Source organism: Lonchura striata, chromosome 3 (assembly GCF_046129695.1).
Source record: "Lonchura striata isolate bLonStr1 chromosome 3, bLonStr1.mat, whole genome shotgun sequence".
Lineage (NCBI taxonomy): Eukaryota > Metazoa > Chordata > Aves > Passeriformes > Estrildidae > Lonchura > Lonchura striata.
Window position 1 is genome coordinate 99,283,214 of NC_134605.1, and position 143,676 is coordinate 99,426,889.

The 143,676-nt window shown below is 43.7% G+C and overlaps 2 protein-coding genes across 9 annotated transcripts; one reads left to right on the plus strand and one right to left on the minus strand.

The window, feature by feature from the left end:
* Positions 1-6,987: 6,987 nt before the first annotated feature.
* On the plus strand, positions 6,988-90,746 carry HPCAL1 (hippocalcin like 1). 5 transcript variants are annotated; one of them, XM_077782427.1, is made up of 5 exons: positions 6,988-7,060; positions 42,209-42,255; positions 84,973-85,375; positions 86,522-86,627; positions 89,541-90,746. In XM_077782427.1, the coding sequence occupies exons 3-5, from the start codon at positions 84,998-85,000 to the stop codon at positions 89,636-89,638; spliced, it is 582 nt and encodes a 193-aa protein (XP_077638553.1). In that variant the 5' UTR covers positions 6,988-7,060; positions 42,209-42,255; positions 84,973-84,997; the 3' UTR covers positions 89,639-90,746. The 5 variants fall into 5 exon arrangements, with proteins under 5 accessions (XP_077638553.1, XP_021381092.1, XP_021381091.1 ...); XM_021525417.3 differs by lacking the exon at positions 6,988-7,060 and adding an exon at positions 11,184-11,271; XM_021525416.2 differs by lacking the exon at positions 6,988-7,060 and adding an exon at positions 26,328-26,648.
* A 17,587-nt stretch (positions 90,747-108,333) lies between these two features.
* On the minus strand, positions 108,334-118,409 carry ODC1 (ornithine decarboxylase 1). Of its 4 annotated transcripts, none has more exons than XM_021525413.3 (11): positions 118,340-118,409; positions 114,948-115,093; positions 114,608-114,781; positions 114,270-114,442; positions 113,858-113,992; positions 113,622-113,703; positions 113,209-113,292; positions 111,773-111,935; positions 111,572-111,684; positions 111,087-111,301; positions 108,334-108,811 (listed from the first exon to the last, which is right to left on the minus strand). In XM_021525413.3, exons 2-11 carry the CDS (start codon positions 115,047-115,049, stop codon positions 108,670-108,672), a joined length of 1,383 nt encoding a protein of 460 aa, XP_021381088.2. In that variant the 5' UTR covers positions 115,050-115,093; positions 118,340-118,409; the 3' UTR covers positions 108,334-108,669. The 4 variants fall into 4 exon arrangements, with proteins under 4 accessions (XP_021381088.2, XP_021381083.2, XP_021381084.2 ...); XM_021525408.2 differs by lacking the exon at positions 118,340-118,409 and adding an exon at positions 117,906-118,080 and having other exon boundaries at positions 114,948-115,096; XM_021525409.2 differs by lacking the exon at positions 118,340-118,409 and adding an exon at positions 117,906-118,014.
* Positions 118,410-143,676: the final 25,267 nt, after the last annotated feature.

Here is a 143,676-nt window from a genome sequence, read left to right on the forward strand (position 1 = left end):
GCAATATTGCTGTGTAATGTTCCTATGGCTAAAAGCTCTTCTTAGGTACTGTTGTCCATTTGGTTAAAATTAATGCCTGGGAAGGTGAAAGGCAGTGTTGGGTTTCTGCTGTTTTAAGTTCCTTCTAAATTGCTGTCAGTTTGGAAATGTAAATACCATATGTGGGTAGAGTTCCAATCAAGCTGGAGATCCCATTTGGATGCTGAGTATCAGGGTTATTTTCTGATCCGTGGAGATACTAAAATGTGTTTTGTGTGAGGGAGGCAGGCAGTGGTCAAGAATATTTGAATCATTTATGACTGAATCTTTTCTTCCTATTGCAGCAATCAGACTAATATATTCAGTTTTCTAATTACTTTCTGAAATCATTCAGCAATTGCAAATGCTTAAGCACCTTCACAGATTTTGTTATCTGCAATATCAGAATTAAACATATTAAATAGAAATGAAAAGTAAATATTGCTTGCTTCTCCATTAGAAGTGTTTCTTATTTAATTTCTGAGATGTCACCAGTATCTGCATGATGCCAGTATCATACTTAGAGAATGGAATTGCTTGGTAAAACATGAAAAATAACAGTACAATATAGGTTACAGCTTCAGGCACAAGGAATTGCTCAAGTGCATAAACCTGCCTAGGTGATGATCCAGCCCTTCCCAGAAACTTTGAAATGGTTATTTTCAAAGTCATAGAAGAGTGAAGCAAGGGAGTGAGTGTGTGGTAACATGTTCACACCTTCTTTCCATCTGCACCTCCCATCTGTTGAGAGGCACAGGTGGTATTTCTCCAGGTTGATACTCTTCAGTGGGCTCCTGTCCTCCTCCAGATTTGTGTAATGCTGTTTTCTGTACCCACAAGCTTTTTGTAACCTGTGGCAAGGAGCTCTAGAGATGTTGTGTAATCAGGTATTTTCTGCACTCTCAAAATTTTGACCAGCGGGAGAGCATTAAATAAAACTGATAGGAGACAGGCTGAGAAATTATCATTCTGCTTGTCTTCTCTGTCCCACCTGGATCCTGGAGCTCTCTGTGGTGCCTCTGAAGATGACCAGTGCCTTGAACCTTCGCTGCCCTGCCCTGTGTCCCTCCCAGCTCATCAGTCCACACACCGTGACCTGGAGATGTTCACTGCATGGCCCCAGCACCACAAGGGCAATTTCTTTACTGTTCTTTGCTTCTCTCCTTATTTTTATTATCACTATTTCTAACTGCAACTGTGCTGAATTTTTCAAAACTATCTCATCTATTAACAGTATGGAAAAAATAATATCAAATTTATTTTAGGCAGGATTAGATTTTTTCCATGTGTGTCACAATGTATTTTTCATTAATTACCTACCAGCTTGCTACTCAAGTACTGCTCAGTGAGGTCCTTCTGAAATTCTACAAAATTTTTTTTTCCTAAACTCTGTGTCAGCAGCAACATTTTTTGATATCATTATTCAATCTCTTACATCTAATATAACTTCAGCATCCTTTTCCTGAGTAGTAATGGATTGTTCAGAAACCACTCTCATGGAAGTAAAGCAAGAGCTGTTCTCTCTTGTCTCTTTATCCACATTGAATTTAATTTGATATGATAGAAAAGTACATTGTTTTAAAAAACAGAAGATATTTATTTAAACTAGATTTTAAAAGAAGTAAATAATGAAACAAATAACATGTTTTGATATATGAAATTATGAAAAGTATATTGGGCAGAACTTGTTATAATAGTTGAGAATTTAAGTTGATATAAATGAAATAGACTATTTAAGAATGACATTGCTTATTTTCAGAGCTAGGAAAAGTAAGATAATAAAGCTCATAAAAACCACCTCACAAGCATCTAAAACGAGGGGTATTTTTTGTCAAAATAAGACAGTTTTACAGCTATTTCATCTCAGCAGGAATTCAGCAGTGGTTTTTTTTTTTTTTTAGCAAGTTTATGTGGTTAAGCTCAAAGCCAAATTAACTGAAAGCTGGAAAACTGTTTCAGCTTTTAGGAAAAAATGAATGTGTATTTTTTGCATTCTCATAGAAGTGGGATGTGAGGAGAGCAGTTGTAATGGTTTCAATGTCTTGACTGACCCTGTGGTTACTGATGGTCAGTTCAGTTAATTAACCATAGAAAATGCCTAAGTTAATAAATAAGAAATATTTTCAATAGTAATCATGTCTCATTAAGGATTTAAGGAGTATACAACCAAAATAATTGTTGCATGTTTTTTAAGTTGCTATTGTGCTTTGTATCTGTATTTTTAGACAAAAAACCTGATCCAAATTACCTAGGGAAAAAGCCACATGCAAATAACAAATTGTCAACTTATATTTTAAAACTGGAAATTATGAGCTACAATAAAAATTTGCAAGACAGACATACAGATAAGGTTTATCTACCAGTCCACAGATAGTACCTCACATATCTCAATCTTTTATTAAGTTTTAAAATGTTGTGTCTTGGTGAATGCTAGAAAATAAGAATGATTTGTTTTTTAAATTTAAGTAACTTTTGCAAGATATTAATAAAACTAATTTGTTTCAATCTGCACCTGCAGGAACCTATTGAAACCAATGAAAATTGCAGGTGGTCAGAGTCCACCCTTCCAGAGAGAGCTGCTGTCACTGTAGGTGTCCTAATCTTGTAATCTTTCTTCCAAGACCCTGAGCAAGATACCACTAGAGCTAGAGAGTCACACACAATATTGGTTTATGGCAATAGGTTAAAATAAAGGCAAATGCCTGGGTACTTGAGCATATTCTGGCTTGATGCAATCTTGATGCAATTTAGCAGCTATTCCAGCTAAACTTAGACATTGATAACAGAGGTCCCCTGATTTGGAACAAACCAGGTATTTCCTTCTTGGTAATGCCTCTGACACCCTGAATTTGGGCAAGTTTTGATTTTTAGGGACCTTTGTAGCGGCATGCAAATGGCCATCAAATGCCACTGATTCTGCTGGGTGAGGTCTGGCACTAAAAGCTTCCTTAATTTCCATAGGCCCCTGCTGGACTCTTTCCTCACTGATCTGATTCCTAGCCAGAGCATAAACCAGAACATAAACCCATTGACTGCAAAGGAGGGCCACTGAAAAGGCCTGGCCTTGTTTATGCACATGTGTGTTTTACCTCTAATGGAAAAGAAACGTGGCAATTGTTCATGTTGGTAATTGTTGGTTTTGGTAATGGCTGTCCTTTTTCATCTACCCCCTTTGAAATATCAATTAGCTTTCTTGCTTCTTCTCTGATGAGCTAAACAGGGTGGCCTTCCTGGAGGAGGATTCAATCAACATGCAAATATCAAATTATATGGAGAATAGATGACGCCTCTGTCTCAGCCTTTGTGAACTTAATTCATAAAGCGTCGTAAGCAAAATAATTGCTTCTTTTTTGAGTCTGTAATTGCCAAGTACACTATATTTGCTGTTCAGGAAGAAATTATCACTGTGCTATCAGATAAAAATCTGGAGCTAATGGGAAACACAAAATTTAATGTCAGGGAAATACAAAACAAGGTCATGTAATTTCTGCACATAATTATGATAGTGTAAGGCCTAATTCTGCAAGACCATGAAATTCATCCACTGAACAGAAGTCCTGATAAGACAGGTAATTCTAGGAGTGGATTCCTATTTAAATAACAATTGTGAATAACATTCTTAACTAGACTTAAGTTGGGATAAAAAGGCATTGTGGTAAACATTCAGATAAGGCACATTAGATTTGATCATAAGATGCATATGTAGATAATTCTTTAAAAGTTTCAGGGAGTCAGCTGACTTGTTTTTGTCACATATAGCTCTTTAAAGCAAAATAAAAGAGACTGATGATTAGGGAGATAGTATCTCAGTTGCTAATTTGTGGCAGAATTTGAGAGCAGATGTTCTTACCCCAGATCAGTGATGTAGTACAATCAGGCAGGTTTCTTTTGACTGTGGTATTTTTGTGGATAGACCAGATCAAGGAGATGGAACTTCTCTTGAAAAGCAGATGAAACATGTAAAACCAAAAAATACCCCACCTTTTAAGCAAAGAAAATGTGACTAGAGCAACAATGTAAAGGAAGGGTGTTTAATGCTGAACTCTCATGTGCTGAACTTGCCAAAGCAAAATACCTGTAATGCTGTTACCAGCTTCAAAGCCTTGCGTTGGTAGCGTTGCCCCCCGAGTTAATGCAGTGCTCCTGCAATAGTTCAGGCAGCACAACACTGACAAAGCTGATTTTAAAAAAAAATATTAAATGAGGAGGAGAAAAAAAAAATACCTCTTAATGCAAAACAGGAATAAGTAATGGCATGAGATAAAATAAGAGGTAAGGACTAGACTTCTGTGCAGGTTCTGCCCGTCACGGGATGTCCTGGAGCAGTTCAGAAAGGACCATGCCCATCCCTGGGGTCAGCACCCAGCAGGCAGCAGGAAGGGATAACTGGATAATTGCAAGTGCACGAGGAGTGTGAATGAGTGGGGACAGGTGGAATCACAGCTGTGGCAGGAGCACTGCTGGAAGCACTTCCCCTGCCCAGCTCTCCCAGCCCTGGCAGCTGCTAGCAAAGGGACCAGGCTGGCCACACTTCACGTGGCTTGGCCCTTGGGGATGACAAGGTGAAGTGCTTTGCAAGGGTGAGAAAAGGCCTCAGGTGTCTGTGTTCACATCAAAGGAGACAATCTGCCACAGCAGCTGGGAGCCAGTAACTGAGGCAACTTGGTGCCCAGCACTGAGCTCACGTGTCATAGTGCAGAAACATGCTCCGTCTTTCCATGTATGATGCCTTGATGTGTCATAGTTGCATTCCTTCTGACAGGAGGCAGAAGCACCTCTTTTACTCTGCTTTTGTTGCCACTTGACACAGTTCATGGAAGTGAACATGGTTGTGCCTTGGACTAGGTGAGGGAGTAAGCAAGCTCTGCCACAAATGCTGCCAACTGAGAAGTAAGATTATCCCTTGGAGAGAGATTTTCATTGCTATTAGATAAATCTAGTTAGGTTTCCTTGTGCTTACATTTATGAGCATGCTTGAATGAAGAAAAGACATACTCCTTTTTCAGGATTCTCCTGCTGCCTAGGCACTCTGTGTCTCTGCTGCTTTTCTCCCATGTGTTGGTAGCTGCTGGGAGCAGCCACAGCCTTTGCCAGCTGAAACTGCAGCTTCTCACACAACAGGACCCCAAGCCAGGGCATCTGGATGCTATCATAGGGTCAACAGCAGCCTATGGGTGGAGTCACACAACATAAAATTTGGGAAGAAGAGACGTTAATATGGGACATCTACTGTTGCACTCCTGAATTTCAGAAACTGATACCTTCTGCATACACATGCTGCCCTGTAACTGGGATTATTGACAGGATTGACAGTGCTCTCATAGTATCGGCGTGACATTGCAGTAATCTTCATCTCTTTCATTACCAGCTCCAGAAATAAAGGATATCTTATGTTGGCATCTGCATTATTTGCAAGATGTTCTCACTATTCATCACAATAATTTTGTTTCTTGTCTCTTTCCTCTTCTCCCCTTCTGTGTATAAATGCAGCATATTATCTAGGTTCCATGATATTTTTTCTCTTATTGTTTCTCAGAATTGTATTTCCACATAAGACTGACTATGCAGTCTGATATTGCTTCCTTTATGAGAGTATTAGATTTCTCAAGAGATGAAATATGGACACTATTAGATGGCATTGACTTTTTTAAAGCTGTAAGTAGTGGCTGATAAAATCAGTAACACAGATCATTTTAAGTGACCTTTCATCCTAATAATTCTTTGGCTTTGTCTGATACGGAAATTAATTTTACATAATGTGAGAAGATATATGTATGAGTCTTGAAAGAGCATATTTTCTTCTGAGTTACTGAAACTTGCAGCTGTATTTTCTCTTTGAAGTTTGTGTCATTCTCTGTGGTAAATGACTGAAGATGCTCTCTGTCTGTGTTAAAATTTTGTGCAGTGGAAGATGTGGCTAATGTGAGATGGAGGTATTGTGGTCACACTGTGAGAGTTTTATCACTCCATGAGGGTCTGCAGGAGGCCATCTATGGCTGACCCTGCTTGCCTGTTTGAAGGTGGGTGTTTGCAAGGGTTCATTTTCAGAGACAGCAACACCTCAACCACAGTGATGTCAGTAAGGCTGGTGTTGTGAAGGCGGAGTGGCAAAGGGGACTCTGCAGTGCTGGAGTCCTCTCCAGGGCTGTGACAGCAGCTGGAGAAAGCGAGTGTGGCTGAGGATGAGGGTGGTGGGATGAAGCTGCCTGCCCAGGGATTGCGTTGTGCAAAGAGCAGCTTGTGATCTTCAAGGAGAAAGGTTTGCATAAGGAGCTGAAAAAAGGTCCAGCAGATCCATAACCTGGAGTTATTGGGTTTTCTCCATTTACCGTGGATGGATGGGTAGAATAGATCCCCAAATCCAGAAAAGCCAATGCCCCAGCCTCCCCTGGAAAGGAGCTGCAGGTACTCACTAAGTGGAAGACTCCAGCTCCCATCCTTGTCCAGAGACCATTGTCTCTGTCTGCACCTGTGAAAGAAGACTGCGTTGGGAAAAGCATCCTGTGGCACTGGGACTGGGGTGGGAATGGAGTCAGAGAGTGCAGCTCCTGCTGCTGCTGGAGAGGGACTAATGGCACCTCCTTTATCTGCACCATGGATATGGAAAGAGTGAGCTGGGGGAAAGCTGTGCTTGTGACAGAGAAGTGATATTGTTGATTCATATTGTTGTAGCATTCAGAGGGCAACTTTTGGGTGTCTGCTGTGTTGAATGCTGGGTGAACATGTAATTGCCATCAACAAATGAGAGCAAATGTCAGTTTTACTTTGAGGTGAGAACCCCCTTTAATTGAGGGTAAACTATAGCCATGAAAGGCTCAAATTACTTGAAAATTTTATGTTCTGCAGTATGGTGCAGTAATACAGAAAAACATCTTTTGTGGATGTAACACATGGAGCTGTAACACATGACCATTGAAGGGCTTCCATCAGCTTCTGACTCAATCTTTCATTTTTTGTCTTTCAGAACCTGTAACTGGGCATTTTAAAGGGGCTAAACATGACTGCTGGCACCAAAATTTGACTTTATTTAACGGCATTTGAGGTAAACCTTGTTTAGTATCTAATCTTTTATTTTACTAAATAGGAAGATTATTAGTAGTAACTTGTATTTCATTACCTTTTCTCTGTGCTTCCAGACTCTTGGAGGAGAAGAACATTTAAATTCTCACAGCTGTGTGAATTTAGAATTACTAAACAATTTCCATTCTCAACTCCTGTTTTCAGTTGATTCTCCCTTGTCAAATAAGATTGAATCCAAATTAATTACATGTTATACTACCTATCCCAGGGGTTGGTGACTTTGCAAGCTTCAGCAAATTTGATCCATCAAATTTGGAAAAAGCCTGACACAAACCAGTTTAATTTCCTTAAGCCAGAATTCTTGGAGCTCTTTAGCCTGAACTGCAGTGCCTCATTTTGGAGCAGGAAATGAAGCTCAGTAGGAGGGTTTGATTTACAACTGGATCAGTTTTCAGTTTTCCCTCTCCTCAAATCTGGCCAAGACATAAACCTCTGAAAAACAACTTCACTATTTCACTTGCACTTTAGCTATATGGTGCTGAGGGTAAGTTCTCAGATGATTTCATCTCTGGACTTAAGGCTCCAGCCCAACATCATCTCAGGAACTCTTCCTCTGTAATTGGGCATTGGAGCCAAGGATGAAGGAATGCCACCCTTGCAGTTCAAGCATATGGATGCATAAGGCAAAGCTGTGAAAAGCAGGTGGAGACAGACTAGTGAGTGGAGAACAGATGTAGGGATAGACAGGGTAATCTGGATGGTAGGAATAGGAGCAGGGCAAAAAAGCTGAGTAAGGAGCTGGGATATGAAGCTAGAGAAGACAGTGGGGAGGCAGGTGGGTTGTAATCAATGGAACATATGTCCTTCTAAGATCAAATTCAGGATGGGTGAGTTTCTTCAGAATCTTCCCCAGCAAATGGACTGAAAATAATATCAACATTTTTAAATTCACATAAAATGTGAATGTCCTCCTACATAGAAGGCAAGGGTTTGCTGTCAGCTCCATGAGCTGAGTTTGAAGGGATTCACAGATTGAAGCAGCCCAATTTGGTAAGGACTGCTTTGGGGTGGAGCATAGAGGTGATTTCAGTGCCTCATACGCACAAGAGATTATAGTGCTAGTGCATCAGAGTGAGCCAGAAAAGCACTGAGACATTTCAGTACAAGGTCTCCTCAGTCACTGTGTGGGACAAGTCACCACAGAGGAACACTGCTGCCATATTAAGCATATTAGTCTCTAGTGATAGCATTTGAACAATACCATCAGAATGCTGGCAGACATGTTTCAGAACACTCTAATATCTTGTATAATATCAGCTAAGGAATGAATTGCTTTTCCAAGCTTCATCAAGAGAACTGGGTCAGATTGGCAGAGCACATACTGCAGGGTACGTGACACTTCTAAGGAGAGAAGTACAGGATACAGGATATACTGAATTTAATACCTTTTGTATTAACCCTGACAGCAGAAAACAGCTCTGTGTGCTTCTGTGCTAGACCTGAAGTGATCCATTCCCCATACATGCTGAACCCTAGCACTTATTGCCATCTGGGTTAAGGGTCTGCTTTTCTCCTCGAGAAAAGGACTGTGAAGGGTTGACAGCATTTGAGCAGGGTTGATGCAGAGACATAATTAAAGGAGAAGGCAGGTATTAAAATTAGTGGGTAGCCACAGGGCATTGATCACAGGAAAGTGACAGTCCTGCAGCTGGAGCACAGACAGCATGATACCTTGGCTGGGAGAAGAAGTGAAAAGCTGGCAAAGTGAGGGATGTAGCTGAGACATGAAGGAAGAAGGATTGGGATGGGGGGTGTGTGTGGAGTGTTTTGTGCTTCCATTTAGTGCCAGGGAGATGTGAGCAGCAGTATTTCAGTTGTAAGTGACTGATGCAGGCTTGGTTTGAAGAAGTACCCTTGAATCTCTGCAAAGTATTTTTTGGAGGTAACATTTGCAAGAGCAATACATTTTCAATACAAGATCAGTGCTCTCAAATCCAACTGAGGAGGCTTTTGTAGAAGATGATTCACCTTGCAGGGAGATCAGGTGCACCTTTGTTGGGGAAGTAGGGCCAGGAGACCATTGAGCAGTGTCAGCAGACCCCCAGAGCAGCAGCTGAGGGACTGTTGGCTCTCAGACCTCTCTTGAGTGCAGTTATGACATTCCTCCAGGGAAGGAACCTCTCCTGTGCTGCAAATTACATCCTGACTTTGACCACCTTGATGGGGTGTAATACAAACCATCCTATGGGTCACTGAATGATCGTTTGTAGACTGTTAAAAATATGAATTTGGAAGAGCAAGCTCAGTTAATTGAATTTACTCATTTGGAAATTTTTCCTCAAGCCTTGTTTGAGATCTGCATGCATTTAGTATATGCATGTCTTGTAAGTGCCAGAAGAAAATGAATATGCAGGTCATGAAACAGACCTTTGGATGGCCTCTCATTTAGGGAAGTGAAGGGATATTTCAAGCAAGGCTGAAAAGTTTCCCTCCAGGGCAATGCTTTTCTGGTAGAGATGGCTTAAACTGTCCTTTTTGATCACCATATCAATACAAAGAAGTGTGTTGGGGTCTTACTTTTAAAACCCTCAAATACTAGATTTACCAAAAACACATAATGTAACAATTTAATGTTAATGATATATTAATGTAAATTTCATATTTAGTGCTGCCTCACCTGTACTTGGACTGAGACTAAAACAAAGCAGTTCCTTGGCCCTGTCCCCTTCAGTCTCAGCCCCCAGCTGAGACCAAGCTCAGGGTTTCATTCCTGCAGAGTGAAAGGAGAAGTTGGCCTAATGTGGACCTGGGCAGTGTCTTGATCCCTCTAAATCCAGCAGAGCCTTACAGATATTGTGCATAGCACTGTGGGCTTTTTCTTGCCTTGCAAAGGTCTGCATTAGAGAAACGTGCCTCGGGACACATTTTCAGGGAAGAAGTAATGTGCTCAATATACCCAGAGAACTTAGAATTCATCCCTAAGTAACACTTTCCTGAAGACAGTTTCCATGGGACATTTTCTTTGAGTACTAATGATCTACCTTGGAAATATGATTCTACAACTTTACTCATGTTCTTCATATAAATAAAAGAACACAAATTATGAACTTTGGAGTCTGAGTCAGGGCAGATAGGTAACACTTGAGAGGGTTTGCCAACTGTTTCTCTTGCTGGCTGCATCGTATTTCTATAAATGCTGGTTTCAGTGTTGATACCATCAACATAGGCCTAATGAAGCAACATTGTGTTGAGAGAAGGAAAAAAAGAGAGAAGGAAAAAAAGCTTCCGTTTGGAGATGAAATTCACTTTTCTTTCTTCTTCTAATCTCATTGGTTTTGTATTACTCATTTAATTCTGTGGTCACTTTTCAAGATCTCCTGCAGGGGATTTTGCCTCCTCTTCTCTGGTAAGGTTATGCAGGAATTTTCCACCTGTGTTCAAGTACTGAGCAAATATGAAATTTAGAAATGAAATATCTGTCTTTTTAAAAGGTGAGAGAGACATCTTTGCACAGAGTTGCAGGAAATGATAGATGAAGTTTGGAAGGTTGTTATAAACATGAGTGGTGCTGCTGCCTGATCTATTTGTTATGTACTTAATTTGTGGCTTAGTTTTAAATGAAGCTAAATGCCAGGTGTCAATCTAGCTCAGAAATGGTAGAAAACCTGGGATTCTGGCTGCAGAACTCATGTTGCTCAAGGCAACCTGCATTAATAGTCTAAGGTAGCCCATCCTGCTTTTCCTACAGCACACAGTCAGCCATTAGGGTGATGTATATGCTACTGTCTACTGTAAGTGTTGGTGATACTTTCCATGTAGAAAATGCCATCAGTGTGACAGATACTCACTGCCAACACATCAAAATGGAAAGCCTGCTGCAATTCAAATAGAAATACCCTGGGAGGTTCTCAGCTATGTTGAATTAAGGCTGGAATAATAGATCAAATGTTTTTTTTCTAAGCTTAGTTAACCATGAGAACAGGACACAGCTGTGAGTCCCTTTAAGGCAGTACACTTGTCTGCCAAGTTAGAAGGCAATTATTCCTCATAAATCTGTCTTTTTAAATCCAAGCAGATCGATTGTCTCGTCCATCCTTTGCCTATGCAAGCACCCAGACAGGCTCTTTTAGCACCACCTACAACTAAGCACCCCTCTTTTCAGGAGAGCCACACCATGGAGGTGATGGAAGTCCTGGCAGCCCTACATATTCCTTTATAATGAAGGATGTAAAGGTATGTTCATTTTGCTCACATTTTTAGTGCTTTAAAAAAGAAGTCTCTGTTCTGGTTTTAAGCATCATCTTGGCTTTAAATATCTGACCTCTATACAAAGAAATAAAATACTTCTAAAATTGTGTTGCCTAGCTAATAGGCAGAAAAGTGTTGCAAGAAGACTGGGTAGTTTCCTTAGGTCCATGTCATGGTTGCATCAGTGTAGAGCTTCCAGAGCTGCACTAAAATTGGCTTGGTTACAAGACAATCATCTCCTAATAGCCCTATTTTGCCAAATCACCCAGGCTCTGAAAGTCAAAATGGCTTCTGCCCTTCCTGGTGACCTGTAATCATGGGTAGACATCCAGCAGATTCAGTGAAAGAAAAAACATTTTGGTGCAGTTTTAAGCAAAGCCTACATAAAAATACGTGCTCATTTTGATCTGAGTAACACACTGGTGATTTTCACTTTTTTTTTCTTCTTTCAGTTAGGGAGAATGCTTTTCAGTATTTGCAAAGTGCATTTTTAGATTGTTCTGACTACAGCTATTACTGCTATGGTGTGTCTTCTCTGGCTGACATTTGGCCCTAAAACCCCAACAAATGCTATAACAAAGTGAGAAGAGTTGGCATAAATTGTTCTCTCCCATGCTGCAGTGGCACAGCAATGAAAGAAAGGAAGTTCATTTTATTTTTCTTTGAATTATAATTTAAAGAACATATTGATATATGTATCTTTTCTGTTATCATGAAAAAAAGCAAGGAAATGAGGTATTTGTCCTTATTAACAAGCCTCCAGACAGAATCCAGCAGAAGTGAGACAAGGAGAGATGAGGGGTGGGATGTGGTGTGGAACAGATTCAGCAGCAAGCCCTGGGCCAGCTGCTTGGTGGCACTGGGTATGACTGGGGCAGCCTGGAGACACGCCCTAATCAGAAAATACAATGGGAAAGTAAATGTAAATATAATTGGAATGTAAATGTAAATACAGTGGGAAAGTATGTTCTAGGTATGAAAAAATATGGGAAATTCTGCTGGCACTTAGGAAATTTCTGATTTAATTCTGTTGGCATCATAGAACAATCCTCCAGCTCTTAGTCCCCTCTATGATCACAGTATGACCAACTTAAAAATTAGGTGATATTGTTCATACCCTCATTCCACTGAATTTTTAAACTCTAGGATAGAGAAAACATTGCTTCCCTGGATAACATGACCAGTGGTGGACTATTCACCCTCAGGATGAAAATACCTTGCTTGATTCCCCTGCTGCATCTCTGACTACTCTCACTTGTCTTTTTGAGGTGTGTATCTGTGAAGAGGTGAAGCACCTTTTGAGATGCTTTGTCCTTCCCTGTAACCCACCATGCTGTTAAGCAGCAGGAGGCTGCTTGCCTCCAAAAAAGCAAATTAAGAAATTAAGACTGAGCCAATATATACATAATAGTTTCTGGGAGATTAAAAGGCCACATGAATCTCAATTTGTGAATCATTTCTGCTGCAAAAGCAGAACAAATTCATGAAAGTGAACAGCTTGGAATTGGCACTTCCAGAACAGGAATTTGAGGGGGTTTTCTTTAATCTTGACTTTGAAGAGACTTAAGAGATTGACAAAGAATGATGGAAGAAAGAAGGGTTAAACAACCTGGAGGCTGAACAGAAACACTGCTCTTATTTTGAACCATCAGTAATTTGTTGTTTATATTTCAGCTCCACACAAATGGAGAGAAAAGCTATGAGCATTACCTTCTCGGGTCCAGAGGATGCCAGAGCAAAGCCTGCTGGTGACTTCATGGGGGCTTTTTTTAAAAGTGCTGAGGTATCACTGGGCTTAGATAAGAGGACTTCCACTTTCTACCAGCATCTCCACTGCAGTGTTGAATTACATTTTTAAACTGTGAAAATGTGGAAAACTGCAGCTGTGAATCCTCTGATAAATCACAGACAAACAGGGCTAGAAAGAGTCACAAGGGCTCATTTAATTTTTTCTGCAGCCTCAAGGCAGGTTGTACCACTTCATCATTTCTAACCACCCCCTGTCTGACCTGTATGTAGGATGATGGGAATTTCAATCTCCCTAACTGCTGTTCTTACCTGCAGGATTTTTTTTTCCCCATGCATGCTCTGAATTTTTTCTTGCTTTAATTCAAGCTCATTGCTCCTCTTATGGTAGACATCCATTTATTACAACATTTTTTGTAGATGGAGGATTATGTTTCCCTTCAGGCTTCACATATTTAGGCTAAACCCCTATTCAGTCAGCCTCTGCTTCTGGGGTGTTTTCTGCCCCTGCTTGGCAGCTGTGCTCTCTGCAAGCTCCACTCCTCAAGACACAGCACATCACTCTGTCTGGTGTGGAAGGGTAATTTCCCATTGTATGGGCTCTTCTCCTGCTATATCCACACTAGAACATCTATGTTTTGAATTGTCATTCTGCCCTTTTCCTGCCCATAGCTCCCACTTGCTTTGCTTTATCCATAAGCTTACAGGCATACTTTCTGTTTCTCCATCATCTGAACCCTCAGCAGATGCTCTTCCCTTTAATTGACCCTAATGTTTTCAGACACAAGGGAAAAATATATGGTGCTTTACCTGCCATCCACTTTAGAGCCCTAAAAAGCTGAGTTTCGGAAAAATGGATTTTGTTCCCTTTGGAGCAGGAACCCCACAGCAGAGCTGGATGCATTTTTGGCTGATACAGTAATTCTTGCTTCCTCTCTCCATTTGCTTCATGTTGTGTCAAATAACTCCTGCACTTGAAAATGAAGGAGAAGATATCTGCTTATAGTACATACCCCTCTTGTGCACATTGAATGGCAGTGGCATATAGGAGAGCCTTTTGCTTTGGAAGATACCAATGCTCTTCATGAATGAAGTCTCTGGAAAATCAAAGTTCACCACTATAAAATGAGCTCTTGTTTGATAATGTGCTTTGGCAGTGCTCAGTAACTTTGTACTGGTAAGGAATAATGCCATAACAGGGAGCTTGTGGAAACAGGAGCTGACACAGGACAGACCCCTCTGCCAATTCACATGTGTCTTCAGTCAGGAGGTATGACTGGAAGTGCCTGGTCCTGTGCCAAACAGGACACTGGACAATAAAACAGCTCCTCTGAAGTAGTGATAATCTCCTTGGTGGTCTGTGAGTAGCCTGCCACTTCTGGCTTTCATAAAACTGAATTCTCAGGTGATCTGCTGCTGTTACTAAGAAAAAGCAATAAACTCCTGGCTCTCTGTGGATATGCTCTTTTACCAAAAGACAACAAATAAAGGCAGAGTTAGTCTGCAGGACCCTGTGCAGAGTCTTGTGAAGCTCTCTGAGATGCTGAGGGCTCTGGGATTGCATGTCTGGCACAAACCAGTCACCCAACACTGGCTTCTCCAGCACTTAGTGAAAACATGTCCAGTACACAGCCTGGCTGCATGTGTTTGCACATAAACTAGAAAACTCCCACCACTCCGTACCTGAGAGGAGTGAGTTAAATGGGCAGTCCCAAAGATTCAACATCTAACTAGGCACAGTAATGACTGGCTTTAAACCTAGGAAAATGAAAGAAAATGTCTGTGTTCGCTTGCTGATGACTCAGGGCTCAGGGTTAATGTTTTCAAACTTGCCATGAAAAATATGGATTGGAATTATAACTGGTTAGGAAATTGAAGGTCTGTGTCTGCAAGCAACACATTAATTCCAGCATCTGGGGCTTTTAAAAAAGCCTATATGTGATATGGTCTGCAAAATAATGGGGATTTTATGAACTACTGGTAACACAGTAGACATGGCAGTGGAAGCAGTGTAGAAGGGAAACAGGTTAAACTAGCATATAACAAAATATTTCAGAAAATATCACTCCGTATTTACACCTGGGGCATGAATGTTAACCTGAAACAAATGTACTCCTTTATTTTATGCCTTCCCTACCAAACGGTGTTATTTTAGATTTCTACTCCATCAAGTTATCTGGTAGGGGCTGCTTTCTCTCCCTGGGCTGATCCCACCCCAGGAGGAGCTGTCTGTAAGACTATGCAATTCTGCCAAGTCTGAATTTGATCCACTATGCTCAGTTGTCCTACTAATGCATCTGTCTTGGGCCCAAGTGCTCTCCTGGTTTGAACTATAATTATCCTAAAACTAGATTTTTCTAAATTTCATTCCCTTGTAGCTTTTTATAGTTCTGTGAATTAATTATTCAGAGCTGTAGAAGTTCTCAGCAGTGCTTTTCCATAGCTTTTATGGACATGGATGCATTTCACTCATGTAGAGCAGAGCATGCGCTAGAACTTCAGATGGGGACAAGGGACTTTGTCCAAATGTCAAACATGCTGAGTTCAGCACGTTCTCCTCTGACACCATCTTCTTGAATCTTCTGAGGCATAGATAATCTCAGAGGCTGAAAGTGTCTGTATTTCCTCCCTGGCTTTTTGCAGCTTTAAACTCTCCCTTTTCCTGTTACAAGTTGATGCACCTGTAGCACTGCGGGGCAGGTGGGGCTGCTGTGAGCATGAGGACCAGTGTGGCTGCAGAGCTGAGCACTGCCAAAACCACCTCCACATTTTGGCTGGGATGGGGGTGAAGTGCAGCTGGGATGCAGTGGAGACTGGAGGACACAGAGTTCTAGCCTGGAACCAGAAGCTGGGGAGAAGTCAGCAATCTCATTTTGCTGCTGAGAGAGAGTGGATGTGTGTTTGGGGATGGCCGGGTTCTTGGGAACATGTGAGAGGAGTCTCTGGGATGCAGGCTGGGGAAGATGTGTCCAAATAAAGCATAAAGCTTTGTTTGAATTTCACTTGAGCAGGAAGTTAGCAGGAATATTTGGTGGTTGAGGCATCAAATCACAGACCTATTGGGCTGCTACTGGCACAGCTCTTCTGGCTTGCTCAGCTAGGTCTGAGCAGTCCCCAGAGTAGGTGTGTGGGGAGATGTGTCCACATGGAGGTGTTGCTCCTGCCCTCAACAGGTTCACCTCATCTTCCCAGGCAGTTGCAGCCCCTTCATTCATTGCACCCTTTTCCCTGGAAAGGCCATTCTCACACTGGGAATTTCCATCACACAGAGCAGTGAAGGGAAATGTCTGTGCTGCCAGGCTCTGAGCAGGACCCTGGTTTCCCTGCAGAGGCAACACAGCAGCACCAGCAAATGAGATTGAGCCTCTTCTGCCTCCCACATCCTCCTTTGGGTAAATGCAGAGTGTGTACTTTAATTAGTGATGATACATGAGGGAGACAGGAGATGAAGCAACATTCAAATTAAGTATCTGCAGAGCTGGTAAGAAGGTAAATATGAGCTCCTAGACTTGGGGGATTTTCCTTAGTCCCTTCTTTTGCCGCAACAGTTTTAATTCAAAAAGCAAACAAATCATTGTTGCAATATTTTTTTTCTACCAAAACACACCTTTGAGGTCCACCTTCACAGGCTTCTGAGCTTTATGGCAGGGTGGGCTGGTGGGGCTCCCACTGAAGCTGGGGGCCAGGCACAGCATTGCATCAGGCAAAGGGTTGTTGCTTCCATGCTGCAAACCTGTAGTGAGGGTGGTGGACTGACACCTGCACGATACCACCAACCTCCTGCAGCAGAGCACCCCTTGACAGAGGCAAACCACAGCAGGTTTGGAGCTTTTCCTCAGGAGCAGAGGCTTCAGTGACTGCCAGCTAGCCTGAGTCTTCTCTCCATGCCTTTGCTATGTCAGGGGAGCTGTGAGGACACCTCTGCATGTATTTCTGCTCCCATGATCAGGAATCACTGCTCACAGCTGTGTACTTTGTACCACTGCTCATCCTGGGACATCTGAACAGCTCATACTTCACACTGAGCATCCTCTTTCCTGCTGTCATGGGTGGGCCTTCAGACTGAAACTGGGTGGGATGCTGAACACAAATATTACACAGATGCCAGAGGGATAAATGAAAGCTTATTGAAGAATAAGTTAACCTTGCATTAATTTTTTTTTTGAAGTGCTAAACTTCCTTATATGCCTTATATGACAGATTTTTGTTTGCTTTTGTAACTAATACAGTATTTAATTATTGGACAAAGCATGTTTCATAGGAAAATACATTTTTTTAAACCATTTTGAACTGATAAACAGCAAGTATTCACACCCCCTTTGCTATGATTTCACTTTAATAATGATTTTGGTGTTTCAGTATGAGTCAGGCAACAACAGAAGAATTGCTGAAGAAATTTTGCTAAAAACCTCTCTGAAAAAACAGTTATGAGTCAGAAGAAGCACAACTGGATTTTACTGGCTTGGGACTGGCTTGCTTGGATCTGTAATTTCAGAAACCAAATTCCACATCTGGAGCTGTCTACAGTTTAGCTATTAATAGGATGTCTGTGGTTTTATTTCAATGCCACCACTGGGAATCAGAACCTGCCCTGAAGAAGGGGTGGCTGCCAGTGGCCACTGATGCCAGGCACAGAGAACCCCACTACAACAGGAGATTTTCTGCAGTGATGACTCAAAACAAGCAGCTTTTTTTCCAGTGGAAAAATGCATTGTCAATGTGAAAGAAAAACATAATTAGCAGAGGCCAGATAAGGAAGACACTGGAAAACCCCACAAGCTCCAGAGTCCCTGCTTTTGCTTTCTGCCCCTGCCAATGTAATTTGTTTTACCTATCTTTTTGTTACCAAGTATTAAATTTATGTGCCATTAAAGGCTGGTTATTTCTGACAGGATACCAAAGAAAAGCAGCAGTTTTGTCATTTTTGGAAGATCATGTGTGGAAGGGCAGAAACTTGTTCTTTGCCTAGTTGAAGCCAAACTGTATATTTCTTAATCAAACTCCTACGGAAAGGTGACCCAGTCCAAAACTTTTAGGGATGAATCTAGTTTAGCAACTTATTGGATGCTCTTAATTATTTCTCAGTTTCTGTCAGCATAAAGGCATGCCTTTAAAACCCCTGCCAGAATAAATTTTGCTCAAATACCACCAGTATGGAGTAAAACCCTGAATTTCTCTTACTTGCCTGGATATAATTTGATATAAAACACCTGGTATAACACTAATATAAAAAAAATCTGTGATATTTGCATGGCAATCTGAACTCAGAGGAGCTGCTGTGGCTCCAATAAGCTGTGCCTTTGAATGCTGTCAGGAGGATCAGCTGAGCATGGCTGTACCTCGCCAGAGTACCAGTGGGATGCTGATAATAACACAGTGTGACACATTGCCCAGGATCCTTCTAGTGGGCTCCTTTATTGGATTATTGTCTGTTTGGAGAGGGGAACACATCCTCTGCTTGAAGCAGATTTGCTCATGGTTTGTGTTGTGGTAAAAGGTGATCAAACATCCATGGAAACTGTGAGCCTTTTTAGTTGCAAAGTTGCTGCCTCTCTCTGTTGGCTTTATAAAAAAAGTGCATGTTTTGGTAGAGCTGTGGCAAAGGTAGTGCAGGATGCTTGGCAAGGCTGGAAAGCAGCCTGCCCTGGGGAGAAGTCCTGCCATTCCAGCAGGAGTCCCCTAGCCTTGGCTGTCATATTGCTCTGGGTGAGCAGCCCCAGTTGAAGGATCTGCTCCCCTGTGTGCCTGCCCCAGTGGGGCTTTGTGGGATCACATGTTGGGTGCACCAGTTCCTGGGAAACACACAGGAATTTTTCAGGCCAGTGAGTAAATGTGGCTGTCTTCAATTCATGGGAAACCCACATGGATGTTTCAGGCCAGTGAGTGAATGTGGCTGTCTGCATGATTGGAATTAAGTGTGTTTTTCACTACTTGAAGTCAAAGCTTGAGTCAGGAGAATCGGGACATGCCTGCAAGAGCATGGAGGATCTGGTGATTATCTAAATGCATAATCAATACCCCTATTTACTTACTAGTGTGCATTTGTCAAATGTCCAACAGTGTGATTAAACTATTTAAGTATTTTCTTCAGGCATAAAGCAACCTTTCCAAAATTACTAACTTTTTTCTCATTGAAAATGTTGTTAATTAATACTTTTAGTGTCCTCCCCTGTGATTTGCTTTCTCTTAATTACCAACAGGAGCAATACAAGAGTGCTCCGCTGCCAGTGTCAAAATTAAACTGACTTTCTCCAAATTGCACTGACTGATCCACATGGCTGTGCCTTCAGGTAGTAAGCAGGAGACCTCAATCCCATGGGAAGTGCTGCTTTATGAGGCACTCTGTTTTCACAGAACCACAGATTGATTTGGGTTGGAAGAGACCTTTGAAAGTCATCTAGTCAAACAACCTGAAATAAGCAGGGACATCTTCAACTAGATCAGGCTGCTCAGAGCCCCACTGAACCTGTCCTTAAAAGTTCACAGGGATGGGGCATCCACCACATCTCTGGTAGATGTGCCAGTGTCTCACCACCCTCACTGTAAAACATTTTTCCTTCTATGTAGTCTGAACATGCTCTCTTTTAGTTTAAACCCATTGTCCCAAGTCCTGCAGCAACAGGCCATGCTAAAAAGTCTTTCTATAAGCCCACCTTAAGTATGGAAATGAATTTCAGTAATAAGTATTTCAGGGTGGTTTCATGCAGATGGGAGCAGCATGAGGGCATGGCTGTCACAGCAGTAAGGTTTGAGCCCTGGATGAGAAGTGCAAACATGGTGCAAAGTCCCTTAACCACAGGGTGCTGGGGAAGCAGCAATCCTGCTGCCAGTGGAATGCCCTGGCTTTTGCAGGGCTCTGGAAAGTGTCCCAGAGCACGCAGGCTGGAAGAGCACTACAGTACCATCTTGTTGGCTCCAGCATCCCAGGAAGCACTGTCAGATTTCTTTATTCTCTTTTGATCAGCCATATGAAAAAAAGTGGTCTCAGCAAAACTGAAAGTTGCTGTGGGGAAACACCAGGCTTAGAATATTATTTTTCATTGACCTGATTGAGCAAAAATACATGGCTTTACAAAAGCTTTGCAAGGCAAAAACTAAATTTCATTTAGACACACTAGTATTTTTTCAAACTTACTTTCTGACTTTTGCATTCTCCTGTTGTGTTTCAGAATAGAAAAATGTAACAGTATTGATACTTTCTGCTGCAGTGAAACTCTTAAATCTTCTTACTCTATTCCCCCTTTCTCAGCATAAATGTACCATGTTGAATGACAAAACCAGAGTTCTCTGTGTTACATCTCACAGAAACAAGTTTTTCAATGGCTACTTCTCTCTGTGAGAACTCATCCATTTCAAGGGCTCTCTGTTATTTTCTGCTCAGACAAATTAGACATGTCATTTTGTGTTTAGAAATTGCTGCTGCTGCCAGCATGAGGAAATAGCCTGGGTGGGAATGCCAAGCCCAGGTGGGAATGCCAAGCCCAGGTGGGAATGCCAGGGTATCACAGGCAGACACCCAATGCCCTGCAGCTCTGTCCCGATGGTGGATATGCTTGTGCAGGGACACTGTGGGACAACAGGGTTGTTGGTAGATGCAACTGGAAATAATCATGAGTGGGCTATGGAGTGTAAGAAATTCCAATTGTTTTGCTAATAGATGCAGCTAAAATGCTACTGGCCCCAAATTTTGTTTGATGATGAATCCCAGCAAATATTGTAGCAAACCCCACATCTGTAGCATATAGAGCATATCTCTAGCTCTAAAGCACCATAGCGAGAAATGAAGCTTTCACATTTTCTTTATTTAGCAAAGTCTTTCTCCTTTTGCGTAAGAAACTTTAATATTAAAATCTTGTCTAAAACACCTAACTTTAGTGTCTGACATAGCAACTGCAGCCTGGGAGGCAGAATCAGGTCCTTTTTAGGTTTCCATGTAATAAATGGGTAGACAACAGTAAATTAAATGAAAACGTGTCAGTTTAATTCATAAATTCTTCACCTCTGTCAAGCCTAATTTTTTTTAATATCTCCACCCTCAGTCTTTCTATTATGGGAGAGAAAAACCACGCAGCCAATTTTCCTTTATGTTGGTTTAATTGTTGCTCTTTTTGACTTTGAAAAGGATACCAAGTGTTCTCATATATGTAAATGTGCCTGATGGCTTTGGCTGTTCAAATACTGAGGGCCCCTGTAGGCATTGGGGTATCCCTGGGGCAACCTTAATACAAATGTAGGTAGAAAGTGCATTTTTTTATTTGTCCAGCTGTGCAGGCTCACATCTGCTGTAATCAGGCTTGCTGCCAATCATTGCAGCTCTTGCCATTTATTTTTCCTCTCAGGGGAAGAAAGCACCCAAGACAATCCTGCTAAGAGAAAGAAGAGCAATCATGCAAAGGTGGACTATTGACGCTATTTTTGTTACTTTATTTTTTCATCTATCTGATGTTACTGGCATAGTGGTAGGCATAGTAAGTAGGCTGGAGATGAAAAAGCATGCAAAAATTACACTAAATATTGTGTTGTAGCTACATTCTCTGAACACTCATTTTCCCTTGCTTTATGTTATATTATTCAAACTAGGCAAAGAGCCTTCAAAGGTAACTAGCAGATTTCCTTCTCCTGCCTCTCCCCACCCTACAAGGTCATCTAAAATAGGCCAGGGAAGTACACTAGAAAATACTGCAGGGAACAGGCTTGCTTTGTCAGGAAAATGCATTGTAAATGTCTAGCTGCTCTTTTTCACTTCCAGTTTCTGTGATCCAGATGACTGGCAAGACCCCTTGGCATATTTTTTTCAGTAGTACATTAAATACTAGGTCTGCCTGTTCAGGTGATGCTGCTTGCTTGTACAGAAGATAAGAACCATGGATGCAGCTGGCATTTCCCAAGTTATGTTTGCTTGGTTAGTCTGATTTGGAAATGCAAAGGAGCACAAAGAGGGGTTAAAGCTCTTAAACAAAGAGAGGGCAAAGGTTCAAGCCCCAGCATCTGGTAACAAAAATAGGAGGTTGTAGAGATGAGCATCTATATATTTATCACTGGAATTCAAAATTTATCAAAGCAAATGGTTCTGATAAAAATTTTTCCTTCTTATTTCCCCAAGCACCTGCCAACCAGCTTGGTTTTATCACAGATAAATAGCACTGGTTTATGTCCCCATTACTGTTCTCATTTGAATTTCTTTAAAGTGATCCCTCATTAAGGGATTTCCAAAAACAAGATTAAAAAAAAAAATTGCCTTTTCTTTTGAAACGCTGCTTTCTTCTTCATCAAAAATACATTGTGAGGAAGCTCAGTGTTGTAGGGGGTCTCAGGCCTGCTCCTCCAACCTCTCCTGCAAGCTTGTTCTTCAAATGGCCCAGCCAGGCAGGAGCTCCTTCCCAGGCAAAGTTGCTGACCAGAAGCTTCCCTTGGGGAAGTGCCATGCGCTTCCAGGACTGCAGTATGGGGTGACCAGGATGACCACGTCCCAGCTCAAAGTCAGAAGACATGCTTTTGGCTGTCACTGTTTGCAGAGGAGGCAAGCTCTGGCTCTTCTGGGAGAGGAGGATCAGAGCCAGCCTGACCCACAACAATCTCCCTTGCCAGACGCCTGCCCGTGTCTGAAGCAATTGGTCACCTTCAAGGACATCACCAGTGCTTCCCATCCCAACAATCATGACAGATATCAGAAGACCAACGGGAAAAGAGGATCTCAATCCTTTAATCCTTGCCAGCATTTTCTTTCTTTGCTTTTTGGTGCTGGGCTGGCCAGGTCAAGTCGATAAACTGCTCAAAAAAGGTAAATACCACTTTAATCTCTTCCTCCAGTTAATCATGGCAAACCACAGGAAGGCAGATAGTAATTCAAGATTAGCAATAGCCTTATGAAGCTCACATTATAACCGAAGAAATTTAAAAAGCCACACATCTCAAATGCCTTAGTTTCCATCTAATCCTTTGATAATTAAACCCCAGACAGAAAAAACAAAATTCACACATTATCTTCAAATCCCATCATTCCATAGTTGGAATGATGCAAATGAATCAAATTTAATCCCTCTTTGTTTCTCACTCCTGACTGTGGAATCAGAATGAAAAACAGAAAGAAAAATCAAACAAAAGGTGAGATGCCAAAGCAGTTGTAGATTTAAGTTTGTGAAAGTCCATGCTGGGTCATCATGGGATTATTACAGATAGGCTTAACAAACATATCCCACAAAAGAAGAACTTTGAACAAGCCAAATATACCCAGTGGGACCAATTTTGCAAATGTTTTCACAGAATCAGAAAATCATTTAGGTTGGAAAAGATCTCTAAGATCATCAGGTCCAACAATTAACCCAACAGGTCCACCATTAAACCATGTCCCAAAGTGCTACATCTACGTGTCTTTTAGATACCTCCAGGAATGATGACTATACCACTCCACCCAGGGCAGCCCATTCCAATGCTTGACAATGCTTGACAATGCTTTCTATAAATAAACTTTTCCTAACATCAAATCTAAACCTTCCCTAGAGGCTGTTTCCTCTTACTCTACCACTTATTATCCTGAAGAAGAGATTGACACCCACCTAGCAACAACCTCCTTTCAGGTAGTTGCAGGAAGTGATAAGGTCCCCCATGAACCTCCTTTTCTCCAGTCTAAACACTCCAATTCCCTCAGCTGCTCCTCATAACACATGTTTTCTGGATCCTTCACGAGCTCCATTACTCTTCTGGGAGGGGAGAAGCAGCTCTCACAAACTCATTGCAGGAATGAATCTGCAGCCTCTTTTCATCTCAGATTGTTTGTGAGCAGTTGTCAGCTTTCTATGGCCATTTTTCTTCATTTCCCCAGGGATTTCTGTAACTCAGGAACTGATCTTTAGCAAGCATTACGACTCTAAATCATTTGACATCTTGGTGGTAATTCTCTGGTTGGCTCTCTGTCTGGGTTGAACCATCTTACATGCTGGAAAGCTGCGATTCTTGAAGAAAGAAGCTGGGCATAAATGATAGCAATATCTCATTTGGATCTTGTTGTATGTTCCTCAATAGCTGTTGAATGCAGAATTATTTTCAGTGTTTATGCAATTTCTTGTGGGATAATACACAGAACATTAGAGGGTTTGAAGAGAGCAGCAGCCACAGGCACTTCTTAAGCAAGTACCCACTGACCATGGAATGTCCCTGAGCCTCCCAACACAGGCAGCTCTTGACAGACACATCCAGAGCTGCGCTGAGCCGGGCGCAGAGCAGCACAGAGACCCATCTGAGGATCACCCCATACAGAACACAGTACTCAACAGCTGCCAATCCCTGTTGAACCTGGGCAGCCTGGAGAAGAGCCACAGAATTGGCTGCAGGTCTCATCTCAAAACCTGTCCCCCACAGGTCACAGGGCAGTGCCACACAGAGGGAAACCTGCTGCGGTGACAACCACGTTAATTATGAAAGCGGGGTTGAGCACCATAAACTGTTTTCTTTCCTCAGACTTGAGCCCTGAGGGGTATAAATCTTGGAGGAGGCCTCAAGTAGGCACTTGTGCTGTTGCCACCTATTCCTGGGTGGAGTGGTGTCGTCACCCGTGCCACCGCCCTCGCTGGCAGAGCAGCTGGAGAGGCAGGGCAGGAGCCACAGCCCCATCCTTGGGTCCAGCCGTGCTTACGTCAGCAATGCTGGCACAGGAAAGGGTTTTCTGGGAAATCAAGGGGATTACTCACATATCTCCTGTGAGGAGAATCCAGCTTCAAGCAGGTGAAGTTGGCAGCGCTGCTGGTTAGATAGTTTTCCATTGTATGTTCCTGATTGAGTTGCTTCTAGTTTAAACTGTTCAGGTGCTTTAGTTTCCAAGTTTGTTCTTTTCCTTGGCTGACATTTTCAGTATTTTCTTTTTAAACTGGCAGGATGGTTCAAGCATTTTTGAAGGGCCTTGGAGAAAATGGTTATTGTTAAGTAACATTTTAATCTCTGTCACATTTTCTGTTCTTTGCATCTATGTATCCACTTTCAAAGTATTCCAGCTTGGGAGTACATGTGAAAGATTTGATTTCTTTGTGTAGTTTTGGTTGGTTAGTTTTTTTATTTTCCCCTGTCCCTATGAAAATCTATTGGACTTAATGCAGAGATAAGCTTTGAAAAACTGACTTGATGGTTTTGAAATTTTTCTGTTTGTTCCCCCCCCCCCCCTCCATTTTGTCGCTTAGATCTTTTACTATCTTTTTTCCTGGTGTGGCCTTGATTCAGCTCTATTCAGTTCTTATCTCAACACAGCACTGAAGGTGCTCGTGGAGAATCCTACAAGGGGAGGCAGAGTGAAAGCTACCGATAAGGCACAGTGACAACTACATTAAATTCTCTATATATTTTTGACTGGAAAATATGCTGGGCAGGAGCTGGGAGAGGGCAGGTGGGGAGGAATACCCTAACAGGAAAATTCACTTCGTGCTACATGCCGTATTTCTGAGCAATGCTTCCAATCACCTCCCTCAGGAAGCAGATTAGCATAAATCCCTAAATCCCCTCCATTTTGTGATGGGGTACGGGGAAAGGCTCTGCAACTTCATGTCTTGCACAGAACGCTGAGCGAAGGGTGGGCGTCCGTCTCTAGCGAGAGGGATGGCACCCGTCCCGTCCCAGCCGACGGCACCAAGTTCACCTGTGCCGCTCTCCACACTGCTCGGGGCCCTGCCGAAACGGGATGGGGGCACTGTTGTGGCAGGGAGCTCGTCCCATTGCCCGTTCAGAGGGAACCGTGGGGTCCGTGCGCTGGGAGGCGGCTGCGCTCGCTTCCAGCAGCCGCTCCAAGCGGCTGCTGCTGCCGCCGTCCTCCCTCCGTCCCCGCGCTGGGCACCTTCAGCCGCTCTGCGGGATTCGTGCGGAGCCGGGGGCGAGCTGGGGCCGCGGGAGACGTCCCTGTCCGGCGTTCCCTTATTTGTTTTCGGGGTAAAAAACACAAAAAAAGGGGAAAAAAATAAAAGAAAGAAAGAAAATAAGGTGTGTGTGTGTTGGGAGGTGTTTTAAAACCCTCCAACATAAAAAATGAGAACTTTTCCCGCCCCGCTCCCCTGCCCGCGGTGCCGGAGGAGCCGGCAGCGAGCGCCAGCGGGGCGGGGGCAGCTCCCCGCGGGCGCGCAGCCCCGCGGAGCCGCCTCTCCGCGCTGTACCCCGGCCCCGCACTTCCTGCCCGCGGCGGCGGCCCCGGCGGGGCCGGGCAGGGCGATACCAAGTGTCCGGCGGGCGGGAGCGGCGGCGGCGGGCGGCCCCTGCGCGGGGCTCGGCGCTGCGCACGCCGCGGGGCGGCCGCGGAGCGGCGGTGCGGTGCGCTCCGCCCCCCGGCGCGCCCGCTGCCCCGCCGGGGAAGTTGCGCTCTGTCCCTCGCTCTCCCTGGTCCCTCGGCGACGGCTCCTTCCTCCCCCTCCCTCCCTCCAATGCGCCTCCCGCTCATTTCCTCTTTTCCTCCCCGCTCGCCGCCGCTCCGCAGGCGCGCGGCTCGCCCGGGCGCCGCCGCGGAGTTGTAGCTCCCAGGAAGCCGCCGCGCCCCCGCGCAGCCGCCGCCGCCGCTTCCAGGCCGCCCCGGGACCCCGCTCCGCCAGCCGGGTAAGACACCGGCGCTGCTTCGCCGCTGCCCGCGGAGCCGCGCGGAAAATTCGGTAGGGCTGCGGGAGGTCTGCGCGCTCTCTCCTGCCGCGGCGACTGTCGGAGAGCGAAGCTGGAGGGAAGGGAGAGATTCCTGGCTTTTGGCGGGGGTATTTTCGGGAGAGAGGGCTCAAAACGTCCTGTCTGGATCGTGGGCGCGGTGCGCTCCGCGCATCTCGTACATCCCCGCGGGGCGCGGAGCGGGGCGGCTGCTCCCTTCGCCGCCGGGAGATGCGGAGCGGATCCGGGCGCCCTCCTCGCGTCCGGGGGATGCGAGCGGATCCCTCCTCTACCGCCGCGGGGCTGCGGTGCCAGCGCTCGCCTCGCCCCGAGCGGAGGGAATTGCCAGCGTTTCCCCTGCCCTCAGAAAACCCCGAGCCGGGTGTATCTGTGTCCTTGTACGTCTGTGGGTGTACGGATATCTCTACATCTGTGTGTGCGTATCCCCGGGCAGCCCGCGTGTGTGTTCGGCTGTGTGTGAGCCTCCCCGATGGTGAGGGGCGTTTCGCAGCTCTGGTTTATGGTGGTTAATGGTTTACCCGGAGAAGTTCCCGACGCATGAATGTTGCAGGGCCCTTTGAGTGAACTCCTACAGACCCGGACTTCCTATTGCCAGCCTTCCCAATCGGCCTTTAAAAGTGCTGGCTTTTGCCTCTGGTGAGTTCGCTTTTTTGTCTGTCTCCTCGCCTGGGAGATGTCTGGGGCTGTCCTGGAGGCCGAATGGCTGCGGCCAAGGTCACCCCAGTTCCCTGGAAGCCGGGCAAGGGGGGACACCCTACTCCTGTGAGGCTGTGGTAGCAAAGGCATCTGCCAGCTGTGGTTTGCATCAGGCTGCTGGGGGACCTGCTGGAGCACATGGCTCCAGCATACACTAGCTGCCGAAGTAGGGAAAATTGCAAGAAATAAGAAATAAAACAAGGCGAGTGTGTTTACAAGAAAGTTTCTATGTAAATAAGTTCCTGCTTGGTTTGGGAAAAGGTCATCTGATGCATCGTCAGGAACGAAAGGTTTGCTGAGAAAAACAGCTGGTTGCTCAGTAGGTCTGTGTCTCCTGCTCATAGCTGGGTGATTTATACCTACGTGACAAAATCCGGAGCTTTTTCACAGGAATACTTGTAGTCAAGCCCTGTAGATGAGCATCATTCTGTAATCCCATTCACAAGTAAAAATCTGGTAGAAAGATCAAATTTTTCTCTGTGGGAAGAAGAAAGGAGGAAACAATCACTCCCTCCCCAAAATATTTTCCGTTTTTCCTAATGGGAGCCATTTGTCGTAATTTCAGGTTCAAAAGCTTCTCTTGCCTGAGATGAAATTTGAGCAAAGACTGGGAGACTACTTCAGCAGCCACTGATATCATGCTGTCAATGCTGGGGTCCACCAGCATTGCTGGCTACTTCTGGCCAGGGAGCAGAGCCTGGAGGAGCCTCAGCATTTGTTTTAGGGCCGAATATCTACCTCACTCCTCAAGTATCTATCCTCAACTCTTCTCAGGTGCTTGGATTGGGAACCCTTTGATTCAGGTGAATGGATCTTAGAGCTGAGTGTGTTTGCTTTCATGTAGTGTGTGGGGCTTGGGGAAGAAGGCAGATCATCTCACATTTTCCTTAGGTTTGGTGAGGAAGCAATGGCCAGCCAGCAGGACATGCATCACCTTGTCCTCACCCCTATTCTCTGTATTTCTTTGTTTCATGCCTTTCTCTGTGTAGAGGTGGAAGTGTAGGAAACTGAGAGGAAAAAATGGGTGCCACTACAGAGTGGCTGTTGCAACACTGTCAGGAGCTCTGCTGAGGAGTCAGCTCTGCTGGCAAAACAAGTGCTTTTGTTGGCATAGCTTAGTCTGTTCAGGGAATTGCTACAGTGCTGGAGTGGGGTTTGCTCTTGCAGCTGGCTGCTTGCACCGGCAGGAACTTGTGTAGACAAACCTTTCTAGCTCTCAGATGAGGCTGCCACTCTGTTGGTAGAGCCAAATGCTTTGCTCGCTGCATGTTGCAGCTGGCACTGTGGTGCCCCCATTCTACCACCCGAGTTCATGGGCATGGAAGTAACATGGGGAGATGGGGATAGAGATTAATTTGTAGCCTAAGCAACATTAAACTTGGATTATGACTCCACAAAAAAAAAAAATATAAATCTTGTAATCTGGGTTTAGAAATGTTGCAATTAAAAATCCACATGAAACATGGTTTGTTTTTTTGGTTTGTTTTTTTTTTTTTTTTACAAGCAAGGTAACATTCTTCTGAGTGTTGATTGCTTTGACATGGGGAAGACAAGAATGGTGGTAGAACAAGGGGGCAGTGTGGATTAAAATTCTATATCATTGGGTTTCTTACTTCCTTTTAGTGACGTTAAACTGTAAGCAATGATGTTGCACTGTTTGCACATGCAAAATACACTGATACTCATGGGAGGAGGATCTCACACTTTTCCAAAGAACTGCTGGAATTTCCTTCAAGCATGACTTTTAGGTCAGATTCAGGAAAAAATGAAATGTGTTTTCCAGTTACCGGAAGAAATACAGACTCTTCTTTTTAAATATGTTTTCTGTCATTTTCCTAGGCTTTTTTATATGTGGAAACAGTTTCTTTGTTCATTATCTGTCTTAGGAAATTGTTTGCGTCCAGCATCTGCATCTTCATTGAGCTTAATTTGGATACAAGTTAAATTTCTTTTGGCAAGAGGTTTATCTTAAATTGTGTTGACTGTGTTACTCTATTGTGTGTGATCCTACCCATGGATAATGAAAAGATTTGCTTTTGCAAATCTTAGTTTATCAAAGTTTAGCTTTAATGAACAGAACTTGTTTTCAATCAGTGCCTAAAATTTCCATTGTTCCAATAATCCTCAACCAGACGGAGAGTATAAGAAATGCAAACAGTTATCTTCACTACATGAGTCTTTTGCTGTATAAACGGTTCCACAAATTGGGTTTTTTTTGCTAACCTGCTAATTAACCCCTTCATTTCTGCATTTCTCAACTTACCCAGATAGATATCCACTTCATGTTGTCATGCTCTGCAAGCAGAATAATTGTGAATCCTTGAACAGTGAGAGCAAATACTCCATGAGGAGTTCCTTACTTTACTTCTCAGAGTCTTTCAGTGGATAGAAGAGAATTTTCATCTGACTCTCCTGGAAATGTGGCCTTTCTGGAAGTCTGGTATTGCTTAATGACTGGGAGACCCACAGGGTCCACCACAGGATGTATTATGCATTCTCCTACTCTGATTGTGCTGGAATTAGAAGGCAGGAGCTGGAGGGGGGAAGGGCAGATCCGTCTTGTAATCTAAGAAATATTGCAGTTCTTCTGGATTGCACTGCATGAAAGATGCCTTTATTATTATTATTAAGAAATGCTGCTTATCATTTGCACAGTAGGTTTGTAGATACCTGTGAGTAACTAGTATGAAAGAAATGCTACTTAGGTTGTTTCGGTGTTTCTTGTCCTGCAGGTGTGTATCTTTTTAAAATCAAAAAGAATAGCAAGTAGTTTAAGGAATTCTCTCTGGTGATCACTATTACTTGAGATACTTGGAAACCCATGCCAAGCAGCATTCTGTTCAAAAGATGCTAGCTACAACCTGGCCAGCCTTTTTCTTCCCTTGTGGGTGATGTATTTCCCAGTGATTGAGCTGCCTGTCTGAAGGGGCATAGTCCACTTGAAAAAGTAGTGAGAAAACTTAGACATAGCTGTAGTTGCATACACTTCAGGCATCAGCCTTTGAGACCTTCTGCCAGTTTTTTTGGTGACTCCTTCAAATATGTTCTAACCTTTTTTCCTTTTTCTGCCCTCTGTTTTTAAAGGAAATCAACCTGCCTGATGGGGAAGAGTGCAGCTGCATAGTTGCATGTTTAACAGCTGGGGGGAAAAAAAAGCATGCTTGCTAGTATTTCAGTTGCTGTAATCTTAATGCATTCAGAAGGGTGTTTAAGATGATGGCTTCCCTTTAAATATCCACTTGGGTTGGAAAATACTGGATTGGTGACAGAGACTTCAAGGTTGGAAGGCATGGCTTGCACCTACAGAGATACTTGCTGAAAAACAGGCGTACTAAGATCCTGATATGTTTGCCAAGAGCAACAGCTAAACTTGGGCAGCTGGTTTAGCAATTAAATCATGTTTTTGTTTTGGACAATGGGTTTATCATAATGAATTAGCCGGTGGACAAGTCAGAGTGGCAAAGGGGTTTGTTTTTGATTCCCCAACCATGCAGCATACCTGCTTCGGGCACGTACTTCCCAGCAATGGAAGTGCAAGAAGCATTTCACACAAATTGTCTGGGAGTGGGAGCATGTACACTTGTGTGTCCCTTGTGTGTAAACTCCAGATTCTTGTAGTCTTTTGAAAATAAAAATGTGATGGATGGTATAGCTTGGGCATGGAATAAGGAAATACATGGTGCCTTGCGCTTAGAAGTTGGCGTGTGGCTCATGCAAAGTCATTTTAGAATAGTCGGGGGCGGCGGTGGGAGGAGGGAGGAAAAGAAATGCCTTGAGGGGGCTGGGAGCAGCGCGTGGGCGTGCTGCAAGCCGTCCTCGCCAGCCTTCCACGCTTCTCATTCACCTCTGCTCCGCACAGCCTGGCCTCGCTGTGCAGAAAGGAGCTTTTCCTTGCTCGGAGGTAGCAGGAATTTTTTTTCAGGTTCCTTTTTTTCTTTCAAAAGGGCATTATGCGCAGGATGCTCTGTTCTTGGCAGCTTGCCCACTGTGTGAGGGGAGAAAGCTCTTTGGTCTGGTCACAATGCAGATAGTCACTGTCAAAGCATATGCAGGGTATCCTTTCCTTTTTCTCTTAAATAAAGCTTTTTTTTTATTTTTAATTTAGCAGGCAAATTTTGTTTCACCAAATAAATCACTTTCTCTTTCTTAAAACTTATCTGAGGGAAATTTCTTTGTAGGGCAGTTTGGGGTTGCTGCATGAAAGCTGCCTAGTGTGTGAGAGGAGAGTGGGAGTTCCATGGAAAGATGTTGTGGGTGCATAACCATTAGCACCAACTTTGGTTATGAAACGTGTGTTCAAAAATTAAAAAGCAACCAAACTTCACAGTGCTTAGGAAAGGGCCTAGAAGCAACACCTGTTCAGTATGTTAGAAGATGCTTGAAAACCCAGTATGTCCCTTGCCAGAGCTGAAGGGAAGACAGCAGCTTGAAGCCTAGGCTTGGGAGCAGGGGCCTGGCAGGAGCTGCCTGGCCAGTGGGTGTCACAGGCAGCTGCCTTTCATCATCTGCAGAGTGATCAAAGGGCTGTCCTGGAACAAGCTGGGGCGTCTGCTTTTCCTTCTAGTTTCTATCCAATTCAAGGTTCTTTTTCAACAGTCAGTATCCCTGTGTGGCACCACCGTGGTGTCCATCCTCCTACAGCTCTTGTACTGAGAGAGCTGGAGTCACTGTACAGGGGCAGGGGGAAAGAAAGTGGGATCAGTATAAAGCCCTCCATGGTTAGTCACCACGATTTTTGCTGCGCTGAGTTTTATTGCTCTTGAGCTCATGTATGTCAGCTTTGTTTCTGGAAGGCTTTCCAGAAAATGGGTGCTCCTGTGTGTCAGAGTTTATTAAAGGAGGCACTTATGCCAAATAAAACATGGGTTGAAAACAAGATATTTGACAATTGCAGAATCACATGTGTTTCTGAAAGTCAGAACCACTTAAATGGGAATGAGCACATGCTTGTATCCCGCCTCTCTGGTGGCTTTGTGCAGTGAACCCTGGATGGTTGCATCCAGGTGGAGGATGGCAGACCAAGACCACCCCTGATGTAAGAAGCCAAATTTCCCCAAATACCATGGCAAATTATTTCCCTTGGCTTAGGCTTGATATGAAACAAATGGGCTGAAATCAGTTGTGGAAGACCTTTTCATTTCAGGTGGTTCCTCTGCTTGTCAGCTGGGGATGGTTCACTGGGTGCTGCACCCTCAGTGATGTCTGAAGCCCCTTCTCTGGATGTCTAGAGTCTGGTCACTGCTCATGCCTGTCCTCCCAGGGAACACCATGTGAGCCTGAGGTGCTGTGATCTTCCATGCCAGCCTTGTCCCAGGAGCAGCAGCTCTGCCAAGACCAGTCAGGGTTTCTTCTACGGTTGTCAGAAGATGCATCAAAAGATAATTTTTTAAAATGGAAATTAGATTTCATTCCAGCTGAGGGTAATTGAAGCAGTGGTAATGGTCTGAAAATAAATGAGATTCAGCTCTGTAGACTGCAGCCTCAACTTTCTGTTCTGCTGGTGTCACGCTTCTTAAAATGGCATTCATTCCTAAATCTGGCCCTAAAGCTCTGTTACAAAGAGCTGTGTTTGTCTCAGGAGATAGGAAAAATCACACTTTAATTCATTCTCTAGCCCTTATCTCCTATTTTCTTACGGATTCCCTGAACCTGCAGGCTGAATTTCCCAGCCAGGTTTGTCCCCATGGGAAGCCTTCTGACCTGGTGGGATTTGCAAGGGAGCAAAGAATCTGTCTTGCCCTGTTCAGATGGAACAGCCCTCCAAAGCAGCTTGCAGTTTCAGGCTGAATAATCTGTGACTCCAGCAATGCTTCTTTACCAGTCACAAAGAAGACAGGAATCTTTGCAGGGGAAAATTCCATTGCTGACACCTGCCAAGGTACCACTGGACTGTCCAGAGTGGGGGATGGCTTCAATAGCTGAGCCTGTCACAGGTGGGGATCTCCCTGTCTCTCTTCTAACAAAATGTCTTGCTATACATGGGGTTTGCCAGATCTGGTCTGTTCAGTCACACCAACTGTGATTTCTCTTCTCTCAGGTCTTCTGGTGTTTGACTGTGTCTTTTGTGGCCCCTGCTGGGGGCTGTTGGGCAGGCTTTTTATATGGTGCATGCTGTAGCTTCCCAGAAGTCCTGTCCCTTAAGTAAGGCACACTGTTCTGAACTGATAGCACCAGAAAAAGTTGAATTTACTGAATGTTTGCTTTTATGGGTGTAATTCAGAATGCACAGTTTGGAAATGAAGGTGCACTTGCTGGCCATTTTCAGAGCTTTGATTTGTTGCAGGACACATTCAAGGATGATCTTCCTCAGATTTGGCTGAGCCATCACCTTCTGAGCACCAGGGTCTTTGCAGCCAGGTGTTGGCTATTCCCATTTGTTTTGGGACATTTTGAATTAGCTGTGCTGAGCTTTGTTTTCAGATGTTTGATGCCCACTGCTGGTACTGGTGTCTTCTATGTATCACTAATGGGTTTGATGGCTTTTAATCCTTAGTGGGAAGACACATTTCTAACAAAAATGCTCTGCACTGATTGCTCAGTTTAAGGAAAGTATTGCAAAAACATCTTGGTGGAAGTTTTGATGTCCTTAAGGTGTATGCCTGCAAAAGTCCAGGCTGACTATTGAATATTAATTGCTCCTCTGGGGCTTGTGAAGTGTGCCTTGAGGTGGAGTAGCCTTAGACAGAAAGACTGTGGCACGTGAGTACCACAAGGAGTTTAACGCTGTGCCTGTGGCTTTCCACACCAGCACATTCCTGTGTCGTGCCTGGTGTTCGAAGGCAGCGGGGCCTGAGGAAGATGTGCAGGTGCTGGGGCAGAGCAGTGCCATAGGCTGAGCTACTCAGTGCCAGCCAGCACTGCCTTCTCTCTCTGTGACGTGGCATCCCTGTGCCAGGTCCTGTGTCTCCACAGCCTGTGGCTGTGTGCTGTGGGGCTTGCAGGGTGCCAGTTTGTCACTGCTTGTCTCCTCTGCACCCCATCTCACTCCACTGCCCACATCTAGCCATAGAGGTGCCAGGCTCCTGCTCGTGATATCAGCCTCCATTTAAAGCCATTTCTTAACTGGCAGCCACAAGTGGGTGAAAGGAGAGGGAAAATTCCCTGACTGGAGTAGCAATGGTGACAGGTCTCAAAGACATCAAGATGGTCACTGTCAGACTTCTCCAGGAGCTTGGGTTCTCACAGGCCGTGGCTCCCACCGAGTAAAAAGATGAGGGAGCTTCCAGCATTGTTACCCTGGTGTCCCTGTGGCTCCTGAGGAGGGGTTTGCCCAGCTGTGTTCCAGAGAGCCCTGCTGCTGGCTGAACCCATCTGCACTCACCCTGGTGTGCTGGGACAGACTGTGCCAAGGGAAATTATGAGCTGCAGGAGGGCTGCCTGTGAGGAAGTGGCAGCCTGTCCTGGCAGAACAGGGAAGACCCCTCAGCTTAGAAAAATCTTTGTCACCTGAGGTTGATATTTTACAGCCTCTGACACTGTGATTGATGTGTGCTGGAAGTTTTGCAGTTAATGTTGATTTTCCAGCTCTCTGGAGGTTAACAAGACACTGGAGTATCTGGTTTTTGCTTCGCATCCAAGGTGGTTTTCCCCTTATAAAGATGAGAGTGTGTAGTTTTTTTTAAAATTAATAAATGATTTGCCCAGAAGCACTGGTTTGTGATAAACTTAATTTAAATGCAGCTGCATATTCTGTAGCTGGAGTGTGGTTTTATGTAGCATAAAAGACCCTCAATATGCAGAGAGGATTAAGGTTATGTGAGGCACCTTGGCGCTGGCATAACAGCTTATATCACTATAATTTGGGTTTTGAATTAATTGAGGTTTTATTCAGTCCTTGGAAAGTTTTTGAACTATTTCAACTATTGATCTCTTATGTCCCTCCATCTGGTATCTTAGCTAATATAAATTGCATTCTGCTGTAATAAAAGGCAGTTGACACTAGGTCCTGTGTAGCTGCTTAGCAAATCTTATTTTAGCAGATAACTCCCTTCCCATGACCTTCCTCATTCATTCTATCACTCCCAAATCTTTATTGTGTAACTTGAATGTAATGTTTAGTTTAGAGCATCCTGTGAAGCAGGGAAATGCAACTCAAAAAGAGGCTAAAAAGGGGAAGAGAGAAACTTCCTGGCCAATGAATGTGTAATTGCACAATTTAGTTAATTGTATTGGAAAAAAGTTTAAGAGGAAATAGGATAAATAACTGGCACTGTTCTGTCCCCAGCTGCCTGTACCGTGTTTAGCTGAAGGCTGATTGCTAGTGTGCAAGTCAGACCAGGCAGTATGTGGCATTTGTCAATAGTCTTCTTGGGGAAAAAAAACCAGCATCTAAACAACTCTTTGATTCAGTAAGGGAAGTCAGGAGGAATGGGAGCCAAAACTGATATATAATGCAGAAATGCAACCTGGAAATTGGGGTTGGGGGAATTTCTTCTGCCTCCACTGAGATGAATCTGTTACAGAGCAGCCCATTATGTGTTTCCTGAAAGGCCTGGTTGGCATTCAGGTTTCTCCTTTGCACAAGCTTCTTTAGGCTTCTGTTGATTTCCCTGCTGTCTCCCTGAATCTGGCAGGGATCACTGCTTCTTATGATAATATCAGTCAGAGATAAGACTCTTGTACAGAAGGCTTCAGGCTGTCAATGGTTTAACTACCAGTTGCAACTGTGTTCAGTAAATAAATCTTTGGGAATTCTCAGAATGGGGGTTTTAGAGGTGTGGAACAACAATTAGTCACTGCAGACCTAAGCTACTAGAGTAGGTCCTACCATTTTGGAATCTGCTCCAAGTGTTTCTGTGCTATAAGGAGAGCTTCAGCAGAACAGATATGCTATGAACATATACAGGGCAGCATAGAGCATTTTCTAAAATCCCACAGGAAAAATCTAAGGCAATAGATGTGGTCATTTGGTAGGATATCTGTGACTTCTGTGAGCCCAACTCTGATGTCTCACAGCTAAGGTGTGATGTTCCTGCTTGGGCAGGAGCAGAAGTCACAGCCTTCCAGAGAAAGATGTTGGTCTTTTGCTCACTTGAGAGTTTAATTTAAGCTCCCAGGTGAATATCTTGTGCTCTCAAGGACTTGTTGACTTACCTGATAGACTGATTGCCAAGGGCAACTGAAGGAAAGCAGGGCAGAGATTATACCACTATCCCTGCAACACCCAGCAGACCCACTCTCCTTTGTTTAAACTGGGTTATGGTCTGTTTTGGGAGGTTTTGTTTGTTGGTTTGTTTTGGGTTTTTGGAATTGAATTGTTTTGATTTTTGTTTGGTTTTTTGATGGTACAATATGGGGTAATGGTTCTAAACCAAAGGAAAGTTGCCTTAGACTAGATGTAAGGAACAAGTTTTTTACTGTGGGAGTGGTGAATCACAGACACAGGTTTCTCAGAGAGGTGATTGATGCCCCATCCCTGGGATCATTCATGGTGACATTGGAAGGTGTTCTGAGCAGCCTGATCTAGTTGAAGATGTCCCTGTACATTGCAGGGTTGTTGGGCTGTATCACCTTTAAAGGTGCGTTCTAAGCCAAACAATTCTATGATTCTGCCTCTACAATTCTTTGGGGTTTTTTCCCTGCTTAGGGGTGGACCTGGCTTTGCATTCACTTCACTGCTGCAGGTTATATTCATCAAGCAGTGTCAGGGTGACTTTGTGAACAGATGTAAGTACCAGTGGTACAGCAACAGGCTTCAGGTTGCAAAAACTCATATTAAAAGGTTGTCTAAGTAAATTGCAGAAGGGAAACCCTGGAGGCAGAGAGCTGGCAGGAGTTGGACACCTGCTAAAAATGCAGGCTGCTTTACAGCATGTGAAATCAAAGCAGCCTGGGAGCCTGTTGAAGCTGTTCAGTCAATAGGTGTAGAAGATGTTCCAAATAAGCAATCCATGGCCTCAAAGAATGTTTTGAACGTCTCCCTGTTGCTGTTTCCTGATACTGTCAGTGCTTGGTGTTGCCTCCATGCTCTGGTATTATTACTATTATTGTAGTTACTGAGGGTGTTGCAAGCACACTGCTTAGGTGAAATGGTAATGGGAGAGGTGCCACTACAGAAATCTGAGGCAGAAAAAGGAGGGCAGCAGTTTATGCACAGCATCAATCTTGCTCAGCAGTACCAGCCTCTCTGGTGATGCACAGTCCGAGGTGTTTCTGCACTGCAGCCACAGCAGGCTGAACAGAGAAGAACACTTGAATTAGCTTTTACATTAGCCAGTGTCTAATTCCCTAACTGTAGCATCCTGGAGGTCAGGAAGGGCTGGAATACCTGCCCAGCAGCCTGTGCTGGGCTGCAATGGCATCTGGGCTCTCTTGAGTCAGGTTTGCAGCGCTCTTGGGTAGTGACTGTCCTTTGGTGGCCTGAGTGAACTGACCAACAGCTCTGCTGGAATGTAGGGGCCTAGAGGGCTCTGCTTCTGCCAGGGAATTCATTTCCTGGCATCGGGGATTGAATCCTGCCGAGGTGGGCTCCAGGCATGGTGGCTTATGGGCCTGGCGTGAAAGATGGGGAGGAGAAGGGGGTGAGACGTGAGTGGGAAGAGACTGTGCATTAGAGGAAGGGGTTGATGGACATACTCTAGAGCTGCTGGTCAGCCAGGAAAAGTGTTGGCATGGCTGTATGTGCTGTCTGGATGCATCCACAAGCATGTGCAGAAAATCACCAAAGCTGAGGTGCAGTAGTGAGAGACCAGTGAGCCAGCTGGGGGAGACTGGAGGAAAGTTAGAGTAGAATAGAACAGTTCAGTTGTAAGGATCCTACAATGGTCATTGTTCTTGAATGTCCATGGAGTATTGCTACCCACATGTGAAGGGAACTGCAAAACTGTGTCCTACAAGCCTTCATCAGTTTGCATTTGCAAGAAAAAGATAAAAAAAACCCACCCCAAATTTATAAAATAGCAGGGTCTGCTTGAAAAAGAAATCACAAATAAGGGAGTGCAGAGACTTAATGTAGTCCTGGAAGTATCTCCACTGCTGCATGCAGCGTTTGCAGGCAGGTCACGCCATCCACAAACATGGCAATGTTAATAACAGTATTGATTTGTCTTAATACAGCTATGAAAGCTGAACCTTGGAGGTGTGGGAGGGTTTTATTGGTAATTGGCATCAAGATTGATGAAGGATAGTATCACCCAAAGGGGAGCAAATGGAGACTAGAACAGGGCAGGGTGAAATACTACAATATAGGAAGAAAAGTGACCACAGCACTTGAGGCTTCTCCATTCAGTAGAAAGAAATCTGCTTAAAATGTAATACCTATGACTCAAAGTAAAGGAATGGGGTTAAAATCACTTTGAAAAACAAGACAAAAGAAAAGTAAATGTGTCTGCAGTGCCTTTGGTACAAGCCAAGGCCTGTCCAAGGATTCTGCAGGACATGGTGGAGCTGCAATGCCTGTGGGGCAGGCAGGGGTGGGTGATATCTGACCCCTCCGAGGGAGTTTTACCCCTGTCAGATCAAAATGTGTTCTGAAAAAATAATGTGTCACCTTGGTTTCTCAAGCCTCTCAATTAAGCTCTTTTTGTAAGGAGAATCTTTTCACGTGATTATTTGGAGCAGTCTTCTTCTTAAGCTTTTTGCTAGCAGCTCTGAAAATAGTAGACTGATGCACTCGCCTCTTCCTGCCCAGCTTCCAAAAGTTTCTGACATCTCTTCCTTTAATTCTGCTTTGTAATTGAATTTCTGCCATGAGTTTCTTCTGCTAATTCATTTATAGCATACTTTTAATTGTCAGTGAATTTGAATACTGTGTGGACTGTAAACATAGAAATTAATGTGTGCTATCCAATTACCCTCTACTCCTGCAAGTTGGAACAAAGGTTTTATATGATTTCAGACATCCCTGAAAGTCTTTTAGAATGCCAAAATCCAGCATCTGGACTGTGAAATTCCATTCACTTTGAGCATATAAATATGGCCAAATAATATTGCACTATTTGGTTTGTTGGATGGAGAAAGTACAACAATTTTGTAGCAGCAACACAGAAGAGAAATTAAAAGAGTTTGTAGATTGAGTTTCCTATTTTGCCATGGACCAAATTCAGTCCTTATCTTGTTTTTCCATTGGTGTTCATTTGTTTTGCAGCTTAAAGAAATAACATCCATCACTCTGTAAGATAAGGATACGAAGTTTTTATCATAAAAAGATGTTGAATCTAAAATGATTTGCTTAAATGTTTTTGTTGTTGCCAGGCTGCAGCATTTATGAGTACCTGCCCAGGGATCTCAAGAGTAACAGAAAGTTTTATGGTAACAGAAAATATATTGGAATTTACTTCCTGGGAGCAGAAGACTGGTGCAATTAAAACCTGCACTGATGAGGGAAGCTACCAGGATAAAATAAGAACACAGTCATTTAGGGGGCACACACTTAAGGGGTTTTCTCTTTGCCATTATTTTTCCTTCTAGGCTCTTTGGCCCTTAGGGAAGTTTGTTTGAAACTGCTCCCCAGATGATGGGAAGATGCATGTGGGAAGGTTGGTCTTCAGTACAAGACATTCAACCAGCATCACTCCCCAGTCATCAGGGGAGAGGACACCTTCAGGGGATGACTGGTGACCCCATGTCAGGGCAGGATACCCTAACCTCACCTCTGTGACACTTGTTTTGTTCTTGTGATTTGTAGAAGGAGCTGTATTTCTGCTGGCTGCTTGACTTCTTTTCTTCTTGATGTTTACTTCTGAAAACCTGTGCAGAATTTGTGAGGTTACCATAACAATCAAAAACCAAAATATATAGTACTAATTTTTTTAAAAGGAGGAGATGGAATGGCAGTGCAGACACTCTTACTTTTATTACAGTGTTTTTCTGGAAATTAATAAATTATTTCCAAACTAGTCATCTTCTGGGTGCTGAGTAACAGTCAGCATGGGTTAGTTTGGAACAAACAATGTCAGACATCCTAATTATTCTCTGGAGAAGGCTAACAGGTCCTGTAGATAGAAAAAGAGCAGATTATATGATCTACTCCAATCTTACTTAAGTTTTTGGTGATGTTTTGATATTCATAGAAAAAAAATAAGGAAAAGAATTTGGTTGAAACTTACGGATAGTGCAAGGTAGGTGTGCTGGCCATGATCCAGACTTAGCTTCTATGTGTGATAAAGCTCAGAGGTAGTGTTGGGTGAGAATTTCCAGAAGTGGACCCTATGGCATGGATTATTGTTACTGATGCATTTGATAAAATGCTGGTTCAGACTCAACAAGCAGCACCAAACTAGGGGATATTACAAGTACTTGGGGGGAAAAAGTTATTTGATTTTCAAGTAGATTTGCACAGAATCAGAAGATGACCTTGGAGGGTCCATCATTCCCACCAAAAGGCTTTAGTGTGGGCTTGCATTTATCTCTGGTGACTGGGTTGGCTGTACAGAATACTCAGGGGTGGCTGAAGGACCTCCACTGAAAAGTGTTGTGGGGTCATGGTGGGTCATACATTGCTTCTGCAGCATCATCCTGACCCAACACCAGCAGACACATGCTTCCATTGGGGGGGACTTTGCGTCCAGTGATGGGATCTCCTGGTGCTTTGGCATTGCTGGAGTAGTAAAGCCTGCATGAAGCACTGCACCTGAGGGAAGATGTAAAAACATGAAAAAGGCCAGTAAGGATCTAAATAACAGGACTCAAGAGGAAAGATGGGAAGGAATAAGGGTGTTTGGTCTGGAGAGAAGGTGTAGGATTGGCACGAGGAGTTTACAGTGTCAGCAAACAGCAGCAGCTTGCTGTAAGGGGAGAAATATGAAACCCTGTGTCTGTAGGGGTAAGGACCAGTGGAAATGAATGTGAGTGGTATCATGAAAAGCAGGAACTCCTGCTTGTAGGGATGGTGAAGTGTCAAAGGAGACTGTTGGGAGGCTTTGTCTGGATGTCTGTGGCTGGTGTTTGGCATTGGTCAGGAGGGCTGCACGTGTGGGTGCTAGGTGTGGGCTGGAGGCACCTAAACACAGTGGGCTTTTGCAGAAGTTACAGGGTTACTGGGTCAGACAGGGATCTGGCAGGAAAGAAATTGGTGTATTGGGTTGGAAAAGATGAATTCTTCCCAGCTGAGCTTGGCCTTGGTGGTGGAGGAAAATCATGGTCAGCTCTGTGAGAGACAGTCAGAGCAAGTCACTTGCTTTCGATTTTCTAATCCACAGATTTTGAGAGATTAGGAATCACAGGAGAAGGTGAACCTTGCTCCTGGTGCTCTTATCTCTTACTCCTTAAAGGCTAATGAACCCTCAGCATTCAGAGCTGACATATGCTTATGGGATGCTAATTATTATATTCTTTTTCCTTGAGAAACATGCTCAGTGAAAAAAAAGTGATTTCTAACCTTTCAGAGCAACACTTAGTGGCTGCAGTAAACTTGGAACTGGCTTTTGTATTTTTTTGCTTATTTTGTTCCAGTTTTTACATCTTGGTGTATTCTGTGGTATAAGCCAAGCAAACCTTCTGAATCTGAACTTGATACTTACTTATTTTGAAAGATGATTTTTTACAAAAAACTATTTAAATTAAGAAGGGTGATTTCAACAGATTATTGAATGTCAGAAGAATTTGCTGTCTGAATTCAAGACAAATCTGTGCATTTTTCAATATAGAAATATTTCATATTTCAGGACAAATAATAAAATGCAAATACAAAACAAAGCTGTTTCCCATTGCAGGGTGAGAACTGGTGCAGGGGTTTTTGCATGTTTGGACTATTTCTGGGTTTTTTCTTGTTGGTGGTGGTGGTTTTTTGTTTGTTTGTTTGTTTTTGTTCTGTTTCGTTTTTAACTTGGGAACAGTAGCTTTTACTGGAGAGGCCAAGATTGTCACTTAGAGAAAAGCTGTAATGTAAACCATGTTTGGTTTGTGTCTTCCCTTCCAGGTAACTGAGTCCTGTGGATTTTCTCTGAAGAGATTCCAAAATAGGTGGTGAGTACTTTGCAGACCCTGCTTCTTTCAAGTCACTCCTTAATTTAGTAATAGTAAAACTAAATGAGAAATAGAAAATACAAGCTTTGTTTTTTGTTCTGCATTGAGTGCAGAAGCTTGCATTTTGCTGAGTTAATGATGTGCTTTAATTTTAAAGCTGGCAGGGCTAATCTTTAAGCAGGGGTTTGTTGTCAAAATGGTAAGATTTGCACTTAATAATAACCTTTGCACTAAAAATAATTTCCTGAGATTGGATATGTGAACTGTTACATTTTAAAAAATACTTGACTTTAGGGAAAATCTGTACAAATTACATTGCATTTTTTACTAAAAGCCTACACATCTCACTGGGGCTGTGTTTTTTGTGTCAGAAAGAAACCTTAGGATTTTTTTCCCCTCTGTTCTGTCCAAGGTGTTAATCTAAAGGAATGCAACTTCCACAGAGTTCCATGCTAATCTCTGCCACATGTGACTGATTTTGTTCTGCCTGCACCCAAGGCATCCATGTATTTCATTTTTATGCACTTCATTAGGTTCTTATTTGTGAGTAAGTGAAACATTAAATCAGTCAAGAGCTGCAGGAGGATGAGACCGCTAAGAACTGCCAACTGGTGCCATTGCAGGTGCAAAATGCTCCCGTCAATCAGTGCAATTTCTTTTCCTCTGCTGGAGCTGGTCTTGCCAATGCTGCCAGCTGATACTCTGCTCTGTAACACCCTTTGCTGTTTGTTTTTGTTGTTTCTAGAGAAATACATACTCTATTTCCTTTTTCAATTCTAGTTTTCTTTCCCATGAGATTAACCAAATTATATAATTACCCATTAATTCCTCAGGAAGTTCATTCCTTCGTTGCATTTCCCTAGTGCACAGGATACAAGCTATTAGAGCTCTTGTGTGTTCAGACTGACTAATGAACCATGGCGGAGTGCCCCAAACCTCTAATGGACTTCTCTGCCTTCCAAATCTGTGTATTTCCCATAGATCAGATGCCTTTTGATACACATGGTCCCAGGCTGATTTGAAGTATCCCTACAGTGAAATGTAGTCATCTGCACTGATAATTTCTCAGGGCAGGGGAGGATGATGGAGTTTGGTGTGTTTGTCAACCTAAATATGAGTTCATTGTGCTAGAAAATGGTTACTTTGTACTTATAAGGGGCTTACTTAACACTCCTTAAATGTGTATCTTATCAGCTCCCTCTTTCATCAGTAAAAACATCCCTTACTTAGTAAACTGTTTTATCCTTATTTTCTGTATTGAGGTTTATGTTCCTAAAACTTGAGTTTTACTAGCCCAAATCTTTAATCTCATGTGCCTTTCACCAGAACGCTTTTGTGTGCAGTAGCTGATGAATCCCTCCTCTTCCCCAGCCCTGGAGCTAGGATGGGATCTGTATTGTAAACCTGCATGGTTTGTATTGCTAATTTCTGCATTGGGACCTGAATATTCAGTGGCTCTTTCTTGAGAGGTTGAAAAATGAAACAAAATTCTTTTTCTGAGGACAGAAAGGAGTATGGGTTGGATGACAGTAATACCATGTGTGCAAAATCCAGGTAATTTTAAACTGTCTCTTTAAATTGTACTTAAAATTGGATTTTCTTGTTTTCTTGTTTCAGGTAACACCTGAACATGGTATGAGTAAAAAACCACTTGTTGATACTCTAGACTGTTTGGTTAATATGTCTTTTTCTTGGATAGTGCTTTGAAAAGTTCCTCTGGTCTTTCCTTGGAGCTTGGGCTCCTGATGCACTTTTGCTAACAGAGATTAGCATTGTTTGGTGACCTGTAAATCACATTTTTTGATGCTTCAGTGGTCTGTATTCCTCCTGTTTTCAAGTTCCGGTGTGTCTATGATTTCAGTTTGGGAATTCCTATGATCCATACCAGAAGAAGGTACATCTCCAGATCATAACAGCTCCTGTATGGAGCCTTACAGTGGTCAAGCTGCATCAGTTCATGTTTAACGTGTGGTAAGAGACAGACTTGAAGGCAGACCAGTGCTGAGTCTGATGGGCATGTTCCAAAATGTAACATGTGGCCAGTGGCACATGGATGGCTTCAGAACAAAGTATGAAACTAAAATGTGTATGAGCATGCCTGAAGGTAGCTTGAATTTTACCCCAGCTACGCACATCTGGAGGTGAGGGTGCTGGCCATGGAAGGGTGTGGTAAGCAAGGGGGAGTTGACATTTGGATGCTTTCCTGCCGGGATACCACAGGGTCTGATGCAGCAAGCTGCTTACCTGTGTTCTGCCTGTAAGCACATAAGCAGCTCTGGGCAGGGAAGACCAGGGAGCCAGACACATGATGGGACATGCACCCATCAAGGCCACCCTGGACACTTGAATGGGCAGCTGGGTCAGCATGCCTTGGCATGTTTCAGGGTGCTGCTGGGGTGGCTGTGCTGGGAGGTTGGAGCTGGGATGTGGTCAGGAGGGCTGCCTCTGTCCCAGGTGCGCTGCATGGGGGCCATGGTGGTGGCATTGCTGTAACCTCTGTGCTGTTCTGGAGGAGCACATGAGCACCTGTGACCCGTGGCCAGGGAAGACAGAGGATGGGACATGCGATGGTGTGAACATCATTTCAGAAACTGCCTGCTGCTTACATGGACATGGGGCTCTGAGTCTGGAATAGGGCTCCCTGCTTCTCTGGTCCAAAGCTGGAGTGTTTGATGCATGAAAGTGAAACTTTTTACAGCCAGACTGACGGATCCATCCTACCTAACTGGCTTTGAGAAACATTATATTTTTAAACTGAAAGCTGAGTTAAAACCTCTGCAGCCTTTGTGTTTGTGGGAAGAAGGGTCCCCTTGAATGGGAGGTTGCAAGAAGTACTGGAGGGTTGAGTTTCTGAACATATCTCAGGATCACCTGTGGCAAGACATGGAAATCAGGGAATGTTCTTGCCATTGCTGATGGGAAATGTGTTGGAAATATGCTGTATGTTCTGTGCACAGAGCGAGGCAATGGGCATGTCCCCATGACCTGGCTCTGGTCATCACTAGGATGTCCCCACTCACCAAAATCTCCTCATCCTTGAGTCCTGGTGCCTTTCAGCTTGACTCTGCCTCTATTGCCCTTGTCAGCATTTCTCTGCCTTCTCTAAGCCTACCTGTATCCCCATATCCAGGGTCCCATGGGATCACCCTTCCTGTGAGCATTCAGGCTCTGCAGGAATCAAAAAACCCAGCAGCGGTGCCAGGCTGAGGAACAGGGCAGAGAAGGAGAAGGGAGCAGGCAAGATAAGTAGGAATTTGAGGCTGTTGTCTCCTTCCCTTGGGCATCATCTGCACTACAGCCTTGAAAATCTGCCTTGTTTCAGAACTCAAACTCAAGTCCTCTTGGGGAAAGGAAGACCTTTCAGTTGTGTTAACTTTTCCTTTTACCTTTCCCTACTCTCTGGAGAGGGCTGTGAGTGCCACATGTCTGCCATACATATATCTATACTGTGGGTACAGGGAGGGGAGATGGAAGTGCAATTAACTAGAAAATGTCTCTTAAAAAAGAACAAACGAAGAGCACAATAGCAAATGAAGTACCTTTTGTGAGTAGCTTATGTAACAAAGTAATTGAATATACTTTGTTACAATTTTAAACCAATTAATTATGGTTTAAAGTGTCTTTGATCAAACCTTCCAATTTTTTCCTTAACCATCTTTAAAAATTGCTCTTTGAATTTTCAGCTTTTACATTCTTATAAATAGGTTTTACTGATGTCTCCTCTCTGTAGACCTTTCTATGTTGCACTGCACATTTACTTTCCGTATTCACTGTTTGCTCATTCAAGGATGTTAAGAAAAAAAGCCCAGAATGACTGTGCAACACTACTGTTCAGCTGTGTTTGTTTTTATGAATGAATCTCCTGTGTGAGTGCTCACAGGCTTTGGGATTGCTCACTTTTCAAAAACTTTTAAAATTCAAACATTTTCCTTTATTCTTTACTGTGATGGGGAAAAACTAAAGCAGACTTTCCTTTTAAAAAAGTAAACTGTTAGCTGAGATTTCCAAGCTGGAAGATAGTGGGGCTCTGCAATTGCCTGTTTTCCCCACTGTGTGCTGTGCTCCCCCAAACATCACCTCCCTTCTCCATTTTGTAGAGATATTGCTATATGGCATGAAAAAGGAATGGCTCCTAATGCAAGTATCTCGTGTTGATTCACTGCTATACAACTGTTCATCCCCTAAGAGTGTGGGATTACAAAGCATTATCATGCTCAGATTGACTCAGGTAGTACTATTTTTATTTAAGCTGTATTAAGGTATCGTTGTGAATCTTTGGTCTTGCAGCATGGGTGTAATACGATTTACTATTTTTATAAAAAAATCAACATGTCTGTACAAATCCTGTCTATGGCAAGAGCTGCAAAGATTAGTCATGAACTCGATACTTTTTTCCCCCCTTCTCCTCTACAGTGAGCTATTACACTTTTAATTTTCCTTTGACCTCTGTTGTGTTAGCTAGACTTGGTACTTGCTGGAAGAAGTTTTGGCATAAGTGGGGGGCTTTGGTGTAAGAGGGATCAAAGTTTGGGAATGCCCAGTGGAGTTACCTGGGCAGTCACCAAGGGAGTGCAGTGGGTTTCACTCACCTGAAGCCTTGAGGACACTTCTAATTCAAGCAAATGAGACCTGACCTGACCAGCAGTTCTGTACATCCTCCTTTTATCAGGCCTCACCAGTCTTAATTTTAAAAAATGGTAACTTGGAGTGGATTCTTACCTTGCTCAGCTCCTTCACATTACCCTTCAGCAGCTTGGAACCCTGGTAATGCAAAGATAAACATGCATCCTAGGGTTAAGCTTGGCTAAGGGATGCAGTCAGAAATATCTACAGACAGCATGTCTGTCCAGCTGCATGCCTGCAGGCTGGATAGACTGCCAACCACTGTGTTTCCAGAGGGGAAGAAAAAAAATCATGGCCTTTCTTGAAAAGGGAATGCAGTGAGATGAGGCATGATTTTCCTCTACTGGGACAAATATGAAGATGATCAAAAAAACTTCCTTTGCAATGGGTCTGAATGGTGTTACCACTAAAAGTCAGCATGGTTTGCAAAGATGGTGGGTGCAAAAACTGCTTCACTACATTGCTTTGGTGATCTAGGAATTGCATAGCAGAGTGACAGTAGCCCAGGGGATATTTCCTGTAAGCAGCTTGGATGCAGCTCCCTTTCTGGGGAACTCAGTAGAATGGGCATTGCCACTCCTAGGCTTCTCAGCTCCAGGATTCACTGGGATAGGGGCTGCTCCAGGGCTAGGAATGCAGCACTGTCTGCTGAGGGGGTGTTTCTAGGAGCCTTTCTGGCCTTCCTCAGCATTTGGAAGGAGGGGTGATGGAGAGAGAGGCTCAATGTGGGCATCCTCCTGGGCTCTGTATCCTGGGACAGCCTGGCTGGTGAGCAGCTTAATTGCTGTAACTGACCCATGGCACCCAAAGGCAGCAGGAGGCACCATGGTTGTGTTGAGTGTGGTCTGCAGTTGTGCGAGTATGAACATACAGAGAGACAGAAGGAGCTATTTCCATTCCCATCAAGCCTTCTTTTGAAATTGAGGCATTTAATAAGAGGGGTTTTGCAGCCTTCTCCTTAATTAGCAGGAATGCAGGATAACATTCAATAACTGCTTGACTACTACCTTAAATAGAAAAGAAACTGTGGTAAGGGTTGGATGCTCCACGGCTCAGTGTGGGCAGCACAGCGTGTGCAGTGAATGGGGGAGAAGATGCTGTGGGTTTGCCAGTGCAGGTCTCCAGCCAGGTTCTTGCAGAGTCCTGTTCCCTGCTGACCATGAGCTGTTGCAGCAGGTGTGGAAATCAGCTGGTCAGCTCTGGTCTCTGTTACACCATTTATGGTAGAGGAACATAATGTGCCAATTTTATTATAACAAAATATATGGATAATTTTGACATAGGATGCACATTGCTTTGTTAATGATTTTGTTTGGCAGGCTCTGTTTGGGAGTTTTTGGGAGAGGGGAGTTCCCCTAACATCACCAAGTGTTGCTTGTACATCTGCTGTCATGTCCAGGCATTGCTCTCCTCCTGCACGGTGTTCTGGTGAAGTTCCAGCAGAGCATCAATGGGGCTGATGGGGTGCAAACCTTTTTGTGTGAACAAAGAGAATCTCAGCTAAGCCAGGCAGGTGTGTTTCCTTCTCCCTGTGCATTTGGTATTTATAAATATCACCCCTGTGGTATGAGCTGCCATAAAATCTGGTCTCTTTGAAGTCAAAATTCCAGTTGTTCCTTTCCAGAGAGCTAGCATGAATTCCCAGGAAAAGCAGACATGGCCATCAGTCCCTTGTCTAGATTTTGTTGTTGTCTGGAAAGAAGCATTGGGGTCTGCAGTTGGACTAGATGATCACTCTGGGTCTTTTTCAGACTAAACAGCTTTGTTCTATTCAAGTGCAGAGAGGTTTGGAGAGCTGGAAGAAGACTGGGCTGTAGGTCTCAGCTGTAGCTGTGTTCCTGATTTTGTGCAGGAGTGGTGGGAGAGATTTTCTTTACTTGGTACTTGCTGGCTGACTATCTTACACCCTAAAGCCAAAGATTTCATTGTTTCTATATTGAATTCATCAGTAAATTGAGTGTAGTAAATCTGTTACAGTAAAAATGAAGTGGATTAAATGACAAAATTTTTCATTCCACAAAAAATTGTATTTGGCCTTCATTGAATTTCAAAGGGAATATAATTTGTCATTTTATTCAATGAAATGCCACAGGCAAAATAATTTAGGAAATATGTTACTTTTTATAATTTGGGGAGGAAATTTCATTTTAGGTATTTACCATCTCCAAATTATTTTGTGGCACATCAGTATTAAGACATATCCTTGTGAGTATAAGTCATGTCTCATTAGTTATTTACCATTACTACCTATTTGTCAGAATAGTTAATTATCTAGTTCTAGTAATTTATATTGCAATCACTAAGGCAGCTTGGTTTTAAATCCTTTTATTTCTAGGTGAACATACCTTCTCTCTGAATGATAATGAAATATTTTAACACTGCAACAAGGAGCACAATAAATAGATATGTTAATACAAGTGCCTGAAAATATAAAGTTGAGAATGTAAAATCTGTGCACACTGGTTTCAGAATATGCCAGGAATACCTTCCCTGAGTTTTCATATGTTTTCTAACTGTTTTGAGTCTGAAGAAAAGATCGTTTTTTCTTTCATTTTGGTTGGTTATTTAAGTTTGACCAAGTAGAGTTCATAGACTCAGCTCTTCAGTCAGAGAGTGAGGTAAGAGGATGGAATGGCCCCTGTTCTCCACTATAAAAATAGTGGGAGGTGAATTTACCTGTTAAGTGGTAGCTGAGTGGAGAAGTGATAGAAGACAGCAGGTGGAAAAGGAATTTCACAGCAGACAGGTGCTAAATAATGCATTTTGTGTGGTACCTGGGAAATTACTTCAGAATATCCTCATGAATCAGTGTATTTTAAAGATCATAGCCTGGGACTCTAGGAAAAAGGGTTTGGTTTTGCAGGTTATCTGGTTCTTCAGTTGTTTCCAGATGTTTAACAACTTTGTGGTAGTGTTCCACTCCAACCATGTTTTCTCTGCACCCTGGATAAAATGTGACTTAGTAGGAGAGTGGGCCTTATCTTGCTTTCCACCCCTTCTGAATCCTTCCCATAATAATAAAGAATATCTAAACAAATGTAAAAGTTTTATTTTATTTCTCATTGCATCTCAAGCATCCTTCTCCCAGTCTCTGCAAGATGCCCCAGCTGGGGATGATGATGTCTCTGCCTGGACAGCCAGGCATCCTGGGGGAACTGAACAGCATCCACCTCCATGACAGCACCCATGCAGAACACAGGATTTGTTATGCCCAAATACAAGTCAAAACTTGCAAGAAGTAGTTTAAAAATGGGAATACCAGCAGACTCCTGAGTATAATGCTGCTGCTGTATGCTTTCATAAATCTAAGGTTTAGGGATGACAGTTACAATACATGGCATTGGGAGTATGTGAAACAGCAGTCATTAAACAAAAATGAGCTTTTAAACTAATGACAGCTGCCTAAATGGCTTTGCAGTGAAACAGATTCCCTGAGGCTACCATTCTTCAAATAGTACAGGTCCTATTGACTTTTGAAAAAAGGAGGAAAATATTTTGTTTTCATACTGTAGTACAGCTTTTACATTTATCCCAAAGGTCAAGCTGTGAAGCATTCACTAAGCTTTAAACTGGAGGTGTTAGAAAACAATGAATGGCAATATTTCCAGTAATTCATTCACTGTTATTCCCCTGAATTAAGCCACGTGCAATACCAGGGATTCACACCTGTACCAAGATGGTATACTTCTAAGTATGCTTACTTAGAAGTAAGTATACTTTTCTCCATCTAAATTCAGCTTAGTTTAACCCAGTAGGTAGTTCTGCACAATATCTATTGTACAGAATTTTATCCAAATGTCTTTATCAAAACCTCTTCCAACTCCTGCTGGTTTAAAATTATACAAAATAAAGCGGCGTGTTGCTTTGTCTCCTTTGAGGACACCATTTTCAGCCTAAAGCCAAAGGTTTAAAGATGCATATTTTGTCTTTTCCTTCATGCCAGATGTCCTGATGGACCACAGCTACCCGTATCTGAAATGCATTGGCCAGTTTGCTTGAAGACATATTTTTAAGCAGGTTGATGGTTGCAGAAGAGCAACCTATTCTCAGTCAGCCACTTCCATATCTTTTTAACTTTGGCTTTTCCCCTGCCCAGATTTGGTTTCTTCCTGAAAGTGCTTGTTTGGCCTCTGTCTTCCTGTCCCACTCATTCTTCACCTTTGTCAGAACTCATGGGTTTTTGTTCCTCCTTTTATTACCAGGAATAGAGGAGAGGACAGAATAACCCAGACTGTGAAAGGATGTCAAACAGCAGAATTTGGTTGTTTTGCATCACATCTCATACCATACACAACTTGGAACCCATTTCTTGCTCTATAAACCCAGCTTCAGCCTGGGACTGGCTTTGCTTGCTGAATAACTCCAAGTAATTCCAAATGTTTATAACGCAAGCAGTTCTACTACAAATGCATATGAAATCTGTTGAGAGCAGTCATATTTCACTTTCTTCCTGTCATGAGATGGCCGTTTAAAGCTGAATGCTGAAGTGCTCCTCTGGCCAGAGGTCCAGAGGTCTCCTGGCAAGCCAGGGATGTTGCGTGCAGCTTTCAGAACCTGACAAATTCTCTTGCAAATATCACCAGAAATCCTGGCTCTCTGCAAGCTTTGGTGCTCCTGGAAGACCTGGATAATACACTGTTCTTTCCACCACTTTTCTTGTTTGCCTCCATAGTCTGACCTAAGCACAAACATGCTTTATGTGGGCAGTTCTCTGGGGAAGAGGAGGGCTGGCTAGTTGTGGTGACTTCAGCCATATTCTCTCCTAGGGATTCGTACTCTCATCTTCCTAGGGAGTATGCTTGAGTCAGGAGACAAGAGTGGAAGAAGAAGAGTTATATTAACTAAAACATGAACATTTGAACAGATGGCTGACCTCTGTAACACCAAGAACTGTTTAATTTTAGAAATTTGCAGGCTGTTTCAAGTTTGTCATGCTCCTTACAACCATCTGAGCATAGATACACAATGATTTATTAGCTTCCTGCAAAGCTTTATTGTTTAATTTCCCTACTGTTTGAAACACTGAGCTTTAGGCTGAATAAGAAAGATCCTGGACATCAATGGGATTGGTTCCCTTTGTGACAACTTCCTTTAAACCACTGAAGACTGAGGGAGAGGAGACACTCCCTGTCATGGTGGAAGGAACTCGGCTCCTCGTTTTTCTCACTTCCCCAGCATGCTCAGCCGTAGCACAGACAGGGGCCGTGGAACAGTTAAATGTGGGCAGGGAGGAGACAGATGATCATCCTGCCCCAAATCACTTAAACGCCTTAGGAGTCTACCCTTGCCTGTCTGAATGAGCCAACTAATCTTTCAGTGAGCTGCACAAGTGAGCACTGGGTTATATATGGTACAAAGAGGGAGATGACACAAAATGATCGAAGTCCCCTATCCGACCTCTACCACAGCAAAATCTGTGCATCCTTTCTTGCTTAATAGTAGAATATCACTGTTTGAAGAAAATTGCTTCTGGCTATGGGCGGTTCTCGTCCTGTGGAGGCTTTTAAGTCAAGGTTGCGTATCTTTTGAAAACAGGTGGTATAGGCCAAATGGTGGTGACTGGGGGCCACAATTCTTGGAGAAATTATTTGAATGAAAAGGTGTTGGACTAGATCAGTGGTTCTCAATGCTTTTTGTGAGATCACAGTGAATTCCTAAGAACTGTGCTTCAGACACTTATGTGGCAATTTGAAAGAGCAGTATCTGCTTGGTGACCACACATAAAGTCTTTGGTGCTGTCCTGTAGACATGCTGGGATGAGTGATGCCAAGAGTCCTATCTGGGATTCAGTGACTCAACATTGGAAGAATAAATGAAGGACTTGAAAAATGTTTTTATAAGGAGTGTACCATGTTAGTCCACTGAAAAGTAAAAGAAAAAATAAATCTGTAGCAGTGCAGCATATATTTCTTTTATAGACATCTGGCTTATCACTATGCTTGGCTCTTCTTAATTACTGCTAATGCTTCTGAAGTCTGTGCAGTTGGAAATGGAATGTGACTGGCCCAGAGTCAAGGCACAGCAGCTTTTATCAGGGCCATTCGGAGGCAGACCATCTGCAAAATGTATTTATTTTTTCGTTGGTTGTCTTCTCTAAATAAAAATGTGATGCTGTGAGAATTTCCATTCCATTCTATTCCTACACTCCACCAAAGTTTCCATTTTCTGACAAATTGTTTTTGAAAGTTGTATTTGACAAATGTTTATTTAATTCCTCTTTTGTCATTGCTGCTTGTCCATGAAACCCAAATCTCTTTGCATCCAAACTCAGCTGTAGCTCAGGTTAGAGTATTCTTTAAAATGTAGTTGCTTTATGCTCATTTGTGTTTTTTAGCTCCCTTCCTTTGGCAATGGAGGAAGTGCAGGTACTTCACATCTGATGGAGGCAAAGCTGGTACCTGCAGAGCCAAGGGCTGTTAGAGGAGGTGTGACACTCGTGTGGTCAGGGTTCCTTGCTCACCCCAGGTGTTGGAGCTTCAGCACCCGTGGCACCTCCTAGCTATAACACAGGAGTTTAACAGGGATTAGCTTTGCAGGATTGAGTGTCTTCTGCCTGCAGAAAAACTTGTGAAGGTCCTGCTGGCTTAGGTCTGTAGCCAACAAAGGATATTTCATCATTACCTTCAAGAAAATTGTCTTTTCAGGAGAAGACTTGGAAGAAGTAGCTCTTTTTCTTGTCATTTTCAGAAAGTAATTTCCCTGCTCTCGTTGCCCTCTCTGAAGTGAACTTAGCTGCTTGGGACACTGGGTTTTGTTTTAGAAATAAAACAGTACTTCATCATAGAGCTCTATTCAATACTGTGCTGTTCAAATCAGTAGGGAAAAAGGGATAGTCCATTTGTGACACTGATTTTGTAGCAATTTTTTAAACTGATTAACTTAAGGCTTTCCCTGAAAAAAGTGAGCTTAAGTAAATCATAGCATGTTTTCCCCTTAGTTACAGTGATGTAATCCAGCTTTGGCCATCCTGGCCTAGCGGTGGGTGTTTCTGGAGGAAGGCAGAGAATATGGACTGTAGTTAGAAAGGCAAATGCAATTACAAGAGCAAACAGTTGTTTATATTCTATAAAATTGGTACTCACTGCTCTCAGGTTCACCTTCCTTGCCTTAAGGTTTTCTCATTAGAAGCAGTTTCTGTAAATACCATCTCTTTCGTTTCCCTTGGAGAGATCTCAAAGAGCTGGGCTGGAATTAGTGTCTGCATAATCAATAAACTCTAATCTACATGATGGGTTTTTTTTCCTTTAAGTTGGTTCTTTCTGTACTGGAGAAAATATGTCTAAAGCAAATGTGAAATGAAAAAGGGTTAGATTCAACTTGACTCACTGTTACTATATGCACTTACAATTTTGCAATACGAATGTCTTCCAAAACAATTTGAGTTATTGCAAGGTTGACAACTAAATGATTCATATACTACTAGACAGCCAGTGCAGTAGTGTCTTTGAAACAATTTTTTGAGCCTCTTTCTTGCTGGTCTTTCCCTCCCAGTCTGATTTAAAGATAAAACACTGACCATAAATAAATTGTGATGTGTCACCTGCTTCTTTTTCAGTCTTCTCCTTTGCTTCAGAATTGTGCTTCTGTCTTGCATTGAAAAGTGTGTAATGAAAGGCTCTGAAGACTTCCCTGAGTCAGAACATCCAGTCTTGTATTTAATTTGAGGCACATGCTTAAATTATCTTGGGGTTGGCTGGATTTGTTTATGCACTCAAGTGCAAGTGCCGGCTTAATCCAGGTGAATAATGATACTTGAAAGATTTTGTTGATGGGAGGTCACAAGTGTTTTGCTTTGTGTTAGTGGTGTAGGTGCAGAGCATGTGAAAATATTAATTGGTCATCTCTTTGTCTGGAGCAGTTCTTGTAATGAGAATACCTGCTTATATTCTGGTTTTCTTCTGAGAAGGTCTCTGCTTTTCATGCTTAGTTAAGGAGCTGAATCTGCAGCTGAATTTAGGGAGGTGACTAAGCATTGTAAAATCCAATAATTTGTGAGAGAAAAGGCAAGACCACAGAAAAGATTCCTGTTTTATTCTTCATGCATTCTACAAACCTGTACATTTTTAACATTTTTACAAGCTACAAGTCTTAACACTGTGTACTATGCTGCATTGAGACAACAGATTCAAAGGAGCCTTCTCATCACCTGTTGATGCTGTGAACCTGCATCTGTGCTAGTTCTGGTTTTAATTGTCTTCCTTTTTAAAGAGATGTCCTCAAATGTGAGCTGAGGTTAGAGGCTAAGCTGTTCCTCGTTACTCTGAATAGCGATGATGCATTTGGTTGTGTGCCCTGTTGAGCCGGCTTGGAGCCAAAGAGCAGCAGTGGAGCTGGACATAAGTGATGGAGTTACTCACAGCTTCTTAATATTTTCCTTAAGTTGTTTTGGTTAATAATACAATGTAATAATAATTCTGGACAATAATAGGTTTGCTTCTCTGGCTTGTGTGATGCCAATTCTGTTGTTGTAGAGGTTTCGTGTTTAGCTCTCAATAAACATCAGGCATAAAGCCAGTTGCTGTGCTCATGGTTGACCATGACTTGATGAAGCTATAGCACATTTTGTCTGCTATAGCTTGGAAATATTTTCTTGTCTCTTAAAGGCAACTCTGTGCTCTGACAGTGACACTTTCATTGGAGAATGAGAAAACTTTGACGCTGGCTCCTACTGCCCATCTTTACAGTCCAAGCTTTCTCAGCTTTCTTAATTCCATACAGTGGAAGAAACAGTCCTGAAGTGCTCATAAAATTCTAAACTTTGTATTTGCTCAGTATGCTGAAGTTTGGGAATGAGCTTAATAGAGATATCTGTGCTATGTTAAGGTTATTCAGAGCAAAGCTTGGTTTTGGTCTTAATGCCTTTGCTACCAAATTTTAGTAGGTAAAGGTGAGGCAGACTGCTCCAACCCAGCAAGAGATTATTGTTTTGTGAGGCAGCTTTTGTTTCTCTTCAGAAATGCCTCAAATGACCAGTATTTATAAATAAACAGTCTCACTTCCTCTCAATCTCCAAGTGCGGGAGACCTGTGCTGAAGTCAGAAAAGGGATGCAAAGAGAGCATCAAGAGTACCCTTGCCTCTGGATGCTGTGGGATGAGGCTGCTAGTGGAAATTTATCTCATTTAACCTTATTTTTAAGATATTTTTGTCCATTCTCATCTTCACACATCATCACACATCATCACACTCTCATCATCCTCTTGTTTAGGTTTCTCTGTGAGGTGGTTGTGAGGTCAGCATGTTTCAAAATAGCAGATTTCATGAGGCTGTGTTGATTGCAGAGCCCAATCTCCTGTAGTTGCAGGGAGTAGACTCCAGCCCAAACAGATTGCTCCCCTCTCGGATGCTTGCCCTGGGGATAGGCTGTTCACCTCCACTCTGACTAGAATCACTTTCAGTTTCAACTTGATCATGGGCTGTTTAATAGTTTAAAGGGGTTTTTGTCAGCACTGTGGGTTTAATTTTTTCCATCTTCTGTTTCCCATCCTGATGCAGAAACAACAAAAGCTCCTCCTACTATTAAGATAAATGAGCCGAGTGCTGCTACTTTCCACTTTCTGTACTTTTTTTTTTTAATTGTCTCATTGAAGAACATTTTGATTTTTGTCCTTTATTTTTATTTGCATGACCTAATTCAGCTTGACTTTGGCAATTTCTCTTTCCCTCTTTGTTTCCTGACCTCTGATGCAGCTGTCTTTGATGGGTAGCCCTTCTTTTCCATTCCTCACATACACTCTGCTTAGCCCTAACAATCCCTTTTTGGTGATTTTTTTTTTCTCCATTTAGACTGGGATTCATTCCCTGGATATCTCCCCTACTTTGTTTGGGGTTGCTCAGTACCTTTTTTTTTTTCATCTTTGCCATACAGATATTCTAAGCTTCTTACAAGAGTGTTCTTGAGCACTTCCATCCAGCTGACTTTCATGCTGAGTTCCTTAGATTCCTCAAAGCTTATGGGAAATTTAAATTTTTGTGTTTCCCTAAATCACCTCTCCATGATTACGATTGTCTCCAGAGTTGCTTTCATTGAGGACTTCCAGCTACTTACAGTGTCTAAATTAGATTTCTAGTTTAGCAGCTGGAGGATTACAATTGTCTTTTGCTTTCAGGAATATCTGTGGTCAGCTCTTTACGTTAATAGTGGGTTCTTTGGTTGAGTACTTTGGGAAATTGCAGCCCCACAGTAAGATAAGCCCTGTTGGCACTTCTGTCTTGCTGTGAATCTTGGAATCTGCACTGTGCTTTCATGCAGGCTCTGTAGGGTGTAGGATAACCTGTGATGTGGCCCCTCTTTCTTCAAAGTAGTGGTGACTCCATACCACTGAAGTCCTTTGGAGTTTCTTGTTGTGCTACCTGAGTTTTCTCTTGCAGTTCCTTTCCTCTTGGTATCAGTAGGTTAATCCATGCTCCTGTTTCTTACTCATCATCTGTGAATTCTGGCTAATTATCTAACATCCTATCTGACTGCTGCTATTAATGTTCATATGCTCTTTGCTCTCCTAAGTGTGGCTATTATGTGCTTTTTTGTCCACATATACCAATCCCCCCGTCTGTTTATTAAAATCAAATGTGGGAATTAACTGATTTTCCTGATCATCCTGTCTCTAGAGGTGTTTTTTTCTGTAGTTTAAGACTCCTGTCTGTGCCTGCTGTGATCACAGAAGGACGTATCTCATACACAGAGAAATGTCCTTTTTTTCCATGAATGCATTCTGCTGGTGGAACATCTGAAAACTTCCCCTCCAGTGTCAGCTCTTGAGCCATATGGATGACATTAACTTGTAATAGCTTTTCCTTCCTTTTGTAGCATCTAAAGGTCCTCAGGGATGATGCTCAGAGTCTAAGGCTGGTCTCCCCAGACTCTCTATAGCCTAGAGGGAGGCAGACACCACCAGAGAGCATCTGAAATAGGCTCCTGCTCCAAATTGCCTTCCTGGTCTACCGGCAGAAAGACTATCCTCTTCTGGGCTAAATTTAGTCCTGAGCCTGGTTCATGCCTGTGGTTGAGTTCTCCATCTGCACACTGAGACCAAGGGCAGAGATAAACCTCTGGGGGAAAAAGGAACTAGAATACTCTTTGTAACAAGAATCAAGTGAAATGGTATAAATAAACAGAGCTGAGGACAGTACAGTGGAGCAGCCAGGGGTCACCTCATGGAAAAGGAGATGGGGAAGCGGAATATGATGGATAAGAGTCAAGCCTCCAACTGTGAGCTGTGGCCTTACAATCAGAAGCAGCTGGAAGACTTTCCTGGTGCAAAGACATCTTGCATCATCTCTCCGTGCAGGAAAAAAGAGTCCAGATTGCTGTGTCTAAAGAATTTTTGTTTTATTTCCCATTAGAAGGGTAGACACAAAATCAGATTTCCACTCCAAGTAGTCTTATATTTTTAGCCTGTGATTGGATTGCAAATGTACACTGGATATTTACATTTCTGGAAGCAGACTCTGGTGCTGTTGTCTTAACCAGGATCCAAGTTAATTTACTGAGCTTCCAGATGGGAGCCATTTGTTTCTTTATTACAGATTTGCAGGAATGTTTGATTTAATCTAGATTTTCTAGCTCAGTAATTTGCCTATTTTAGCATTCAAGCATTTTTCCTACCTCCCCCTCTGCATTTTTTTTTTTCTCCCTCATCCTTGAGCTGAATTATCCCCTGTGCAGAATAAAGAAAATGGGTTTTGCAAAAGGAGCCACCTGTCCATCACCCATCCAGTGTGTAAGCTCTTGGGGAGCTGATTATCCTTCCATCTCCTGCATAAGGTTTCCTAACAGGTGCCTAAGTGCAAGGCATAGCTGGTACAGCCTCATAGCCCTATTTCACTTGGTTTGTTGAGGCTCATTACATTTTGCTGTCTTCTTTGTTTTAAACTATTTAATGATCACCTTATTCTGGTCTAGTCCTTGTGCTGAATATAGATGTTGCTACACGATTGGCTCTTTTTATGTTGTGGGTAGATAAGGATATTTGCAGGAGGAGGTTCATAATTTTCCTTAGCAACATTCAGCCTCCAGTGCATTGAGTGGCTTGTGATTGTATTATAGCCATTTCTTTAATGAAATTTTGAACTACATGACTCTCTTGCAATCACTTATGCCTGGGGTTCTTAGATAGCCATGCAAGCACTATGTGTATCACTGCTGTGACATACAGAGCATACTGAAGGAGCAGAGGAGGTGCAGACAGGTAATGTTAGCTCATAAACCAGCTCTTTTCTTCATTGCTGATTTTCCATAACAGCTAAGACTGTGGTAGGAAAAAATGATGCACCATGTTCTAGCTACTTTAGTTTCAGAATGAGTGTATTGAACCAGCTTGAGGTCAACTTTATTATTTCTTCTTCTTGTGTTACAAATTCCCAGTGCTCCAAATAGCCAAATGTCATTCCGAAAAACCACAGAAGTGCTGCACACAGAGTTTGCATCACTACACGCTGGAGACACAGCATGCCCAGAGCGGCAGGCACGATTGAGAGCTTGTCTTGAGTGGGTTGGGTCCACACTGTGCAGTACTGGGCAGTACATGTGGATGGATATGTGCAATTGCTCTGCATGGTTTCTGTGTTGCTTGTGGTGATGGAGCAGCTGAAGGAAGCTGGGGCTGGCAGGGAATATGCAATAGGCAGCTGTCCTACATCATTCCTTGCTGAGGTAAGTTGTCTGTGAGGCAGATGATGGGAATGACATGAGGTACCAGGAAACATCCTTTTATTCTTCATCTGTACAACATGAAGTCTTGCTGTCTCCTGGCCTGGGACTCAGGCCCCAAGATGCTGGGGTGATGTTTTCAGCCAGGTGGTGCCCAGCCCTGGCAACTACAGTGCCAAGTGGGAAGGCTGGCTATGCAGTCAGGTGCTTATAGCCAGGCCCTTGGTACTTGTACCTTTTGTGCATGAAAGAGTCAACACTGGCCTTCTCCACAGCACATGAGCAGACAGGTTTTGGAGTGCTTTCTCAGGTGATGGAAGACATGAGGCAGGGCAGGTGAAGCAATACTGTGGCTGTACCCTGGAAGGCGGGCACAGACTCAGCAGCGTGGCTCATCCTCAGCACCAAGGGCAGGGGATACATCTGGTACATGCTCAAAGGGTCAGGGCAAAACCTGGACATGATTCCCAGCACCACTGGCAGGCTGTTGAGCACCACAAAGGCAAAAGTGATGTAGTGGAAATATTAAAGTAAAAGTTTATTTTGTTAAGAGTTCTCAGGTCAGCCTTCCAGGTTAACAGACAGTAACTCAAACAGGGTGGGATTTCTTTAGAAGGAATAAAGTAGTATAAGAGATGTTTAAATTCTTGTCTTACATATTTGAAGACAATAATGAGCCATTAGTGGGAGAACTGGTTTAATTTACTTACAGGAACTGAAATTACATTATATATTTGAACAGGAGAATAATTTTTTACATTATTTGATATAAAACTTATATATTTTATTAGAACACTGTTTCTTATCTCTCTCTACTACTATAAAAAAGGTTGAATATAAAGGAAAAAAAATTGCAGTTGTAGTAAGTTCTGATGTGTAGCTGGGAGATAAGCTTACTGCATCGAAAAGGTCATCCTGGAAGTTTTCTCCCTATTATGCTGTGCATGCAAACTCATTACGACCCTCTAAGAGTTTCTCAGAGTATTTTCCTGCCTTATTGTGGTCTGGACACTGAAAACACAGGATAATCCTCTATGCTCCCCCCAGTCACAGTGGTATGCATGTGTTGTGAAAATGGCTCAGCAAGGCTGCCCTGCAGCAGCCCGAGCTGGTTCAGGCTACCTAGGAAATCCTATTAAGTCAGAAGTGTCAATACAGTATGCACAACTTTGGTGCAGAGGGGACTATTTATAGCTTCAGTAAGAGTATTGTGTGCACAGGGCTTTTCTTTCACACCTAATCAGGGACCTTGACAGATTCACCATCCCTTTTACCTGCTCAGCAGCTCAGGTGCCAGACCTCTGAGACCACCAGTGGTTTAGCTGGAAATCCTCATCATCATCTAAGAGCAGCTGAGGGCCATGGTGGAGGAGGAGGCCGTGATTTTCCACCTGCCTCTCTGCACATCATCTCCTCCTCTCCTCACTCACGGGCTCAGCCTTTGGCTCCTGGGGCATACAGTGCCCTGCTGTCACCATGAGCTTTGCTGTGGGAAGAGAAGGGGTGCCCTATCTATGTCAGTGATGTCATTACAATTCTGAAGCTCTTCTCAGTCAGGAGTGAGCTTTGTGGGGTAAAGTGTATAGGATCAGGAGGCTGGAGGGACAGAATGTGGCAGAGCTGCAGGGTTGGTAACAAGGCAAGGTGCTTGGCCTTCATGGGAATGATGATTTTTCACATCCCACCAGCAATGTCAGTGGTTTTTTGGGTCTGCCTGGGGAGATAGGAAGGACTCGCCTATAAGAAGTTTCCAGGCTGGGATAATCCAGTGGTGGAGCAAGAACCTCCTTTGTGAGTGTGTCTTCACACTCCAGTTTTAAGCTTTGGCATTTGGCAAGCACACTAATAGTATGTCAAGGAATTACCATGAATTAGTTTAAAAATGAAATAGCATTGAGTGGAGCACAAAGAATGAAGAAGAACACATTCCTTCCAGCAGCTGGGCTGGGCTGAGGTCCCCCCACTGCTGCCAGCCCCCTGAGATCCTGCTACAAAGTGCAATCCAATGTGTTAACAAAGTATGTGAGCTTTCTGCAGTCTTACTGCATTGCATCAAGTGAGTTGATTAGAGAGACTCTAGATTTTCCTGGGTTTTTATGTTCTTGTTGGGAGCCATTTGTCAGTCTGCACAGAAATCTGATTAGCTGAGAATTGCTGGCTCTCTGGTATATGTTGACCTATAACATGAAGGATGCAGCAATAAACACAGTCAGCTGGGCTGCTGAGGAAATCTGTAGGATTATTTGGAGGCTGGGAAGGAGACACTTGAATGTTTTTCCTTTGGGAACTTGATGATGTTTGGCCTGAGGGTTCTGTGCAAGCATTCCTTGAGGGGGCTGGCAGCATGTTTCAGCCCTCTGGTGCTGCTCTGTGGGGTGTGTGTGTCCACCCCTGTGGTGAGACAAGAGGGAGCTGCCTTGTCATGGGAGGGGAGCAGGAGTCTGGTGTTACTGCAGTTTCAAATCTACCCTGTTGGCAGAGAGGGTGAGGCAGAGCCTCAGGCAGTGAGAAAGGGAATATGCTGCTTCTGCAGAGCAAGGAAATTGTAGCTGGCTGTGGTGTTTCTGCGATGCTTCCTAACAATAAGCACACTGCTTCTTGCACAGTGTGGTTAGTTAGGTAGGTAGGTTTAAATTCAAAGCTCCTTCAGGAAGTGGGGCACAGTATAAGGCTTTTCCTTCACTCAGTAAATACACCTCTCCATCACTCCACACAAAATAACCTGCAGCTCTTAAGCAATGGGATAATTAAACTTGCCACCAGGCACCTTGGTGCATTTCAGAGGGTGCTGGTTGGGCACAGTAAGTAATTGGATAAAGCATGGACAAGGTGGCTAATGACACGCACAATAACCAACAATGAGCTGTTTTGAAAACCCAGTTTGGCTAGTTAAGATGGGCCAAGAGGCCTAAGCAAGAGTGAAGCAAGGGATAATTACTAGCTAACATAATCTGCCGTCCTACAGCCAACAGCTTACCACGTGTTTGTTAGGTTGGATGGGAGAAGATGTTCTACTTCAGCTCTGCTTCCTAAAATATACAAAAATGGTTGCCAGCTTTTCCAACAGATTTTTGAATTAATTAAGGTATCAGTAGGGCTGCATTGGATCTACTTTTTATCATAGTATAGAGGAGCACAGTGGTTGGAGTGACTCAACTGTCTTAGCTTCCACCTTTTTATATTCACAAACATATTATTATTGTTGAGGTTGTGGAGCAAAGTTTATGTCTTCAGGTCTTGTAATACTTGAATTTGTCCAGTCCATCCTTGAGCTGCTGTGCAAACTCACCAAATTCTTCTTGTCTTGGAGGTAAAAGTCAGTAGGGAAGTATTAAAATTGAGGCAGATGCCTTCTTGTGATTTCAAGTGCCTTGTTTTATCTCTCAAGTTTGTTTTCATCAAAACTAGTGGCTTACACTTGCTGTCCAAGCAGTATGGTATTCAGCAAGTAGTGAGGACATTTTTCTGCTTGGGATGAGGCATTGCCAGCAGTCTCAGGGTGGTGCAGAGCTGGTGTGGCATTTGCAAATGATCACTTATAAAGCCAGTGCTGTGATTAATTAGTGTTTTCAGAGCTCTGAAGCAGGCATTTCTGCATTAATAATGTTCATGTCTAAGTGGCACTCTGCTGGTATGGAGTTTCTCTTTGAACAGAAGTTGAAAACAGGTAATTTTGCCATTAGAGCCTGAATGTATCCACATCAAACTATGGGCACAAACTGGGTCTTCTGTTAAATGTATTTGCTCCTTGAAAGTTTTTGTCACTTAGATTCAGAAATCTTGCTGCTCAAGGTGTATATATGTGAGTGCTGACTTAGTGCCCCCCTTCCTCTTAAAGGAGGTGAAGTTTCAATAGACATTTTGGAAAAAAACAGGGGATCTTTCAACTTCTTATTTTAACTTTGAGGGAAGCTAAGTTCTGTACCTAAGGTAAGTTCCTAAGGTAAATGGGTGGTTTCCTCCTAGCTCCAAAAGTTCAACCTGTTGACTGTAAAATGATCAGCTGCTGGGAAACCCTTTAACTCTTTACACCTGCTGCACCTCTGAAACTAAATTTTGAGGAGTCACTTGAGATCCTGTAACTTGTTTATCTGAAACACTCAAAGAAATTACAAGGAGGAGCTGCAGAAGAGAAGCCAGAGCCGGCTTCTAGTTAGTAGGAATTCAAAGCTGTGGTTGAACTCATGGGAACAGACTCATAATCCCACATTAGCTCTTCTTTCTCCAAAGAGTCTGCAGTGAACCTTTGGAAGTGTGAGCTGCAACTTCTGCCAGTGTTCCTGGATATCCTGGATGGTTTTTGGGAAGGAGGGAAAGGAGGAGACCAGCTGAGAGCACTGACCTCTCTCTTCAGGCTTTGCCTGCTTCATGGAGAGACTTAATTCAGTCTTTGAGAGACTCTTATTTTGCCAGTGTAGGAGCAGGGATACTGAGGGGCATAATGGAAATTTGTGATGTGATGTCTGCTCTGCATCATTGCCCAGGAATTTCTGAGCATTGGAAGGATGCAAAATGTAAAACCTGTCACTGGGTGGAGTGAGCGTGAACATGTGGTTTATGCATGTGGTTTTACTTTTTATTTAAGAGAAAAAAAAAAAAAAAGCTAAAAATAAACTACTGGCTTGCCTCCATTTCCTGGTTCACACAGGGCTGTGAAGGAGCAGCCAAAGGGATGGGGTGGCCAATCCAGCCTGGAGACCCTCCTGCCTGAGCTCAGGGTGTCTGGAGGGGTGAGGTGAGGGGGTGATTATAGGGCAGCCAGTGAGGAGTGCAGCTGGTGATGTAGGGCTGTTCTTTCTCTGAGTGCTGGGAGGTGACACTGCATTCAGTCTGTCCCACTTGGGATGGCTGTGCAAAGTTCCTCTACACTCATAAATATTTGTTGTGGGGCGAATGTTTAGGTCCTCCATCAGTCCCCAAGTGTATGTTTTGGCAGTGAGGGAAGGGGTTGGCTTTCAACCCTAAATTCCAGAGAGTAGTTTATGGAATGGCTTAGAGGTGTAGGTGGAATGCGTGAGCAAGCAGAGAAATGGTGAAGCCATGGAAAATGTGTAATGTAATGGCAGCCCCTGTGCCAGCACAGCAGTGCAGCAATAGGGTGGTGCAGCTGGTGCCAGGACTGAGAGCCACTGGGCACTGAGTGACCCCAGCTGTGCCAGCTTTGCCCTCCAGCCAGGGAGGAGCAGTGGGTGCTGGGCTGGTTTGCTGAGCTGCTTCTGGGAGAGCTGCAGGGAAGGGAGAAAGGCATCTCCTGACAGAGGGGATAGTGCAGCTGTGTTTGTCAAGAGTTGCCCTGGGAGTTTATTTTTCCATGAAGGATACTACATTTTGTTTGTTTGTTTGTTTTGAAAGAAAACCTAATGATACTGTGTAGGCAATGCACAGGTGATAAAAATGTTCTTAATATGAAGAAGTTTATGAATGGTTGACAAAAGCAATAGGAAGTTGCATCATGTTCTCTGCTTTTAACAAGCAGGGTTGAAATTCCCCAAGGTTGTCATCAGTAAGGTGTTGTGGAGTCAGGTTCTGGCCCGAGCTGCCAGCAGAGAAATTTATGTTATCCATGTGAGCTAAATTTGTATTAATCCACCTTGTTTGAACCTCCATGGATCTGCCTCAGTTGTCTTAAATCCAGAAGCTAAGGATTTGGAAAGATTTGTCTGAAAATACTCCTAAATTTTATCAGTGATTTCATGACATTAGTCCTACCAACGTCTCTGTATTTACATTGTGTATTTATACTTCACAGCTTGGTAGTTCTCAGAGGTTTAGAAACCTCCTGGAAAAATTTGTATCAAGCAGTGAAGCAACCTGATGGGGTAATCAGTGGCTTTGGTCTTTTGTGATCTCAGTTTTCTGGTCTAAATGTGTTTTTCCCACAGCTTGGAGGAGATGGTGCTGGCAGGCTCAGCTGTGGGCTGGTGGATTGGCACCAGGAAGGCGTGGGATTGTTGAGCAGTGGGTTGCACATCTAGGGTGGCTAATGAGAAGCATTTTAAAAACATCAGAGGATAATGGATATTATGTGTGTGTGTAAAAGGTACTTTAGACAGTGTCTGGAGGGGTTGCAGGTTTCCCATCTAGCTGGCAAAGCATCTGAATGTCAGAGCTGCACAGAGAAGCATCTTGCCATACTCAGGACTTTTCTGAAAAAGAACAAAGTTGATGAATGTAACTTTATGGAAAGAGAAACGTGGCTGTTGTGTTGCAGTTGGGCAATCTGGGTTTCTTTCCACCTATTTTTTCCCTAAAGCAAGTCCCAGCCCTAGTGGCTCCATCTCTGCTGCATGGCCCTGTGGGGATGCTCTGGGCTATGGGCACTGAGCACCAAAGCTTCAAGGGAAGAGATGCTCCAAGGGAAGAGGTGCTTCTGCACTGACTGGAGTGATGGCACAAGGGCCAGGAGTTTGTTTGCCTCATCCTTGCTGCTGTTGCAGCCCAGGGATGGCTTGTGGCTTTTTATGAGCTGCAGGTCATCCATCTGTTTGGTTTGCCTCTGTGGGGGAAGAATTGATTCTAGCACACAGATCTTTTGGAGTATCTGACAGTTTCAGCTCGCCTTGAATTTTGTGACTAATTGCTGCAGCAATTGAATTTGGTGTCTGAAGGCAGCACTGCAGTCATGCATGATGGGAGGGGACAAAATTAATTTTTCTGTTTAGCTTCTTTGAACACTTGTTTTAATCCAGCCAGTTTGGCTAGTTTAGCTGTTGGATGTTTGGTTGGGGTTTTGTTATTTTGAGGTGTGTATGAGTTTGTGGTTTTTTTGTTCTTAAGAAAAAATTATAATCTCTTGCCTCTTTTATATAATGTAATTAGACACCAGAACAAACTATTGAATGGCTCTGGTTAAAGCTGTGAAAAAGTATTTTTAACTTCATGCTGTTGCATGAAGGGTTTTCCTTTTTCTGCCTTTATGATGCTTACTGCCCTTTTATATTTTAGCATCTGTTCCTGTAAAAATGTGGAAGGAAATGAGCTGGCTCAGCAGAAACTGCAACCCAGACTGATCTCATGCTGTAGTAAATTCTCAATAGTCTCATTGTCCATGGGCACTTCAGCAGCGAATCAGGGGGGTGGGGATAGCAAAACCACCACTGAAACCTGAAATCCATTGCAGAGGAAGGGCCAAAGCGCTTTTGTTTTTTCTCCAGCATCCCACGGGTTTAGCTGCGGTGGGCCATGAGCACAAAGGCAGCAGCAAAGCCCGTGTGTGGCTCGGTCCTGCTGCCGCGGTGCTGGAGCCTGGTTCTGTCGCCTGCCCCAGCGGCCAAAGCTCCTTATGAGCTTTGCGAGGCTGCCCCGCGTCCCGCAGAGCCCCGCTGTCCTTTCACCCCGTGCTTCCCCCTTACATAACTGCCTTAGGTATTACACTCCCGGCCCTCCTGCCGTGCCTGCGGCGCTCCTGCATCACTCAGCCTCTTTGTTCCAAGAAATAGCTTTCCAGCCAAGTCACTCCTTAGGTGAGGCTGGAAGTGTTTTGAGGCAGAGGCACCAAGTTTACATTCTTGCCTATTTTGTTTTGCAGATCCGTTTCATACCTAAATTCACTGGGACTATTTACTGAAAGTATATGGAGAATAACATTTCTCATTAAAAAAAAAAAAAATCCTGGTAGCTTGTGAACCCATGTTACTTTCTCTGGTCAGAAACTGAAAGTGAAATGGATTTTTTTAATTGCTTTATCAGACTGAGGGAAGTGTGGAGATTAGTAGAGCATACACAGAAGGAAATAAAGCATCTCTCGAGTGCTTTAATGATCCAAGTAGCTAATTTGTTTAGTTTGGATTGTCAGTGAACCTTCAGTTTCGCACTTAGGGTTTTAGTTTGTTAAATACAAATAAATAAAGCATGGAAATGGAGTTTCTAACTATAGTGGCCCAGTGTAGCTGTGCATATATTCTTCAGTCTGTTGGGCAGGTTTGTTCAATCCATGTTGGTATTCCCCAGCTGGGCTGTTCTGTGTGAGGTATTGACAGGTATGAGGGAAGTATTCCTGACCCTCTGCTCTGGCGAGACCTCACCTGGAGCACTGTGTCCAGCTCAGGAACCTTCAGCACAGGCTGCTTGTTGCAGTGAGTCCAGAGGAGGGTCATGAAGATGGTCGGGGCATGGAGCTTTCCTGTGAGGAAAGGCCGAGAGAGTTGGAGTTGTTCAGCCTGGAGAAGGCTCCAAGGAGACCTCATTACAGTCTTTTAATATGAAGGGGCTTATAAAAAAACATGGAGAAAGGTGGGGTATTTTCAGGGGTCTATAGTGACAGGACAAGGAGCAATGGTTTTAGACTGAAATTGGTTAAGTTTAGTTTGGCCATAAGGAATAAATTTATTGTGAAGGTAGTGAAAACCTAGAACAGGTTGCTAGAGTTGTAGATGCCCCATGTCTTGAAGCGCTCAAGGCCAGATTGGATGGAGCTTTGAGCAACCTTTTCTGGTGTAAGCTGTCCCTGACCATGGCAGGGGGTTGAACTGGATGATCTTTAAAGGTCCCTTCTGACTCAAACCATTCTGTGATTATGTGATTATTTCAGTCTGATCTGGTGCCAAAATTTGCATCTGTTTACTGGCAAGGACTAATGTTTATACTGTACTTTAACAACTGTTGGCACTACTGCTTGATGAAGGTAAGCAAAATTCCTCTGTCTCAGTGGAAAAAATGTTCTTCAAGTTTAAGACATGAGACCTCTAATATTTTCAGTCAGGGTAAATTTAATGATGTTTAATGGACTGGGAGGCAGCAGTGGGAAAAAGGACCATAACCTTTTGAAGAGAGGAAGCCTTTCTTTTTTTCTTGCCAAGCATTGCCATTTATCAGGCAGCTCCTCTATCTTTAGCCCATCTTTAGACCTGCTAAGGACCAACTTGAAAAGACTCTCCACCTCATCAGTGCGGGGTGATGTTTGCTGCTGCAAAATGTATTTCTGCAGCCAGCTGCCTGGCAAAGAAGGGAAGCCCTATCAGCTTCCTTTCAGTTTGAATCACCCACTTTTTGGCACAACAACAGGCTCTATTTGGCCGAGTACATAGTGCCTGGCACAGCAGAAGCAAGATCTCAGCTGCCACTTCTCTGCATCACAGCAGGAGTCCTTCAGCATCTTGCTTTTGTTTTGGGGCAGCCACTGGCAGGTGTTCCCCCTTGCAAAGCTGGAGTACTAGGCTTTGCTACTAGTTAACTTTAACTTGTACTAGCCTAAGATGCGCTCTTAGTGAAAAAATGGGAGCTCCCACTGCTTGTGTGAATGCTTGAAACCAGACTACTCATATCAAATGTAGCGAGGTCTGGAGTGTGTGCATGCATTGCCATGGATTTCTCCTGAAAAGCTGCAGGCTTGGAAATCCTGGCATTATCAGCATCATCAAGAAATTGGATGTGTTTTAGTGGGGTTCTTTGTGGGCAGAGAGTGGTGCTGTTTTTGAGGAGTTCTGTGAGCTTTTCCTGAGGTGCTCCCAGCAGCCCCTGTGAGTTCATGGTGCAGCCTCAAGGAACGTGCTGCTGCAGCTTCCTCCTCCCTGCTGAAAAGAGCACACGGTGGAGAAGCAGGCACTTTCTATAGGAAAAGTCAATATGGGGGGTTTTATGCACACACAAATTTTATTCAGTGGCATGCTGAGACATTTTGAATGAGTCACATGTCAGCAGTGATGAGCCATCAGAGTGAGTGCCCAGCTGAGCACAGCTGTGCCTGGCCAAGGATGCCTGCATGCCCCAGTGTACATCCAAATGCCATTATGGCATAGCCCAAAGCTCTGGCAAACTTGGGGTATTTTTGCACAATTTCTCCCCATCCATTGGCTTGCACAGTGATCCAGTCCAGAGGGAATTTCCGGTTTGCAGAAGGTCATGTTGTGTTGCTCTGGTGCAGATGCTGCTTGGAGCTGGGGGAAGAATTGTGCTAGATCCCTGTTGGCCTACCCATGGGTTAGAGCAGCAAAGACACACTTCTTTCAATGTAAAATTTCTTTAAAAAGGAAAAGAAAGTGCTTTTCTCAGCAGCAAATTTCTCATTGTCTACAAGCACCATAGATTTGTAAGTGTGAGTGAGTATCTGCTGAACTGCTTCTGCTGCTCCTACAATGAATCCTGGAGCTCCTCACACTCCAAGGGGGCTACAGCCTGTTTGTAGCATTCAGGGGTATTTTCAGTCATCTTTTCACTGCTTGGTAAGAAGGGATTTTTTTACTGTATTTTTAGAGTAAACTGCCTGATGGACTTTCTGCTTGTTTCAGTTATTCCTTGGATGTGCCAGATCTGAATCTCACCCTTTATGTTGGAAAAAAAAACCCAAAAAAACACAACCCTTTATTTTGAATAAAATAGAAATATATATGTGTAGTACACAGACCCTACTGAATAGCAAATAGAGAGTGATTGTGGTCTTTCCTAGTTGAGGGTGTGGTTACATTTGGGTTGTGTGTTGGCTTTGTACAGCCCTACTGTTTTGTTTTTGAAACAAATAGGCTATGTGCATGCATTGGATGAGTGATAAAAGTGGTCCTCCTCATTCACCTGATACTGAGAGCTGGAGAAGAAACTGGAAAAATCCTTGTATGATTCGCTGTACTATGCTTTACGTGTGGAGATGTTCCAGTAATATGCTGGATCACTTACATCTTGGCATTGTTTTTCCTCTGAGCTTTACATCTCATGCATTAGACCTTCTCAGCAGATGGGTTTTGAAGCTCCACATTCAGGGGTGCACAAGTCACATATCTGGTGCCATGACACTGCCGTTTGCCATCAGCTTGGAAAAAGATCACGATGTCATTCTGAGAGAGCAGGGTACCCCTTTGGATGGCAGGAACAGAAAAGGCATGGAACACAGGGGTAGTCTGTCCCTGAACAGGGGAGAAGCTGCTCACTGGAAGTGTGGAGGAGAGCCTAGGCAGAGCTGAACACAGATTGACCCAAGGCACTAAGGTCAAAAGGCAAATCCCCTTCTTGGAAGAGTTCCCAGTGCAGATAAGGAAACTTGGTGTTGAGATGGTGCGTGCGGTGCCAGGGGTCAGGAGGCTGTCACTGCACTAAGTGCAGGGGAGGATTTCTGTGACACGGGGAAAGGACACTGAGTCTCAGAGGAGGCAAGAAGAACCTGGTCAGTTAAACCAGGAAAGCCAAGGCAGATGTAGGAGTGATGGCTCTCTATCCCTGTGTGTAGCAGAGGGGAAGTTCCAGAGAAGATGGTGTTGGGACCAGAGCAAATGTGGTTACCAGCACTGAATACATTTGAGGTCAAGTTAGAAGATGATTTTTGAGCCAGTACAGGAATGAGGCCTTGACTGGGGTGGTGGGAGCAGCACCTGGCTGGCTTTTGGGATAAAACTCAGGAAGAAAGTCAGTGACTGACACTCTATCTGCCATATCAGGGCCTGAACATAGTTTTACCGAGAGAAGCAGCTTGTCTTCAGAAATTTTGAAAATAATGAGTATTGACTGCACTAAAGTCAAATATGTTAAGATACATCCACTCTGACATAGCTCTGTACAGAAGTCATTAAGACAAAGCTGACTAACAAAAGCTAGTAGGACATTAGGACAGCTTGTAAACAACAAGAAATAGAAAAATAACCTATAATAGCCATGTTGAATTTGAAGGAACAGTGGCAATCAGCATCTTTGTGTTGAGTTGTGTTCACCCAGAGCTTAGGGCAGCTTCTTTGCTTCAGTGCACACCACTGGAGGATATTTCTTTCCAGGGCTGGCACTTGAGCAGGTTTGCCTCTCTCACTCTTGGCTGCAAATTTGGTGTTGGCTTGGGCTGCTTCTTACTTCACTTTGCTTTATTTCAGCCCAACAGAGTCACACTCCCAGCAGAGTGCTAGCCAAATTGCCATGGGATGTGAATTAGTAGGGAAAATCCGGGAATTTTATAAGAACAGTACATTTATTGAGAGCAGCTTGCTGACCATTGAAGCCAGAGCCTAGCAGATAATTGCTACAAGAAGTAGTTTTGACTCCTTCACTCCTTTGTAAAGCAGAACAGGAGTTGAGAACTTTCTCTCCTAGATTTGGGCCAAGTACAGTTTCAATGGCTGTCTTGGCAGGTCAATATCACAGATGTCTGTTCCAAACTGGTGGCTAATTGCTTTGTGCAAAGTCATTAATGAAATATTTTTTTTTCCTCCAGGAATGTGAAATTTGCTTATTCAATCCCATTGCAGTGCAAAGCCATTTTGTACCATAGCAGAAATGTATGCACAACTCAGTTCTTTCTGACCTGCTGTAGCTTTGTTTTTGTTGTGAGAATATAATTTGGAGTATAATTTTCCACATTACTTTTTGATCGGTCTAGCCTGATATTTTTCAAACCTGTGGTTTCCTTCCTTCTGTCTCTCATTTTCTGTTATTAAGTCTTCCAGACCACTGAAAATATCTGAGATGTAAATTTTAGCAATTTTGGCACAGAACAAGTCTTCTTTTGCGTTACAATCAATGGATGTTCTAGCAGACTAAGGACAGGTTGAAAAACAAAAAACAGGCTTCGTGCTGTGGGCTAATGCTTAGGACGGAGAAGATGGGAGTTGTTACAACTGAATATGTACCCTAAAATGGATGGATAAGATAATTGATGTGGTACTGTACAGAGGAAAGATCTGGGTGGTTTGCAAGTATGTATTACTGTATTTAAGGTCTGATTGTGTTACATCCAAGCAAAATAAATATTCCATTGGTGTTCGTTAAGAAGGTTTTTTTGTCAGTGCCAGTCATTTTCTCTTCAGTATTGTTGCTCAATCCTGACTCCTGTGTTTATGGTCTGTGTGTGGGACCATGTGAGAGGAAAGAGGGAGGCAAGGCTGGAAGATGATATGTAATTGCAGAGGTGGGGAGGATGGAAAGGAGCTGAGGGGAATGGAACAGATTGAATGTCTCTGTCCATCAGAATAAATGTGCTGCTGCAGCCTCATAGACCATACAAGAAAGGGCTAAAAGGTAAACAGGTCTGAGAAATGGCATAATGATGAAATGATTTTACAAAGTGAAAATGTACACTTTGATTTGCCTTTTTCATCAAAAGATGTGCTTGACTGACAAGTCTGGCTCTGCACCTTTGGTGGTAGAGCTGAGAGCCCTGTCAAAGGTTTTACAGGCTTTTTTTTCTAGTTGATGCCAGTCACAATGGGACTGTGGAGAGCCCTCCCTCACTTCCCACCAGCATGTTGGAAACTGCAGCGGAGCAGCAGAGTTCCCTAGGAAAGCCCCATCAGCCTTCAGCTGGCTCCCAGTCAGACAGGACTTTCTTCCAGCAGCAATCCTTTTGGTCTTCAGCAGAGCTCAGGAGGAGGTTTATTTAAAGCCCTGGTCCTTTCTGTGGAGGAAGTAGGAAGCGCTTCCTCCCTGTAGATCTCTATCCAAAGCTTTTGTCCTCATTCTTACAGTCCCACCCTGCTTGGAGTTGCTCCAAAACCCAGCACGCAGCCAGAGCTGTGTGCTGTTGTTCAGCAGGGTCATCCTTAGCTGCAGCTCCTCTCCTTTTCTAAAACACAAAGTTTGGACACCAAATGCTGAAGAGCTCTGCCCTGGGCCTTGCATGTATAAATGCCCATCTGTCTACTCTGCCCCATTGTCCTCCTGCAGTTGGAAATGTCAGTGGCAGAGGAAATACGAGGCTCAGCATTCTTTGGGAGGCTATTTGATTCTTGCCACTGACTTTTAGTTGTGAAACTTAAAGAAGGTCTCAAATTAGGTCTGACAAGTCATGACCTCTGCAATAGAGGGTCAAGAAGCTAAAAAAATTGGTGTTAACTACAAGAATGTGAGAGCCTAAAATGCTTTTTAAGGTACTACTGCTTACTCTCGTCAGAGCAGGGGCGGGGAAATGTGGGATTATTTCTGTTATGCTATATTCATCTCAGAGAAGTCCAGCAGCAGGATCGTGCCTGTGTTTGCAGCGGGGTAAGAAGAGTGAATGACAGGCTCAGTCAGGGGAGAGTGTCATTTGAAGGATTTACCTGGTTCTTCCATGGTCCAGACGCACTTCACCTGAGCAAGTAAAACTTCATTTTCCTCTGGCAGGAGCCTCTCCTCCAATGCCAGTGTCACTCCAAACACCTATATCAGTTGTAGAACTGACTCCTCTGACCTTGAGGGTGGTACATTTGCTGGCCTTCGCTTTTTCAACATATGTAGTGCCAACAAAGAGCTGTTAGCAGGCTTGAAGGCAAAGGGAAGCGGCCTTGCTGTTGTGTGCTGAAAGATGATGTGTGCACACCCCAGGAGAAGGCATTATTTCAGAAACTTTCAATTCCTGCACCATCCTCCACCATCAGAGCCCTCCTTTTAACCACTGCCACAGTCTTTAAACACTTTTTTCCTGTTCCTTTCAAGAGGAAAAAATAAATGATAAATTATTGTGTTGATCTTACGCAAATGTTGCATTTACGGAAAGATCTTGTTGACATGGTCTCTCGCACAGGATACCTTCTCCTCCTGCAGAAAAGCTGCTGAAATCTTCCAAGGAAATAGATAATGTTATCCTTGGTGAAAGGGAAATTAAAAAAAAACAAAACGAAAGAAAACCACAAAAATGCCAGCTTGGTGCAGATCTAGTGTGGATCTTGGTTTGCAAAAGATGCAGAATTTGGTTTAGCAGGGCTTTTTAGTCCTGTTAGAAGTGGAACAGACTAGTAGTTGATACCAGGTATAGCTTATGGTCTTTTTAGAGACCAGAGTGATAAATTAGGAGGTTACAAAATGGCTGAGGTCAGTATCCTGACCATCTGCTGTGGCCATACCCAGGAAAGCTTATCTGTCCATGGCCTGATATGTTAAAACCTTATGGATTAAGTGCCTTTTTTGCATTTGCTAAAATGAAGTTCATGAAGATCCTTCCACCCGAGAGATCAATTTTAAGGGGATGTCAGGAGTAGATTTTCTCCCTCATCCCCTTCTCCTCATGTGAACATGAAAGTCCATCTTCAACGTCACTGTTGAGAGAAGACACATTTCCTGCTTTTGAAACCTCCACCAATGTGGCACCAAGGCGGTGGGACAGGATGTGCCCCATATGTGGTCTCAGGTGTGGGTCAGCTCTTCTCATCCCATGCCTGTTGGGATGCTTCCTGCTTCAAAACTATCACATCTCCTTCCTGTTCCTATACCCAGTTAGTGAAGAAAATACACTCATTTGGCCACTACTGGCATCAATTATATATAAATATAAAATTCAGCATGACTTGATTTTCCATTTGCTTCTTACCCAGCCTGCTAATAGAGGCTCAGCTTCAGGCAGCCCTAACCCACAGTGCTCAGAAAAATACATTTGGTGTGGGTATTGCCAGGGATGGAGCCTTGTGGTGGAGGTTAATGAGAAAAGTAATGTCTTGAGTGCAGATTGCTTCCAAGATGATTTGCATTAAAGTGTTAAATGCTACACAGAAATGCCAGAAGAGAGAAAGAATTTTCATAGGGCTGTTCTTGGTGCCCCTAAAATCACCACAGTCTCTTCTTTCTCCTCTGATATGGAGTACTCCCTTTCTTGGAGACAGTCACATTGTTCTTCTGCATAATTTATAGTGAATGCACTTAAGAGCTAATCACACTCTTGAGTGTGCAGGATTAATGGAAGTTGCAACTACTAAATGTGTGGGCTGGGACTGGAGGTGTCCTGCCATGCTGCTGCACCAGCCTCCTCTTGCCTTGGTCTTGACAGCTGGGAGAGTCCAGTCAGTGCTGTCTCCAACAGCCCAGTGAAGGGATGGTGCCCATTTCTGTAGGGATTTCAGAGGAACTAGTCACAAAGTCATAGGGTTTGCTGTTTTCTGGAGATAACTCTCCCATTTCTAACAATGGAAGCTAAAGTGAGAGGTGAGAGAAGGTATTATTAGAGATCCCTGAGCATGATGCATGGCCAGAGAGATGGTTTGTCATATCACTGCTGGTCAAAAGGGCCCACTGTGTTCAGGATCCACCTCACAGGAGCACCAGTGCTCATCCCTGTGATCATTTGGTCTGGAGTTCACACCACCAAGGCACTGCCTTGGGCAAATACCCACGAGTGCCCTTGCAGGTGGTTGCCTGTGGGGAGCCACCAGCCTGGGTGTGCCTTGGCATGGGCAGTCCTTGCCATGCAGGAAGGACAGCAGGACATTGCAGGACATCTGGGTGTCCACATCCCAGCATAAATCCAACACAAGATTCTTGCCATTGTGTTCTCAAGGCATGAAGGCTGCCCTGATAATAACCTGAACAAAAACCTTGCATCATGTTCCTGGTGTGACACTTTGTCCAGGTTGTATCCTGGGTTCATGGTTTTCCTGCACAGGATAGTAGTCACTGTAATTTTGGCTCCCAGATTCTAAAAATGAATTTTAAAAAGACCCTGTGAGATTGGTACAGTCACATGCACCAACTTGAGTAATATCCTTAGCTGTTCTAGAGGTTGGGTTGGTTCCTACCAGCAGATTTGGTCTTCTGCTCCTTGAATTGCTGCATCCAGCAGAACCAGGTTCCTTCCTTATGAGTGGGGTGCCGTTCTCAGTAGTTATTTCACTCTCAGTTTTTAATTCACATCTCTGTAAGGAGAAAAATCCAGGAAAGTTAAGCTCTAGGTTTGCTATTGGATTTGAAACTTAAGTGTTTTTTTTCATTCAACAAACAGGAGAATAAAGCTGTGAAACAATTTGATTACTATTATTTACCACTGAAGGGGAAATAAAACAGTGTTTTGAGAAAAAATCTGGTTTAATGGAGTATATTTTTACGAGGAATTTAACTAGTGGCTTTTGTGCTATTTTGAAGTGATGATCAATATTTGAAAAAATGGTACTTTAGAAACCTAGATTAATAAAATAAATGGGTGCATATATATTAGATGTCATATTTTTGGGAAAAAAACAACCTGTGTATTAGTAGTAGAAATTGTTAGCCATAGCTGTATATTTAGAGATTGAACATGTTAGTAACAAATAATCTTTCTCTTTTGGTTGATTTTTTTTACCCCCAATATATCTTAATACTTTTAGTTAATGTTGAATTTTTGTTAGAGGTAGCTGGTTGGCATCTCTCCAAAGCCACATTTCATAGCAACTTTTTGATGCCTTAAGTTTTAGTTTTCATATTTTCCAGATTCTGTACTGCATTAATGTGTAACTCTGAGCTTCATATAAAGTGTTAGCAAGCTCTCCTTACAATTTAGTCAGACGAAACAATCCTTTTCCAGCCTGAGAACCAAGGATGTCATTGCAGCTTTGGGCCCAAAAAGTGTAAACAGCAGCGAATTGAGGAGAGCAAACTGGGAGGATGGGACTTCATAACCTGGAGCTGTAACTGGACAATTAACCCCAATATGCAACAGGACTAAAACTTATAAAAGTATGAAAATGTGTGACTCAGGGTCCATCTTCAGTGGAGCCACAGCCAGGCTCTTGTACTGCCCAGGGTGTATCCTTTTAAATAAATACCTACTTTATTCCTTTAATACTGTCTAGCTTCTGCTCTAGGTAGCCTCTAAGGCATCATTTTCACTAAGGATATACCTGCTAAAGAAAGCTTTTTAGTTAAGTAAAAAGGTTTCTTTTCACTCTTTGAAAACAACCCCAACTCTCTTCCCTGTTCGGTTTCAAAGTAGCTGCCCTGAAATCCCTTTGATTCCTCCAAGCCCCATATTTCAGCACAGTACCTGCAGCTGGGGAAGGAAAAGATGTTAGATGTTTTCCTTGGTTTTTTTTGTGGTTTTTTTTTGTTTTGTTTTGTTTTGTTTTGTTTTTTTTTTTTTTAGGCATCATTAGCAGTGAGGATGGTTTTGCAGACCATGCCTGAGGGCTTGATATCATCTGTCATTGTCTAGTTAGTTGGTGTCCTTGTCCCCAAACTCTCCATCTTCTCCACAGGAGTGGCTCTGATGCTGTGAAATTTGCTCAGGTGCCATTGCTGGCTCTTGTTACTGCCAGAGTTTGACTAATTCTTCTGAAATTTAATCTGGATTCCTTTCTCCCAGGGCTGCGATTATTCTGTAGAGAATTTTTCTGTGATTTACTGTCATCAATTAAATAAATGCATCATAGGAAACTTCTAAAATCTAATGATAAAACAGCCCAACTGTGCTACTTCTGTGGTTTTAATTATATTAACAACACAGTGCCTTGTGCTAATTTTTGTCACTTTTCTTCCCTTTTCCTAGAAGTATTCTCTCTGATTTCTCAGTTCCCATCAGGAACTTCTCCTGTCCTGCAGGCCAACACTCAATGAGTTTTATTAAAAAATATGTATTACAATTCTATATTCGGTGAACGTGACGTGGGTTTTTCCTCATGCAACCCAGCCTTCTCAGAAAAAGACCTTGTGCACTGAGACATTGTGCAGACATGTTTTCCTTGATCTGCAATATTGTGTAAACAAACTGTAACTTTTTTAAGCCTTGCCAACTTTGCACAGCATCTGAAAAAAATAGGACTGGCTGCTTCTCCCTTGGTTTTGTTTAAAAAGTAAGGACAAAGGGAGGAGATGAGGAAAATCCACTCATGATTTTCTTTTCCTGTCTGCAATCACAAGCTGCATTACTGCCCAAACTTCTCCCACCCAAATTAACCCAATTTCCTAAATTACTTGAAATATTTCCGTGTTTTTCTTACTGCATTGGGAATATTTGCCCTTTACAGTAATAAGGTCTCCTCCCTGAGATGGAGAACATCATGGAGAGCTCTCAAAGAACTGCCACGTTTCTGGTCCTGTCATGGGTCTCATTTATTACTCATTAACAACAATTCATGTATGTTTGGGGGTAGTTTGTAAATCTTTGGCTTCTTTTCAGTAGCTTGTAACCATACCATCCATGGCAAACTCTCCTCTGCTGCTGGGGCTCGGTGGGCAGCAATGGTGCAGCAGGTGTCAGCATGCCTGTGCTCTTTGCTGTGACTCCAGCACCTGGAAAGATCCTGCCCCTGGGACCTGCAAGTGCCTCTTCACCACACACGTGATCCAAATGTAAAATGGTTCCAGGTTAATGTACTGATGCTTGATGTCAGTGACTAACTGATTTTTCCCTGTAAATTAGGACTATGATCCTGAATAAAGTGATTTCAATAGGTGGGAGTAACCCAGATATCTGTAAGCAAATTTATTCTGTTTCAGCCTTTGCAGCTGACTCCATGAAATGAAGGTGCCAGCCTTTGTCTCACATAGCCATTTGCAGGGTTGGAGTATTTGTAATTTTATCGTTCTTTGGCAAGGTGAGGGGTAGGTGGTTATTATAATGGATTTTCACCCCAGACATGGAATCAGGTTTTCAAGACCACACAGTTCCTGGGTATGTGTTTATGAATGAACTTACACAGTGAGGTGGCTCGAGGTCTCTTCCAATTCACTCTACCTTTCAAAGGACATTCAATGAGCATATATGAATTGTTACTGAGTTTTCTGAAACTGAACTGTGGGTGGTACATAGACTGGTCCTTCCCCCTTCAACGCTGTTTTTAATAAATTCCTGAAAAGGATTGAACTTGAAAGTAAGATCCAAATAAAAAAATGTTTCTTATATAAATAAAAGCAGAATTAGCCACTGAAAGTGAAAAATTTAAAAAGACCATTTATTATTTAGATTGGTCTTTTCTTCACTTTTTAGGTTTTATTTTTCTTTCTGTTTCCCTGAAGGCAGCAGCAGAAGCAGCTTCAGCCCCTCTTGATAGGAGCCTTTTGCATCTCAAACCCTGCAGGGTTTGAATTTTTTGTGTCATTATTGATTAAAGTATTTCTTTTATCTCACAGTTTCTTTTATTAGCTTTTCGAGAGGTGAAGATACTCCTTTTTGCAAATGAGACTTTACCAAAAGGTGTTACTTTTGGGCCCGTGTCTGCAGCCTGGGAAAATGCAGCAGGTGCTGCAGTGGCTGGTATGTGGGTGTCGGCTTTTGCCGCAGGGCAGGAAAGAAGTTCACATGAGTTTACCAGGCAGGACCAGATATCTATAGCAACGTGTTTGTATATCCTGTGTCTTGTCTGTTGCAACGCCCGTTGCTCAGGACACTGACATTAAAACATGTAACAAAATCTGCTCTTCACTCTGGAGTTCATTATCCGCCCCAGCCCATGTAACTGTGCATTATCCCCAGCTCAGACCAGAGTCACTGACCAGCCCTCGGCAAAGCGTGGTCCAGAGTGTGTTGTTATAACGCGTGATCATTTTTTACCTAAACATTTGTCACTAGCTGGGGTGTCTGGGAGCCCATCTCCCTCTTACAGCCTGGCCTGCGGGAGCTGGAGGCTTCCTAAACACATCTGTGTGTGCCTGAGCCGGCGTGGGCTGGCGCTAGCGGTGCACAGTGTGTATTCCCAAGGGTGTGCTCCTGAACTGTGGCAGCACAGACCTTCAGGGGCTGAGCCTTGCCTTTGGACTACCTGTGGGGAGTTCCTTGTGGTGTTTTGTTGGTTTGGTTTGGTTTGTTGTTTGTTTGTGGGAGTTTTGTTTGAGGTTTTGTTTGCGTATTTGTTTGGCTGTTTTTTGGTCGTTGTTGTTGTTGGCTTTTTTGTGGTTTTGTTGTTTTGTTTGTTTTTTTAATACAAGGATCAAACGTTTAAAAATGGAACCTCAGTGACAGATCTGATGCTTTAGGTATTTTAATTAAAAAATCTTCCACCCCTGTTGAAATGGTTCTTGCATTTCAGACCAACCCAGAGCAATGTTTGCTGCCTGGCTTACGTTGTTCATTTTCTTTGGGTTCCTGCAGTCATGGAGGCACTGTGCTACATCTTTGTGACTGTAACAGATTTGACACACTTATTCTGCTTTATAAGTGAGCACTGCAAGAGAAATGGTGCTACACTTCCCCCCTGCAAAGCAGATAGCTCAGATAATACGAAGAGTATTTGTTCTGTTTCTCTGTGCACTGCCTTTCTCAGCTGGAAAGCACCTCTGTCCTGTAGACAGGCATTTCATCAATTTTCCTCTTTTTATTAGCACTAAATTAGTATCCAAGGGGGTTTGCGCAAGGAAATACATCTCTAAGGAGTTATTCCTCCTTTTGCAGCCGTAGCTGATTCACTGAGAGGATCCCATCATGAGCTCATTTCAAGGCAGTTTTGCTTTCACAAGCTTTGCAGTAAAAAGCTGGGTTTGTCTCTGGCTTTCCTGGGTTACATGGTCAAAGCACATTTCTACCAGCTGTGGCTGGTGTTTGACAGAGAGTTCTTGTGAAAGTGGGATGCACTGAGCTTTGTTACAAGTATTTCAAGTACTTTAGCCTGAGGAAGCTGACAGCCAGTCCATCTGTTGGTAAAAAAACAATTGCTACTTTAGCTGTTTCAGATTTTGTGGTTTAATCCCAGCCCCCAGTGGGACAAGGAAGAGAACTGTGGGGGGGAAAGTAAATCTCTGGGTTGAGACAAGAGCAGTTTAATAACCGAAATAAAATAAAATATTATTATAATAATGATGATAACAATTGTAATAAAGAGGGAGATAATAGAGAGGTAACATCAAAAGAACCAAGAGATGGACAGCACAATTGCTCATCACCTGCTGACCAGTGCCCAGTGCATCCCTTAGCAGTGATAAGCCCCCTGCCCTGCCAATCCCCCCCAAGTTACATTTTGACCATGACAGTATGGGGTATCCCTTTGTTCAGTTCAGGTCACTTGTCCTGGCTGTGTTCCCTCCAAATTTCTTATGCACCTTCTCACTGGTAGAGCATGGGAAACTGCAAAAGTCTTTGACTTGGGGTGAGCACAGCTCAGCAACAACTAAAACTTTAGTGTGCTATCAACATTATTTTCATTCTCAAATCCAAAACACAGCCCTGTGCCAGCTACTAGGAAGAAAATGAACACTGCCCCAGCTGAAACCAGGACACCAGTGTGTGTCTTGGCTTCAGTAAAATACCTTTTTGCTCATTTCTAGGCTTTTGCTATGCGATTATTGCTGATTTTTTGTAAGCCTAGAAGGACAGAGGTTACATTCAGGTGGGAGTTCTCTGGCAGCTTGATTTTGAGCCCGACTGGAATTAATTAGAATTAGAACAGGCACCACATAATTTTCGCAAAACTTTTGGTGTGAAACAGGAACAAAAGTGCATTTGCATTTCCCCCTGTTTAAGCTTTACATGGCCCGGGGTCTCTTTCTTGAGCAGTGATTGACTCACTAAGGCCTTAGCTCTGCATTTAGACTACCAAGATGTTCCTTGTCTGATCACCTCAGGGGCATTCCTTCGATTGTTTTTCTTACTGCTGCGATAGTGCCAGATGCTCTGAGGGCCTTTGATCACCATGGAAAGCAGGGACAGACCTTGCTGCAGTGTTTGTGGCATCACTTCCCTGGATTTCACCCTGGTATGATGGGAAATGAGGGAAAGGCAGGCTGTGCTGGGGCTAGGTCTCTGCTAACTGCCCAGGGCAATGCTGGGTGCAAGAATGTCTCTTCTGCTCTGCTTTCTACACCCACTGCAACAAGTGATTCAGGTGGTAAAGGCTCGTTTAAAAAAGCAACAAAATACAGCCCTAATCACAGGACTGACCAGAGCATCCAGCCCTGCTCCCTGTGATTTCCATTAGCAGCTATCCTCTGAGTGGTCTTGTGGCTAAATCAGCTGCTGAGCCTCTGGAAAGTGATTTGATGAAAGCATTTTATAGCAATCGAATGAAATGCCAGTTGGATGCCAGCAGCAGGGGTTGCTGTCATGATTAATGAGATATTTAGGCATTTCATTTTGAAGGAGCTACCTGCAACACAATTTACATCAAAGCTGTTTTTTTCAGATGGGCTTTAATAAATCAATGTTAATGTTGGTTATTTAATTATTCACATCAAATTGGTTACAAATGCAGGACTGCATTTGGGCTGAACACGTTATGAAGCCTTTCAGAAAGAAGGCTTATATGCAAAAAAAAAGGTTGTGTTCAAGCATTGCACATCTTCTGATATAAAGTGAAGTGAAAGAGGAGGAAGGGTTGAAAAGGCCTGTAATCTTTTGAATGCGAAGATTGCTTGAATATAAAGCTTTTGAAGCTGATATTATTGAGCTTATCTTCAAATAACAGGATGTATCTACCACTAGAAGAGGTAGTGAAATCTAGTTATTGATTTATTTATTTATTCTATTAAACTGGAATTATTACCTTACCTCTCTGTTGTCTAGGGGGTCTCTATTTTTAAGGGAACGGGAATAATAAAGGTATTATAGGAAGAGGGAGAAATGATATTAAGCCTTTTCAAACCTCTTTTAACTACCAGTTGAAGGTTTTACAGTCCTGAACCCTGTGAGTCAATAAAGCTGAGGTAATTTCTGCTTAAAGCCCAGCTCCTACATTAAGTGGGCTCTACTGTTCCTCCTGCCCCTTTCCCAGGGAATTCTGAGGAAGTGGTTGGTGAGGCAGGGACTGCTTTTCAACACAGTTCTTACAAACACCTGGGATTCATGAAGTGAAGGGGCTCACTGAATGCTGGAAATTGAAGGCACCTCCTCACCCAAGGAGAGGAGCATACTGTTACAATTTCTGCTTTTTAAAAAAAAAGAACCACATCTGATCCATTATTTGCTCCAAGCTGCTCTTTTCTGCAATTTGACTTCAGCAGACTAGAATATTGTGTTTTGTGCCCTCGGCACTGCAAGGGTGACTATCTGGAGCAGAGAAGATTCAAGGATGGAAAGACAGTGGCAGTAGCTGAGAATTAGTAGTTTAACTGGAGGGCAGCCTGACGCTCTCCTATGGGTGATGCTGGCAGGGATCAGGAGCTGCAGCATCCCTGCATGTTGGGAGCAAGCAGAAGCATGTCAGGTATGTGGAGACAACTGCAATACAATGGACAAAAGTAAAGCTTTGGAGTTGAAGTATTGGCAGCTTTTCTGGAAAACAGAAGTGCTAATGATAAGACAGTTGTCCGTTAAACCCAATGCACGGAACTAACGAGCAGCTGTTTGTCTCTGAGCATTAAGCCACAGAGCAGGATGTGGATTTTTTACATTGCTGAGGCAGTGCACAGACTAAGTGGAATACAAATAAAACAAGCTTACATTCTGCTGTAGAGCAACTTATTTTTTGCTGACCTTTAGCATTTTAAATTTTTTTGGGTTCTTATGCATGCTTGGAATTTTTACTCTCTGGGAAGTGCTTAGCCCCTGTTTTTCCTGGTTTCTGCATGCTTTGCAGCTCAGCTCTTGCAGTTTCCAGGTAGTCTCCAGTGTTGGCTTATTGCTAACCTATCTTCTGCATCGGCTTTGAGCAAACCCAGCAGGCACAACAATCAGTGCAGAGAAACATAATTTATGCAAACCAGTCACAGGGGTTTGTGCACACTTGTGAATAAACTTCTTGAATATGAGGAAGGACATGCAGCTCAACCTCTAACTTGAGGCAGCAGAGTTTGATATTGCTAGATAGCTATGAAAGACTGCAATGCATAAAAGCCAGAAATTATGAAGGTTTGTTTTTTTTTCCTGTTGCTACCTAAGTGCAAATTGACCATCTTTCATTTTACTGAGGGCGCTCTCCTATTGCTGAGCAGTCTCACTTTGTGTGGCATAACAGGGACATTGTCAAGAGAGAGGACAGGCCCAGCCCTCTCCTGATATCCTGATGAAATCCTGGATTTAAATGTGCTTTGGCCCTGGTGAGGGAATATTGAACCCACTGAATAAGCTTCTCTAAAAGTATAAACCCAAGTAAAGATAAGAGTTGCCTTGCCAAACATTTTGCATTAAAAAACCTTATTCTTTGATTCCCTGGGAGGGCTGGAAAGGATGAAATCCCTTGTGCTGGTGCTGCTGTCACAGTGATCCATCTGCTCATGCTGCCTCCATGGCTGAAAAAAGAGGGAGAGGTCTTTTGGGGTGCTGTTGTTGATCATGGGCTGTGCTGAGCTCACCCTTGCTGCACCCTCCTGTGACCCTCAGGTGCTGCAAGGGGCACCAACCAAGCGCCACCATACAGGACCAAGCTCCCACTGCTGTGGGGAAAATAATGCAGGGAGGGAGGAGAAGCTGTATCAGCTAAAGGGTTTCAAAGAGCATCTGGACAATGCAAACATGACTGGCACGGAGCCCCCTGCCCTTCTTGCTTCTTGTTCAGCTGCATTTACTTTCACTTTTGAATACATGAATTTTTCTTTTCGGCACTGCTGCTGTCCCTGCCCGCTCCCTCTCAGTCATCACAGCAGATCAGCCTGTGTAGGCATCCAGAGCTGGGCATCACAAACCATGTGATGGAGGAGTGGGATTGCAGCACAGAACTAAAATACTGAGCTTTATTATTTACCATGTAATAAGGATTAATAATAAGAATTACTATTTCCCAAATACTTCCTCCCAAACTACATTCCCCTCCACAGCATATTAGTCACTGGGAGAGCCTAGAGGAAAGGAAGCCAAATTAAATGAGGTCTTTTCCTGGTGATTTATAGCATCCTTTTCCTCCTCTTTCCCCCTTGCCCCAGGGGGACCCTCTGTTTCTAGCAGGGTTCTACCTCTCCCCAGCCCCTCTCTGCCTAGTGTGGCTGGAGCTCAGGCAGATTTCCCTTGCTTTGCAGCTGCTGAACCCAGACCCAGAAGAGGATGGGGAAGCAGAACAGCAAGCTGCGCCCCGAGGTGCTCCAGGACCTGCGTGAGAACACTGAGTTCACAGACCACGAGCTGCAGGAGTGGTACAAGGGCTTCCTAAAAGATTGCCCCACGGGCCATTTGACTGTAGAAGAGTTTAAAAAAATATATGCAAATTTTTTTCCCTATGGCGACGCGTCGAAGTTTGCGGAGCACGTCTTCCGCACCTTTGACACGAACGGCGACGGGACGATTGACTTTAGGGAATTCATCATCGCCCTGAGCGTCACCTCCCGGGGCAAGCTGGAACAGAAGCTGAAGTGGGCGTTTAGTATGTACGACCTGGATGGCAACGGCTACATCAGCCGTGGGGAAATGCTAGAAATTGTGCAGGTGAGGCATTCTCTCTATTGGACATCTTATTTGTGTTGCTGTAACCTCTTCACCATGAGACAGCTGGAGCTGGAGATGAGGGATGTGCTGAGCTGGGTCGCTACTGCCCCAGGGAGGTTCCTGAGCCCATGGTCCCCAAAGGGACCCAAGATCAGACCTACAAGATGCAGATGAGGAAAGGCCCTGAGATATGAACAAGGCACTTGTGCAGCTGGCCTGCAGCCAAAATTCTGCAGCTCTCCCTGGGGGTTTCTTAGTGTGATGTTCACAGGATCAAAAAACCCTAAATGCAAATTCTATTGACCTGATTAATCTCAGAATTAATGCTTTGAATCTTCAAATCTGAGTCAATGTGAACTCTGGATGAAAGGCTGTAGCATTTGTCTCTGCTTTTGTCTCCCAAAGGCAGAGGACATGTAGACCCCAGGCTGCAGTGGGGGCAGGCAACGCAGTCCCCTGTGCCCCTACCCCACATGCTGGCGGGGGTTTGGCCTCAGCAGTGGCTGCTTGTCACCCACTGTGCACCTGAGATGTGTGTCCTGTGCAGTGCAAGGGAGTCATGCATCAGCCAGTGCCCTGACACTGGTCCTCATGTCTGACGTGGGGTAATTTAGGTGGAAATGTAGGACTGCAGACACTCTAAAGAGGTCTTACCATTATTCATGTTCTTGTAAGTCAGAAGATGCATTTCCTTACCCATCCACAAAGGCAAACAACCCCTATTGCTGTATATTCATATTCACCATAATCCATGTAGCACCCACATGCATACATGTAACTGGGTGGAGGGTGAGAGCCAGACAAAGAGGCAATGGCTTAGCCCAGCTGAAGAAGAGAAGATTGCATACCATTGTCTCCTCTATTTTAGCTCAGTCCTGCTCATACATTAATCTAGCGTCTGACTTTCAATTAAACTGACCCAGCTCTTCTTTTGAAGCACAAATGAGTACAGGAAAGAAAAGAAAAAAAAGCTGCAGTCAGAAATTCCCATCCATTTTGGTTTATAAAGTCCTGCAGCTGCCTGCCAGGGTCAGCTGTGTTTTTTTGTTGCTACAGGCTTAAATTCTTTTTCTCTGTCCTGTGCTTTATTGTTTGGGTTGTGTTTTTCTTATATCTCTTTTTCTTAAACTTTTTTTTAATACTCAGGCAATTTACAAAATGGTTTCATCAGTAATGAAAATGCCAGAGGATGAATCCACTCCTGAGAAGCGAACAGACAAGATCTTCAGACAGATGGACACAAACAATGATGGTAGGATTGCCACTGGTACCCCTTCCTAAGCTTTAGCAATAGAGGTTTTATAGCCCAACCTTGGTAGATGGAAGGATTTTGGGAGAGGGGAGAAAGGTTGAGAATGTCCCCACTGGTGTCTCTGGTCTCTGCCTGGCCTCGCTGAGCATCTCTGGCCCATGATAAATAGGGTGAATAAGTGAGCAGTGAACAGAAGGTGAATTGTCCTGCTGGGGGGCTGGTAGGGGAGTAGTCTTTCCCTGACATTTCATCTCCTTCTGCAAAGGCTCCTCTGAAATTCCTATATCTTTGGGTTATTTTCTCTGGGCATAACACAGACTTGGCATAGGTTTTGCTCCCACTGCCCTTGATAGGGTTGCACTCCTGGGTTTGTCATCAGTAACATGAGTCCTGAATGTGGTTGGGCACCTGAAAGCAAAAATTCCCCAGGTCCATAACATTAATTTTCTGTGCATATTTATGGCATGTTTGCATACATGGTCACACATCTCTGTTGCACTGTTGGCATCAGGAGGATGTAGCAGCTCCCAAGCCAGGTTGTGGAGCTCCTTGATAAATTATCTGACAGTATACTCATCACAACCCCTCCACCTGTGCTGGCTCATTTTCTTGGGTTTGAAAAATACAGGCAAAAAATTATCAATTTCCTCTTCTCATCAGCCTGATGACATATTTCCTCTATTCCCAATTGAGGTGGAGCTTTTCTCTGGGAATTACCCTGCCAGAGGCTGAGGTGGCAACTGCCCACATTAGTCAGGAGCTGTGTCCCACTGATGTGCTCAGTAAGAGCAAAGATTTGATTCTAGCACTGAGATATGGAGACCTGAAAATATACTGTCTTATGTACATAAAGGGTTTTATTTAAGAGGATTTTATAGCTGCATTTTGGTGTCTGTGCTACAGTCCCCAGGGCAAATTACTAGCCTTGCTGAAGTCCTCAAGTATTTTACCTTTGACTTCATCAAAACTAGCACTTCATCCCCTGGCTTGACATGTGGAGGGCCCTAAAATAATATGATCAAAATATTTTTGGTCTGCAGAAAGTAGCAGTGCATGCAGATGTGTAACAGAGTAGTGGTCCCAAAATCTGCTATATATATATATGCATCCTCCATCTGTTGCACTTTGTTGCTGAAATAAAATCATCCTATTCCCAGTAAAGTATCAGCCATATGACTGCTGGGCATTGCAAATAGATTTTGATTTGGGCTTTGCTTTTAAGTAATACAAGGCAAAGGGCAAACTAATAAATAACCTGATAATTAGGAGACCTCTGCTTTTGTTAAAAACACTTGGTTTGGAAGCATTAGCTTAAAAGCCAGAAATCAGTGTGCCACGGGTTTTTGAGTTTCTGTAATTTCTACAAGAGAAAGGATTGCTCATTCATGGAGTTATAGAGCTGTGTCCCTAAGTGTCACATCTACACATCTTTTAAATGCCCTGGGCAGCCTGTTCCAATGCTTGACAACCCTTTTGGGGAAGAAATTTTTCCTAATATCCAATCTAAACGTTCCTTGGTGCAACTTGAGGCCATTTTCTCTTGCTCTATTGCTTATTACTTGGCAGAGAAGTTCCTCCCTGTTCAATCTCTTTTGGGTGCTGGCCACCAGGGTCATTCCTTGCCATGCCCACAACAGGCTGGTAACATCCTGGGGCTGGTGCAAACTGGCACAATGACCTGGTGCCTCTCTCTCTTTGGGTGCATGTGGCTATAAGTGGCAGCAGGCTGCTCCCAAGTGCAAGATGTTTGTGTGTGGGTCCTGTCTCGAGCATAGCAGTTTGGGGTGGGTAAGGATAGCCCTGGGGTGTTGTGTGAGGGTAGGGTAGGTGACTGCACAAGCTAAATGGGAGGTCACTAGACATGATGTCTGGGATGCAGCAAATGCTTGTCTCTTCCTTTTCATAGGGAAAACTTTCATTTTTTTATTAATAGTGCCACGTCATATTTCTGCCATGGTTCTGAGTGCTGGAGCAGGGGAGTGTTGGTGCTAGCTGCCTGACAGGGGGCTGGGTCACCCCACCATGAGGTCTGAAGGACTAGATGGAATATTTCCTCCTTGCTGTCCCATGCCATTCCATGGGACTGTTGGAGCCAGGGGACACGAGGGTGGTTGCTCCTTCAGAGATCAGTTTTCAGACCTTCATACTGTTACAAGGTCCATCCAAATCAGTTCCTCTGGCCTAAATTAAAGATGTGTTCAGGAGCAACACATAGCAGTAGGCTATGGGCTGGCTTTGCTTGTATAAAAAGAAAGAACAAAACCTATCCTGTTCACCCAGCAGGGCACAGCAAGTGACTTGCAAAGTCATGGAATCATGGAATAATTTGGGTTGGAAGGGGCCTTTGAAGGTCATATAGCCCAACACCCCTGCAATGAGCAGGGACATCCTGAACTAGATCAGGTTGCTAAAACCCCGGTCCAACCTTGTAAGTGCCAGAGAAGCCATGACTGCTCAGCCTCATGTGTCACAAGAAACAAGAGGACAAAGTGGGGATATTTGGAATATTTAGGTTTTAAGTGTTGTAGTAATACAAGCATCATTTCAAAGCATACATGTGTTTAGGTACCATACCTTGTGTCCATGTGTCATGTTATTCGTATAGTCTGGTTCTGAGTAAAAAGCTGCCAAATTGTATTGGAACAGTTGTTTTTAGATTTGAGACTGTCTTTTTAAATAAAAAATAGCAATTATTATGCTGTATTGTTTTGCAGAAGAAAAATGCATTTGGGCTTAAAGGCTTGAGTAGGATTTAGCTGCTGTGCATTGTGCTAAATTCCCCTCGATGCCTTTGTGATAGATTAAATAGATGTTATGTTGCCTCGATGAGGAGGGGTTCTTTGCTACAGCAATGGTGACAGGAACAACTGACTTCTAAAAAATGATTTCCATTTTGGTTGTCCTCCCTGTCAGGTAAACTGTCGCTGGAAGAGTTCATCAAAGGTGCCAAGAGCGATCCCTCCATCGTGCGGTTGTTACAGTGCGACCCCAGTAGCGCGAGTCAATTCTGATGAAAGCGGACAGTGTGCTCAGAGAACCTCGGCTTGTGTCCTTCAAGCTTTGCTCGCAAACGGATGCCTTCTCAACCATCCCTCACACTCCGCGGATAAGAGCCCGTTGCCAGATCGTGTGTGCGCGTGTGTCCGAGCGAACCAGCCCTCGCTCCCCCACTAACACCAGTGCAGTTCTCCTGCGGCAGCTCCGTTTCTGCTTCCCCGTAATGTTACCATTCACTCTGCACATTTTAAACATTAATTGAAAGGTATGTTTACATGCAGCTACGAGAGAGTTCAATGGCTGGTGAGATACCACTTCACTTAGTCCGTGAGAAAGGTGATGTTCCCATAGTTCCCGAGAAGATGCTAGGTAGGACTTTTACCCAAAATAGCAGATGGTAGATAATTTATTTTGCTTCAGAAATTACTATGTTGGAAAAAAAAAGAAAAAAAAAAAAAAGTGGACTGAACAGAGTAGAAAGCTAAAAAAAAAAAGAAAAAGAAAAAAGAAAAAAAAAAGCAGCTTTCCTGGGCATGGTTCCAATTTTCTTTTTGAGGAAAATTGCTTGCACTTATCTAATGGTCTTTACTTTCTTTTAATATATATATAAATTATATATATATGGTGAAGTAAAATTTTAAATATTTAGGTCATCTATTTAAGGCATAAAATAGAATTCAAGCTTTGTTTCTTCTAGTCGTCTGTGATTTATTCAAATCTTGGAGATTGTTTTTTTGTGATATTTATGCATTAGCAAATTGCTGTTCCAAAAGAAATGCATGACTAGCAGTTTGTGGATATTTCACTCTGTTTAATTCCTGAATGCAAATATTTGTTCATTTTTATTGTCAGTCATTCCAGCATTACTATATTAACAAAAGACCTGAAAGGAGTTCATCCTCATTTTGTATTTCTCAGTGGAGTCCTACTTTCTGGTGGTTGCTGCGTTAAATGGCTTTTGAGTGCCCTGAGGTGACGTGACTGGCACTGCTGTTCTCAACTTGGCTACACCTCCTCCCTTTTGCTGTCGATATGTTAATAGTCTTGTGCATTCCAGTGTTATTTAATATCTGCCTAATGCCAAGAAATATTAATTGAAATAAAAGACTACTTTTCTTGTCACTGCCTGTCTTGATCTGAGCCATGCACCAAGTTCCTAGTGTCAGGTATTTGGGGAAGGGCAAGGATAACTTCCTGCACATCTCCTAGTCTTGTCTGAGACACATTGCCTTTAAATGCATAAGGGTTTTGGGAGCTGGCTCTTGTGGCTGGGTTAACACAATAGTGTTGGTGCCTGTGGGATCCAGCTGCATCCCAGATGAATCCAGGGTAAAGATTGCAGGAAGGTGACAACTCAATTTCTGCTGGATGCAGAGCAACTCAAGGCAATGAAGGAAAAGCTGCTGGCCCTGCTGACTGGGCTACCATGACCACAGCTTTTTAAAATAAAGTTCCTGTCAGGTACCAGGTACTTGGTGGATAAACACTTTACATTGGTAGCATGGAAAGCAGTTTTCTCCACATTCATCAGGTCTGCAAGTAGCTGCATATGCCTGCCCTCTCTGCAAAATAAAGTATCAAAAAATTATTTGGCCTGAAGTTAATGTTGAGCATGTAATGAAGGGATTTTTGCTGTGTAGAATATTCTAGTAGTGGTGAACTAGAATGTTCTAGTATGTGATAAACTTTAATAATAAAAGAAAGAGAGAGAAATGTTTGCAATATCCAAGTGGAAGTACATTTAATCAGACTTGGTCTATAATACAAACTTGTGTCAGTGCTGCCAGCAAAAGTGTGTTCATTTTTTCCCCTGGAAATTCAAATTTGAGCAATTAAACCAACAGTCCTTTCAACCACAACACCCTGCTGATGAGGCAACCCTGAAAGCGATGTTAATCAGAATCCTGCCTGCTTTTCCAGGGCAAGACCAGCAAAAAAGCCCAACTATTGAAAAAAATGTAATTCCACAGTAGCTGGTAGTCTGTTTCCAGCCTGCTGTCAGTCTGTCTGCCAGAAGATGCTGGAGTGTTAGATATGCTGCACATGTTCTTACACTGATGACTCTTCTAGCATGGGTTAGGTCTAAAAGCAGCTGTTTAGATGTGAACTGGCCACCATGTGCTTTATAATTTCTCTATCATTCTTAGAGTGTGAAAAAATGTCTTTGACCTTGTCCTCTTCAGGCATATCCTCAGTCAAGCATTGCATGGTATCTTGGGTACCAAAGATGCAAAAAGCTGTTTTGCTGTAGCATTCATAAATGCAGCAGCTCTTTTTCATTTGCTTTTCTAAGTGGAAATATTACTGACTTTTCCTGGCATCTCACTTCTTCTGATTTCCTTTGCTGACTGTAATGAATAGCAAGTTTAAGTAGCTGTTTAATAAAGCCCAAACTCTTCTCATTTGGAGAAAGAAAAATCTCCTTACAGAAGCTTATTTTGATAAATAAGCTTACCTTGTTTTTGCAGAAAGAAAGTGAAAGAATGTAAATTTTAGAGGTTAGAAAGTTCCCATTTCTTTGATATTACAATATTTTCTCTGAAATAGGCCAAGTTATCCATGATGGAGTTTGCTGCCCACCACAGTCTGACAAGCCCCTGCACAGCCCTGTGTAAACACTGGGATTGTGTCCTGCTTCATTTGACCCAGTTTCTCCTGTCTTTCCCTTTGCCTCTTTAAACTTGTCAGTCCTAGATTTGAGGGTTTTTCCAGTTATCCCTCACCATTTTCATAGCTTTTAAGGAGTTTCTTCTTTTCAGGGCAAGATGACTTCATTTCCGACTGGGACTGTTACAAATTATGTAAGATGCTCCCAGCTTGCTTTTTGGGAAGAAGTGAAGGAAGATGCCCAGGAAAAGTGGTTGTGCATGGCATCCCAGGGAAAGTGAGAGATGCTCTGAAGCCCAAACAGGCTGAGCTTTCCACAGGTGGCTTCTGATACGGGGAACCTTTTAATTAAAAGGCCAGCTAAGTACTGAAAATGGCCTTATCTGCTGCTGCCAAGCTGCTCTCTTAAAATCAGACCTGCTTCAGAGGCTGAGGTTGTGCATCCACAGCCACTGGGTGACTTTGATCATCTTGGCTGTGCTTGAGCAGCTTCTGGGAAGATGTCTCTGCTTTCCTGGCTGATAACAAGGACTCAAAGGGGAGAACAATTTCCAGGCTCCTTCTCCAACATCACTTGCATGTTGATAACCAGCAGAGTTCAAAACCAACTGAGAAATCAAAGAGAGGTTTACTGCTTGTTGGGCTCCCAGGAATGTCTTTCTTAGAGGGATTATTGTGTAGAGTGGTTAATCATTTGGGAAATTAAGTCCAGGTGATTAAAAGGAAACTTCAACTTGTAAAGTGGTTTAAGTGTTTTTGAGAATGGTATTTTTAGTCAAAAATGGAGTCAAACTTAGCAAGAGTAGTTTAGTACAAAACAATCTCATCACTGTGTCCATTTTTACCTCACTTTAATAACCTATGTGATTATTTTCTCGCCATGGAGATATTTAACACTCTGAAAGCTCTGGCTAATTACTACATAAATTCAGGCTTCTCTATATGAATTGCAGGTCTTGTTAAGCTAATTCAGAATTCTGTCATTGCCTTTCAGATAAAGTCTGTCCGGTTGCAGCCTAACTCCAGTGTGGTTGGCAGAGGTGCTTGGGTACAGTCTTGGGTGTCTCCCTTGCCAAGTTTGAATTAGCCCTTTGTTTTTAAATCAGGCCCTTTGCAATGTATTTTTAGCATTAGCCTCTGAGTAATAAACTCCTGTGAAGAACAACGTGAACATTTCTGCAAGCACGGGGCAGATGGTCTCCATGGATAGTCCTCGATCCATTATGCAGGGCTCTATTCATATTTAAAGGTTAGGAACAGCCATCGACTTTAATGGTCCAGTGGGCAGACTGGCATTTTGAGCTCCCTGTGCTGCACCATGGCAGATACAGTGCTGATGAACCTGATAATTGCTGTTATCAAGGAGAGACGCTTTATTGAAAAGAAGGAAAAGGGTGGGAAAGGAGAGCAGAGCATTTCTGTGTGGGAGCTTTGGAGACATGCCTGCATCTCTGGGAGCAGTGTGCCTGCAAGCAGACCTTACCTGTTCCCTACACGTATGCAGTGCGGTGGTTTGGATGCAGACACATTCTGAACACTCTCATGTTCACTGTGACTAAAGGGCAACCAGTGCACCACCAGAGGGTCAGGTTAATCCCAGGCTTTCAGCCATGTCACACAAGTCAGAAACCACTGCCAGAAGGAGGCAAGGAACTGTCATGGCAGCAGCCTGGTGTCTTTGGGGACAGATGGGCAAGGTCATGACCCATCAGTTGGGTAGGTTATTTTAAGAGCTAGCTGACCCTTCCAGATGGAGGAACAATTTATCACAAACAAAATCTGTATTGATTGGGCTGTCACTAGAGGGAATTATCTCTCACATGAAGGTGAGAAGCAGGATCCCCTCCTTACTCCTCTCTACACACATCCCCACACCTTGGTGTTTGGTGTTGCTGGGGCCTGGGTGGGTCATGATCAGCTGCCTTTGCAGTGTCACCCAGGCCATTCTGCAGGAAATTAGGTGTAAGCAAGGGAGCCCATTTTTCCCTGGCACTTGGCTGTGTCTTCTCTTTCCCAGCACTGAGGATGGGTTCTCTGCAGCAGAGAACAGGAGCAGGGACAAGTCCCGCCTAAGGATCCCATCATGTCAAAGTCACCCACAACATAAACTTTCATTGATTTTCCCAGGTCAGGAAACAGACAACTTTCCATTTACTATCAGTTACTATTTACATTTTGCTTTTTAGTTTCCAAGTACTATCCTTAAAGCCTAATGTGGGTATATATACATTGAAACAGGATTGAATTCATCAGGAACATGTGGAGAAAAGTAGCCTGAGAGGACACCTTATTGCTTTCTACAACTACCTGAGAGGAGGTTGTAGTCAGGTGGGGATGACTAACGAGTAACAGGATGAGAGGAAATGGCCTCAAGTTTCACCAGGGGAGGCTTAGGAATATAAGAAAAAATTTATTCACTAAGAAGGTAATCAAGCATTGGAACAGGCTGCCTAGGGAAGTGATTGAGTCATCATCCCTGGAGGTATGCAAAAGATGTGTAGATGTGGCTGTGGTTTAGTGGTGGACTCTATGACCTTGCAGGTCTTTTCCAGCCTGAATGATTGCATAATTCTGTGCTGTGGCTGTGGGTGGTTCTGCTCCAGTCTTTCCTCACTCACAAGAGCAGCCATGTATTTGTTCTATGTATTAAAACACCTCTAATCCTTTTTTGACTTGTTTGCACAAGAAGACACAAACTATTACCCCTGGTGCCTCTGTTGTGGGTACTTGCAAGAAGAAACATCTTGTTCCTCCCATGTGGGGTTTGGATTGTAACCCAGGCCATGTCAATACTGTGCTGAGCCTGCACCAGCAGTCATGTACTCCAAAGGAGGTATCTGGCAGGCAGCCTGTCCTTTTCACCTCTGTAGGACCCTTGTTCCTGCTTCTAAGAACTGTTCTACTGCATCTTTGAATTTTCTTACTGCATCTTTGCCATGGCAGTGGCTGCAGGGACAGCCCATCCCACACCTTCTACACATAGCCATGAGACTCTGCGTGGAGATCTGTGGAGCAGGGCTAGAGTGTTCCTTGCCAGGTCTTAAACCAAACAGGAATAATGGGCAATAAGAGAAATCAGGCTTGTTTGAAGAAACACTGAGATGCCCAGGTTCAGAGGAGAGTGCCAGCTAACTCACCAGGATATTGGCCCATCCCCTCTTATGGAGAAACAGAACAGAGTTAGGGAAAAACAGAGCTGGTACAGATAATCCTCTGCTGGACTTTGTGTTTCATTTGGGTTGTTCAGGAGCAAGATGTCTTTGTGAATGGTTTTTAAAGTGTTTTGGGAACAATCTGGGGAAATGCCATGTGCTGAGCATCACAGCATGGAGCTGGGAGTATCATCCTCTTGGAGACACTGAGCCCTCATTTGCTGCAGCTTGTAAGAGCAGCAGGCTTCCCATCTCCAGCTGCCTCTGCATTGCTGTGTGGGAGCTTCAGCCTCTCTGCTCTAGTGCAAAGGTTCAGTCACAAAACGGGGTGGGAGAAGAGACACCCCCCCCCATCCCAGCAGACCCAGCTGGTGTGAACAAACACCCTGCTCCTGGGGCTGTAGCAATGACTGAACACATGTGGTTTTCCTCTTTATTCTTTAATATTTTAATTTAATATTTTCCTGGACCCTTTTCTGGGCAAATTCCACTGCTGAGTGGATGCATGGGCAGCAGGTGCAGTGCTGGCAGCTGGTTCCTCAGGGACAAGGTGGGTGCACCAACTGTGCCTTAATATGCCATTAATGATCAGGAACAAAACACAAACATTACAGACACTTTCCTTGGAAAAAATAAAATAAACTCAGCTAATTTAGATGTTAGTGTTGCACAGCCATGGTTATTCCTTTGCTGCTTTCCTTATGAAATATTAATAGATGTGAGGCTCACGACAAGCAGGTTTGATGCCTGCTAAAGGACACAGGCAGTGCCATTGCATGTGTGTGGTGACACTGAGGAGCAGGGCTGCCTGCACACTCTAGACAGTGCTGGTGCTTAAGATGGGTTTCAGGTGCCAGGGTTTACCCCACTCTGCACCTTCTTCCATGTCACCAGCATCGTGTGCAGTGAGGCCTGAGGGAGCTGCTGCTGCAGACACCCTGACCACTCTGGAGAAATGTGATCTCTGGGGAAACTGGCTTTCATAGCCTTGCTGTGCCCCACCTGGGTAGCCCTGGGGGCTAAAGGTAACCGTGTGTAAAAGAAGAACTTCACATTTAAGCATGGGTGGCTTAAGTCAGCTTTAAAAGCAGCTGTTGAAACCTTCTGAATTACTTGAAAGGGAATTCCACAACCACTTTTCATTGAGCTGCTGATGCTTCAGGCATGTCACCACAAGTCCCCTGTGGGACCTGCTGACAGCTGCAGTGTATAGCAGGGCTCCTCAAGTAGTTCCCCGTGGGACTCCAGCTGTCCTATGAGGATCCAAATGTCTTTTGGGATCAAGGCATCATGGGCCACATTGGTGAAACCTTCAGGATTGCTCTCTTGATGAAACTCAACAACTCCAAGACTGCTTAAACTTTTAATAACTGCCAGCACTGCTGCTAGAAACTGTGAAAAAAACAAAATTTAAAAAAAAAGAAAAAAGGTCTTTTCCCTTTTTTCCTTTGAGTGTGATGCTTTCCTGGGGTGCCTGTGAGGGAGATGCTGGCTACTCTGGCTGCACCTCCATGTGGCCCCTCCAATGCCCACCACATTGTATCCAGACGCTCTCTACACAGCAGAGGCCAAGGACACCTCTGTTGCTATGGCAACACAAAAAAAAGGAGCCACAAGTTTAATTTTTTTTTTTCTTTCAAAGCAAAGCAACTTGTTGAAAGCCCATTTTCTATTTTGGGCAACTTTGCAGCCCCTATGTTCACCTTCTGTGCACAGTTCACAGCATCCACACTGGGAAGGATGCTTGAAAGGAATAAAACATCCCTGCCCAGCAGCATGAATGCAGCCATGCATGGGATGATCTGCCAGCCAAGGCAGTGGAAGGGACTCAAGTCTTCTCTTTCTCTTCTCTGTTCTATCAATTGTCTAGCAAAGTTACTCTCAAGGCACTTGTGCTTTGCACTCCCCTGCATTTTTTGGTGGAATTTGGCATCACCTAGAATACAAGGAAAGGGACAAAGAGGAAAATTATGATGAATTTCCATATTCTGGTAGCTGATTCTCAAAACAAAGCTCACAGCACCAAGCCTGATAGAGTTCAAGAAGTGTTTGGACAGTGCTGTTGAACACATGATGTGAGTCTTGGGAATGGTCCTGTGCAAGGCTGGGAGCTGGACCCAGGAATCCTTGTGGGTCCCTTCCAATGCAGGACATTCTGTGATTCTGCCATCAACCAGCAAGGTTTGTGCTGTTCCTTGCATTTACACCATAATTTTTCTAATTTTATTTTCTTATGTGGCAGCTAACTTTGTTAGGCTTCTTCCACCCCGCTACAAGTGTCAGTGCCCTTATGTGGTATGTGTTTCTAAACTTCCTTTTCATGCTTGAGTCAGCATCAATTAATGGTAACTCCCCCAGCAGCCCATGCTGGCTTGCTTTGGGTGGCCCACAGATCCCAGCAAGCCAGCCCAAGCTGAGCTTGTGGGCAGGCAGCAGGCACTGGTGGCAAGGGAACTTTATTGAAACTGTCCATCAGCTGATGCCACAGCAGTGCACGAAGCTGATGGCACTGACAGTGTGGCTCCTTACTGCACTGCTTTATAATCACAAGCACTTTCCTAAGGATAAGGCTAAATGACCTGCCTCTGGGGTTGCCTTGTTCTTCCCTAGAATGAGCAATTCCCACCTCTGTCCTGGAGTCTGAGTCACTTCATAATTTTCACCTCCATCAGCAGCACAGGTCTGTCTTAAAGGCTTTTTCTGAAGATAGACTTCGAAGTTGATTCCTTCCTCAGTAATGTGATTTAAATCACCCTTCAATCACTAGTCATTTCCTCACCTTGTGGCAATAAAGACAAATTAGCAGCTTAAATAAGAGAAACCTGCTTCTAGGAAATGGGTTCAATTTAGATGGTTTTTGAGAAGTAGCTGCCAAGCTTGGATCAGTTGGTTTCTCTGCTGTGAGTGTACGAAGGAAAAGGGCACAAACAGGAAAAATGGCACATTCTCATGTTGTGTATGACAATGATGCAGAAGGAAAGGATTTCTAAGTGCTGTAGGGGGATGCTACTGGAGCACTGTAGTCATCCCTGCCTGCATCCTCTCTTCACCTGCACCAGAAGCTCATTGCCACAGTGGGTAGATTTTTCTGAGCATCTCAGCACACTCTGGAAGTCACAGATTTCATTGCTTAATCAAGCCCTGAAAGGTGAGGGAGTCTGTTACACTGATGGTATGAAGCCACTTGCATCATTGAATAGCAATGAGATTTCCTCTCCAGCTTGCCTCCAGGTCATGCCTTTTCCATAAAAATAGGGGAAATTATTTCCAATTTGAAAAAGAGAGACCCAGCTGCAGGGGTTGGCATGGTGGGCTTGCCTCCAGAAACAAAGCTCCAAGTTCATTTGCTCTGCTCATGGGATTGAGAGGATTATTGGTACTTCAGAGAACTGACCACAGCCTTAGCAAGATTGGCCACCTTGGATGACTAACTAGTGATTTACAAGGAGTTGGAGCCCACAGGCATGCTCAGTTGTGTCCTGGAAGAGAGGATGGAGTTGCACAGTGAGTACCTGGGTAAGCAGGGGTTTCACACAGATGAAAAGAGGTGAAGTTAAAGTATTTGACCCAGGAAGGCTTTTAACTTTATCCATATATCTTAATGTAACAAGCTTCTTTTTTCATCCCAGAATAGTGATATTTTACTCTTTATGCCACCAGCATGGTGGTGAGAATCTAAGCTATTTAATTTCTTTTCCTTAACCAAAGTTGCAACCACTGCTATGGGTGACAGTGACCCAGGCTGAGGAGCTGCTGCCACCTGAAATGCCACAGGAAAGGTTTTCCAACAGCCTGCTAAAATGAACAGAAAGAAATGCTTGGATCAGGTGGTAGCCACCTGAGTGCACCCAAAGAACAGAAGGATAAGAGTGTAACTGCTTTTTAAAATCAGCCTCCAGCAAATATGATACCAAATTTTTAGCTGGGGTCTCTTTTAATCACTCCAGGGAATCACTAAGAAATTCCAAATCAGTAAGCCTCATAGCTGGACCAGAAAAAATCTAGTAGAAACTCTAGCAAATTACAGATATTGCAGATGCTAGATAAATGGGATGTATAAAGGGAAGAGATAAAATAAGCTCTTACAGATGGAAGTTGTGCCTGATAAATCTGTGATCTCTGCAGGAATGAAGAGGTAACACATTCTTAAATGTTCTGAAAAGGGAAGGATGGACAGATAGATAAATATAAAGAAGTTTACTGGAGATACAAGATTGTTTAGGATCATTAGATATTAGGCAAAATATTGCAGAAATTTTTCCACATATTGATTTTGAGGCAGCAAAGCTACTACCCATTAACTAAAGCTTAGTTAAGTTACCTAATATTAACTAAAAGGAAAAAAGGACTCTAAAAAACAGTAGTTCTAACCATTCATACACTTTAAGGTCAAAATTTAAATGGTATTCACTTTGAGTAGAGGTCTGAAAATATCAACTCAGTGCTCATCTTACAAGACGAAGCTTTTGGAGAGCCTTACAGTTTAGGATGTTACTGACCTGGGTAAATTGGTTCCCTGGGCATCACACTCATCATATGGGGTTACCCTGGCCTCTAGGACCTGCCACCCCTGCTTGGGCACAGCATGTCCCCCTGTGCAGCCTGTGTGTCCATGTTTCTGTGCCTTTAGCTCTTTGCTTGACAATTTAAACTCTCTACATGGCAGCTGGTACCTGGCTAAATCACATACAGTGTCAGCCATACTTATGCAGAGCAGTGGCAGGAGGTTTCCCAGCTGCCTAATGCAGGCAGGGAACATTTTGATCAGCCCCTCTTGACCCCACAGCTAATGCAGGCCAGAGAATCTGCCTTGGTAATTTGTGTACCAGGCTTGTACCTTTGGCCTGAGGCTGGAGACAATGTCAAACATCTGCTGCTGGACTCCTGAGGGTGACGTCAATCCTCTTTTGTCCTAGGTCTGGTATCAGCTCAGCTGCATCTATCTCCCAAAGATTAATTGTACTTTATTGTGTGGTATTGCTTAGGACAGAAAAAAACTCATTAGATACCAGCAATTCAGCACTTTACACTCATAGTAATAAATAATGACCAGGCTATGTTTTTTATCCCCCTTTTCACTTTTTCTTTCCTTTCTTCCTTTCTGCTGGTGCACAGACTCTCAGGAATAGATGAGTGGCAGGATGGCAGAGGTTGGTTGCAGAGGGTCCCTATGCATTACTGGGGACAGTATCAATAGGCCAGAGTAGCAAAGATATGCTCTGTCTTGCTGCAGTCCCTCTGGTATCCTCTGCCCAAGCAGGGTGGTTTTCTGCAGGGAACAACAGCAGTGGGAGAAACTCAGGGCTTCTCCCAGAGCATGTCTTGGGATGCATCCCAGGGCACACCCAGATTAAGCTGTCCAGCCTTGGGTAAGGGGTGATCTCCACCTCCCACATGCAGTAGGCACTGTAAGGTATCTGTCTCCAGCCTTCCTTGAGCCATGGGATGCTTGTCCGCTCAGGAGTGCAGGGAGCTGGGCACAGCTGGACTCGTCTGCTGCGGAGGTTTTTAGGGAACCCTCACTTTTCTAGCCTGCCCTTATCCCTCATCAGTTGTGGACACTTCAGGGAGTCTCTACTGTGTCCCACAAACCCCTGGACTTGGTGGCATTGGGCAGAAGAATACAAGGAGATTCTGGCAACCCACCTGGAGGGATGCACGCTGGGCAGGGTGTACTGGGTCTCTCTGCTCTGGCCTCTTCCCTCCCCACCATCTTTCCTTGAGCTCAAGAGCCAAAGGTTTAAGGAGTTATGTTTTGCCTGTAAGCTCTGTTTCCTGCTCAGCTTGCCTCAGTGCCAGTCAGTTTATTTGCTGGTAATAAAGAAATTTCCTCTCTTCTCCCAGAAATGTAGTATGCGGGCATTAACCAGAGCCTTGGGAAGGTGCCGGGGCTGACGGCCGGGTGCTGCCGAGAGCAGGCGGCAGGAGCCGGACTCGCAGCCTGGGATGGATGCAGCGGGGCGCCGGCGCGGGCTGCTGCTGCCATCTAGCCACGGTCCCGCTCAGCCCGCGCCCACATTATTGCTTCGCTGCAGCTTTTCCCTTCTGAGCCACCAAGAGAAGTATCTTTTAAGGTCTCTTGGTTTCGCGCACCCTTTCCAGGAGCGCAGCGGCTGCGGGGCCGGGCCGCGCGGGTCGCTCTGCTCTGCTCCCCACAGGCTCTGGGCGCCGCATCCTCCCATCCTTCCTCCCGAGTCACCTCTCCTGGGGAGGACACCGCCCTGCCCTGCTGCTGGCATGGTTATTGATCCAGCGGCGCTCCCAGGGCCTGTCCTAAGGGAGGACACCAGTCCTACACCTGAGGCTGGGGAGGCTTCTCAGCTTTTGAAGCCTTTTGCTCCCTCCAATGTCCGCAGCTCTCCCAGGAGGAGAAGCAAACAATGATCAGCACATTCAGCTGGGGACACAGAAGAACTTCCTTAGGAAGGTGAGAGGCCACCTTATAAGGGTGGGGGCTCCTGGGTGAGGAATCATCTTCACACCATGGAGCAGGATGAGACTCTTCCCTTTGTTCCAACGGCAACATTGACTTTATGGTTTAGCATCTGTTACCAGTTCTTCCTTGCTACTTTTTTTTTTTTTTTTTTTTGAGGCAGGAGTGGGTCCTCTCCCTTCGGCAGCTCCTCAGAGGCTGCTGCCCAGTTTAGATCCATTTTAGCACTGGAGCACAAACCCTCAACAAGAAGAGCCCCATAGAGGGGCAGGCAGGCAAGGTTGGTAGTGTTGGCAAACCCCATTGCTGAACTGAGGGAGCTGTGCTGCAGGGCTCAGCCCCATGGCACTGCCAGACCCACTGGGGAGCAGGGCAGTGACACGCACACTAGGGTTGGAAGGGACTTCAGGGGGTCTCCAGCCCATGCTCCTGCTCCAAGCAGGATCAATTGCAAGATCAGCTCAGGGCTGCTCAAGACCTTGATCTGTCAGGTTTCAAAATCCTCCAGAGATGGAGCCTGGCAAACCCTATTAGTCCTGTCTGCCCCATGAAGCAAGTTTCTCCTTGCATCCAGCCTGACTTCCAGGTTTCCAGCTGGTATCCACTGGCACTTGACATCTGCAATTTTGCAAAGCTGCTCTATAGAAGGTGGCAAAGTTCTGTGCACTTACTCAAAAAAAAAAAAAAAAAAAATCCCAAAAAACCACCAAAACTCTGACAACAGCAAACCTAAATTGACCCCAGCAAGTGAGAAGAAAAAAAATTAGCACAGAAATAGCTACTGAAAGAACCAAGCCTCAGACTGGGCTCCAAGCAGGAAACTGGAAGCTGACAGAACATTTGAGGTAACAGCCTTAATAAATAATTAAAGAAACCCCATCTCTTTTTGAAATTTTCTGTGTATTAAAACCCTCACGTCCTGTTTCCCTTTGGTTATGGGTATGGTTTTTTTTTGAGCTATGCAATATCTTAATTATTACTTTGTACATACTTTTCCCATGTACTTTCTTATTTGCATTTGTTCTCTCCTGTAACATCTCACCCATGCTGTGCTCTAACATCGGGAGTGTGGGATTTATTTGAAAGCCTTCCGTTTCACTCCTTTCCTCCTCCTTCCCTGGCTCTGACCGACAAAGTTTCTTGGATGAATTTTTTTTTGAGCTGAGCTCCATCTTGTGGGCTTTTGTGCAGCTAATTTGTCACCGCGTCCTTATCTCTGGGAGGATCTCCCTTGGCTCCAGTCACAGAGGAACACCTCTCTGCTTTGCTTGCGGCCAGGTATGATCATAGAATCAGAGTTAGAGAATGGCTTGGGTTGGAAGGGACCCTTAAAGACCAACTTTTCCAACACCCTGCCCCTGGAAGGGACACCTGTCCACTAGACCAGACTGCCCAAATAACCCACAGGGGAATGAAACCCAGATGGCAGAAGAAGGTGAGCCCCTAGTACCTGACCTGTAAGGAGTTTGGGAGCCATTCTGGTCAGATGCAGAATTCTCCCTCCCCAGAATGAGCAGTCTCTGGCAAGTTGGATTTTCTTTTGCTTTTCATTTCAGTCAGATGCTTTAATTGTTTAATGCATGCTTTGACTGCAGAAAAGTGGGACAACCATTGATGAGAAATATTTATTGAGCTGTTAATGTGAAATGCTGTTGATACTGATGAACTATAGTTAACAGCAAGTAAATGGAGTTCTTAAGCAGGCTTTTTAAAAATCTGACAATGCAATAGAGTATTTTCTTCTTATCCTCACAGTAAGAGCAGCAGCACTTCTTACTGAAAACTGCATCCATGTTATCTTGTTCCAAGCATTGCAATCCTGTGCTTTGCAAGATTGCCAGTATCTTCTTTTTTCCAGCTAGTGAGCTTAGTAGCCAATAGAAAAGGTGATGCTTAAGCCAACTGAATGTCCAAATCCTGTTCTCACACGGTAGGGAACTGCTGTCTCAAGGTAGCTTAAATAATGTAAAATACTTTGGGAATTCTTTGTACTGAGCTGCTACAGTTGCCCTTTCTCAGCTCCTTGCTGAGAAACTCAGTGCTTGCTGAGTTCTCAAGGTACTCTGAGCCTCCTCATCCCAGCAACCCAGCTGGGAGCACTGGTCTCTGCATCACTGTTCTGAAAGTGTCTCTGCCTTTCTCTCCCTTCCTGGACTGCTGCACAGCCTTGCTGGCTGCTGGCTGCTCTCTGGACTGGAACCTGGTAGTTGGCTCCATACCACAAAAGCAGGATGAACCAATTAGTCCTTTGCAAAGCATGAACTGAAGAGACTATGACTGGAAGGCACTTTTTTTTTTTTTTTTTTTTGTGGGAATACTGTGGGTAAGACTTCCAGGGATCAGCTTCCTAAAATGAGTGAGAAAAAGAAGGGTTGGATTCAGTATGCTAATGCTTTTGTCTTCGTGCAAAGACTAGCACATAGAGGAAAATTGTTGCTGCAGTGTAAGCATCAAGAAACACATTCAAATAAGGGTCTCATATTTACTGGACTGTAGCAATACTTGCAAGACTACATGGACACACAAGACTGCAGTGTGCTCCCTTGAGGGAGCTCCCTTTGTCTGCCAGTGATTTCCCTGTAATGCTTGTGGCTTCTCCATGCTGGAGGGGACTCAAGGAGCCGGTGTTGTTCATGCCCAAAGTGCTCACCTTCACCCTCAGACTGATCCTGCAAAGGGCAACATCATCTTGGTGGCTGTGCCCCTCTGGGTGCTCATCATCAGCTTTCAAAAAGTGGCACCACCATGGTTGAGTTACTCTAAACACCTCCTGTACTGAGAACTACGAAACCAACTGAGGCGCAAGAGCAAAGCTTGCCAAAACCTAAGTCCCAGCCCCAATATATGCTCCCTACTCTCAATGTATTTTTAGGGTGGTCAAATACAGTGCTTTAATGAGCTTAAGAAAAATTTGAATTGCAGGCATTTGTGACATGGGTACTGAAACCACATCATGGCCATGGAGATACCAAGTGCCTTCAAACTGTAAAGAAAAGCAGGTGATGCACTCAAAACCAGGGACACTCTTCAAAGCAAGTATCTCTCACTTCTTTTGGTACTGATCAGTGCTTCTTTCAAGAGAAAATGAAAAATAATAATTATTGGAATGATTGATTATTTTTCTTTTTGTCAATTAAATAATATTCATCTAAGCTCCTCTTGCAATACTTGTGAATAATGATTTTTTTTTTTTTTTTTTTTTTTTTGGTGGAAGAGGGTTGGTTATGATTGGGAAATCTTGCTGCAAGTTGATGCAGTGTTTAGCTATACAACACGTTGGGGATGAGGTCTGTGGCAGAACTGCCTTCAGCACCAGGTCTGTTTCTGCTCCTGCAGGCACAGTCATGAGGTCCCGGCTCAGGGCTGCTCCCAGCTCTGGGTTTCTCTGCTGGTGAAAGTGAGGCAGCAGAATTGACTCTGCCATGGCAGTGGTGCACTGACACTTCGTCTGCAAGGCCTATGTGGTAGCCTAGAAGCAGCTTAAAAAGTAAAACATGAATTAAATGGTCATGCAGTAAGACAAGGGATATCTGTCACATAGTGTGCTGCCATCAGCAAATTCCCCTTGTCTCTTACCTCCTATCACTCTGTGTCAGTATTCTCCAATCTCTCCTAAAACAGCTCCACCTTTGATTTTCTATCTTATGTAATTCCAGAGGATGAGTGTTTCTCAGCTTTTTTTGGTATATGAAACTACCTCTGCACCAAAGAATATCAGCTGAACTCCAGTACAGGACATGTATGGCTACACAGAAACTAAATAATGAGGTCTCAGCTAGACCTCAAGTTAGATCTCAATTATCTTCACGATACAAAAAGTATTTTCTTCAGATAATATTTTTTGTTTTACACATGTGATGCCAAGAGAATTGACACCACCGTTGCAGGTGCCAGTGAGTGGAGTGAGCACCAGGGACAGTTGGAGCAGGGATGCCACAACCCCTGCAAATGTGCCAGCAAAGTCCACGGTGAGACAGACAGAGCACCACACAAAGCAAGGCTAGCAAGGAGCAAGCTGAAAGGCATAAGCTATTCTTGGCTGCAACTTTAATATTTGTTGAACTAATTACATCAGACAGATGCAGCTGATCTCAATTTTTCTGGCATGCAGCTCCTCCCTTCCTCCTGTATCAGACAAGCCTGCCCCAGGGAGGAATAATTAAGATGTGCACTTAGAACAACTGGATTTGATTAATAAACACAGCAAAAGAGAGCAAAGGCTTTAATGTCCCAAAAGGCCATCATGGGGAGGTCGAGGGGAGCTCACTTCTTAGTTATGTCTTTGCTGTCCTACATGGTCCTTGCTCCAGCAAGGAACAAATTTACCTGCTGTGGATTGTAGAGAATGCCCATAGTCACCAACTACTGTCACTTGGGTTATTTTAAAGTCAATTAACAAATGGTCAACTAAGATTCTGTAGAAGCCAGGAAGCTGTGAGATGAAGTATCCCAAAGTCCAGAACGTGTTCAGCATAACCTGAGAAAGTTAAGTCTTGCTTAAAGACACACCAGCATTATTGTAAACACTTACTACTTCCAGAAAGTACTAAAAGTCCCTTGGCAAAATCCATTGGGGTTTTTTAATACAGAACCTGCTTCAGATTAGCCTTTTTAAACACTTGACACACTTGTTAGACATGGCTTGGAGAGCATCAGCCAGGTCTATGACATATCTGCCATAGGAGAGAAAGGTAAAGAACTACAGTCAGCTACATCCCTTTTGGTGGAACATCAGATTGAGCAAAATGCTGGTTAGCACATTTCTACAGTTCTGGCCTCCAGCAGAAACGTACATTTTGCATTTTTGAGACAAAACCCAGTGAAATGGCTAAAATAACCAAGTTAAATGCAGATAAAGAAATTTAACTGGCAGCCTGCCAACTTCTTCTCCGTGAAGCTCACTAACTAGTTTCCATAAGTGATTGCCTTCAAACTACCTGCTGGAGATGGTCTCCAAATATGGAGATGGGCTGCAAGTAGAGGGAGGCAGATTGTGCCACTTGCCCAGCAAGACTGCACATAGCACATAAGGTCTCACTACAACTCAACTCCCTTCTGACTCAGAACAACCCCAACCTTCAAATAGGCACTTTGAAAAAGTAGTTACATCTCCTTTAGACAATTGCAGCACCTCAGAGTGTATTTTCTGCCTACCTGTTCAAATGCACTTAGCTCTCACAGAGCAAGATGTGGAATTGTTACAGTATTAACATTTAGTTACCATTTCCTACCTCTGTTTACATGTAAGAATCACTACATTTCCAGTTGAATTTGGAGAAGCTAACGGAAACCCTGGTTTGGATGCAGTGAGTTTCTATGAGATCAAGCCTATGGCACCACTATGTGTATGTACTGGAGTCTACCATATACATAGGCATAAAGGCAAGTGCTATTTTAATTACAAGCTTGAAGCTCAGAATAAAGAAAGTCACTTGGGATGCTTCAAGAGACTCTGGAATGAGGTACTGTAAATCTTGTTTACCTTACTAATTCAGCTAATGGAGTTTCTGCTGGAAGCACAGAATGGAGGTTAAACATTGCCTTTCAGAGCTGCTTGTACGCAGCTAAAAAACAGATTTATTTCTCTTCTTGCTAAAGTCAGTGTTTCTATCAGCAGCACCAACCTTTGGACAACCTTTCAAATTTTAACACTTATTCCAAGTTAGCTTAAGCTTTAAGTATTTACTTGATACATTAAGATCTTTCTCTTTTCACATCGGGCATTTGCTATGGTATGCTTCTGGCAAATACATCAAAACCAGCTCTAGGACCAAATAGTTTATCCTTCTAATTTTAGTGCAAAAAGTGGCAGCAAACTAACACAGGTTAAACATAAGTCAGAATGCTCTGCTTCAATAAGCAGACTATTTTACCACCAACAGCCCCTGTATTAGATGACACTAGGCAGTAAATACTAGGAGCTATCACATTTAATCCAAAGGCAGAAGGGTAACAAACCTTTTAAGAGTTCTAATCGTATTGCACATACAAAAGATGTCAAGTTCCATTTCTTATCTCTTTTGTACTAAAGCCCTAGGCAACACAGGCCAGAGAGCCTGTCAGCCAGTTTCAGCTTCCTGGGTTTTCCTGTAACATATTTTAGTTCTCACATACATAACAAGCAATGTGCCACTTGTGGAGCCTGTGCTGTATTCTCTCATTAATGACTAGTATGTTTATAAACAGCCACCAGTGCTGGCCACAGGAAACAGCACTGCAATGAACCTGCAATGTGCAACTTGGTACACACATGTTCAGTAGTGAAAAACAAATCTGAATTCACACAGTATTAAATTTGTTGATAGTCAACCTTCTTCTAACCACATATGAAAAACAACAATTCAGTTTCCCTACCCATTTGAGGGGGTTTCCTTCACTTCAGCTGGGAGGGCAAGGGTAGGGGAGATCCGTTTATTAGTAAGTTCTGGGCTTGCAGCATGTGGTTTGGCCTCATATATGCTGTAAGAGCCATCCATGACACATTTATTTTCTACAGATTAATGAAACACAGGACCAGTTATTTCAATATACTTTATTTTAAAACAGGTAGGTCACAAAGCACTAAGCTTAGCCCATTCTGCCATACACAAGCTACAAATACTTGTTTGACAGTTGAGGGTCAGTCTTTAGTAGCATACATGAAAAGTGAATAAAAATCCATATAAAACAATATTGAAATAGTTTCCATAGGAACACAGATAATTGTGACCCATCTCCTAGTCATTTTTCTTGCATTTATGCCAAACCTAAATGTTAAAAAAAACACTTAAAAATTCTACCAACAATTAAGTTAACAGTCCCCCAAATGCCCTAAATTCAATGCCTAACCTTGCACTTAGTTACTAAATATTACCTATACATTAATACTAGCTGAAGCACAAGTTGCTGGATATTCAATTCCACTTTCCCAGGCACAAGAGACTGGCAGACTAGCAACATCCTGCTCTTCCACCTCAGCTAGGAACCCTTGCTCCTTGATCTGCTGCATTAGTTGCCTAGAAAGAAAAAAAAAAAAAAAAGTGAGTCAAAAACTGTTTCACTAAATCTACCTAAAAATGTGAGGTACATTTTTTTTAAAATGCGAGTGAGTAGGAAATGAATTCTTTATGCATCACCTGCAATCCTGATATTATTAAAAAAACCTAAAAATAATGAAAGCAGAATCCATGCAGGTCACTTGTGGCTGGCTAGGCTTAGGGTAAGTGCCCATACCAAGCTGATTTTACCATTTCTGTATAGGATTAAGATTTGCAAAGATGCACCTATACAGCTACATCTGTATACCTCATGCTATACAGATTTACTAACTTAGTGCTCAATAGTTTACAATTTCAGATGTGAAAATCCCTGACAACTTGACTGTCACTTATCCCACACCCTCACATTACTGGGTAATTTGAATCAAGGAAAAGTATGGATAACAGACTAGAATTATAAAGGAGTTGACCAGACCAGTAAGAACCAAGCAATTCCTTCCATACTCAGACAGGAGTTGTACTAAAACACAACCTCATAAGAAATTCAGTTGACTGAGTTTTTTGACTTAGTTCATAGACTCATAGAAATGTTTGGATGCAGCCCAGGACACGTTTGGCTTTCTGGGCTGCAAGGGCACATGGCTGGATCATGTCCAGCCTCCCACCCACAGCATCCCTCAAGTCCTTCTCAGCAGGGTTCCTCTGGATCTGCTCATCCTCCAGCTTGGATTCATACCAGGAGTTGTCCCCATCCAGGTACAGCACTTAGAACTTTGTCTTGTTAAACTTCATGAGATTCCCATGGTCCCCCTTCTCAAACCTGTCCTAGTCCCTCAGGTGGCATCCCATCCCAGAGGGGTGGCAACAGCAACACTCAGCTTGGTGTCATCTTATAGTTCTAGTTATCTTAGGTATGCAAGGCAAACAGTTGTGCCATTGCATGGCTCCTCATGTATTACTGGATTTTACTTACACAAATGTAATCATCTTGCCCTTTATCTTACATAGTTTCTAGTCACAAATTTAGTTGTTCACCTTCAGAATTTGTAGATAACATTCCACAAGACTTTTGCCTGTCCTAGAAAGATCTGCATTATCTCACTGATGCATGCCTCTCAGTTAAGGGCCAGCCTTTATCACAGAATTCTCTTGCCAAAACAGAAAACACAAATAGGCCTGAAAGAGGGCTGTGCTGTGGCCTTGGATTACAGTTATGTTTACATAATTAAGCTCAGCATGCCTCAGACCAAGTATTAAATTTCAACAGCAACCTAGTATCACATTGAAAAAGCAAATTATTCTCCCACAGAGCAATTTTTCGTTCAATTAGACAGTTTTGGAGTGTTAAAGGAAGTCTAAAGCTTCAAGTGTTTTGAAAAATGCTTAAATCAACTGGAGGTTTCACTAAGAAGAAATACAAACCCTGCTCATACTAGCAGATTAGTAGAAGAATAGAAGAAGCTTCCTCTTACTTTATGTCAGGAATTCCCTTGAACTTAAAGATTTTCAATATATTCAAAAACAACCTAATGGCAGAGCTAATCATGCTTTAGGCTAACACATCTGCCCAAAAATCCTCTGCCAGTTCAGCAGGCAGATCAGACACCAGTAGAGAGGTAAGGGCTTCCTTTTACAGAAGGAGAAATCCATTAACCTGTCTTGCACTGTCTTTAAACTGCTGTTTAAGTAACACTTTCACAGTATTCTTGCACTTAAAAGGTAGTCCTGCTTTCTTTACTTACCTGCTTAATAACTTCCATTGGAGATCTAGCACTCTGCACTGAGCACTGAGCCAGAGCTCAACCTAAACCAAGGAATAGCTCTCAAACAAACATAGAGATCACACTGTGAAGCAACACTGTTGAATATCCCTGCATCTTGCAGTCAGGATTTAATAAGCTACTAATTTAGAAGACAACATATTATAACTGTGATTGACTGGTCTCTGATTACAAGTCACAGAAGCTAAATGTAAAGAATTCATAATGATTCTGTATGTTGTACAATAGTGAAAATAGCTAGAATCCAGATAAGTGAAGTCTCCTAACGTTACCCCTTTAAAAGCATCTCTCCTATAAGTGTGTACAACAGAGAAAAGTAATTAGTAGCATCAGCATTTTTTTAACCACACAACAAAAACCTTCAGAGGCACTGCCTTCTTCCACACCAGGAGGTTTTACAAGAGCTGTGGCACCAAAACTACCCTTGCCTGTTAAGGGGTAGCCAACTGATACAAGCTGTTTATCACAGTGATCTCAGAAGTACTGAGGCTCAAGATACTTAAGTTACTAACCATGCTGGTCTTGACATCACATAGTGTATTGTTGGCCTCTGGAATCCATTGAAAGTAGAAGCTGCTGCAACAGTATAGGCACCCATGTTTTCAAACAGGATCCAGTCACCAACTTGCAGCTCTGGCATATTAAACCGCTCAACAATCCGATCTAAGCCATCACAGGTTGGTCCCCAAATGCTGCAGGAGTAGCAGCTGTCATCTGGCTTAGGCCGCTAAAGAAGAGAGTGGAGTTTAATTATTTGACTATCAAAACAGAGCTTCCAGAAGTAATAACATGGTGTAACATTCCCCTTCTGAAGAAAAGGAAGAGCTGCTTGCAGGTTCTTCACCTATGGCTTTAACTTAATTCCACTGTATTCTTCATAAGTTACCAGAGTCTGGCAACATGAAAGGAGCGGTGAACTGAGAAGTGACTGCTGTGACAAGGATTCTCCTACACCCATGATATGTGACTGGTATGTGGTATTTCTGAACAGGCATACCTTTTGCAGGACTGGCTTAACATGTGCATGATCATACAAGATGCAGTTGAATGATCCATAGACCCCATCATTCACATAGTACATAACAGTTTTGTCATTGGCATCATCTTCATCTGGAAGAAGTCGAGACACCAGTGAGAAAAAGTCTTGGAAAGACACACACAGTTAGCTAGATCTAAGTCTAGGTCTTGATTTACATACCATCAGAACCTGTTTGCTCCTTTAACATGATTTTCTTTGCAATGATGTTGACTGCCAGTGTGAATGCTGATGCAACATAGTATCTTCCTGGCTCTGCAATAATATTTATTCCAGAATCTGAAGGGAAGTATTTATCCAGTGCTGGGTTGATTACACTTGTGATCTAGGGAAAAAATCAGATGCCAGTATTAATATTTCAGCAGCTACTCAGGTGCTACCTTAGAAGTCTGAGAAGACCCTCAAATTCAAAATTATATACTAGTGAAACATGTAACCTCTATTAACATCCATTGTAATTTCTTTTGACTGCTTTTGCTTTTTCTCATTCAAAATCTTGTTTGCAATTAAATGTACTATATACTAAATACAATGCGACAAAAGTAGATGCCACTTGCAGCTTAAAGTTTAAGTAACAAAACAAGTCATGTTTGAGGCTGAAGGAAATCACCCCTCCTAGGCTCATTAAACCGTCATTAATGCCCTGCAAGTCTCCAGACTCCAAATTTGATTTGTAGTCCACTTACAGTGCTGCTACTTATGCACTATTCCACAGCTTACTAAATCCTAAAGATGTCATCTCATGGGATATAAGCATACAGAGAGTTTTACTATCATAGCTGCAATTCAGTTGCCTTTATGAACAGTGATTTCCAGGTTCTGAAGCTGCCTCCAACCACAACATGACTATCACGCCGTGGAGCCCAATGACATAATTTGCTTTTGATGCCTCACATCTTAGTGCACATACTGAACTAAGAGAAGCCAGACTTCCTTAGGAGGTACCAAAAGGGCTACAATGTTAGCTCACACTATTGTAAGAAAACTTTTTATGTAACCCACTGTATCCTTGTGCTAATATGTAACATCTAACACCTCCCTGGGTTAGAAGGCAAGGTGCTCTGACAATACTGCTTTAAGTGGAAGTCCCATCAATATGCAGCCCCCTTGTCTCTTCCAACAGCAGAGCTATTACTGAGGTAAAGCAGACTGGAAAACACTGAACAACTTAAAAATTATCCAAAAGCTAGACCTCGATCAGATCCAATGCTGATCTCATATGCTGCCACCCCCTAAGGACAGTATGGGTTCAGGACTACCCTTTCACCCTATTTGGGAGTAGTACCCATCTATTCAGTCTGAAATACAGCAACAACTGGAAGAAGTCTGTGCCAGTAAGAATCAAGCCTGTAATTAAAACCATTTTTTCTTTGTTGAGACTTCCACATGTTTGTACAGTCATTTAGCTATGTATCTACTGAACTAATCTAATTTCTAGTTTTCAGATTAATTCCTCTTTCCCTCTTAGTTACATTTCTGACCAAGCACATGCATTTTTGCAAAATGTGCCTGCATACAAACAGAAAAAGCAAGATTTTATTTAATCCAGATCAACACTCAAAGACTCCACAACTGAGAACCTCTCAGCAAAACTGTACCTCTTCAAATTTAAGCTTGACATCTTCAGAGCCAGGGAAGCCACCACCAATATCAAGCAGATACATACTGAAGCCAAGTTCAGCCTAAAATGATATGAACAGCAACACTGTCAAGAAAAGTTTATAATTTACATCAGTTTATAATTTATCATATTATCTTAAAAAGTAATGTGAAGTCATTTCATTAACACTTGAAACAGAGCAAACACATGTTCGAGTAACAGTAATTTGAGTCTGAGCTGCCAATTTTAGTATTGCCAAGCTCGTCAAAGTAAGTGACTAGGACCTATAAAACACCTACAACATCAAGTCAGTGACTTTGCTAGCTTTTAACCCCATAACAGTTGTACACTTCATTCAGTTTTGCCACAACAGTTGAGCCATAGTCCCAGAGAAAGTAGAACTAGACTTACTCCCATATCAAACACACAACGGGCATCAGAAATGGCTTGAACAAAGGTCTCTGGGTCTGTACATCCACTTCCAACGTGGAAACTACAGAAAGATACAAAATATCAGTTGCTATTTGGCACATTAGTCAAGAAGTTTTGTATAAACTCCTGTCATCACATGCAAAGGCATCTCTATTGTCAGGTACACCATTTAAAGGAAACTTATTTAGTACTATATTTTGATACCGTCAGCTCACCTAACTCCAACAATGGCAAGGTCAAGTTCTTTTGCACGCTCCAGAAGAAGCCTGCTAGTCTTAAGTGTAGCTCCAAATTTAACACTCAGACGACAGACTGCTTTGGAGTCATCGGTGGTAATGCGCAAGACTAACCTAGAAACAGGAAAAAATGAGGAGTTAAGTTTCAGTATAACAGACATCATCAACAGGCAGGTATGATCTCAGAATGAGACAGAGCTTAAAGCTCTGTGTATCTCTTCCTAAAGCGCCAGGAAACTCTACAAGGTTACATTTCATTGGTTAAAAGTAGGTTTATTATTTCAGTTTTGCAGACTACCTTAAACTAATGAAGAACAAGTTCCAGATAAAGCAGGTATTTCTGTATCTTGGGAACCCATGGAAGAATTATAGAACAATTACCATTACTTACTTGGCTTTTGGATGGGCCCTTGCAACTTTCATTAGTTCTACTTCACTATCAAATGTCATCATCTGCACACCACTGCTGGCAGCATGTTTGATTTGTGATACTTGTTTGCAGGGATTTGCATATATTATTCGCTCAGGAGGCACACCAATGCTCTGTACCAGCTGTATTTCAGTCTGAAGAGAGAACAGATTACATTGCAGAAGACACTTCTAGATAGATGATCAATGTCATCAGAACAACAAAAGCAACACCACTTGGTTTTGCTTAATTTTATACAAGCATCTTGTAAGGCTGAACAGATACCAACATCACAGATCAGAAGATAGTTGAGATCTCACCTTACTGGCACAATCAAATCCTGCCCCAAGAACAGCAAGTGTCTTCACAACAGCTTTGCTGTCGTTGCATTTTACAGCATAGAAGGGGGTCACCCGAGGAAGGGCCTTATGCCACCGCACGTGCTTCTTCACAATGTCCCCGAGGTCAGCAACATAGAAGGCATCTTTATCATCCTAGAGCAAACACACATCTTAACATTACAAACAACAGATAACAGGATAAGCCTAGAGGTCAGCATTTTAGGGGGCTGTCTTGTGGATCATTTGCAAGGACAACTTGTTCTATTAGTTTCTATGTCTGCAGCATCATGAAATGTAGTGGTTTTCCCCTCATACTTACAGAAGATGACACTTCATTTATTTTTTGGTCAAGGATATCCTTGGCAGTAAAGCCTTCATCAAGGAAGGTCAACTCAAATTCTTCTTTGCTGAAGTTACTCATGACTTCTAAGACTTCAGGTTTATGTGAAAGGACTTGGGTATGAACTGCTGGGATAAAAAAAAAAGTTAATTACTTAATTTGAATTCATATAGTTTACATTCAACACTTCACTTAGATTTATGTAGTCATTACACGACCACTACTTGTGCTCATATAATTTAAAATTATACAGCTCCTACAGTGATCACTAATAGGTGCATAGATTAGACACTTGCATAATGACAGAACAGATGTAATCAGAACCAAGGAGGCAGGCCAAAATAATCTTTCTAGGTGGAAGGCAAATTCTCCTCTATTCAACAATTCTATGATGTTCTGAATCTGCTCAAAGAAAAAAAAAATCAAATAAATACTGTCAGTTATTAGTGTGGCTCCCTGGAAGTTTCTGCTCTTTTTTCCTTCACCTCCACATCAGAGCTATTAATATTATGGCTAGTGTCTACTTATGACTTTTTTTTTTTAACAACTCCTAAGCACTATTTTAGCTCACCAGTTTCAGAAGAAAGGGTTTACTTGTTATTGCCAACAGAATGCAAGACTTTAATGACTTCTGAGTAGTGCCAACTCTCATTAGATCCAAGCCAGGTAAATATCTGCATTCTCAATACAGTTCAGATTATGCATAAAGCAGACATGAGAACAGGGTTTTCCTTGAAGTTGCTTTGTTGGACATTAGAGTTTCCCTATTCTACCCATGACCTCCAAGCTACAAGCGAACCTCAGCTGTCATGAGTGGCAGACACACACTTTGAGATTAGTCCATAACTCTCACCTGCACACAAAGCCTTAACAGGGATCCCAATTAGTACTTTAGAACAAAATCTTACAGCAGTCCATCACAAATCTTCATTGCTAACAGAAATATACCTGCCAAGTAGAAAGTCCCTTGAGGACTAGAACTAAAGAGCAAAAGCACACTCCTCTGCCATCCATGACTCATGAAGTCCATGGACCACCCTTTCACTGGGTAGTCCAAATACAGAACAACAGCATTCTCCATCAAGCTGTTAAGCAGAGTGCATGCTACTTTTCAAAGACCTCAGCATTGCAAGTCACTCGTTGGGAAGATACGGTTTCATGTAACAGGTCCAGCCCTCTTCCTTCTCTCAGCAATTTTTACACTCAAACTAGTCATACAGACTAGGACTGAGAATTATGCAAACTCTGAATTACTCACTAATATTATGCTACCATTTCCTTTCTTTCAAAAAGTCTGGCTACAAACCAATTGAAAAAGGATGTTTTATAGCTGCTACAGATTAACAAGTTTCTAAAAGCAACAGAATCATTAATTCCATACATGCATATAACAACATTCATTGAATTTTATTGAATAACTTTGAAACATCAGCAGTTATACTTAATTTCAACCTTCAAAAACATATGGCAACAAGAACTACTTTGTACATTTTGATAATTTCTCACTTATCAGACACAAATCAAATTTGAGATTCAAACTAGATTAAGCTTTGCTTCTAATAAACCCAGCAATCCATTGAACCTCATTCTCCTTCTGCCCTCATTCACGTGCAGTGATAATTCTGCCACAAGCTGGATTAAAGTCTTCTCTTTAAAGCCTCTTTGAAAGGACCACGAGAAATAGCAAATTAAACACTTCTCAGGAAGGTGCTTGTTACTAAGAAGTTGCATCTCATCACAGACTTGCAGCTTTGCAGAAAGCAGTTCAGGGACTTCAGCTGTGATTAAGAGATGTGAACACCATCAGGAAGAATTTAGTTTAACCTCCCCTCTGCAGAGAACTGCATGAACAGCACTTTTAACATGTAAAAGGGAAATTACTATTACTAGCCACAACAGATTTTGTTAAGAAGTTCTTGCAAGCTTTCCATCTCCACCTCATTGCCCAGTTTTAACTACAGTGTAATTACACAGCACACAGACAGAACACGATCATGTAGATGCAAACTGTAGCCTCCCAAAGGATATTTCTATTTGGACTGTGTGCAAAGTGTCTGCAGCTCTCCAGAAGAAAGGCAATTTATGCTCATTTAGAATTTGTTCTCCAGAACATTCCCCTATTTAGCAGCTGTACTTAGAGCTGAGTCACGCCTGCAGGCTCCGTACTCAAACAGCCAAGCTGCGTCTAGAAAAGGTGCCCGAGGCGCCCCTGACTCCGGGGCCTGCAGAGCGCTGCGGTGCGCACGGACGGGGCCGCTGCCCTGCGCCCGCCGACGCCTTCTCCCTGCAAAGCCACCCGCTCCCGCAGCGGAGCCTGACACTGCGGCTTCCCGAGGAGACGCCTGTCAGCTACAGCTACCTTCACTACAGCTCACATCACCCTGCGGCGGGGAGCAGCGCTCCGCGGGAGAAGGGCTCCGTCCCCATCCCTCGGGGTATTCAAGGCCAGGTCGGATGGGGCTCTGAACAGCCGGGTCTAGTGCAAGTTGTCCCTGCCATAAGCAGAGTTAGAACTAATAGTCTTTAAGGTCCCTTCCAACCCAAACTACCCTGTGAGTCCGATCCGCTCCCGACCCAAGCCAGTGCCCGCCGGGTATGCAGGGGGACAGCGCCCCGGAGCCGCTCGGCCCAAGAGCGAGCCCGGCCACCTCACGCCCGGTTCCTGCCACGCACCTGCCTTTCCCCACCCCGGAAACAGCCCGGCGGCCACGGCGGGGCCGTCCCTTCCCCCGCTGCCGGAAAGCACCGCCAATGCTCCCCAGGCGAGCCGGGGAGCCGATCTGGCCCTTACGGCCGCCCGCAGCCGGGGATTCCCCGTGCCCGGCGGCAGCAGCGGCGCCCGGGCCGCGCCGCTCGCCCGCGCCCCGCAGACACGTGGCTCCGCGCCGCCGCTTCCGCCGCCCGCCCGCTCCCGGCACATCCCGCCGCCCGCCTCACCTCGCAGCGGTGCCGGAGCTGCTGTCAAGCCTCCGCGGCAGCCGATCCCCTCGCTCCGAGCCGCCTCCCCCTCCTCCTGCGAGCCGGGCGCGGTGCGCGGAGCCGGGCGGCAGCGCCGGACCGGCTGAGGAGGAAGGAGCGGGGCTGGCGGGGCGAGCGGGGCGCCGCGGCTGACAAAGCTTCGCCACGGCCGCCCCGCTCGTATTTATAGCGCCGCGGCGTCGCTGTGGCAACGCACCAGCTCAAACCAGCCGCGATCGGCTGGGACCGGGCGCGCTCCCACCGCCGCTATTGTGACGTGCGGCCGAACATGCGCACGGCGCCGTGCGCCCCCCGCCCGCCCCGCCCGGCTCGGCCCGGCCCGGCCCGGCCCCTGCCGGGCTGTGTCCCTCCCGGGGCCCTTCCCCCGTGGGGCAGCCCGGGACGCGATCCACCTGCGGGGTGATGTGCGCGACCCCAGCCTTGCCGGCGGCCAGCAGGTGCATGGCCCGCGCCGTCCCCGCCGCCGGTTCGGTTCTCCCGGGTCGGTACTCCCGGGTCGGTACCGCAGCCGTAGCGTGAAAAAGCGGCTGCAGGAGGCCGGAGGTTTGCGGCTTAAGCGATGCCTTTGGCAGATGGTGGAGGAAAGCGCTGCTGAGCCAGGGGTCCCGGAGTGTGTCACGCTCGGCGTGCCGGTGGGGCGGCAGAGCCATCCAGTTTGTGCGGCTCTCGCAGCCCCTGGGCTGTCCGCAGCGATGCTGCCGCTGCCTGCATCTCTGACCACCGAGGGTGTTACACAAAGCACTTCCCGTAACACTGGCCAGTTTTTCCATCCTCTCTTGTTCTGACACTGGTAGCTGTATTCACTGTAAGGTTATTTTGTATTAATAGTTTGTTTTAGAAATGGAAGGTGTAAAGTATCAATTGATCCTTTCAATCCATTTTTGGTTTAGCCCTGAACGACCGTGCTTTCTGCCCTTGTCAGGACAGACAATTTCTGCCCCTCTCCCCCTCTCCTTAAAATGTTCTTAAAATGTTCAAGCATCACCTCATGGTAGATGGACTAAGTCCTTGCCCTATGGACTGAGTTCCTGCCCTGTCAATATTTGTGGGAAGATGGAGCTGCCCTTGCCATGCTGAAAAAGTGATTTTTGCACCCAGCCACCTCTGGAGAATTTATAAGAGAGACAAGGAACCTTTCTGCAGCACATGCTGCAGGACAGAGCTCAGGGTACTCCTGTTCCCCATCTCCAAGTCACTGAAGGCTATTTTAATGGCTTTCTGAAATTAGACATCTGGTCAGCCCTTACCCTCCTGCAGAGCTGGGGAGTGAGCATGACAAGGCAGAGAAAACCCTCCATCCTACATGGGGAAAAGTGGTGGGAAATGCTGTCTGCTGTGGGTGTGGGTTGCTCTCACGGAGATATCCAAAAGGTTGTGCTCACTGACCTCAGAGGTTCCATCCTCCACTACTCTCACCAAGCTCAGCTGGAAAACCCACTGTATTTCAGGCAGAATTAGATAAATGGGATGTCCTTGTCCACCCCATATTCCCTGCCTTCTGGAGCTGGGCTGGGGATGGAGGGCACCAGGCTGGGACTGCTAAACAATTCCTTAAAGGATTGAAATAAAGGAAAACACCAAGATCAAGCAGATAATGAACAAAAGGTGAACTGGGACACAGCCAAAAGAAATGTCAGGGGACAGAGGTGCTGATTTTGGTTAAAATAATTTACTGAAAGAAGGAACAAAATATCCTAAAGAATTTTAAACATTTATATATACTTGATGTGTGTTTCTGTCGTCACACATTCAGGCATGAATTACAGAAGGTTTTCTAAATAAGAGCAAGGAGTGCCAAAAACCATCCCCATGTGTAGCAACTACGTCAGCTGGTCCTAAGGACACTACCCGCCCTCAACAGCAATTCTGGAGCAGCAGGGCTGCACAAGCATTGTCTTTGCTGAGATAACTCATCAAAATCTCTGAGGAATTTCACACCACCTCCCCTGCCAGTTAACAGGGCAAGTAATGGGGTTCACATGCCTCTAGATTTGGCTCTGTGGGCAGCAGATATAATTTAATTTCATTTTTCTTCTGTTGACTGTGAATAAACAAGGTTTGCAGCATCAAAGAGTAGTTCGAGTTGGAATTAAGCATTGGAAAAGCAGACAGAGAGGGAAGGGAAGGGCTGTGCCACCACCACAGGAGCCAGCTGCTCACTGAGCCGGCTCAAAAGCAGGGGCTGTGGTCCGGGTAAGGACAATGGCCATCACTTGGCCCCAGCACTCCAACACAAATCCGGTACTCTCCTCCTCCTCCCCTCTGGCTGGGGCTGAGATGAGCCTGTGGCTGTCCCCAGCCTGACTGACCTTGGCTGGGGCAGGGGGGTCGGGGCCAGGTAGGCACTGCCCTGGTGTGAGACAAAATGGAGCTGTACCCGAGGCTGGGGGGCAAAGGCTGGACTGCTCCAAGGGAAAGAGGTGACAAAAACAACCACAGGGTGCAATTACCCGATAAACTGATGCATTTTGCAGATAATAAAAAGGTTTTATCAGCTCCTCAACGGGATGGGATTACCAAATATTACATCCTCCTCCTAGTTCTTGTCTCTGGAGGATCCTTGAGAGTGGTGGTGACAAGGGCTGGCTTTGAGGAGCATAATGTTTGCAGGAGGTGCTCCAGTTCGGGACCCCTGGGTCCCTGTGCCAGAGGACAGTCAAGGGCAGCTTTCAGGCATATTCAGGTACAAAAAAAGGAGGCATGTCCTTTGCTTCCTGGTTCCTGGCTAGTGCCCTGAGGGTCTCACCAGGCTTCTCTGAAGGGCATGAGCAGCTGCCCAGCTCCACCAGTCACAGGGGCAGAGCAGATCCTGGGTGTGAAGAACTGGGGGATGCTCCTGCAGCTCTTGGCAAGTCACCACCAGTCTCAGACTTATACGAAGCAGTTGCTTGGGCCAAAAACATTTTCCAGAAGAGGGCACTGGAAAAGCATTTGTTGGTAGGAGACTGTGGCCATATCTTCCTGGTATTTCTCCTCCTCACTTTCTCTCCACACAGGGCCCTTGCTGCTGTGGAGGGACAGGGGATGGGGAGGACTCTCTGACTTCCCTATAGCTGTTAATGTCTCCTACATCTTGCAGTACAGCAGCAGCAGCCTGGTGGGCCCTCACTCTACTGATTAATGGGTGTCCTAGATCTTACAGACCCCTGTATTTGGAACAAGCTGGAACCAAGCCCCAGGTTCCTTGAGCTTTGGCCATGTGGGGAGAGCTGCCCAGTGAGAGAGAGACAAAGTGGCCAGCACCACCACAGCAGCTGGAGAAAACCTCAAGGTAATGCCTGGAATTCTCGACTGCTTTCCTTGCCTCTGAGTCTATCCAGGGTCTTCGTGCTTCCCAAGAAATTAAGCCCTGTGACAGCTCATGGAGGCTGGTAAATAGTACCTCCTTTATAGATGAAAAAGTGACTCAGAGGAAGATTCAGTGACCTAGCAAGGATTGCAGAGAGTAAATTCCTTATAGGGGTGTGCTGAGATGTGGGCCCATGTGAGGTGGAGGTACTGTGTGGGCTGTGGGATGCAGGATATGTGCATGGGGGAATCTCATGGGGCTACCTCCAGCTCTCTTGGGGCAGCAGCTCTTCATTACCTTTCAGTTCATTGACAAAGAGAAAAGAAAACCTACAAATTGTCCCTGTCAGGAAACAAAACCGTTAGAGAAAACAATGTTTCCAGGATACATTTTTCCTCGTCTTTTATTACACATTTTCTAGGCATTTGAATACAGTTTCTTCCGACTCAGTGCTACAAATGTGATGTTGCAGCCTTTTGAGTCAGAGCAACAAACTAAAATAACTCCTTGCAGTGGCTAAATTAGAGGAAACAGAGTAACCAAAATTCTTGTGAAGTGACTGGAAAGCTTTGCTTTGCAGCTCAGCTCCAGAAATGCTTATGGATCTGTTTTCTGATTTGCCTTTTTTGGGCTTAGTAACCCAGTTAAAAATTAGTTCAAAACCTCACATGCCATGAGGTGAAGCACATAACTCTGACATTACAGCAACAGTTTTGTGCCTGAGCCTTATCTAATCCTTCACAATTACAGATTTGAGACAGATATATATGAAAAATAAATTTTAAAACTCAGTGATCTCATATGCATGTTGTTAAATATACTTCATATATCAAGGTGTTTGAGTACCATCCTCAGTAAGAGCTGAGTACCATCCTCAGTAAGAGCTCAGCACCAACCAGAAGTGAACCAAATAATAAGATTTTACTCTAACATTGTTATAGTTAATTCACAGATTCTGTAGGCAATATACAATGGTATAGCAGAGTTTAAACACTTTGTACATTAATAGACTCCTCATCTTGCTCTCAACAAAGACAATGTCAAAATGCTCTGAGAGTCAGAAAGAAAGAAAAGAGCTCTTGCAAGCTGTTGAACACTAGCTTGAAAAGCAGAGGTAAGCCTGTTCTATGGAATTAATGGAAAGGGAGCCATGCCATGGAAGCGACAGACAGATCCTGTGTGTGCAGCCAACAAGTGGGGAGGTGATGGTGAGTCCTGTTGGCGTGACACTGTGTGCTCAGCCCATACACTGCATCTCTCTCCCATGTAAAAGACTGTCTTCTGCCATGGTGAAGCCATTGCTGGGGCCACAGGACATCGCTGTCACACATAATTCACAGCCAGCTTCTGAGCCCACCTGGTAAAGACCTTGATTTAGTCCAGAAACAGCCTGAAAGTTGAGCAGTTTTGAGTGAGGAAGCACTCAGCACTTGTAGGCTCATTGAGTATCACAATCAACTGATGACCACTGGTGGTGTCAGTGCTGGACCCGACCCCTGGATCTGTCCTCTCCTGCACACAGTGCAATGGCCACTCAGAAAGGAGAATGCTGTCTGATGAGAGCAGCAGCACCTGAGTGTGCCACAATTTGCAGAAATTAACTTCTTGCAGATTTAAATCCTCTCGTGTGGATCAGATCTTAAGGTGTTGTGCAAACACAGTGAGATTACAGAGTGCTCCAGCAAACTGATAGTTGCTGGTGGGGAATTCACTGCATGGTGTGAATAGACAAGGAGCAGTGGTGGTCTGTAACATATATCAATGAGCAGAGCCCAGCCCTGCTGGACTTCATGTGTGCATGTTGCTCATACTGACACTTGCTCACAAAGGTTTGTCTTCTGCAAAATGTGTGTCCCAGTGGAGAGCTCTGAGTACACGCGTATGATTTGAAGCAAAAGTAAGGACAGCTGGAAAGCTCAGTGTCTTGGTTTTCCCCACAGCCTTCCTCCAACTTTGCTGTCTTCAGATAGATGACTATCAATAACATATAGGACATCTTTTTCTCTTAGGGCAGTAGAAAATTTAAGATGCCCATCAGAAGTCAGCATGGTTTATTAGGCTTTGTGACAATAATTAGTCTTTCGTTATCACCTTTGATAGGGGGAATTGACGATGTGAATGGTAGAAGTGAATATATTGAATAGTACATCAAACCTGTGACATGGCTCAGAATATCTGGGGAAGAAAAAAAGAAAAGTGTAAAATTTTGGAGGCTATAAATTCAAATGCATATGTTAAACATAGCAAGTATTCATTCCCTTCCATGATAATTCTAGGTATATATCATGTAGCAGACAGCTTCTCAGACTGAGAACTTCTGAAAGTTTTCATGTCAGGGGAAGGGAATAATACATTTCTGTATAATACATTCCACTCCTGGAAAAACTTTCAACATAAGTCTTTTGACACTACACAACAAATTGTAAAAGACTTTGAAGTGGTAGTAGGTTCCTTACTTTTAGTTCATATTCAGGGAATGAATGAGTTGTAATCTTACCTACACACTCCCAACTGCAAACATCCAAGAAGCAACACCTCATATTGAAAACTTCACATTTTAGATTATGACTGGAGTTTAATTTGGGATTAACTGCTGAAAAGCATTTTAAGAGATGATTATTTCAATGGTAGCTACAAAGATGGTACAAAATTCTCAGTATTGTCAGACATTATAGGGAAAAGCAATGGCCATAAGTTGTGCCACTGGCAGTTCTGGTTGGGTATTGGAGAAACTTCTTCTCCAGGAGAGTAGTGCAACCCTGAAACAGAGGGGGGGGTGGGGGGGGGGGGCATTCTTGGAGGTTTTTAAGTGAGAAAAAGCCATGGCTGACCTGCTCTGGTGCCTGCTGATAGTCCTACATTGGGTGTGAGGTTGGGCAGGAGACTTCTTATACAGCTGGTATTTCTGGCACTGTATTCTGCACTCAGATAAGCCCATGGGTGATGCAAAAAAAAAAACCTCATGACATTTTTTTGGCTCAGTTCTCTAATGGTGTGAGTTGAGACATCTGCGTGCCAGAGATGTGGCGAGGAAGGCACAGAGGCATGTTGGGATGGAAGATGGAAGAGGTCCTTCTCCCAGGACCCTGCTTCCTGTCTGTTGCACAGCCCCTGTGTTGGACCAATGCTTCAGACAAGGACATTGACCAGGATGGTCAAACACCCTTGCAGGCAGGGGATGGGCAGTGTGGTGCTCCAAGCCTGTGCAAGGGGGAAGGAAAAGCAGAGATCTTTCTTCGGGAGAGGGTCATGGGTCTGTCAAGCTTGTGCAGCTGTGGTCTTGCTCCCTGCAAGGGGTAGTCCTTTGGCAACTTGTGCCTGAAAACCTTTGTTTGACAAATCACACGGGGAAAAGGCCAGTCACATCTTATATGTCAGGAATGACATTCAATCCTATATCCATTAGGGGACTGTTACCTCCCTTGTTCTCTAACAGGTTAAATAAACCTCTGAAAACCTGAGTTTTGGAAGGGTTGGAATTCAGATCCAGATTTTGTCATCTGTTCAGTCAGTTCATTAATAAGATGGAATAACTACTGACAGCAAGTAGTGGTTTTATGGAGTGAGACAGAAAGTTGTGTGTCTCAATGTGAAGCCTGGAGGCATACAACGGTCTTTTCTTTTCCTAAACAAATTGAATCCTACAATTGTGCCATTGATGGGACCTGCCTGAAATCAAGGGCAGCTCTATGCATGAAGTGGTAGAGCAGAAGAAAGGATCAGGCCTTCAGAGGTACATTTTCATCATAATGTTTGAAGATTTACGTGTATAACTACGCAACTCAGGGTGAGACTATGCCTCTAAGGCAAAATATATGAGCTCATATAAAGAATTTATCATTATAATAACAATTTGCATTTCTATAGAACCTTTAATCTTAGGATCTCAAAGTGCTTAACAAACACAAATTAATTAATCCTCACAACTCTCCTGCAAGGTAGACATGTGTTATGGAGAGTCGCTAGCAGCTAGCTTTCCATTATAAGCCTCATTTTAACTACCTCCTAACTTTGCCAAAAATAAACCAATACACACAAAAATTTCACAAGAATGATCTTGTCCTGGGGTAGGATATTTTCAGAAATTGTAGAGCAAATAGGATAAGATAGTTTAAGATAAGTAGGTTAAATGGGGAAACCAGAAAGACATCTCTGAATGAATTAATGCACATAGTCCATTAGTCCAGAGGGGAGGGAAATGCAGAATTTGGGACAGACACATGCTTCTCCATAACATGCTAGAATGGAGATTCCAAGGTGATAAATGATTATTCATTATCCACTCTATTATTTACAAAACTGGTCAACTGGACGAGTTCAGGAGGTGACCTGCATTTTTAAATGGCAGAATCCTTTACCAGGTGCTTCACTCATCCCCAGCTATGAAGAGGAAATCACCGGGAGACACATATTACCTCCTTTGGAGAGTTATTCTGTAAAACCTTTGAGAAAAGGCTGAGTGAGTAGAGCCAGCTGTGGTTTGGTGTTGTAGATGGAATATTACCTTTAGGGAGAAGATGCCAAATCCACCTTGAGAGCCAGTGTCTGGCAGCATGCCCACATGTGGATGGAGAGCAAGAACAAATTTTTCCCCTGCATGCAAAAAAAAGATCCCAAACAACCTAAACAGAAGGAAGAAAACCATCCTGGGAAAAACCACCTCTGACAACTCAGAGCTGCTTAGACCTGGGGCCCAGGCGTGGAGGAGAGAGACAAAGTCTTTCCTATTCCCTTCCTTCCAAAACAGGAGGGTGAGGTGTAGGTGGACAATAGGGTGGAGGCTTGTCCCTTGGCCTCTGACTGGGGTTTGCTCTGGCAGGCTTACATGGAGAGCAAATTGCTGCCACTCCCAGGAGGAAGGAGGAGGACAGGGGATTATGACTCAGGTGTTTGTAGGGTGGTACCGCCTCCAGGGATGCTTCCTCAACCGGGTTCCCTGGGCTTGTTCTGGAGCTCCACTGAGCACCTCATCCCCAGGGAGACAGTCGGTGCAGCCCCGTGCCTTGTGCTGCTTCCCAGCTACACCTTTGCCTTCCCCGGGGCGTGCGGGGTGACTCAGACGCTCCGTGCCCGTGTCGATCACTCATCCGTACCCACACCGAGCAGCCCGCAGTGCACAACTGCCTGGCTCGGCAGGTGCTGTGTTTTGGTGACTCTTCTTAAGCTGCACTTGAGAAAAATAAAGCAAAGTCTGAAAATAATTCAGGAAGGTTGTGTAAAATCTGTGATGAGCTGGTTGTTGGAGCATTTTTCAAGAGTATGGGGTTGGAATGTACAGCAGGTAGTACCTGTCATGTTGAGGACTTTTTATAGAGAGCCATTAGGGAGATCTAGTGGTCATTTTTTATTAAAAAATGGGATTTTATTCAAAATGGGGAGTGAGACAGACTCTGCTCCTAGTACAGTCCTTTAGATATAGACAAGAGGAAGAATACGCTTTGCAAAATCCATCAAAGAAGGGAGAAGAGAGCTAGAATAGAAAGTACATTTTGCGTTCTGCAGGCAGGTGGGTCCCGTAGCCCAGGCAGACCTGGAACACTGCAGGGCCATGCAAGCAGCCCTCAGCAAAGCCAGCAGCAGTGCCTGCTGCCAGAGCAGAGCCCAGGCCCCTGGCCAGGGTCAGCCTACAGTGCCCTAGATCAGCACTGCTTCCCTTTCACCACCGGAAGATTGCACAGATCAACTCATTGATATTGAAAAGAGCTCCGGCGGTGCAGAGATAAGAATTATTTATGACTAAACAAAATAGACCAATGGTGTTTGTTTCACAGCAGTTCACAGTCCAGTGCCAGAACTTGGCTGTTATCAGGCCACACATTTAGCCAAATTCTGGGCATGTTTCCTTCTACTGCGATCAAATGACCTTGTCCTTGAGAAGGCAGGTAATATTTGGCCTTTGTTTTCATTGCATTTGTAGCTGTGCAACAGGTACAGCACATGGCCTGTTGTTATCAGCCTTGTTACAATGCTGTTACCAACAGAGAGAAGAACTGCACTTCACTATGAGACCAAAGTATTTTGTATTCTGGAATGAACACCTTGAGTACTCTGCTCTTACCCATGTCAAATTGTAGCTTGCTCTGCAGACAGCATTTTGGGTTTCAACAGGATGAGAAGATAATCTAAATATTCACTCTTAATGACTTTGAAATATCCTTCAATGGTTGCTTAATTTTTCATATGCATGCACTATTTATACAAAAAGGCATGGAGAATAAAAACCAGAATGAAAATGAAACATGGGTTATTCTCTAGTAATCCTTCTGGTCAGTATTGCAGTCCCCTGCGAAGCTGTACACACCTGGCCTGGGGCAGCGGCCTTCACTGCATGTTGCTGTTAACAAGTGCTGTGAATACAGCCTCAGACACAGAGTGGCACAGGAGGAGAAATGCCTTGAGTTTTAATCCATGAGTACTAACATACTAAAGCAAGAAGTATAAGCATCTTGTTCTGCACAGGTTAATTCATACTGCAGTTATCTAGATGTTGTTATTTTCTTGAATCTTTCCATGTGACAACAAATTAAACTGATTACTGTGATATAATAAAGCTTTGGATTTACCTTCAAGTTTGTCTTTAAGCTGAGAGCATTTTGAGAGTTTTCTTCCCAACCCAACCTCCTGCTCAAAGTAGGCTGAGCTATGCTGTTAGAGTATTTTATTAGGGGTTTAGTTTTCCCTGTCCCCAAACCATCAGATGAATGCCCTGATCACAAGGCCAGTCAGGCTTTCTCCTTCCTGCTTTCCCTGCTCTCACGTTTGGTTACACAGTGACTCGGCCTCATTCAGCACCTGGGTGTTCCCAGGTGAGATAGCAGCAGCAGAGATCCCTCACGGGACAGTATCAAAGTTCTCCTTCACAGCTTCTGCTCCACTTGGCTGCTGTGCAGGAGGAGAACACTGTGCTGTCACTACCCATCTGACTTCTGAGAAGTCCCCAAAATTAACTCATCTTGGCTTCAAGTTGGCTGCATAGATGAACTCAGCACTGTCAAAAAGTGAGAGCTCTCCAAACTGGGTATGGACATCCAGACAGCTGTCAGACCAAGCATGGATATGCCCAGTGGATTTACCTGCATGTAGGGTTACCCAGTCCAGAAAACAGGAAGACACGACTGCTGGCTACAAGGCAAGTGGGTTGAACAACCTAAGTCCCAACTTTGGGGGCATCTTATTAGGTTGGATGCCTTTTCAGTGGACATAAATGCACAGCAACTTCAATGCACAGCACCTCTCTGCAGATGGGTTGTGAGAATCCTTTATGTATTTTACATTTGCCTACATTAACGTTTGTATTAAAACGTTGACTAATGCTAGTATGTGTGTGCAGAATTATATGAATAATTTCACTATATTCTCTATTACAAATATCATGCTTCTTAAACATTTCCTGTGTGGAAGTTGCCATATTTAAAAGATATTTGTGATAGATTTTATCGGGAGAATTACAATATAATGAAGGCCCAGGAAGGAAAACCATATCAGAAACACACAGGAAAAATCACCAGTCCAGCCTGTGCTGTGGGTGAAATCAATGGTAATAATGGTGATACCCTCCACTGTGAAAGAAAAAAGGCAATTAGGGAAACTGTGATTACTTTCACAACGGAAGACATTAATTCAAGGACATTTCCACGGCCAAAGACAGTAACACTTTGTGATGATTCATGACCAGCAGCTAATTTGCAGTGTCCTTGGTGGAAGCAGAGCAGGCTGGGTGAATTTCTTGTCATGAGTCTGGCTGCTGTGGACCTGCAACAGGAGCATGCTGGTTAGCTCTGTTTCCACCTTCCCCCACAAGGCCATTGCCAGAGATAACACAGCAGTGGGGAGATCAGGTTTCTCAGATAAAATACTTCACACAGGATGTTTAGAAAAGCATGGCTTCAGAGTACAGCTGAGTGCATGTTTCTTTCAGTAATTTATCTACTATACCTTCAGGCATGGACAGACAAAAATTGCTCTGCCACAAATCCAGCATTAAATTTTGTCTACACAAGGACCTGTGTGTCAAGGTTTAACCCCCAGCAGCAGCCAAGCCTCTCACATGGCTTCTCACTCCATCCCTGGTCAGCAGGATTGGGGAGGGAATCAGAAAGGTAAAATCTGGAAAACTCCTGGGTTGAGATAAAGACATTAAGTAGGGAAAGAAAAAGCTATGTACCCAAGCAAAGCACTAAGGAATTAAATTACCATTTTCCAAGATCAGGCTGGTGTTCAGCCATCTCCAGGAGACCAGGGCCCCATCACACATAACAGTGACTTGAGAAGAAAAACACCATCACTTCAAAGATCTGCTCTTTCACCCTTCTTCCCCCTGCTTTATTATACTGACCACTGCAAAGAAAATTAACTCAACTCCAGCCAAAAGCAGCACATCATGTTAGCCTGGCAGCCAGGGTAATTCTGGAGGCACACCTCATCATTATTTCAGAAAGAAACAGAGGGCACACAGAACACGGGTGGGAATCAGGAGATGGGCTCTGTTTCATTCTCTGTTGTTGAATGAGTAGAAACCAGGCACAAATGATCAGGCTCTAGTTCATTCCCCAGACTTTAGATTTCTGACAGCAAGGCAGCAGGGGACTCGTGGGTAGCAGGGAGTCACAGAGAGGACTTGTCCCTTCCGAAAAGGGACTCAGCTCTTATTGCATATGCCTTATTTTGCTGTCTTCCTTGACTGACAGTGGAAGGATCCTAGACGCCTAAAGCCAGAAGGAACAGCTTGGCCTTTGTCTTTTTTTCCCTACCATAAAGGGAGGATAATGATGATGACCTTTTTAAAGAGCTTCTGACATCCACAGATAAAAAAATAAAACTTGTAAGGGGCTATTATTGTTGTTATATATCTTTGAACAGAGGAAGCAATGACGTTTCTATGACATTTTATAATCCACATGAAATGCTGCCATAATAAAGATAATGACACGTATAATGGACAAAGTATGCTTAGTTGTGGTATTTGACAGTGATAATTTGGCTTTATTTCTTTTCCTATGTATTTTATGCAGAAGAAAAAAGAAAAAACACTAGCAGACACCTCTTGCAAATCCTGCTAAAATCAAAACTATGCTGAATTGAATGCATACAGAACTTTTTCAGGCTTTAAGAAAATATATAAACTATTTTAGAAACATGTATTTGAAAATGGAATTGTTGATCTCTGCAGATGGTACTGTTATAACACTGGTAAGAATGCTGACCTTCCTGAAAATGACCCTCCTGCAGGAGCATGAGTACTGTGCTCAGCTGCATAATCCTCATTCTTGACTCCAGGTGTGACATTTTGCCATCTGCCTTTGAGTGGGTTGGGCACTGCAGAGGTCTCTCAGGAACAGCTTGCCTGGGCTCTGCTTTGCCTTGTGTTTCCTTCCCGTGAGCACACCAACAGACACTGACATCAGAAAGGACATGAAGAGTCAGACCAGTGATCCACACAGACAGGAGCCAGGGTCTGAAGACAGCAGCAGGAGATGCTATTTAAGGAGAGCATACGAACATGGTCACCTTCCTCGTCAACTGCCACATTCAGGCCTGCAACGCCATCCAGCCATTTTAGTATCCATCTATGGACCTCTCACCATGAGTTCATCAAAGCCCTTTTGGACCCTGTGGCCAGTACCCCTATAGCTCTCTATGATGGCACAAGAAGTGAGTCTGTGGATTAAACATGGTGAAGCCCTGGCACAGGTTTCCCAGTGAGGTGGTGAGGTCCCATCCCTGGAATCATTCAAGGTCAGGTTGGATGGTTTTCTGAGCAACTTGTTCTAGTTAATCTTCCCACTCATTGCAAAGGGATTGAATTAGATGACCTTTAAAGGTCTCTTCCAACCCAAACGATTCTGTGATTCCATTATTGGTCCATGGCTACTAATGACATGGTTTCACTTTTCATTCCTTTTGTAAGAGTTTTTACTGGCTATCTTCACTCCCTCATTTTTCAGAGCAAGCTTGGCCAGGCTGATTTAAGTGGTAAAGTAAACCATGATGTAACCAGATCCTGAGATCCATTGCAACTGACTCCATTAATGAGGCTGAATGTTGTACATGGCCACTGATTCTGTGGCTGGAAAGAAGGCACTACAAAATGTGGATATGACACATCCCCATTTAGTAACAAAATGGAATAAAAGTTTTCTTTCCCCAAGACTATTTGGCAAAAGTTTCCAGGAAATAGAAGTCAGAGGGACACCACTGGATGAACTAAATATGAAATTTAATATTCACGTAAAAGGCTCAGTAATACTGATATTTGGTATTTCACTGTCAGAACATATCAGAAAAAATTCTGAGGTTAAATTTTGCAAGAAAAGCCCTTACGAAAATCATTGTCCTCAAATCTAAGGCAAAAACTTTGAATTATCCCATGGCTTAAACACTGAGTCCTAGCTTTAACCTAATCTATGTTTGGATTTATGTATCTGGCCCACCTCCAGCCACAGCAAGACTTGGAAAGATGCAGCCCACTGCTGTATGGAAAGAAACATTCCAAAGTTTTGGCAAACAAGCACTTCACCACCAGCCTGAAAACTATACTGAAACTTCTCCACTCATGGAACCAGACAGTCATGAATGAGGGTAGGTAGAGCACAAAGAAATGAACCTTTCCTCTGCAGAGGCACCAGCAACACCTCCACTAGCAAACAAATTGGGCTGTGGGTTTTTTGGTCCTGAGGCCAACAGAAGGCAAAACAAGTCAAGTCTCTGAAAGAGAGAGTCAGTTGACATTGAGACATCTGCTTTTGGTGGCCCTTGACCCATACTATCCCCTGGGCTGCCCCTGGCCACTTTTTGGAACATTACTGGAATCTCTACCAAAACCACTCCAGGGACTGTGCCAACTGCATGGGCAATAATATGCCAAAGCCCACACCTGGTCCCTGCTCCTGCTCCCTTTCTGAGATAATTGTGGCATCTTTCCCACCTTTTGGGAACATTTCTGCTTCAAGGGATGGCCTGCAGATGAGCTACAATGGGGTTACAAGAAGGCAACTGCAATTCTTAGGTGTGACTCAGATAAAACATTTGACCCTCCCATAGCTCACCTCTCAAATGCTCAGCTGCTTATGAGAGGGTTTGTGGGAAAGGAGAAACAAAAGGCTATTGGCAGTTTTGCTTCTTCCTAAAGTCTTCTCCCTGCTGGGCTAGCCACTCAGCTGATAAAAATGCCTTTGCAGTCACTCATCTCCAGACCTGCAGGAATCCTGGGCATGAATGTGAGCCACCATGAAGCTGCTGGAGGGAGGTTTGGTCTGCAGGTGCTGTTACACGTTACAGCATTTCTGGCTGCAAAGCTACTCTGGGAAATGCTGTCCGAGTTAAAGTCATGGCTCCATTGTGCACCAGCACTGTTGCATTCTGCCTTTTTAGATGAGCCACCATAAATATCTCTAAGGTGATCCACAGGGACTGAAAGAAAAAAAAAGCAACATTTCTTTGGAAAAAATGAGGGCAATCTTTAATTTATTCTACCTCTTTGAAGATCACAGTGCAGTATCTTCTGTGAACAAATCGATCCTCCATTTCTGGAAATTATCTAATATATAATTTCATCTTTAAGTCCTATTATGTCCCCAAGAGCTTTTGGTATGTTATCAGTAGCTGGTAACTCATTTCACTGCAGCTCATGTGAGCACTAGTGGTGTCAGTGACTATAAAAGTGGTAGCCTCCTGACACCTGCCCATGATTTTCACCTCAGAATCACAGAAACACCACGGTTGGAAGAAACCTTCTAGATCATCTAGTACCACAAACCCAACACCACCATAAGCCCCCTTAAACCATATCCCCAAGTGCCAAATCCAGACACCACTTGAACACTTCCAGAGATGGTGATTCTACCACTGTCCTGGGCAACTTATTCCAATGTCTGACCCCTATTTCAGTGAAAAAAAAAAATCCTAATATCTAATCTGAACCTCTCCAGGCACGATTTAAGGCCATTTCCTCTCATTGTTTTATTTGAGATGTGGCAGAAGAGACCAACTCCCACCTCACCAACCTCCTTTCAGGTAGTTGTAGAGACCAGTAAGGTTCCCCCATGAGTCTGTTCTTCTCCAGAATAAACAACCCCAGTTCCCTCAGCTGCTCCCCCATAGGACTTGTTTTCTAGACCCTTCACCAGCTTCATTGCCCCTTCTTTGAACCTGAAGGCTTTCACTGAGATGCATCCTGCCCTGATATATGGACACCAGCTATAAAGTAGAAAAGGTCTTCCTCACATGTTCAAATTTAACCTTGAGTTCAAGTCCTGCAAGCTATTGTTTCTTAGCACACTTGTGACTGCTGGTTTGAACTGGGGCCTGAGATCTGAGCCTAAAAGACACTGGAGAAGGTCATCTTCTAGATGGTTTCATCAATCTTTGAAATCTTCCTTGCTGCCCAGTCTGCTGACAGAGTCAAATTAATCAAATCAGATTCTTCAGAGGAGCCAGAGTAAGCATGCACCAGTGGGGCAGTTCAAGCTGTATCTCTGGATGGACATTGGTAGTACCTTTTGCCCACCTCCTCCTGCCTGCAATCTGACAGGAGATCTAAATCCCCCTCAGTCTGTTGGCCAGAACTGCAGGGAAGGTCCTGCATCTATGCAAGTCCCTTCACACTGCCAGGGGATCTCCCTAGAGCATGGCTATACACATGCATAAAGTCAGGTGCCAAATTTGGACTATACATTGCACTCCCCATGGTGCAGGGACCTTGTCATTGGGGAATTATGTTCCCCACTCAAACATCTGTAGGATCAGGGCCCTTAAAGTACAGAGGAGATTAAGATCTGGTTCTGTGTGGTATTGCTTAGAGGGCTGTGCCCAACTCAAATTTCACCTACTGTTGTGAGCTATGCACTCACCAAAGGGAAATGCCTGTCTTGAAATGAGCTCATGCTGCTCCACTGTGCTTGTCAGCACTTTTGTGGACTCTCATGCTTGCAGATATAGGAATTATCCCTTGGCAGATGGCTGGTTTCACCCTCTTTGATTCACACATGTGCTTAAAGTGAATATAAAATCATACTCACTGTAAGCTTTTCATTCATAGTCTTCTTATTTAGGAGGATAAGAAAAGAGGTTTCTATGTACACATGTTGTCAGTGCCAACAAATCATTCTGCTGGGCAGGATCAATGAAAAGGGGCTTGGTGGTCTTCTGGGGTTCCTCCAGACTTATAATTGTCTGAAAACATCAAGGACAAAGCTGATCTTCTGGTAAGTTAAGTAATCACAGTGTTTCTATTACATTGACTCCTATTTGTGTAAATTAGACATTTCTTAATACTTATTTTTCATATTCCATGTAAAAAAACCCTCAAATATGATCTGTCTTTGTACACAGATGTCTGTAGGTAAACACAATCATTAAGTTGAAATCCTACCATTTCTTAATTCTGCTTCTGTGTATGAGTTGAGAAAGGATAATTCACTTGTTTTACTTACCACAGGCTACAAATAAAATTTTAATATTTATTTATGTATTTATTTGCTTGTATAAGGTGGGATCACTTCTGGAGCCTGGATTTGCCTCCCACTTTGGCTGTAGCTTGACTTTATGCTACCTCCTTTGTGCCCAACTCCTCTCAGGGCTATGGGAGAACTTAGCTTTTTCCCTACTTGCATAACATGCTACCCCACCCTAGGGCACTCCTGCCTGTGAATGGACAGGATTCACAGGGGCAGGACGCTCTGGCAGCGACAAGAAATAGTAGGAACAAGTGCACAGAATGATAGAATCATTATGGTTGGAAAAGACCTCTAAGATCATCAAGTCCAACCATGAACTTCACACTGCCAGGTCCACCAATAAACCACATCTGTGCAACTTCTGAATAATACCTGAAGGGATGGTGATTCCACCTCTTACCTGGGTAGCCAGTTCTAAAGCTGAGCCACCCTTTCCATGGCAAAATATTTATTAATATCCAATTTAACCTCTCCTTTAGACCACTTCCTCTTATCTTACCTTTGTTACCTGTGAAAGAAGACTGACCCTCACCTGAGTACAACCTATTTTTAGGTAATTCTAGAGAGTGATAAGGACCCCCTGAGCCTTCTTTCCACCAAACTAAAAGACTCCAGCTCCTGCAACCTTTCCTATAGTAGCCCTGCTACTGGTTCCTACACAGTGCAGGTTATGCAGTGGCACGGGGTCCATTTGCTAGCAGGAAATGAGCCCCAGCTGTCCCCTGGGGCAGCCGGGGTGCGCCGTGCGCAGGCAGACTGCACAGCACACACCCAGCAGTGTCTTGCTGAGCCCAATAAATTGTTTAACGGGGGAAAACAAGCCTTTCAAACATGATGCACTAATAAGAGATTAATCCACCCAAGAGAACAGTCATAAACTAAAATGGCTTATAAAATAAAATACATCATTAATTACAATTGAGGTATTAAATAATAAAGTTTGGAATACAAGATGAAATTTCTTCCTGTGTGCAGGGTCAGTGAGTGTCCCTTTGCTCCACACTGGGATTGGCAAATGGACCAGGGAGGAGTTTTTGACCTGGTTGGAGGACTTCATACTCCAAGTGTCCCTTGGACAGCGATGACCATTCTCTTGTCACTGAGTTTTGACACAGCACCAACACTGCTAAAAATTCTGTTTGCACAACATGAGCAGGTCTCTGGTAAATAACTGGCAAGAGCACCATTTTCTGCCAGGGTGAAGTCCATGGTGCCTCTTCAGGGGATCAGGGTGCAGGAAAGGTGATTGTACAGTTGTAGTGTCCAAGAAAAGCAGCCTCACATAGACAGGCACCCCCAGTCATGTTACTGGTGATGTATTTGGCAGTGAGAACCCAGCTGAGCTATGGGAAGTTAAGTCAGGTGTGCTGGAAAGGTGTTAGCAGATGACGCCACTTGTAAACCCAAGCAAACTGGTGAAGTCATTGAGACCTCTTGAGTGAACACTCCTGCAACCCTCCAGCTTTTTTGAGCTGTACTCTAGATAAGAGCTGTATGTGTTTGACTGGTTTTTGCTATAGACATGTATTTACCCTTCCCTAAGATAATTCTGTTTCGCCTTTAAGCTTTTTTTGACACTCTTCAGGCAAGTAGGCAAAAGACCAAAATGGCTCTGCCTTGCAAATTAAAATAATCTGACTTACTTTTTTTTTCTTTTTTTTTTTCTTAAAATATTTCTACCTTGAGTTCTAGGTGCCTTGGAAAATATTAAAAACAAGAGACTGGGATTTTCAGAAGTGTTATGAACTCCTTGTCAAGTTGCAACCAATGACATCTGCTTGAGTTTTTTGTCTTCTGCTTGTGATTCCTTATGTCTCACCTGATTTTAGAAACAAACAGACAGTGACCCACCATGGATAAACTCCTCCAAAATTCTCCAGACCTCAGAATAATGATGAAGTTAGGGAACACAAGAATTCTCACTTCATAAAACTAGACATTCATCAAGGAATTGTCCCTACGTCCATCACTGAGTGTGCATGGTATCTTACGTGCAGGCTCTACACCACCTCCTTTCCCGAGGTGGTGTATGGGCTTTGCATAAGGCTAAAGGGCAGAACACGGGGCTTACCAGGTATGAGTGAAGAAAGGGATGGGTCCTCCCTCACACACCTTCCTCTTTTGAGTAGAAATTTTAATTGATGGACACTGTTTGATGGATCATCTTGACAGGGAGGAGAAGCAAGGCAGAATGCAGTTATGAATCAGCTGGCAGGTCTGTGAATGCAAAAAGGGTGGAATATTGTGAGTCATCATCAAATCTATTTCTCAGCTCTTCTGTAATCAATCTTTTTGTCTCTTGCAGGCTTGACAATGACTCATTCTTTGACATGCCTTTATAGAGCTGCTAAGTGCACAGTTTGCCAGCCTCCCTGGTGCTGCTCAGTCTATGCTGCACGATGCCAGCAGAGGTTGAAAAATGCAACATCTGATTGCTTCAGGATCACTTCAAGAAACAAATTGCTCCTGTGATGATGTAGGAAGGGAGCACAGTGGGACAAGGACTTGAATAGTATTTGATGCAATTCTAATGGATTTCTAAAATGTTCATAAAGCATCCTCTCCTTGAGCACAGCAGAGAGGAAGATGGTGAGTGCTGAACCCTCCAAGGTGTGTGGCCCAAGAGGCTCTGCCTCCCTCTCTGCAAGGTCTTGTTGTCCACCTCTGAACTCTGGGCACTTTGCACCAACTGTTTTGCCACCCTCCTCAGTTTCTAGCTGAGCTCTGCCCAGGCACTGCCATGCTTCAGGTTGTGCCTTTCATTGATACAGTTTGTTCTGTGCTGTGCTCCTTTGACCTGTCCTTAAAGAAGTCTGCTTGGCATTAGCAGTGGTGTTAAACAGGTCTGAGATTGCAAATGGCCCTGATTGGAACATTAATCATAATAATGACACATTCAGCACAGACTTCTCTGGACTGGAGCTAATCTGAGACTTCCCATTAGTCAAGACAAAACTGAACTCTGTGTCCCTGTGGATGAAGCCTCAAGGTTTGGCTGCTCTGGCTATGGCATAGGAAGGCACAGTGATTGTCTCAATCAAAGAGAGCCATGGGGCTCACCTGTCCCTTGCTGCTGGCTCAGTATCTGAGCACCTTGATGCAAACCAAGGAAGACCACAGCCATTTGTATGCAACTTCTCTGAAATCTACTCCCCCTCTGCTGCTACCTCCCAGGCTAGCCTTAGGGCAGCTTGCCTTAAACTCCTCTTCCACCCACCCCACAGTGACTATTCCCATGGTCGAGTCATCTCAGGGGTGTTTGGTCTGCAATTTTATTCCCTGTTTCTTTCCACTTTCCTTGGTTTTCAACATCTCACTGCAAAGAGTGACAGACCTGCCCAAGAGCTGTTTACCTATCTTATCTTTACACCCAAGCTGAGATCAGAAAATGAAAACTGACATCATCCTGTTCATCAGCTCTACAAGTGCCATACTCAGGCCAAAATAAATGTTTACATCACTTTTTTTCTGAGTAACGTGGCAAAGCCAACATAGCCAAGACAGACTAAGTGGTTTTACCTCCTGCAGAATCACTTGTTTCTTTGTGCCTGGAAACAATGAGAGACCGTTCAGAAATGGGAGTTATCTAACCAGCTTGCATAAATGGCTAAAGGGAAAAGTGCTTTTTTTGCATTTGCAAGTTTGCAAATTAAACTTGGTGATGTGAATGTCCTTTGCTGCACCTATGATGCCTATCATTGTGCTTTACTGATACATTCAGAATTTATGCCATTCCTGCTGCAGTCACGGATAAGGATATAACACATTTCCCATCTGAATTCTTATCCTCTCTAGAGCAGCTTCTCCTTCAGGCCCATCAGCTTCTCACTGGAGGCATCTGTCTGCCATCCTCTTTTTAACCAGTTTTTTTGCTCTACTGTAGTCATCTCATTTGGTACAATAACAAATACTTTATGGAAGTCCAAGTAGACTAGATCTGTTGCAGTTTCCTAAGGTATCATTTGATTAGGTATGCATTAATTCTACAGTCTTCATATTTAGATGAAGCAATTTTTCATTTCCATTTACCTACATGACTTCAACTGGCTTTTCAGTCACACTTTTAAAAAAATGTATTTACTTTTGTGTGAGACTAATAGCTCAAGGTTCCCAGACGGCTTTTAATTCACCTTTCAAAGCACTATGCCTGCAACCTTACAGCCAGGATGTACCAAGCTGGATTTGGTACCCTGACTCTTCACTGTAATTGCAATTTCACCTAGAAGCTCTTTAATTTTGCTAAAAAATATACAATCGGCTCCCTTTGGCATGTACACAATGGACCCCTGGCTTTTGCTTCCACCACACTGCTCTATGTAATTGTCATTTACGTACTCTCTCATTTGACAAGATGTCTTTGCATACAGGTTTTACCCTGGTGTCCAAATGACAAACTTAAGTGAAGTACTCATTTAGTTTTGGAGCCAAACCTATGTTATCTTTCATCTCTGCTGCTTTTCACTGCAAAGCAGAACCACTTCCTCTTCCTTGTTCTCCTTTTATTTATAGAGCAAAGAAGTCTGCCATTTGTTTCAGTCCATTTTATGAGGCTGAAATTGGTTTGGTTTTGGCAGTTGTCCAGACACCATTTTCCTTGCTGATCCATGCTTTCTTCCATGCTTTGCAGGCTTACTGCTAACTCCTAACACCATGTATCTCATCTAGTCTGGCATTACACTTGACAGGTCTGTGATTTACTCTGGCCACCTGTTAAAACTTGTCAAATTGACTCCCAGAACAATTTATGTGGCAAGCCAGGATACTTTGCTGTTCTCTGCATGAGGACAACCACAATAGAAATTCTTCATGGTCAGTAGTGCCCACTTGTATAGACCTTCCTTTTGCCTGCCCACATAAGTCCTAGTTTTTGATATCTTCTATCCTTCTATCTACAGGTCACTCTCTGTCTCCATGATTTCTTTCTCTGTTATGCTGGTGTTAGCTACATTTTTTTTCAACTATTTTTCTTCTTTTACTGCTTGGTGTCTTTATCTTTCCTGCTTTTTTTATTTGCATGTTCCTGCCAAAGAGATGGACCTGGACAAGGAGGATATATGCAGCACTACCACATATGGAAAAATCTATCTTGTGTAAAGGATTTCTTAGGATGACAGACAGCTATTGAGGTAGACTTAGAAATAGACCAAGGAAGCAAGGTGATAAAGATGAAAATCTCATCTTCAGATTTTTGTCCCACTTCTGCCCTTGTCTGCAAGTGTCCATGTATTTGAAAGATCTTCTCTTCCACTGAATTTATTAAGCAATAGCTAGACAGATTGCTTGTTTAAGCATGACATGCAGCTAGCAGGCTCCATATCTAGCCAGCTTCACTGTTTTCTGTCTTTCTAGGATCCTTTCTGAGACTGCGTCAGTAGTTGCCAACAATTTTTACCAAATGAGGTGGTTGTCCCCATTATTTTTTGTATTACTCATCCCAAAGGTTATGAAAACATATTCAATACAAGAAAAATGTATGCAAAGCTCTGCATACTATGCCAAAGCATTAGTGGGACATAAATGTGTCTTCTATGTAATGGTGGAAAGACCCTGGCTTAGGGTGATTCCTAGAAGGAAAGAGACAACACCAGAATTCAGCAGATTTTCAAAGAGGAATAACAGAGCAGTGACATCTGTGGAAATTCCAGAACACTATGGCAAATAGTTGCTTTTAATTAGGCTGTCAGCACCAGGCCTATGGGACTACAAAACCATTACAGACCCATTTACAAGAAAAGTTAGCAGGAATCAGCCCTGCTGACCTTCTGCTGACTTCAATACACAGACACACGCCAGTTTATTGAGGCAGATACCATCTCACTCTGAGACACTGAGGGAGGATTGGAAAGGAGCTTCCTTTGGGATAAAGGTACTTTTGATGGGGGATGGTGGGCACTTGACAAGCATGAGTGGTAGGCTGTTCTAGGGAAAAATGAGAGATGAAGCATGGTGCCAAGTCAGCAGTGAGACACAAAGACAAAGGAGCGGTTAAAGCAAACACGAGGAACAGGAGAGTGTGTGGAAACAGGATCAGGCAAGACTGTGTGCCAGTGCTGATCCCCTTGACAAAGACTGATAGTTGACTCAGAATTTAGTACTTGACTGACTCCTTACATTCAAATTTGAAAAGAAATGGAGTAAAAGTTCAGTTCTGAAACACCTGATTTCATACTTTTCCAAATAGAATGTGGTTATGTTGATATAGTGAAGAGCTCACTGCAGCAAGGACATGTGAAGAGGTCTTACAGAAGCTGCAGGTGGTCTTTCCACTTACCTCTTGTCCTTGGGGGTTGTGGACCAGATTTGCACAGGTACTTTAGTGCCAAAAGGTGCAGTGGATAATTAATCATAGTTTCAAAACCAGCAGCCCAACCTCAGTAGAATGTTACAAAAGGTCAGTATTCAGCAATCTATTTTTTGAGCTACCTAAATAATCAGGAAATGGCCTCAGGACTTCATTTTAGACACTCACAACTGAAAAAAAGAATTACTGACAAAATTTCTTAAGATTTATTTCACTAACAAATGAAGAGTTTTTTGGGTTGTGAAATAATATCTCAACAGTATCTGAGAAGAACCTTTTGTGAGGTCGTACTCCCAAACAGTAAAACTAAACTAAACATTCTTTCCCGGTTGCCTCTGTATAAAAGGGCTCAGACAGGGCATTTTCCTTCTGGAAAGATGCTACTTTGCTTTGAATGTCACAATCTACCTTAATCCAGATAAACTCCCTCTTCAGTATGACTTTTCAGATATTCGTTTCTAAGGCAGTGGCAGAGATCCCATTGTTTTTAATGGGGACAAGATTGGGCCATTGTAAGCACTTTCACTAGAATGAACATGGCTGCAGGGGACAAGGGAAAACAGGTAAAGGCCAAGGAATGGTTGAGTAATTAATGCAAATTTTGACTTTGCTCTCTGGGATCAATTCAGGAGAGCATGGGGGTTGGCATACATCCCTAAGTTTCAGCAAAATTAATGATACATATCAGAATGATGATGCTTCTCAGTGAATAATTAGTAGAAATTGTCTTGACACTACCACTGTACTTGGTGACTACATGGCAAAGATAGGTGAGCTCCCTGCTTGTTGTCATGGTCAAGGAATGTCACTGGTCCTGCATAGCCCAAATGACACATGGATTTACCTGAACAGCCATAGCAGATGGGTGACATTTGAGCTTTTCCCCAAAGTGGCCTGTGAGGATTTTCCCAGTTGACCTGCAAAAGATATATAGGAAATCTTCAGCAGAGCAGAACCAAACATCCTCTCCCCTCTATGTGTCTGCCCCACGCACCCATCTCTTCATGTGCCTGTAGGAATTTACTGCTGTGATTCCCAGGATGGCAAAGCCTGTGGAGATGCAGTGCATCCCAAAGTAATTTTAATCTATGCACCTTTATTCTGTAATCACAAGGCATGAAGCAACACAATGCCCACAAAAAGTGCTTTATTTGCATCCCTATATGGATACAACTTATGGCAGATATTCAATTCCTGTAATCTGCCAGAAACATCAAACCTTGAAGGCAAGCTCAGATAGGAAACAGGTCATTGACTCACCCTTCTGGCTTGATAATAATAATACTTAGCACTTATTTAATTCTTTACACAAATTAAACAATAAATCAGTCTTCACTACGTGACTGTAAAACCGACAGATATCCCAGTTTTAGAGATGGAGGAGCTGAAGAAGAGTTCAGTGCTTTGTCCAGCAAAGCTATCGATGATGCTACAATTAGCATTCCTGTTAACCTGGTTCCATGTGTATCTTGGGGCTTAGAGAAGTCTCAGAAGCTTTAATTATTTAGAGCTGGTGCTCCCACTGGGAGAAAGGCCATTTCACAGTCATGGTTTGTCCTGACATTGCATTTATGATCTGTATAAATAACCTACACTCTAAATAAAGTGACATTGAGATTTCACTGTCTGTTTTTCACAGTAGGGAAGAAGGGGAAGAACAATTAAATTAATTATATCATACTCTAGAGAAACTCAGCGTCTAAACCAGAAGAGCTGAGCACTTCTTCCTTTCTTTTGGCAACTGTATTATGAAAGAAATCCCCACCCACTCCAGCGTCTTTGATGAAAAATATGATCTTTTGAAGCAAATTTTCATGAGTTTATTTCCCAGCAGTTTATATAAGGGGTGACCTCTGTTAGAGGTTGATGTAGCACACAGATCTCCAGACAAAAGAGACCAGAGAGTGTGTGCATGTGTGTGCATGTGTAGTTTGTGCATAAGCTGGGCTCTAATGGAGCATGTCTCCATCAAGACATCAGCACACTGTTACAAAGCACCAGAAGGCCCCTCACTCTGGCTGTGCCATGCCCAGCTCAGCAGTCTCAGCCCACTGTGGCTGGGGCTCATCTGAGGCTTTTTTGGACAGAGGAGCCAGCTCAGGGCTCTCTGGTCTGGCTTTGGGGGAGATGCTGCCTATTTCCCAGGTGTTCTCTGGGATAACCTCACCCAGCCAAGGATCCCCACAGCTGCTTGTGGCAATTGCTTTGTACCATCTGAAAAGGCAGCTTCCTCTCCACACAGAAGTGGTGATCCCATGGACCCCAGCTCTCCTGGGGTGACTTTTGCCTTGGCTCTCTGTGCAGTGACCTTACTCTTGCTTTCTGGCAGGCCACCAAATGCTGCTCCCAGCTTTACTTGTGCAAAGCATCAGTGGATAAGAACAACAAGGTCCTTCACTGGGAGGAACAGTTTTGGGTTTTTTTACCATGAAGGTAAGCCACTCATTACTACTCATAGCAACTGCTCACAAAGGAGAGAGAAGTGTTCAGAGAGCAGCTTCCTACACTTGTTCCTCTGAGATGAAGCTATCACTGACTGGAATTCCCAGACCTACATGGGACTCCTCAATATACATCTCTCTAAAACATATCCCCTATTTCTACACAACTGAATTTCTATATTCCTGTAAGTTCTTCAGCTCTTTTACCATGCAATGAAGGCTATAAACAGATAGTTTAGCTAAT

Excerpts from the sequence above, each read along its gene's own strand:
- HPCAL1 (XM_077782427.1), top strand. The coding sequence starts at position 84,998 with ATGGGGAAGCAGAACAGCAAGCTGCGCCCCGAGGTGCTCCAGGACCTG. Across the intron at positions 85,376-86,521 it reads AAATGCTAGAAATTGTGCAG|GCAATTTACAAAATGGTTTC; the intron begins GTGAGGCATTCT and ends TTTAATACTCAG. Across the intron at positions 86,628-89,540 it reads GATGGACACAAACAATGATG|GTAAACTGTCGCTGGAAGAG; the intron begins GTAGGATTGCCA and ends CCTCCCTGTCAG.
- ODC1 (XM_021525413.3), bottom strand. The coding sequence starts at position 115,049 with ATGAGTAACTTCAGCAAAGAAGAATTTGAGTTGACCTTCCTTGATGAA. Across the intron at positions 111,685-111,772 it reads GGAGCAAACAGGTTCTGATG|ATGAAGATGATGCCAATGAC; the intron begins GTATGTAAATCA and ends GACTTCTTCCAG. Across the intron at positions 111,302-111,571 it reads TTAAGCCAGTCCTGCAAAAG|CGGCCTAAGCCAGATGACAG; the intron begins GTATGCCTGTTC and ends TCTCTTCTTTAG.